This window comes from Taudactylus pleione, unplaced genomic scaffold (genome assembly GCF_031769625.1).
Source record: "Taudactylus pleione unplaced genomic scaffold, aTauple2 ptg000454l, whole genome shotgun sequence".
Taxonomy (NCBI): domain Eukaryota; kingdom Metazoa; phylum Chordata; class Amphibia; order Anura; family Myobatrachidae; genus Taudactylus; species Taudactylus pleione.
In genome coordinates this window covers 7854120-7976015 of record NW_028284856.1, presented here as the reverse complement: position 1 = coordinate 7976015, position 121896 = coordinate 7854120, and the positions used below count along the sequence as shown (strand labels likewise).

General features: G+C 43.2%; 1 protein-coding gene across 1 annotated transcript; it reads right to left on the bottom strand.

Moving 5' to 3' along the window:
* Nucleotides 1-11388: 11388 nt before the first annotated feature.
* On the bottom strand, nucleotides 11389-44840 carry LOC148505405 (albumin-like). Its single transcript, XM_088448245.1, has 16 exons — nucleotides 44780-44840; nucleotides 40348-40462; nucleotides 39063-39126; nucleotides 37331-37463; nucleotides 32555-32760; nucleotides 31200-31332; nucleotides 26363-26460; nucleotides 25238-25367; nucleotides 22627-22841; nucleotides 21219-21351; nucleotides 21015-21112; nucleotides 18793-18931; nucleotides 18342-18565; nucleotides 15092-15224; nucleotides 13988-14042; nucleotides 11389-11415 (listed from the first exon to the last, which is right to left on the bottom strand). The coding sequence occupies exons 2-15, from the start codon at nucleotides 40424-40426 to the stop codon at nucleotides 13998-14000; spliced, it is 1830 nt and encodes a 609-aa protein (XP_088304371.1). The 5' UTR covers nucleotides 40427-40462; nucleotides 44780-44840; the 3' UTR covers nucleotides 11389-11415; nucleotides 13988-13997.
* Nucleotides 44841-121896: the final 77056 nt, after the last annotated feature.

Genomic DNA, 121896 nt, shown 5'->3' with positions numbered 1-121896 from the left:
TACAATATACATGGACACGATTGCCTCAGGGCTTCATAGTATTTCCTCACAGGCCTTACACGACTGTTTACAATCTTTTCAACCAGCCAATGCATCTGTTCTAATCCAATATGTAGACAATTTGTTGTTGTGCTCTGATTCGTTTATGTCATGTTTAAATTATACTAAACTATTGTTACTTCATCTCTCACAAACAGGACACAAGGTTGCAAAGGACAAATTACAGCCATGTCAGACTAAGGTTAAATACTTGGGACACTGAATAACCCAGGGGCTATGACACTTGACGACTGACAGAATTCAGGCCATACAGACCATGACACTGCCGCAAAACCAGCAGCAAGTCTGTACCTTCTTGGGAATGTGTGGTTACTGCAGAACGTGGATCCCAGGTTTTTCTATTTTGGCACTACCATTGCAGGAATTGGTGTCATCCTCAAAACCTGACCGTGTCACTCACACTGAGGAAACAAAGCAGGCTTTCCTTAATTTTAAGGATAGTCTGACAAAAGCACCAGCCTTGGGAATACCAGATTATGAAAAACCCTTTGAGTTATATTGTACGGAAGCTGATGGCTGCGCAGCAGGTGTCCTCACACAAAAACATGGTGACGCTAGCAGAGCTGTAGCATACTATAGTGCCCAATTGGACACTGTGGCAAGATCACTCCCAACGTGTTTAAGAAGTGTAGCAGTAACTGCTCTGCTGGTAAATAAGACTGAGGATGTAGTATTAGGTCATGATATGATTGTCTATACACCACATGCTGTATCTGCTTTGGTGAATTCTGCCCAAACCAGACATGTTTCCTCAGCTAGGTTCACAAAATGGGAATTAGCCCTAATGGCACCTGCAAATATCACAGTGCAATACGTTAAATCCAGCAACGTACTTCCCATATGTGCCTCAGGATGCACAAAGGGTGGAGAGAGGTGAGGTTCTGGTCGAAGGTGAGTTTTGCAGGTATACTCACACACATGATTGTATGGAATATTTGAATCAGACCTTTACCGCAAGACCTGACGTTCGTGATACACCATTAGAAAATGTAGATTTGACGTTTTACAAGGATGGGAGTTGTCATAGACAGACAGAGGTGAATTATGTACAGGTTATGGTGTTGTAATTGTAAGTGATGAGGATGTCGTAGAGGCTGAACCCCTTGGTCCACCTCATTCAGAACAGGTGGCTGAGCTGGTGGCATTGAGGAGAGCATGTGAGCTGACAGTAGGTAAGTCACCTAATATCTACACTGACTCCAGGTATGCCTTTGGGGTAGTGCATGATTTTGGGCCCCTATGTCGTCCTAGAAATTTCATGACAGCAGCAGGTACACCAGTAGCACACTCATACCACATTAAAGGACTGTTGACAGCAATTCAAAAACCAAAGGCAGTAGCCATCTTTAAGTGTAAGGACCACACGTGCAAGGAAGACCCGGTGTCACTGGGCAATAACAGGGCAGACGAAGCTGCCAAATTGGCAGCAGGCTTAAGAGTGAACATGCCAGTTATTCAAATGATGTTTTTTCAAGCAATTGATGCGCAGAAATTAATTGAGATGCAAAAGTTGTGTTCCATTCAGGAAAAGGCAGTCTGGAGTTCAAAGGGATGTGCCCAGGAGTCCTCCGGACTCTAGAGAGATGGTCAAGGTAGACCTGTTGCTCCCAAGGCATATAAGCCAAGCTTGGCTGAGGCAGCGCACGGTCTGACTCACCTGGTAATAGGTTTTTCTTCTTAAGCTGGAAAGATAGCAATGTCCTGTCTGACGTGCTTGAGGAAGAATGTTGGAAAGACAATACCCACTGAGCCATCACACATCCCTCCGACAGACGGACCTTTTCAGGTAATACAAATTTATTTAGTCCAATTACCACCTTCCAGGAATCTTAAGTATGTATTAGTTTGTACTGATGTATTTTCTAATTGGGTAGAGGCATATCCAGCTGTCACTAATACTGCTGTGTTTACTGCTAAAAAGATTGTTCAGGAGTTTATATGCAGATACGGTATCCCTAGGATCATCGAAAGTGATAGGGGTACTTATTTCACTGGTGATGTTTTCCAGAACATGTATAAGCTTATGGGTATTAATAGTAGGCTTCACACCCCTTATTGACCGCAAGCCAGTGCCAAGGTGGAGAGGGTAAACGGCACTATTAAAAATAAATTGAGTAAAATCATGGCTGAGACTGGACTAGGATGGCCAGAAGCCTTACCGCTAGTCCTTGATAGCATCAGAACTACTCCTAGACCTCCTCTTAGTCTGTCCCCCTTTGAGATATTGTTTGGCAAACAACCGCATTTGATAATAAGTCCACAGGATGATTTAAAAAGTAATAATGAAGTTACGGTGAAATACCTTATAAACATGAGTAAACAGCTGAAACAGCAGCAAGAGAAATTGAAATTGTTGTCACCTGAAATACCAGAAACAAACTGTCATGATGTTGAACCTGGTGAATTTGTTATGATTCGAAATTTCTGATGTTCAAGTTGTTTGACTGATCGGTGGGAAGGTCCATATCAAGTGTCACTGACGAGTACGACATCCTTGAAGGTAGCAGAGAGAGATACCTGGGTCCATTCCACTCACTGCAGAAAGATCATGCACCCGGAGGAGATACAAGGCGGAGTTGATACAGATAATGTGGACCTGTCGATTGCGAGCATGTTCCAGGAGAGTTAGAGACCTCAGTGGGACACCTGAGCTATAGAAAAATGCAGACCACTATTCCAGCAATGGAATGGCGGACAGGAGCATTGTTTATGCTTTCTTCCAGAATTCTCATTATCCTTATTTGTTTCGGGATTTCCTGTTCCTGTGGCGGAGGACAGATTGCGGAGTGGGAGGTCGAGGGTGATGTCAATAGAGTGGAGTCAAAGGAGAAAGTAACAAAACAATCAGGGGAGTTTATGGTCGACCTCAGTATTAGAGTTATTAAGAGATATGTTAACCATGAAACTCGGAGACAGTGTGAGGGGTTATTGTCTGAGGAATATTGTATTAGTGAGCATTGTGGATCCCTAATTGATGAAAATTGCATTCAACACTGCCAGTCAAAGAGTAATCAGTATTTGGGTGGGCATCCTTTAGAGGATTATTATTCCTTAGTGGGTAAGGTCTTAAACCAGACCAAATGTTGGGTGTGTTCTCACATGCCTCAAGGACAGTTTAATCTAGGATTAGTGCCATTCCCATTAAATTTCTCTGAGGCCCTTGAGTTGCATGAGGGAAAAACGGTAGTCAAGAAATATGATATTTATAAACTCCCTAGTTTTAAGCTCCACCAGTACCAGGTAGCTAGATCACTGGTATGCTTAAATATCACAAATTTTGGGGAACCAGGAAATTGGGAGATGATAGGGAACAATCAGACATTGACCTACTCACATAGACCTGATGGTGAGCCTGTTGACTCCGAACTTGTATGCAGAATTCTTGCAAATGGGAGACATTTCCGGTATAGGTACACATGTAGAAATTATAAGATAATGGTTGGCAGAGTACCTTTGGGGTTTTGTGCAGATTTTATGCAAACTAAAATGTGTACCAGTCAAATGGGTGGAAGAGAGGCAGGAGCCTTTGTAAGAATAATATGTTCCATGATAATGATGCATTCTATTCCTTATGTTCTCCCAGATGATGTATATTTTATATGTGGAAGAAAAGGTACAAGTGGCTCTCTCCGAGTTCTGAAGGTTTATGTTATATTGGGAGAGTGATCCCAGAGGTTATGACTCTTACACATGATGAAATGATTAGTATCCATAAAACTGCTCTACCTCCATACATACACACTCTGTATGAAAATCGTGATAAAAGAAATGTAATACCTTCTGAAGAACACAAAGCCACACAATTGATTAGTGAAACAACTGGGTTTCAAATCTTAGTAGCATTAGACCCCACAAGGACCGCTCAGGGAACTTTAAATTTTAGAGACATTAAAGATCTGGCCAAATTGATAGATAATATCACTGAGATGTATGATGATACTTTCAGATATACTGGTAAGGAGCTGCAAGCTTATAAAAAGGAATTGATACAGCATAGGCTAGTGATAAATTATTTAACATTTATTACTGGTGGATATTGTGTGACTCTGGCCACCCAATTCGGTGTCAAGTGTTGTACATACATCACTAGTAATGCTAGTAACCCCAACGAGGTGATTGACCGGAAAATAGATGAAATCCTACAGTTAAAATGGGAATTTTGGAAGCACCATAATATGTCTGTGTATGAGACAGAGGTAAAGGTAAAAGAATGGTTCTCATGGTTAAACCCTGTCAGATGGTTTGCTGGTCTGGGAGAGTGGGTACAGGAGATGGTTGCTAGTATAGGTAAGCTCCTTATTCTCATACTGATTGCCATTTTAGTAATAGGCCTTAGTGGTAAATGTGTTATTGCTGTGCTGAAGTGTGGAAAAGGTAACACCAGGGTAACCAGTAAAAAATAAATCATAATGGTGGTGAATAGTGGTAATATGGGTACTAAGGTTAATAAAGAAACTGCAATACAATCCACCAGAAATTGAATGTACCATAAAATAATCAGACATAATAAAGATGTATTGTAAATGTTCTATAGGACATCCTAGATAAGGTAACCTCAAGTCCCCCAACTCCATCCTTATAGGTTTGATGAGATCCCACATCCTACCAATGATCCCCATAGATCCGCAGATGGCGTATAAGGGTTGTTTTACCCTCCTTGAAGCATCTTATTAATGGTTCAGTGACCAATTAGTGTCACACAGTTTACAACATTTGAATAATAATTTGTTATGTCTCGTTAAATAAGTTAAGAACAAAAGGAGATAGTTTATGTTTGCTATCAAAGGGTGGACTGTCAAAGTCAAATAATTGGTTATGATCGCTTGCAAATAATTAACTGACGATCTCATCGGTGATGGTCTGATGATGAGTTAATTGGATGCTGCTCTGTGTCAGCGCAATCCAATGTGCACAATTGTGTTCCCACTGCACCTACATACACGGACGCACACTTGCATACATATGCATAGATTCATATACATAGATGATTGCATGTGCACCCACATGCGTAAACATAGACACTTTTATACATACACACATATACACAGTTGCTATTGCAAATATACAAATGCACAACGCACATTAGCGAATAAAATATAAACACATACACAGTGCATGTTTGCGCTGTACACAACCCCTGCACACAGCGCACCTTTTGTGCTGCATTCAGATGCACAACGCATAGTTACATATAATCATAAATATACACACATTGATGATCGTATATGCACTCATATAAGTACACGTGGACGCACGTAGGCTTACTTGTATTTGATACACATTGATGAACACTTTCTCAATTTAATATACAGACGCACATTAGCGACCACAAACATATATATATATGCACGCACTCATAAAGATTATGATATAAAATGTATGTATTTGATATTAAAGATATAGAACATCATAGACATGTCATGTTTAGTATTATACTGACACCCTGTTTATTTGCAGACTTCCGGTTCTATCAGCAAGGAAGTCACCTCTTGTGTCCTCAAGTTATGGATCATAGAGAGATATTGGTTAGATATTGTGACTCTGTATGTAGTGTCTTAGCTAGATTCAACCAGTTCTTCGGCGGGAAAACTACACAAAGAGACATCTGGAGAAAGGAGCCATACCCCTATGAACTGACCAATGACAAGATCACCCAGGAGCAAGAACCAATAAAATCATGCATGCGTGTCTCTATTGTTGTTGTAAAACTTTGGAAGGTATATAGACGTGCTTTTGGGGCTAGATCTCAGTCATACCCATTTGATGACCGCAGACGTCAGGATTGAGGACTGGGACCTGGATCCGGGGCGCTTGCGTATGTATTGGCTGTACCTTGTATTATAATTGTTATTTGCGCTCATTGTCTAGATCAAAGTGCGTATTTTTCTTTTATTGAATAATATAACTTTTTGTGCTTTGGAACCACAATTGGGCTGGACAGCAATTATTTCTTTAGCGATTTGCAGCGCTAAAAAGCGACTAGCGATTAAGGGGTATCGATATGCCCTATTACCTTCTGTACCAGCCCCAATCACCTTCCTCTGTCCCCAGTCTATATCACCTTCCTCTGCCCCCAGCCACTATCACCTTCTACCTCAGCCCCCATCACTTTCCTCTGCCCCCAGCCCCCATTACCTTCCTCTGCCCCCAGCCCCTATCACCTTCTGCCCCAGCCCCATCACCTTCCTCTGACCCCTTCACCATCCTCCATCACCTTTCTTTCCCCCAGCCCCTGTCCCCTTCTGCCCCCAGACCCCATCACCTTTCTCTGTCCCCTTCATCTACCTCCAACCCTCATCACCTTCCTCTGTCCCAAGCCCCTATTGCCTTCTTCTGTCCCCAGCCCCCATCACCTTTCTCTGCCCACAGCCTCTATCCCCTATCACCTCAACTCCCAGTCCTTACTACCACAGTGGCGCAGACTGCCTGACGGGCAGAGAAGATGTGCGGTGACATGAGCTATGACACCGCCCCGGTTAAATCCAGATATTGTGTTGTTGCAGGAGACACACTGGGTACAGGGAGATGAATGTGCCCTCTGGGCCAGATGGATTGGAGAATGCATTACAGATCTAAATCAAGAGGGGTAGCGATGCTATTTTACCGGAATCTATGATATTCCATTTTAGACAAGCTAATAGACCCAGAGGGTCATTACCTGCTAGTGGATTTGACTGTTGAAGGACGTAATTGCACAATATTTAACCTATATGTTCCGAATTTATCTCCAAACCAAGTTTTGGCTAAACTATCTCAGGTGTTAGCACATAGGTGCATGAGCTAATTTTAGCAGGGAATTACAATTCAGTGGATGACCCCACTATATAGATAGGTCTCCAACAGTAAATAGGCCTAATACACCTTCTTGGTATTATATACAGTCCCTCAAAACTTTACATCAACTTTCTGATCCATTGAGGTATTTACATGGTTCAGAGCGTACATTTACTCACCTTTCCCGAGCTCACCAATCATTGTCCAGGATTGACTTTTTCCTTATTTCAAATTCTTTAATGTCACAGGTACATGAGTCGGAGATTCATGAGATATTAATTTTGGATAAGGCCGAGTGTCTTTGGATTTGTGGCACGCTTCTTTAACCTCTGCGGATCGTCTATGGCGATTTCCAGATTATTTAGCTAAATCAGAGGACTTTAAACGGTACTTAACAATGTCATGGTCCAATTATTTTGATGACAATTTGGAACACTGGCAAGACATTGTTTTGTTCTGGAGTGCTTCTAAGTCGGTTATGCCAGGCCATATCTTACAATATCAAAAGGATTTTTTACCAGGGTAAAAGATTAGGCACAATTGAGGATGTTGTTCTAATAGCTGCTGCTAAAAAATAAGGGAGTAGTCTATTCCCTACTAAATGACAATACAAATACAATTACAGAGCTAATCAACATAGAAACCACAATGGTAATGATGAATTGATAATTAATACATTTATTTAAGATAACATAAAATCTGTGAACGTAATTAAGTACAATTGTACATATTCCTATCTAAAAGCAATTAATCAAATCAACTGCAGTAAAAAAAAACAATGTCTATCGAGCGTAACATTAATGTCACTGTGTGTTTTTTATAGCTTGTTCCTGTTGGAATGGAATGAACTATGTAGGCTTAACAATCAATACTTGTGACTCTCTATTCAGTATAGACTACTGTTACAGAGAGAAGCGTGGTGGATTGATTACCTTAATACTGTGAAGCCGAATTGGCTGAATTACTCTCTCACTTTGTCCTGTTTTCTGTGAAAATTGTTAAATTTATTTGATGTATTACTTAAGTATACATAGTTAGTGCTGTGTTACAATATTTCATTTGTCTATGGTCTCCATGGTGATTGAGCTTTCACTTTGTTCCTAAAGGAAAGCATTCCCCCTGTAACGGACGTCACTTCTGCACACATGTGCTATGAGGGACTCCGAAAGGGAAGAGATTGTTTGATGTGGCTACTCACTTTCATGGTGTTCATATATAAGGTAAGGTATGTTTTTGTTGTTTTTTATGTTCCTGACGAAGGTTGTAATATACCGAAACCGTTGAACTACATTTTAAGGTCATTGTGACCGAGTATAATTTGACTGAGAGTGCCACCGTCAGTTTTCTTTATAATATATTAGAAATATTTATACAAATCAGATGAGATACTTATGTACGAACAGCTTTCTGTTGTCATCTGGGCATTTAGCACAATGCTTGAAGCAACAGAAAGGTGCACTTTGGTCCTTAATGTGTACAGATACGTTATTGAAAGTTCCAGATGTCAGGCAGTCAGTTCAACTATTAGATATGTGTGACCAGCTAAAGTGGAAGATAGTGAGTTGAAGAAATATCAAGTAATATGGATAGTGGTTTTCAAAGGTACAAAAGAAAGAAAATATAAAAAAATATGAAAAATATATTCACATGAGGACACATTACTATTTTAAAAAGTAATATTGCTTATTTATGAAGTACCCAGCTATAATTCTCCCTGTGGATAATTGCCACATTTCGTATGTTATTACTTATATGGTTGGAGTACTGGGATGTATTCAGGAAGCCAATGGTCTAAATGCCGACCGCCGGCTTCCCGACTGTCTAATCCCGGCAAGCGGTCTAATGACAGGCGTCGAAATCCTGACGCCTGTCATTTTACCTATGCTGGGAGCCCGATGCCCGGCATACCGAACGAAGGTAAGCTGGGCGCCGGGCGCGGACAGCAGCGGGTGGGGAGGGTTAGGTTAGGGTCTCCTGGGGGGGACTTAGGGTTAGGCACCCCCGGGAAAGTTAGGATTAGGCTAGGGGAAGGGGGGTTTAGGGTTCGGCACCCCCAGGGGGGGAGGTTAGGGACAGGCTCCCCTCCCCCGGGAGATTTAGGTTTAGGCTGTGGGGAAGAGGGTTTAGGTTTAGGCTCTTACAGGGGAGGTTAGGGTTAGGCACTTGGGGAGGGGGGTTAGACACCCCTAAGGGAGGGTTACGGTTAAGGGGGTTAGTCTTCACTGCCGGTCTTCCGTCATCGGGATTAGAACTGCTAGAGCACTGTATATATAATAATCTTTTTGTGTATTATTGTAAAAACGCCCTTTAAGAAAAATTTTAACAAATAGGGCAGAAATTTGTCTATTTTATGAAGTAGGAACTCTCTGACAGTTCTGGTTTCTTTTTTTTTTATTTTTACCTGAGTGTGTATAGAAATAGCACTTTACACTGTAAAAACTTCAAATAGGAACGTTAGTCTCAATATCTTTCATCCAATACACAAATATTTTATGGTAAAAAAACACAATCATTTATTGACAAAATTACAAGGATAGGACAGAAAACAAGTGGTAGGTAGCAAGCGTACAAAATAGTACAATAGTACAAACTAGTCCAGGTAATAGGTCCATCCCAACGGGTTTCATTTCAGGTCAGACATCATCATGATCCTAAATGGCCTATAGCATATAGTTATAGGGTTAGCAGTCAAACAATAAATGAAATTGACTTAATGTCACTTCTGGTGATATCACCTACAATATGTCACTATTTTATCAAAATTTATATAGTCCACAAGAATCACTCAATTCAACAAACCAGAGAGAGTGCCGCTGTCAGATTTCTATATTTTTCCTGGTGGAATTGGATGGCACCCAGCACTTTTGTGATTTAAACAGCATATGGGAGTGCCAAGTGTTTGGTCTTCATAATATATTATAAATATATGTGAAGCATTGACAAGTATTTGGAGTACACTGAACCTTAAAATGTCCCCTAAAAGTAGGTTTTATAGTGAAGATAGCACTGGTGACCAAGTTTTCTATAACAAGTATTCCATACTGAGGTACTGTATACATTATGTAAGTAGAAAGGAAGTTTTTTTAATGGTGAAAAGCAGCTTATGAACAAAATGAGAAGCTCTGAGTGCCCTCTTTAGTATTATATGGCCAGAGCATCCTGATGTTTCCTTTGTGCCAGCCAAGCAGTGAGGACTCAAGCTGCTGTTCATAGGAGATCCACCAGAGAAAAGCAACTAGAGCAGAACACTTTCGTAAAAGAGAGAATAACTTGGGGGGAGTGGGTCTCTTTTACTAGCTGCTGGGCACTAAAACCAGGAGCAACAGACGCAAGAGAGACGACCTACGCCACTGCATATGCGCATCTCCCCACAGTGATTTTCTAGTGATGGCCATCGCAGGCTGTACCATCGATGGTGAATGGTTTTCAACCATCTGTAGATGCTCATTCATTGCCAGACATTGAGTACACAATTGGTGCCGTGCCATCAATGGCAAAACTCCCACATGCCTTCAGCCATAGACATCAAAGGTTTGAAAACATTGATGGTTGATGTCTATCCCTATGTCATTCTAATACCTCTATCCCAGGTAACGGGTGCCCCTGAGTGTCCTCCCGCAGTGGAGACTGTGCTGAGACCTCAAATTAACACTCTATTACCTTCACTATATATATTACCTATATCCTGTTGCCACCACTGCATGACTGCAGTATAAATGTGTGTATGCACTAGGCACACTACAATGCCCAGCATACCCTATACAGCTCCTGGCTTCAACTGGATATCATTACATCCTGTGCTGCTGCTGCATACTATTGACCCTGTGTTACCCTGCACCTGCTTCTCCCAGGGTAATAAACCATTATCTGGTTAAGATTTTCAGCCATGTGGATTGACCTCCATTGACACCACAAAACTGGGTGGAATAAATGGTGATCCTACAGGAACTTCAATGCTCTTCAAAGAGATGTACCCACAGACACTCATTTACACAATAATCTTTGTGCATGTACCTAACTCCTGACCAGGCAAATCATAGAGATGTAATAACCACAACTGATAGTGATGATAATAGGACATTATTCACTGGTTTAAATTGTTTTAAAAGGGAGATGTTTTAAACCTTCAAAAAAGGACAAGTTGAGAATTTGCCTATAATAACCAATCAGCTGCTACAATAGCTATCATTTGTCAAGTGGATTCTCTAAAGTAGTTGGTAGAATCTGATTGTTTACAAATGGGCAACTTCTCTACTTGTCTACTTTAGATTTGATACATCTCCGCCTAAAATATGGATTGGATTATTTTGAACTTAAGTATATACTAGTTGACTTTGAATGAATTACTGAATACTATAATATAGCGTGTTATATTAAATCATACATTTTAGTAGTTGTAAAATGATGGCTCTCCATAAACATTTGCTAATAAATTTCTATCACCCCAATAAAGCATGCTAGACACTGATGATTAATCCACAAGAGCTTTATTTAATGCTGTAAAATGCTTTCAGCTTGGAAACTTCAGCTGTTGGATGTTATTGGATTAAAGTTCTTGATCGTTCTCAACAGAGTTGCAGTCTGCATAAAGAAGGTAAAGAATGATTATAGTACTGTAGACCAATAGGAATAAGTAAACACTGCAATGGCATCTATGATATTATCCCACACATGTAGAAATGAAGGCGGTACCCATAATAACCAATCAGATTATGTATTTTTTCTACTGCCATTTCAGAAATATAAGTATATATATGTGTTTGGTTAGTAATTAAAATGGGCAACACCTAATGTTCTGCATGGTTATGTTTAGAACATACAGTTTTACAGTATTAAGTGTTGCCTAGTATATCTACTAAAGCATATGCCATAATTATTTTATACATTTAAAAATATTACTTGTTTTCAAGAATTCAGTGTTCATTTGTATTTCTATATATAGCATATATTACATAAAGATAGTGGTAGTATTTTATATTAGCTCAAGTACTAAGTAGTGTAAGACCCTGTCTAAGTACAGAGGTTCTTCATCACCTTTATGACATTCCAAAGTGTTATGTCATTGGAAAATAATGAGCGTTTTTATTTACCAAGTTTAAAATTACCTATGTCAAACAAAACACACAACCTAATAAACAATCACTTTTAATTGCTATAGTGCAAGGTAAACAAGTAAAAGGACATCTAATTACTTTCTGTGGGTTACTTCTTCTTATACCCCTTTTCCACCAAAATTCCGGGTCTGATCGCTCACACCAGAGTCGGGTCAGCATAGACCCGGCTTTTCCGGAGAGAAAGTGGTCGCTTGGAGATGACGTCATCTCCAAGCGCCACTGAAGCCGGACCAATCAGCTGGCTAGCCGTGCACTCCAGGTCATCGTGACCCGGAGTGCGCTGTTCTCACAGCAGGATTTCACCTGCTAGTTACCTAGGTTGGATTGACGGGTCACTCGACCTGGCAATCCAACCCTCTACCCTTTTACACCAGGGAGCTGCCCGGGTTAACCCTTCAATAACCCAGGTTTTAGCTCCGGTGTAAAAGGGGTATTAGTTTGAAATGAAGTTTTGTAATTATTTAGCTCTTAAGCTGCATACACACACAACAACTTTTTAAACGATATCGTTTAACAATAATTGTTTGTAAAAATCGTTCACTTTCTGAGTCAAACGATGAACGATTTTCGTTCATGCGCGTTCACGTTTGTAGTTTGTATTTTGTAGTTCAGTCAGACTTGTCAACTCAACGATTTTCAGTAACGGAATATGCAAAAATCGTTTGTAGTTCTAAAAAATCGTTCATTACATTTAAATGAACATTGTAAATGAACAACTTTAGTAAACGATTTTAGTTCATTTTTTCAAGGTAGAAAATCGTTTACTAAAATCGTTCATTAACTAAATCGTTGTGTGCGTATGCACCTTAAATCTAATATTGTTTGCTATACAATAATACATTTTAAGGCAGTTTTCACAATAACTATTTCCATTTGTTATTTTGTCTGTAAAGATTTATTTTTCTGTCATTGCTAGCAATGTAATATAAACTCACTTATCAATTGATTTTATACTAATGTTGATTGCACAATTAGATACATGCAAAACAATATGAGCTTTGAGAGATATTTGAGACAGCACAAAAACAAAATGGGAACAATATTATAGAGGCAATACAAGTTTCTTTTTCTTTTTATAGGATTGAATGAATTATACACTGGAGGAGACCACAGGAATTCAATTCTGACAGAGTGCAAAAAAAATAATTACACTTGAAAATCTGGAAGCCATATTTATGTGAATTTTAGGGCATACTCTGTTTGGTGAAACATATTTGCAATGCTGTGGTCCGGTTTTGTCCGATTTCATTTGCGTAGGATTTTTTTCTAAGTTTTAATAAGTACAACATTTTATATTTGTTGAGAAAAGTGAACCGTATTTTCTTGGTAATCCTAGGTAAACTGCATGTAACTTTAAAGTTTGGTCTACACATCAAGGCACTAGCGGGGAAACATAAATAACCTAACCTGTTACCAATCAGAGGGAAAACATTACATTATCACAGAGTATCCTTACCTCTCATTAGATTAAACACAATGGGGGGGATTCAGAGGTAGACGCATTTGCAGTAACTACTGCGTCTTTATGTTGATGCCGCAGCCGGTGGGCATCCTATTGAGATGCCCACCAGCCAAGGTGCGGATCTGACAATATGTGCACAAAGATACACCATCCATCAGCCACAATATAGGACATTAGAGCTACCTTGCGGCTGCTCAGAATGTCCATGGGAGCCAGTGCCAGTGGAACTGTCTTTCGATGCAGTCCGTGACACCGGCTCATCCCTGACACGTGACATGCCCACCACCGTTAGTCACCCACCAGTCACCACCCAGGAACGCCTAGCAAAACTACATGAATCTCCATTCAATTCCAATATGCGTCCTCCCAGTGCATATCGGATGTATGTGCAGAATTATAACATTGGGCATTTGTGTACAATGTTTTAATTCTGTCCTCCAGTAAATCACCCCCAATATCACCTAGTTTGAGAAATATCATCAAGGTATGTAACAGTCAACAAATGTAAGATTGCAGAACGTATATATATGTCAGTATAAAATCATTTTATATTAATGATTTAAGTCAGGTGTCGTACCTTTTCTGTATTAATGTTCAACTGCTGCTTTCACATGTGCGAAGAGTAGTGGTTTCTGTAAAATAATAATATAAAACAGTCATAAAAAAGTCAGTAGTGCATCTTTATTCTGTACCATATGTGTATGTATGTATGTATATATATATATATATATATATATATATATATATGTATATATATATATATAAATAATTTGGCGGCACTCAAAGACCTATGCAATGGTTTCTTGTATTATGTTTCCATATGCCAACATTTAAGGGCTCACATGTCCTTTTATCAAGACAAGACCTGCGAGTCCTGAAATGTTGGCTTATGGAAACATAATAGAAGAAACTTTTCCATAAGTCTTTTAATGCCGCTAAATTCTCATGTTTCTCCTGCGTTACATGTGAGGAGGACACCGGAGCAGCAATAACTATAGCAGTGTGAGTGCTGAACTGCACCAGTAATTATATATCGTATATAAACTTGTGTAATTCACATCTGTCCCAAATTAAAGGGATGATATGGAATATATATATATATATATATATAATGGAGTAATCTGTGAAGTCCACCATAACTTTTATTCAATATTTCAGTTTTATTATTTTAAATGAAACGCTGAATGCAAGCTAGGTAGACTTCACCAATTGATTTATGAAATATATAAAGCCCTGTGGGTACCACAACAGATTACCCATATTACACTACCTGCAGCTGTGAGGGCACCCAGACAAGTTGTGGATATGTAAGGGACAGCGTGCCTGATTCAAAGTTGAACGCTATTCTGAGGTTAATGCAGTTGAGCAAGTTATCGGTGGTTTGTGCAAACGTCACAGCCGCCTTGTGCATACAGAGAACACAGCTCCAGCGTCTTAATTACCAGGTCCCATCTGAGTGACCATAGTTTCAGTCGAGGAGTCCATGTTTGGAAAATCTGGATACAATGCTGCGTTTGTGTGTACACAGTCTACGAGGGCTCTGGTGGGCGTTTCAGTACAAATTACGCCAGCTGATGCATTAGCATATTTTAGCAATTGCTAAGCGGCAAAATTCACAAATGTGTTTGCATTAGCGTACAACTCTGACTCAGGCCAAGAGTGTATTCACAGCATTACATACCTCTAATTCAAAGCATGTCTTGTGATCAGCTTCTTCACAGCATTTCTTTGATACTTTGGAGAACTCATTGATGAGTTCATTCAGTTTGTCTTGTTCTAAGGTTGGCTTCAGTTTCACCAGGTGGATAAGCAATCTGTGAATAAACAATTCACAGATTATGATGCAGTAAAGACATGTTCTGTAGCTATGCAGTATCATTTAATATTTCCAGTGTTACAATAAAGAGGAATGGACAGGGATGAAGATCTTCTAAGAAATAAAAATGTTTGCATGGATAAGACTGGATTTGAAAACTACAGTAAAAGGGAGTTACAGTACAATAAATGTAGTTCTGCAAATAATGCTAGATTCCCAGAATTATATGTACGACACTGTGAGGCTTCTGCAATAGGACATTCTTAATAGAGATGTGCGGTTTGGTTCTCCAGAAATCCGAATCCACCCGAATTTTGTGAATCTGGGTAAATCCAAGTCGCGGTTCTAATCTTCTGAGGAGATCCGGGTAAATCTGGGTCGCGGTTCTGATCTCCTGAGTTTATCTGGTTTTTTTAAAACTTTTTATCTATTTTTTATTTAAAAAATCCAGATCCAAAACCAAAACACTTAAGGGTGGTTTGCATAACCAAATCCAGATCCAAAACCTTGAAGGAGATACAGATACAAAACCAAAACACAGGGGTCGGTGCACATCACTAATTCTTTCTATCATGCAAAAAACATGCAAAAAACAATGCAGGTTGCAAAAATAGTAAAACTATAAAGTTCAGTTTAATGAGCATCCCTTTCCAAAGCAGCTGTGCTGTGTTTTCGGACATTCCTGGTTTTGTATTTCATTTTATTGAAGCTTTAAATTCAATGGCTGAAATGGAGCAGTTTGAAAAGCGCAGTTTTGTACATTTACCCCTATGAGTCTAAGGACCTGATATAGAAGTGGACGCAATGCCAATGATCACGGAGTTCAGCTCATTTTGCAGCTGGCGAGTCAGTGAAAGCAGCCAAAGCCGCAGGCATAGGAGGATGGTCAGATGGAGAAACAGCACCTGCAACAGGGTTGGTGCACTTTCGATGGTGCAACCGATGTTGACATTTAAAGACGCACCTACAATATGACAGCATGTATAGATGCTCAAAGTGGGCGTCTCAGTCCTTGCACATTCATACTATGAACACGTGTGAGCATTTGCATAACGTCTCAGATGCAGCTACAGCAACAGATGCAAAATCGGTCGCAGCAGAAGACACATATGAATCAGGCACTATGTGTGGATACATCTAGCACTTTGAAAAATTTTATGAACATTGGGCCTGATTCAGAGCCACTCGTAAGCGGCAGCTCATTCGCTCCGAGCGATGTTTGGCCAACTGCGCATGCGTACGGATCGTTATACGCATGCGTGAACCAGTCAGTGCGGTCGAAAATCATGTGCTCGCAAAATAGCGAATGCCTGATAATTTGAGTGACAGAATGAGGCATATGTGGGTGGTAACAGGTGCTTGAAAACGGGGAGTGGAGATCAGAATGCAGGCGTGCTTAAAGGTCAAAACGGGCGTTTTATGGGTGTGCATAATTAAAACAGCAGCGTCATTGACCACGTCACTGGGTTATTTTATAGCCAGAACTGCTCACAAAATTGTGGTAGCAAAAACCGACCACAAGAATAGCGAGCAGTTCAGTCGCTGGTCGATGTACTCGATTAATCTAATAAATAGCGGACATGACGTAGGATGCGAGTGGCCAGGGGGCGTAGTTTCCCAAAAAACGACCGCAAGTTTTGTTCGCTCGTTCAGACCTAGAGGCGTGAACAGACCGCAAACAGCGAACGGTTCATTTGAATAGCCACCCCTATTTTCAGGACGAGCGAGCGCTAATTGCGTCGGCTCTGAATCAGGCCCATTGTTTTTTGCTTGGATTATAGAATCATTTGGAACAGCACTCTCTTCTAAAGTCGTCTTGTGTGATCTATTTGTCGGAATTAGCTGTTCCTCTTATAGTGTAATGCGCCCATATAATTGTCAGATCCGTAACTAGACTTTTTGGTGCCCTGTGCCAGAAAGAGCATTGGCGCTCCCCTCATTTTTCAAAGGGACAAAATGCCCCCAAAAAAGGGCCATGGCCTCATGGGGAAGGGCCAGGGAAGAGATAGGGGAGGCCAGGAGATGCTGGGGATGAAATAAGAGGAAGCTACAAACAAGAATGATAATAAACAGAAATTTGACAGGCCCAAACAGCGCCCTCTGACCTGTGGTGCCCTGTGCGATGGCACTGGTCGCACTACCCTAGCTAGGGCCCTGATAATAGTCATATAGTTAATGGATCCTATTTAATTTTTTTAGGTGCCTCAATTTTTATTCTGCATTAATCAGATTACATTTTTTTTTTGAACACCTAATTTTACAGTATAACTGTTAGAAAGCATATTACATTTCACTGGTAGCCAGCAATAAAGGTGTGTAAATGAGTTTTAATAGCTAGAAATTGTGTCATAAAACTGAGACCCAGATTTCTGTTGGAACATGTGTGGTGGTATGGCAGAGTTATATACACACCAGCAGAATGCCTTATTACTACAGGCAGCCCAGTTGCTTAACCAGAAGGATGGTTTATTGACAGATGATGTACAGTCGTACTCACTGTTACACACTTGTTATAATGAAGCGGAGTGGGGTTTGATACAGCTCACCAGCTGGTGACTGTATATAGCTTGCCGGTAGCGGCGCAGAATGCTGAACAGCGGATAATGTTGGTAATTATGCCGGGTCTCTTAGAGCTAAGTGGGAGACGTCCATCTCCCACTGTGTAACTCTCTCACATTAAAGCCTAGATGCACATGTTCAGTAGTAATCTCGGCAGCCATCTTGGAACAGGGAATGAAACCTCCCTGGAGGAACAAAATGCAGTCTGCACAGTAGCGCACTCCCTTACCAACAATTTTATCTTGACTTCAACTGTAAAACAGAAAAGTTAAGAACTGCTATGCAGATAACAAAGCCTACCTTATTTCTGCAGTTTATGAAGAAAAAAAAATAGAGCATATTGGTAGAACGATTTGCTATTTAGGTGGAGATGTATCAAACCTTCTAAACAGGACAAGTGAAGAAGTTGCCCATAGCTTCTAGTTATAATTCTATAAAATAAGAGTTAAAAGCTGATTGGTTGCTATAGGCAACATCAACACCAGTCCTCTTTCGAAGGTTTGAAACTGACATTGACACATATTGTAGGTCTTCACTGAACATTCCCAGAACTTACATCTTTTTCTTGGTTTGCTGATCTTCTTCTGAAGCATCACATAAGTCTGCACCAACGTGGAAAGTATTTTCATCCAGGCTTGGAGGTTTGAAGGTAGTGTCTGGACCAAGTTTAGTAAAGCATGGTCTTCTGTCAGAATATGAGTCCACGCAACAGTGACGAACTCCATCATTTATAAATGTGTGTGACTGTCTTTCACACATATCACCCAGCAATAAATCCAGCTGCATAACAAAAAATAGAAGAGAAAGAGAGTTGTATTTTTTAAAAAGTACGGTCAATACTCGCCGCACTAAAACTAAATGTCGCACAGACCTTGGAAGCTGCTTCACATATTTTTTACCTGTTCAACATTTGAAGTCAGTACTGTGATCAGTAGATGTCAAAACACTGGCAAAAAATGCACTATTTAACTTTGATTATAGGAAAGCAGGCAAGGAAACTAACTCACCAATTCCTCAGCACAAGGTATTCTCTGGTTCTCGGGTAGTGGACAACACTTGGCTCCAAATTTTGTCATTTGGCCTGTGATCTCAATCAGTGTTGGGTCTGTCACCTCTGGCATTTTTGCTGTGTAGCGGTAAAGAAGTCTGAAATAAAGGAAAACCTATTCAGCTCTTACTAAATAGGGATGTGTGAAAATGTCCATATTACTCTTTGGAACAACAAATTATTACAGCATGGAAAATGTCTACACATGGTGGATTTCCCAAGAAAATAAAAACATCTGTACAATAAAATAAAATACTAACTTTTCTCATTTATCCTTATCAGTGCAAATCTATCCAGTCATGTATACAGTAGGTCCAGTATTTTTATAAAACTAAATTACATCTTGACCTACAGTACTAATTACTAGATGGCTTGACGTGATGAACACTAAAGAGCAGTAGTTAACATGGCTTATGCTCAATATGCCTCCCACCTGTACTGTACTGAAAATTATCAGAAAAATATACTGTATGGCATTTGACAGCAAAAAATACTGTACCTTGGAAGATTTTGTTGTGTAAAATGAATGAAAAGTATAAAATCAGGAAACTGGATCCAATAAAATAGAGAATAAGGGGTCTAGAATATACTTGCTTACTTTTGAAAAAAACATTTCAGGGAGATTGTGAAGGCGCCACCTATGAGCGCGGAAGTAAAGTGGACGTGTACATCTGCATCTGAGAGACGTGTCATAAAATGGACTTAGATCCAAATGTAAACGAGCCACAAAGCAATTAATAAGATCTATTTATTGATGTAGACACACTGATACTTTTCAGGGCTTGCTCATGTATTGTGTTTTACAAGGGGTTCTATATAAGTTTCCAAGAGAAACCTTATATAAAAATGCATGTAGTCATAGGGATCATTGTGCCTTATAATCAATGCAGGGAAATTATACTAATGATTCCATTTGAATGTATATATCTTGTCTTTTAATAGCCACAGGTCTGGTCAACGTTCGGTTCAGATTTGAACCTTTATCAAGACCCAAGTTACTGGCTCACATTAGTCAACCAAAATTAAAATCACATAATCTACTGCTGCGCCCGCGGCCTGAGCAGTCCGCCCTGAGAGCAATGTCCAGGTGTCCGCACGCAGGGCGGACCGCTCAAGCCGTTGATTATGTGATTTTCATTTTGGTTGACTTATGTGAGCCAGTAACACTGCATAGGAGGGGCTACTACTGGGGGCACTATATAAGAGGCACTACTGGGGGCACTGTATAGGGAGGACTGGGGTCACTATATAAAAGGCACCACTGGGGCACTGCATAGGGTGGATCACCACAGGGGACACTGCATGGGGGGACTACTACTGGGGTACTGCATAAGGGGCACTGCATAGGGGGACCACAACTGGGGGCACTGTATAAGGGGCACTACTGGGAGCACTGCATAAGGGGGGCCACTACTGGGGGCACTGTAAAAGGGGCACTACTGGGAGCACTGAATAGGGGGGACCTCTACTGGGGACACTGCATAGGGGGGACTACTACTGGGGGAACTGTATAAGTGGTACTATTGGGGGCACTGTATAAGAGGCACTACTGGGGGCACTGTATAAGTGGCACTACTGGAAACACTGCATAAGGGGTACTATATAAGGGTGCATTACTGTGGGCACTGTATAAGGGGCACTACTACAGGGGGCACTGCTACTGGGAACATTGCATAAGGGGCACTACTAAAGTCGGCATTGCAAGAGGGGCACTACTACTTGGGGCATTAAGGTGCATTTAGAATGGAAAGGAAGGTTCCCAGAGTGACGAGAAATGGTGGTGTGTCATGTTGCCATGCCCCCTTTTTCCAGTGGCCACGCCCATTGTGGCATGTGACCAACTGCAGTACTTGCAGGGGGGGTGCTCCATTTTTTAACTTGCCCTAGGCTCCAAATACCCTAGTTACGCCACTGCATTTGCTATATCTTACTCTAATCCCAAATCTGAATCAGGCCCTTAGAATCATTTAAAATGGCGGGGCTACCCATTATTGGAATTTGAAAAGTTTCAGGGGTCCAGTTTGACATTCCTGTAAAGATTACATTAATTAACATACTGCTTACACAAAATATACAGTACTCAAGTAACAATATCTAATGGTACAGTTAAATAAAATCTTCTTATTCAAAACATTATACACATATTCCCAAATAATGACCATGATTTCTGGAAGAACTTACTGAAGTTGATAGAAATAAGGACCCAATTTCTCAAGGGCTGCACAGTTCTCTTGCTCTAAAGCATGGCTCGCCTTTATTGCAGCTTCCAGCAATTGCGGCTGCAGAAAAACAGAAATGTAATTGCTATGAAAATGGACAGCCTCATTACATATATTATTCATTTATTACATTAACTTGTCTTAGATATCTTGTCAGTAGACATACCGCAGTCTTGTAACAGGGAACAGGGTCCGCAGTTGCACAGCACTTTTGAATCAGAGCTTCGTATCCTCTAGAAACCCGTAGAAGTGATTGTATAGCTAAATCTTTGTGCCTTCTAGCAAATTCATAGGTAAATCTGTGAAATCACAAATATTACAATATGATGAAAATGGCAGAGGCAGAAAATGTAGTAATCCATTAATATCAGAATAGTTATTTAATAGATAGATAGAAAGGGTGTTGTAATGACTTTAGCAGGTGTAGGCACCTGTACACACTATAGTCACATAAGTTAGCGCCATATAATTTGGGTTTTTCATCCCGTTAGCAGATCCTCACAGGTGGATAGTTAGAAATAGTTGTACAAAATGCAGAATACAGATCACAATACTAATAAAGAAATGTTACATTAATGTTTAATCATGTAATCTATGTTTTAGATAATATCATATGAGGGATCCTGCAAGATACTAAACAAGTTGCATATTGCTAAAACTGTTGTGGGGCTTCCTGCATTTTGTTTAGGCACAGATTTGGGAATAGAGTAAGATAGAGCAAGTAACTGTGGACCTGATTCAAAGCCGCTCGCTGTTTGCGAGCGCTCGCTCTGAATCAGGGCGGGGATTTTTTTATTTTTTTTTGTCCTGCCCGCTCGCTAAGCTGTGGGTGCCCACCCACAGCTTGTGCGAGCGGGCTGGAGATGGTCGCGATTATCGCGACCATCGGCATTGCAAGGAGACCCTAAGGTAAGGTCTCAACACTCGCAATGCCGAGTGTACTTTGTGCTCTAATAGAGCAGGAAGTCCACTACTGACATCAAGAGTAATGTCAGTAGGGCCGCCCACAAATGGCAGCCACCCCCCCTACCCACCTACAAAACGAGGCGAGCTGTCGATCAGCATCAACAGCCACCCTGTTTTGTTGCGAGCCCGGAGCGAGTTAAGTTCTCACTCGCTAAGGGGCTCGCACACACGCGTGACGTGCGCTGTGCGTGTGCACTGGGCCACCATCCACCCGCTTGTAAGCGCTATGTGCTTGCGAGCAGGTCTGAATCAGGCCCTGTGTTCCTGGAAAAACCATGTTACACTGCAAGCGGTGCAAATACATACTGTTTTTGCATGCAGGGTAAATACTGGCTGCTTTTGCATGTAGCCCACAAATCCTGGACAGCTTTATTTTTACACTGCAATTTAGATGTCAGTTTGGACAGATCCTTCCCAAATATAAATCTCTCTGCACATTTTATATCTGTCTCACCTGTAGTGTAGCATGGTTTTACCTAGATGAAAACTTACTTGCTCTATCTTACTCTATTCCCAAAGCTGAGTCAGGCCCACTGTCACTTGTATCATAATATCATTAAATTCAATGTAATACTTTTAAAACTTCTGTATCGAAAACGTTTATTTACTTGGCCAAGAATAAGTCTTTATGCTCCTCATAATTTTTGCACACGTGCTCATCCTCTACAAATTCTGTCATCTCCGTGGGCAGGTCAGCTGGAGCGTCATCATTTGGTAAGGAGATAATACAAGATGTCCGCTCAATGAGAGGCTTTTCACAGCAACCTTTCAGATTGCTAGATAGCTTTTCATGATTATCACAAGTATGTTGGGTGAGTTCCAGCTGTTAACAAAGAGAAATTATTTACATGTATAAAGGGCCTTATACAGAGATGGATGCAGTGTTTGATGTTCCTGTAGTAGAGCAATGTTTTTGCTACTGTGCATCTCTGAAAAGTTCTGGAAACCCTTACAACGCATGCGCAAAGCCAAGTGTCCGATGCTTTTGGCAATTGTTTATGGAATCGCTAACACTTGAGAAGGAGGTTGCGATCCCTGGATGTATCAGGGTGGAGACTGAAGAGTGACCTAAAGTGAAGCAAAAAGGGTCAGTTTCATGGGCGTGTAACAGGCGTGTCAGGTAATGCTGCTGTGCTCCCAAATGCAAATCCAGTGCCTCAGAGACCATGTTTGGTTGGATTTAAGGAGAGTAACTAGAGTAGACCCTAGGCTACCACAAATGTTGATGGCGTGACCAATGTTGCATCGATGTTAATGTTAACAATCTACAATTTCACAGACCAGAGAGGCTGAAAGTAGGTACCTCGGTGATCATACACTCCATCACATGGTGGATCACAAAGGGAAGACTGAAATTAGCATTTGTATAGTTCCACAACCGCTATTGCAGAAATAGGCCAATCTTTGAATAAGGCCTAATGTTATATTTTTATATAAATATGTTACCCACTTACACTGACACTGGCCTTAAAACCATACAAACAATTATTTTAAAGCTTCTATAAAGATACACTTATTCATCAATAAGAAAGTATTTAATGGGTATGTATAATCACATGAGTTCTTCAGTCTTAGGGTGTAATTCAGTGGCCGCATACAATGCTGATATTCACATAGTTGAGTAATTTTTTGAAACTGCACATGCATGAAATCCCTAAAACCTCTCCTTATAGCACATACAGAGTTTACACAAAGGCGCTGTCGTGATCAAGATGCACCATATCAGAATTGTTGTGGAAGATATTACAGCGTTCCTGAGCAGTGACTGGGAGGTGCTTAGTAACACACACACATATGGTCCAGTGATTGGGGTATTACGGGAGTGTCGCATGTGTGTCAGTGAAAATGGCTTCATACACTCACGCACAGCCACAGACATAGTCAGACGAAGAAACTGCACCTGCCATAAAGCGGATGCAAATTTCAATGGTGCGACCGATGGTGGTGTCTAAGGACATATCAATCGGTATTACTAAGACTACAGACGCTGACAGTGGGCATCTCAGTTCTTGCACATCTGTACTCATAGATGTACACAAGGGAAAGACTTTGAAGCAGCATTTGGTTAAAGATGCTACTGTGGGCACTTTTGCAGCCCTTAATGTTATAATGCTGATGTCTCGCACAGTGGGTCATACCAGGGCCGTAACTAGTGTAGGGCAACCTGTGCCATGGCACAGGGCACCGCAGGGCAAGGGGCGCTGTTTGGGCCTGTCAATTTTCCTATTTATTATCTTTCTCACTTGTAGCTTCCTCTTTTATCTCTTTTATGTTTTGTATTATGGGCCTGATACAGACCCGCTCGCAAACGGGTCGATGGTGGCCCAGTGCGCACGCGCGCGAGCCCTGTAGCGAGTGAGAACTCGCTCCGGGGCTCACAGCAAAATGGGGCGGCTGTCGATGTTGATCGACAGCTCGCCCCGTTTTGTAGGCGGGTAGGTTGGGTTCCCGAAGGAACGTCTGCCATTTGTGGGCGGCCCTACTGACATCACTCGTGATGTCAGTAGTGGGCTTTCTTCTCTATTAGAGCAGGAAGTCCACTCGGCATTGCTAGAGCTGAGACCCTACCTTAGGGTCTCCTCGCAATGCCGATGATCGCGATAATCGCGACCATCTCCTGCCTGCTCGCACTAGCTGTGGGTGGGCACCCACAGCTTAGCGAGTGGACAGGAAAAAAAAAATACTCCCGGCCCTGATTCAGAGCGTGCGCTCGCAAATAGCAAGCTGCTCTGAATCAGGCCCGATGTCTTCTTGAAATGCTGTACTGATGTGACAATATTATTTAAATTATATGGATACATTATGTAAATTTGATGCATTTAGTACATTTGGCAATCTTGGTATATTTTTTACTCACAACTTCAGCACGAAATTTGAAGACATTTTTTCAAACGTTTTATATGTAACTGTGCAGACAAGGGGTGTTACCCATAGCAACCCATCTGATGTTATTAATTTTCTAAGCTATAATAGAAAAAGTATAGCTATAACTTGATTGGTTGCCATGAGCTACTTGTCTATGCTTTAACATGTGGTATTGTAATTTGTTACATGCAAAGACTAGGTTACATTTTTAAAATATGCTCCACACAATAATCCAAAATGTCATCAATATTCTGAGACTTTTTGAAAAGATTTCCACCAGTAACTGATTTATTCTACAACCTACAGCATAATATATTTATATTTAGTCACGAAACACAGTGAGAGCTCTCTTACCCTCTCAATCATACATTCCACCATGTCACCATGACAACAGTCCTTATGCAAATGAACAATTTCAAGGGTAAGTTTCTGTACATCTTCAAATGTAGCAGCAGGATACTTTTTGCTAACTTTAGCTAGTGTCCTGGAGATAAAGGAAGAGAGTAATAGTTTGATTGATATAGCTCAAAACACAAGGTTGTTTTACATTTCTGCATATATTGCATATGATATACTGTACCTTTATCCAATAGAGAAAGACATAACTGAACATCTTTTAAGATAAACTGCAATGCTTAATGCAGACAGGCTGGATTTTATAGCAGTTGGGACACTTAGAAAAATTATTTATTTTCTATTTCAATATTGCATAGTAGGATCAATATAATGTATGTTCATGAATTTATTTTTTTTAGATTGGTCCACTAATTAGAAATATATCAGATGATGCACTTATAATAACAATAGGACATATTACATAGTAACATAACACTGCATTATTAAAGGAGATTATCACCTTCATATTTATATGCCCTTATGCAATTTTAATATACACCTTGTCTGTCTTTTTTCTGTGCTTTCAATGGTGTACTTTTCTAAATGGAGTTGTTTGTTTCCGTTGCCCAGTGATACAACAACATTGTTTTGTCATGTACAAAGCAAAGGAAATCAGCCCTTTATGTCTACTCATATAAAGAAAGGACTGAAGGTACAAATGGTTTTCATTTAGGGATAAAGTGTTATCATAATTCACATGGAATAAAGGCACCCATACACGGTGAGATATCGCAGCCGATCCAACGGATTGTTACGGTATCGCTGCTATATCGTACCATGTGCGGGGGATGATATCGGCCAGTGCACGCTCCTATGGGATGGTACATCGCTTCTCCAGATCTTACATGCTGCACATAAGATCTGGTGATGCGATGTTTGATTACATGCAGTGCTATGAGGGGGGGGTGCCGGCATATCGGGTGGTCAGGCAGCGGTTCGCTCCGTGTGTGGGGACCGTCCGATATGTTGGCCATCAGATCAGCCATTGTGTTGCAAAGTGCATATCGCACTGTGTATGAGGGCCTTAAGGCACTGGATCATTTTAGTAAATTATCATTATGCGTCTGTATTTTAGATGCTTACTTGGCCTGTGTGACTCGTTCTGGAAAGGTGTCAAGAATCCGACATTTATGTTCTTGCACATGTTCAATGTAATATGTTTTCTTTAAAATGTCTGTCATCTACAAAATAAACAAACAGAATTGAATAGAGAATAACAAAATAAATATTCTTTTAAAAATAACTTTACAATGTCTCAGTAAGCATTCAAAGGATGAGCATCATATATTTACAGTAACCTGCATGTCAGATAATACAAGTAAAAAAAAATATTACTAAAAAATATGTCTTAAAGATTGACCTATAGCACTGTGTTTTCAAATACTGCCCTGTGCTCCTGGCGTGTCTGAATTTAAGGTTTAATCACTGGAATGCTAGTTATTTAATGCATATGCAAATCTTAACCAACTTTTTAACCAAACTCATTTAAACATCCATATGTGGTTGGTTTAGCACCAGAGGCAATGAAGATAAAATATGTTATCGGTTACGCTCAGCAGTGGGTAGACTTGTTTTAAGTAGTTCACCAAAACATTAATTGGATCCATTTATTTTCTTGTCCTGTATATAATATGGAGTCAATTCAATGAGGTGTGTTGCTGTGATCTGTCTACATGTACACATTTTTCCTTGCACCCTATTGACATGCGCAGGACAATCAGCGATGTAGACTGTACTGTAATTGAATTGAGGGCAAAGTCCACGATGGAACACCATCATCGGCACTTCAAAACGTCCCCAATATGCCCTGATATCACATATTTTTCTTCGCAGACAGTGGCTACTGTATGTGTGGTATATGTGCTCACGAGATCACAGGCATCACAGCCATCATCTGCAATTGACTCCCTATATGTACTGTATAAAGAACCTGCCACTGAAGAAGCGTTTATCAGCCTGACATATTAAGAAACGCTTTAGGAATTTGAGTTGATTTCAAGGCTGGTGGAAACTCTGTGGTAACCCTAGGTGGTGACCCTCCACCCAACCCCCTTCAGGGCACTATTGTAGTAGTAAAACCAATGGGGGCAGGATGCATCAAACATTGCATTTTGGATGTGACGCATCCTGCCAGTAATAGCTTACATAGCTGTGTTTAGTAATGCCATATGCATGAAGATTTCAGCAAAGGACAGCTCTCCCAGTAAGAGCTGCCCTTTGCGGTGTGGGGTCTTCAGTACAGGTCGGATTGGAGAATTGGGGAAACAGCCTCCTGATGTATGGGGCCCTTTAGATATAGTACAAATCAGCTACTGTCATTTTTCAGACTTAGGTCCGGATTCCATTAGCGGCGAAAAGCCGAGAACGGCCATAAGTGTGATGTTTTCGCCTCATTCGCCTGTTTTGAAGCAAAGTTTTTGCCTACTTACACAATGCACGCTCCTGCTTTTTGCCCTATTCAGTTGTTAAACAGGTGATAAAGCATATGTGCGAATTCAGCGAATAGCAAAACTAGCGAAAAGGACAGCTTCTTTTGGGGAAATCAGTCTGTACCCCTCTAAAAAGCCTAACTGACCAGGGAATCAATATAGAAGTGTATTAAGAGCCCTAATAAAAGTAATTAGGTATATTTAAAGGGCTGTTATATGTATATTTGCATAAGTGTGGAAAAATTATATAAAGCAATGTCTTTTGTGAAAAATAATTGCTGTAGTTGAATTGGGGGTACATGCAAATGGGTACTAGTACATTTATGGGTCTCTAAAATGTATTAGAAAAATCTTTTCAAAATCTACCTGCTGCAGCCACCTGCAACCCTAAAAACACCTGTCCCATCCATACAGCACCCCAAAATACCAGACCCAATACTTACAGTCCATTTTCAAACACTCCAAAAATTACATGCCTTTTTTATGAGGTATTAAGAAATTTTTTTTATATTTTGGCCTAAGTTGTCATTAGGGGGGGTGCCCAAAGGGTTCTGAACCAAGTCCCCACTTTTTAATCAAAAATAGGGATTATGCCTATGGAGTTTTCGCACATGCAAAAACGCCCTGGAATTGAATAGGGCGATACTTTGGAAAGTGGCAAAAACATTGCGATCGGCAAATGTTTTTTGCCGATCGCGGCTTTTCGTCTCTAATTGAATACGGGCAAAATGACAGACGCTGATTGATTGCTACTTCATCTTTCGCTAAACTTGCTAAATCTCTCTCTAGTTTATCTGCATTATGCAATGTCCATATCATGTGACCTGCCACCTCACTATCCACTTGTCAGTTATAACCGTTGTACTTTAAGTAGGGGTGTGCACCGGACACTTTTCGTGTTTTGTGTTTTGGTTTTGGATCTGGATCTTTCTTCGTGTTTTGGATCTGGATTGGTTTTGCCAAAACCACCCTTCCGTGTTTTGGGTTCTGGGTTTTGTGTTTTGGATCTGGATTTTTTCTTAAAAAATAAAAAAAACCCGCTAAAATCACATAAATGGGCCTTTTTTTGTTCCTACGCTATTAATAACCCCAATAACATTAATTTCCACTCATTTCCACTCTATTCTGAACACCTCACACCTCACAATATTGTTTTTAGGCCAAAAGGTTGTACCGAGGAAGCTGGATGACTATGCTAAGCGACACAAGGGGGCGGCACAAACACGTGGCCCATCTAGGAGTGGCACTGCAGTGGCAGACAGGAAGCCAATCAGCGTTATGGTGCCCATTTGCATGTAGCACGAACCCGGGAGATCCGTGCTACATGCATCTGTGTGATTGGCACAGAGCAATGACAGGTCCGTGAGACCCGTCTGTGCTGCTGTGGTAAAAAAAAAAAAAAAAACCTGTGTAAAAAAAGAAAAAAATGGCGTGCACCCCCCCCTCCATTGTAGTCAATGGTGGGAACCGCAGGGTAAACTTTAATAACCTTGCGGCTCCCAGCATTGACTACAATGGAGGGAGCCATTCATTGGCTGAGAGAGACGGGAGATGGCCTCTCTCAGCCAATGAACGCTTAGCAGCGGGGTTTCCATGGTGATACCCCGCCGCTAAGCTCTCATTCGGGAAGTACCGTTCTATAGAACGGTACTAAGTTCGTGGATCGCGTTTTCGTTTTTTTTTTTGCCAAGTCCGGGGATGCCTACTTTGGAACGAAGAGGACAGAACCTCGCATAGGAGATGGTGAGTATGTTTTTTTTCACAGGTCCCCTATGGATACTTTACCGGACAAGTGGACCGATGCTACAGGGTTACATAGGTGAGTATGTGTACATGTGTGTGTGTGTGTGTGTGTGTGTATGTATGTTTAATAAACTTATACTGTCACGGTGTGTGTGTCCTGTGTTTTTTTTAAACATTTTTTTACAGGTGAACTACAGGTACTAGTGGGCCCTTAATGCCCTGCATGCTGGTACTTGTGGTTCTCCAAGTACCAGCATGCGGGGCAGGCTTGCTGGGACTTGCAGTTCTACTTGTAAAGACAATGTTTGATATTCTTTATTTACACCACACCACACAATCAACCCGCCACCCACCGCCACCAGGGGTGGCGGGGATAGCCCCGGGCTATCAGCCTGGGCCTGGGGTGCCCTGGAGAGGGTGACCCCTTTATTGGGGGGGTCCCCAGCTCTCCAGGGATCCCCGGCCTGGGCTGACTAGCGGTCAGGGCTGATGCTGCGGCTGGGGGGCCCGGTGAAAGGGCTCCCCTGGCTGTGGCATCAGCTCCCCGCTAGAAAAAGTCCAGTGCTGGTTCTGGAACATACAGGGGAACCCTACTCATTTTTTTCCCCTGTATTTCCAGAACCAGGACCGGATCAGAGCCCAGAGCTGGTTGCGCAGAATACGGGGGACCCCTACGTCGTTTGTCCCCCGTATTTTGGCAACCAGCTCTGGTTCTGACTAGCCCGGTGCTGGTTGTGTTTAAGTACAGGGGACCCCTATGTCGTTTGTCCCCTGTATTTAAGCACACCCAGCACTGGGTCACTAATGCCCGGGGCTGGTTGCTCTTTTTTTGGGGGGGAGGACGCCATTTTTTTCTCTTTTTACACAGGTTTTTTTTTTTTTATTTACCACAGCAGCACAGACGGGTCTCACGGACCCGTTAGTGCTCTGTGTCAATGACACAGATGCAAGTAGCACGGATCTCCTGGTCCGTGCGTGCATCTGTGTCATTGAAATACACAGCAGCACAGACGGGTCTCACTGACCCATCTGTGCTCTGTGTCACTGTCAATCACACAGATGCATGTAGCACGGATCTCACGAGTCCGTGCTACATGCAAATGAGCACCATAATGCTGATTGGCTGAGAGCCGTGACAGACGGCTCTGTCAGCCAATCAGCACTTTGCCCATTAAAGGCAAAGGCATTTTTTTTTAAATGGCCGCTCGAGGCAAAACCTCGAGATCCGACAGCAGATCTCGAGGTTTTGCCTCGGGAGAGGGATCCGGGGCAGACAGGGAGATCCGAGCTTGGGCTCGGATCGCCCCGGATCCCCGAAGTTCGGGTGGGTTCGGTTCTCAGGGAACCGAACCCGCTCATCCCTAACTTTAAGTGGTACTTTTTTCAGTATACATGAGCCATATAGTATACCTGGGTCACAGTAACACAGATATACTGTATAAATGCTGCCCACAATGTTTATATAGCATATCTGTAGTGGTGTGGGAAGCATTTGTTGTTGATATGACCAGCAACGTGCAGGAGAAAGAACCATATAAATACTAAGCAAAGGGAGCACTGGTGTTCCCCTACCATAGATTGCTATTTAACTAGATATATTAGTGACATGTCCACTTTATGAACTTTATGTGGCATTAGATTATAGCGATAAAAGACATTGTATTTATTTCATTTACGGCTATTAATATAATTAATTATATGTACTGTATATATTGAAAATATACTGAAATCTAATTTCTAAACCATACCTGATCTTTAAAACATTTTAGCTTGTCTTCGGCTTCACAGCATTCAGTGACAATTCTATCATATTGCTTAGCAAGTTCCAGAACTGAAGGTGGGTACAGGCCTGAGTGTCTCTTTGCAATTTCATTTAAATAGCTGAAAAAATATAAATCAAAGAGTTGTGTCAAATTCGCTAAATCTAAAGCAATTTAACCTGGCATAGATCTCCAAGCAAGTACCATAGAGAAATTCAGTTTTCTATACAGTGTTTGCACATTTCTATTGATACTGCCATTCGGTTATATGGTGAAAGTATTGTGGCAGATCTTATAAAAAAAACAATAATCTCACCAATAAAAATATATTGCAGAAAAAAATAAATCTCTCTTTTATGGCTTATCTTTCTCTCACACATATGTACTAACTAGCGTCCGTCTGCACAAAGGACCTCATTCAGAGTCTCTCGCTAGATGCGGTCGCTCGCTGGAAAAAAGGGGCCGGATATGCAAATCATGCGGTCACTCTTTGCAGTGCAAGGCCGCCTCTATGTCTTAGCGAGCTACGGCATTTTGCGCTTGCAAGTGATTAAAGACGCCTCCTTGCTACTCGCAGCAAACGTAATCTCCGGGCAAAGAAGGATTAATCGGGAACATCGGGAGCCATTGGAGCTGCTCGCAGCGCTTGAGGTAGACCTCACCCCTTCCGCAAGCACTGCGAGCAGGCAGAGTAAAGAACAACACAAGTCACATTGTTCAATAACGCTACTTTGCTAATTATGCACTCCCATTAAACTCTGTGCTGACGGTCGGACACGCCTGCGTTCGTACATCCACTCCCCCGTTGATAAGCACCTTCCCCTGTTACCACCCACAAATGGCACAATCTGTCACTCAAAGTAGCGACATGTCTGTGTACTACGAGCACTTGCTTCTACATTGCAGCCGCTAGTTTGCGCATGTGCACTGCGAATAATATGCATGCGCAGTTGTGCGACCATCGCTCAGAGCGAGCGAGCGGCCACTTGTGAGAGACTCTGAATGAGGTCCAAAGTGCACAAGGGATCTAATTATTTTTGTGAGATCTAGTTTATGTGCATTGTGACAGACCAGGAGACAAGACACAGAGCATGAGCACCAGGACTTGCTGAGATTGCAAGAGGGGGAAGTTTCATCTCCCCCTTTGCGGTGGCTGAAATGTTAATACAACTTGATGATGCCATTTTGCTATACAAATCTATACACACAGGCTTTTAAAGATTTTTCCTGTCATCACCCAATTTTTTAACAGAAATGAGCCCCATAAATGAATGGCATATATACAGTAAAATAATAACTTTTTTTTTTTTTTGCTTTTCATTTTTTAAGACAATCAAACTTACTGGTCATAAGCATGTTTTGGATGTTCTTTGTGCTCTTTACAGGCTGATTCAATATCTTTTACTTGATACGGTACTGTTTTAACATCTCTATGCTCTTTAAAGCACGTATATCTCTCTGGATCTTGCTTGGCACAACACTCTTTGGTGAATGGATACTTTTGATCTAATTCCTGAATTTTGCAAATTTGGTCATAAAACAGAGTTATCTGCAAAAAAGGAAATGACAAAATAAAAATCTGGCAACAGACAGGCCATGTATATTACAAAAGGGATGGGTCCAACATCCAGGGACTAGTCTTTTTCTAGCCCTGTGTTGTTGTGTTACAATATAATTTTTAAGCTCCATGGCAAAAAAAAGTGTATCTGGCCAAAAAGGATGTTCCAGGATTGTTTGTAATGTGTAAGCATCCCTTGTACAGCTCCAGTTCTAACCTGGGAAATCCTTCCTGGCCAGGTACAATTCATCATATTTTGCATCGCAGTCAGGGGGTTAACTTTCACTTAACAAAATGTATTTGCCCATACATATAGCACAGTATCCCTGGATGTCTAAGGTTCCGGTTGTCTCCCATCCCACTATTGGTCCAACTCTGGCTCGCTGGAATAGATTGCGTAAACTTTCATGCGTGTCCTCAAAATTTTCCCCCTTGACCACCTTGTTTAACAACCCTGACTTTCCCCAGGGGTCGCTAACCCTGTTTTTTCTATTTGTATGTGGCGTGGAGTGCAATGGGTCGGCCAGCTGGTGGAGGGGGTGGGGGGGGGTCTTCCTTTTCTGTGTTGCAGACTAAGTGGGACCTTCCCCCATCTGAGATTTGGAGATTACTACAATTAAAGCATTTCGTACAGTCCGGGGAATTACGTGTTGCTTCTGTCAGATCCCAGACTCTTTTTGAGGACATGTGCTTGGCACCTTTACCACCGGCACATTCCCTCTCGAGAGGATATGGACTTCTGATTGAGCACATGTACTCTGCTCTCCCTAAATATGTCAAAGATTGGGAATGTGACTTACAGCTGGACTTAACAAACTCTGACTGGAACAGAATTTTCCAGAATACATTTGTTAGTTCTCTTAGCTACTCTGTGATTGAAACACAATTTAAGGTTCTATCACGCTGGTATAGGTGCCCCATTGCCCTAGCTACGATGTTCCCTGGGGTGTCCGACAGATGCTGGAGGTGCAATGAGGAAATTGGCTCTCCACTACACATTTGGTGGGAATGCAGGCTTCTACGCCCTTTCTGGGACCAAGTAATATCTATCACCAAGTCGATTGTGGACTCGGAGACACACTCTGATCCTTCTTTCTGGCTTCTTAATCTATACCATGGTTCTCCAGCAACATATAAAAGATCCCTCTTAAAGTTCCTCAATAGTGCCGCGAAATCTGTTATCCCAGTTCGCTGGCGGTCTACTCCCCCCCCCACTCTTAAGGAGTGGTTTGCTCAAATAGACATGTACATGTCTATGGAGGACCCCTGGGCCTGATTCATCCCCGCTCACGAGCGCTGAGCACTCGCAAGCGGGTCGATGTTGGGCCAGTACGCATGCGCAAGACCCGGATAGCGACGTGCAAGCCGTCGCTATGGGTATCGCTACAAATGGGGCGTGCTGTCGATGGTGAGTGACAGCACGCCCCCTTTGGTGGGCGTGCCGGGGGTGTGGCTGGCCAGACGGAGGCGTTCCCATGGGAATGCCTACCGTCTTGGGGCGGCCCCCTCTGACATCACAAGTGATGTCAGTGGGAGTGCTTTTGGCTCTGATAGAGCCAAAAGCACTCCAGGGCTTGCGGCAGACGAGACCCTACCACAAGGGTCTCATTGCAAGCCCGATGGTCGCGATGGTCTTGACCATCGCGACCATCTTTTAGGTTGCCCGCAGGAGGCCGCTCTAAAAATCAAGAAGGCCGGCCCTGATTCAGAGCGAGCGCTCTGTCAGAGCGTCCAGCTCTGAATCAGGGCCTCTGTGTGACCCCAGAAAAGAGTCAAGAGTTCATCTCTACTTGGCATCCATGGCTGAACTATAAATCTTCTAGAACATATCTGACGTCTGTGGCATAATCATGGTCATCTCTCCACTGATGGAGTTGGTGGTTTTGAGGATAGGATTTTATTAACCACTCTATTTGTTTTTTGAGGCATCTAACTCCCCCCACCCTACTTTTCCTTCCCCTTTCAGTCCCAACCCCTACCTTTTCTGTTTTCTCAGTTTTTGTCCGATTTTTTGTTTGTCTCTAATTAAGTTATTTATTTATTTTTATCTTATTTTTAATTACCTGTATTTTTTTTTCTTTATGTATATATTATTTATTATTTATTTTTTATTTTTCATATTGGACCAGATACCAACATTTGGATAAGGTTGTTATGTTCTGAACGTATTTGAATGATCAGTCTGTGTTGTGCGTGATTTTTATTCCGCATTCTGATGTACTGCTTGATTATTTTGAAATTTGTTTTGATAAAAATAATAAACATATATCGAAAAAAAAAACGTATTTGCAGAAATAACCTCACATGTGTGCTTATTTGTTACAATGTTATGTTTCTTTCTAAAGGTGCGTACACACTAGACGATATTTTGCACGATTTGCTCGATTTCGACGCATCAGAACGACAAATCGTGTAATTTATGTCCAAATCATGAATGTCCACTCACGATGCCGATGCGCGTCCACGCGGGTCGTACATCACATCTTCAGATCTTGCCTACAGCAGGCAAGATATGCCAATCTCGTTAACAAGATTCAGATAGTTGGTCAGATCGTTTGTCAGATTGGACAGTTTATGCAAGATATTGTCTGGAAGGGCAGAGGAGTTGCCGGGGGAGCTCAAGGGAAATCGTTAGCAACATTGCATCTTTTGTGAGTCGTCTAGTGTGTACGCACCTTACGAGGCAGCTCATGCATGGTGGAAAAGCAGGAGTAGATGCATGGGAGAGGAGCTGGAATGAGTGCATGCATGCCGATTGCACACTGTAGTTAACTTTGTAATTTTTTATTTTACTACCCCTATCAATAATGAAAATACATTTTACAGGGGTTTCTTTTTATACAAATATTCATAGCACTTATGTCTATTGATCCTATTAACTACAATGATGTTACATTGGTTCCCTTACTTTACTGTACTACAATAAGTGTATTATTATTATTATTATTATTATTAATAATAATATTATTATTTTTTTTAGAATAGAAGCATTTATGCATATTATACGGAAATTAGAAGTCACATGTCAGCATGGTCAGCTTAGAAATACTCATAATATAGTGGAGTACATCATTTCGTATAACATGAAATATGTTAAATCTTCAAATCTAGTTTAAATTGATAGTATAATATAATTCACTGAGGATTCAGATCTACTGCTTTTATAAAAGGCATGGTAGCCCAAGGTGACTTCAAATACAGTATCTTTATAATTTATTATACTGAGGGTGAAAGTGTTAATTATTCCATATAATATGTAAGCTTTCTTAAAGAAAAATGTAATACAATAACGCTAATAATAACACCAACACAACACATTGCTCATGAGACCAAATGATATAAAAAAATATACAATAGGAAATAAATTAGCACTGTTTATACAACTTATTACTGCAGACTGTACAGTGATTTAGCTCAATACTGATGTTACTCATTCATTTGAATATTTGAATTAAAGACATACATCTATGTTAGAAATGAATGATCATACTAATGCTTATATGCAATTTGTTGCTTTTAATGACCCTGATTTCCAGAGGAACATAACATTATGGCTTTTGCATATTCAAGAAAATGTGTCTGTATACTTATGTTTCTACAACTGCATTTTATGTTCCATATATATTAAGGTATATAAAACTTTAATTCCAGAGCCAAAATGTGTCTATATCATCAACTTGCAAATTTTCACCAGGTCCTTGACAGGTAACAACAAGATCTACCTCCTTAAAGGCGTATCTTAAAGGTATGTCAATTGGTTGACTTGTATCTCCATCCCCACAAATGCGAGATATGTGCAAATGAAAATATGCAAGTTGTGCACATGTGCATTACAAGAAGTTTCAGGCCCTCTATGTTTAAAAGGGACAAAAATAACGCCAATACAAACACATGGGGCCAAATGTAAAAGGGTGAGAGTATAGAAAATGTGAGAGTTTAGCAGTAACTCTCACACTTTTTAAACTCGGCCAATGTAAAAGAGTCGGAGAACATGCAAACTCTCATGTTTTTAGACTAAAAGACTCTCACGATTAAACTCTCATCCAGATGTTTTCTCATTTTGAAGATAAAACTCGACCAATGTGAGAGATTACTGCTAAACTCTCACATTTTCTAAACTCTCACCCTCTTACATTTGGCTCATGGTATGCATGTTTGGAAGAAAGTATTGTCATAGAAAATGGTTTTATTACATTATACCATGTTATTGAAAGACAACTATGAGATTATACACACTTAGATTTTCAGGACAGCTCTTAATTCTTGATAGATAATGCAGAACTGATACACTGATGTACTGTAAGTATAGCTTTGTCACATCTAACCCAGGTAGGATTCATATATGTTATATTACATTTTTATACATTTTTTATTTCATAAAGCAAAAATATTGCATATTAGTTCCTAATTCTTCTCAGGAATTACATATGTACTACTGAGTTATGCTGTTGTACTCATACAGGGGCAATATGACGTTGCTTTTTAATAAGCATTGATTCCATTTTTAAAACGTTTTATCTATAAATTAAGTATACTAAAAGAAATGGCAAGAAAATCATACCACTGGCTTTTTGCATTCTTCTTCATCTCCATGGTCTACACAGTGCTTAGCAATCTTGTGGATATCTGCCTGCACTTTATATTGTTGTTCAAGTGTGCATTGTTGTAAACTTTGTGAAAGAATGACCAGCACTCTGCAAGATAACAGTACAGTATTTAATGGAAAAGGTTAGATATGCAATATACATCTTATTCAAAGGATTCCTACTGTACTTACTGTAAACATTGTAATATATGCTACTGTAAACATTTTAATAAATTGGTTTGAGTATATGTTAGCATACCTAGGACAGATTGGTTCTTACAGTTTATTCATCTCCACCACCATCAGTATTGTATGCATTCTGTGCTTTGCTATAAGCTTTTATGGTTTGGGGTTTTCTGGTGGTACAACCAGTAGAGCATTAAATCATTCAGCCGAATGACCTGATATGGGTCAAATTTTACCTCACAGATTCACATGAGGTGAAATTTATCAGACCCATTAGTGTAGTGATCTGGACAAACTATAGGATTGGTACAGTATGGTCAGCCAGTGACATAGGTCTGATTAAGAGCAAAAAAGGTGCATTGCAACAAGGTTGGTTCCATGAGTAAATTGCTCCTTTCCCCCACTCCTCTTACTCCTAATCAGGGCCAGAGTGATGTCAGTCATCAGCCATTGGCATTTTCTAGAATTCACAATGAAACTTGAATCCATCTTGAGCAGCTTTTTGTCAGCAGTTTTCTGGTTTCTTTTGACACAAATGTGAATCAATGTGATTGAAATTTTGTCGAAGCAGTCACATATACACTGGCATGTACCTGGGAACTGCTCATATAAAGCAGTATGCAAAGAAGACACAATCTAAATTACATTATTTATAGTTTTATAAACTGTATACATGGGTGTACTCATGTCTAAGGAATGTATGGCCCAGAAACTTTAACGCTAAATGGTAACTACATGTTCAAAATAGGTCAAAACAAACCAGTTCTATTTTTTATGTTTGTTTTTTTATATTTTTATTTATATAATCATAACAGTGACAATACTAATTGTACAATACAATTATTGAGGAGTATTACTCTACAAATACATAGCCATAGAATTCAGTCAACTGATTATGCGCCCTTGCAGAACTGAGGTAGCCAATCTGGATGCCTTGTGGAGACTCTGACAACCAGAGGACATAAAAATGCAGTAATTGGTTGAATGCAACCTATGCAGGCAATAAGAGGTTATTTCATTTGCTCAATCAGGCCTCTATAGTAGTCTGACTTGTACTAGACAGATAATAGCTAATGTCTGATTGGTTTCTAAAGGCCCCTACACACTACACACTATTTTTAACGATTTGGCCGATTCCGGCACTTCGGAACGACAAATCATTAAAAATGTGTATAGTGTATGTGTATGCACTACAATCGTGTTGTGCGCGCTCCCGTGGGGTCGTCAGCCTTATCATCTGATCTTAAGTACATGCAGGAAAATCAGGCGATGCGGCTGACGATCCCATGCAGCGCTATTGGGGGGCGGCATATCAGGTGGTCGGGCATCGGATCGGCGCTGGGATTGTGGGTCACATCGCTGGGATCACAAACCTTAAGTGTGTACCCAGCTTAAGATGTTAATGCAGATTTGCACCATTGAATAGCTTTTTTTAAATTGAAGCCTGAATTTTTAAATTGTTGATGTGTGCAAAGTGCAAACTAATAAAAACAACAATATAATGCTATGATGAAATACTTACATATGATCAAATGTATCTTCTCCTACTGTATTGTAAATGTCACGAACGTGCCGGGATTGATGCTCTAAGAAAAATAGGATAAAAGAGAGGCAATAAATATAAGAGTTGTACATATATATCAGTATAATAGGAAAATAAAATTTTCCCAGAAACATTTTTAGAAATCTAGTGCTGAGCATGCAAGATGACTTCTTCTTTGTCCATAGCAGTGTTTTAATATTTTCTGGTAATTATTCCTAAAACGTTACATGTGTTTCTACATCACTCTTTTTGATTGAGAAATTTTAATCAGTTATATTTTATATACTAGTGAAGCCTTACCATGGTATCTCTATTACGATAGGTGCCAATCACTACCTGGTGGTTGAGAATGCATTGAAGTTGGCACCAGTATTAGCAAATAACCCTTGCTCTCTAGATTTTTCCTCCTGTAAACACTCAGGAAGACACAGACCATTTCCTATGGGATGCCCAGAAACTTAGTGTAATACAGGTTGAGTCTCCCATATCCAAATATTCCGAAATACGGAATATTTTCAGCATGACTGAGATAATGAAACCTTTGATTTTTGATGGTTTAATGTACATAAACTTTGTCTAAGGCACACATTATTAAAAAGATTGTATAAAATTACCTTCAGGCTGTGTGTATAAGGTGTATATGAAACATAAATGAATTTCATGTATGTACACAAACTTTTTTTGATGCACAAAATTATAAAAAATATTGTCTAAAATGACCTGCAGGCTGTGTGTATAAGGTGTATATAACACATAAATGCATTCTGTGTGTATATTTGGGTCCCATTTCCAAGACATTTCATTATAATATGCAATTATTCCAAAATACGGAATATTCCGATATCCAAAATACCCCTGGTCCCAAGCATTTTGGATATGGGAGACTCAACCTGTATAGTACATTTTAAAAAAAGATGCTCGAACCTGGATGGTTTAATAAAATATTAAATTGCCTTCAATTGTTCGAACATTTCTACTTTTCTCAGGTGTATCAGACAAACTTGTTTCCAGGCTTTCATATAAATCTTCCAAGGTTAATAAAATGACTAAAGCAAGCTACACATAGTAAAAACCAAAGTAGTTTCTTATTTGTCATGTGACGTGAAACGTTAAATAGAAAGCAGGATACTTTTATGCCTCCCTGTTTTATTTTTTCCCTGCATCCTCTATTCAAACGGGTATGGGGAAACATTACATGAAAAGAATTGTACCTACTCCTTATCACATGTATTCATTTTTCTCTACTTTGTTTTAGTTCTCTTACCTGCATCCCGCTTTTGCCAATGTCTTGATTCGGTTACAGTGGAGCAGAGGAACAGAGAAATCAGAATGACCCACTTCATGGCTGCTGGTGTTTTGGGAGAGGACCTCTTGGAACCCTAAAGAAGGTAAGAAAACCCAATGAATTTATATGGCTTTTCTGCATGAGTGTTAGAAATAATTAACTAGTCTTGCTTTATAATTTATTAATATTTACCTTGCCAATGAAGCTAGGGATGACAAAACAAATGTGAATGCTGCTGGCACTTATCACTTTGAAAGTCCTTGTTTATCAGTTGGATTTTACAGATGAGTCTTTGGTAATTACACTATGAAACTATGAACAAAAGGTTAAGCAAATTGATCCTTGTTATGACAGCATCACAGTCTGTGTTCACAGTCTGCAAACCATCCAAATGCATTCAAAGGTCAAATAGTGAAAAACTAAAGTGTTATGCTGGTTTCCCAGTGCATATTATTATCACACTTTGGGGCCTATTTATTATTGTATATTTGAGGTATATTCCCCAAAAACACCAGTTTACGGGGATTAACCACAAATATAAAGTTTCCCCCGGATGTATGATGGAGGGACCGCACCAGGTATCTCCAATACCTGCTGTGAATGATCCCTCCATTCACGCAAGCAGCTGGATCCCCCATAGGTTTTTATGGGGGATGCAATGCTGTCAAATTTACCAACATCCGGAATGCATCGGCTAACGCCATCTGAAGATGGCATTAGCCACTGTAGCCTATGGGCTACATTGCACATAATTAGCCGGCAGAGGGTTCCTCTGGAACCCTTCCCAGCAATGTTTGCCGTGCATGTGAAGGCAGCGTGACTATGCAGCCGCGCAGCAGCCATGGCAGCTCTCTGGACACATCGCAGGGACGGGCTCCTTTCGAAGCCCATGTTCCTGCATGTGCCAGATGATACATCCGGGCGATATGATTGCATATTGCTATGTGATCATGGGTGATAATGTCATGCCCAGATCGCATTGCAAAAGCGATCGCTAATCAGTGGGGACCTTTGGAGCCTACTCATCATTATATAATTAGCACTAGTGATAATTATGTTTTGAACTCGCGGCAAGTTAAAAAAAACTATCAGAGGCATTCATCATGCGGAGTCAGCTTTTCAGAGACTTTTCTCCAGCTGCTCCGGTTTTTTTGCACTTTTAGAAATGGTTCCGAGTTACTAACTTCAGGTCAGTGTTCAGCACCTTCACAGTCCATACTCTGAAAACGTATAACTAAGTTTCCCACTCTGTTTGCTCATAATACATGTAAATGTATGAAAATACTTTCATAAGTTTTTATGTAGGAAACAATGATAGGCCACTTTTCTGTGGGACCTAATTTCCCCTCTCCTATGGCAGTTTATGGTCTAAGCAGCCAAAGTATAGTATGTAAGGAACTTAATGGAAGGATTATGAGGCTTAACTGCTGACAGTACTTTTACGGGTAGGATGAACAATTTGTGGAACTTATGAGTAGAGATGAGCAGTTCGGTTTTGCTGAAATCGAATAGAGTCAAAACATTCCTTCAACCAAATCAGTTCTCAAAAATAGGCAAATTGTTATTTTCCTGGAAATCACAGATCTCCCATGTTTTGAATTGCATATAGAGTCCGTCCCTCGTGATCAGGCACTATTTCTCACAGGAGAGTGTATAGTAAGGGTGTGGGCTGCAGTTATTATTATTCGTCAGTGTTATGTGTATGTGTGTTTGTTTGTCAAACACAATAGCTAGCAACTGCAAACAAACCAGTGCACTAAAGCAGACCTCCTTTCTTGTTATAAAAGATATTGCAAAAAATACTTTTTCATGTCTAGTCTTTTATAATTCAATTTAAATAATATTTTTTCAAGAATGTGTGTCTTGGAGAGGCAGCATATATTACTGTACTTAGTTACTGTGTGTTGTTATGTCCCTGTTAGCTGCACCCCAAAATAATTACACTGAAAAAAAACACAATTTTTTCTGGTGTCAAAAAAAATCTGCAGTCTTTTATAATTCAATTGAAATCATATTTCAAGAGTGTGTGTCTTGGTGAGGCAGTGTGTGTTACTGTTTTACTGAGGGTTTTGGCCTTGAATCAAAATGATGTTAATACAAAGCAAAATTCTGACCACATGAAGTCAAGGTTACAAGTCTCCCCGCGATTATAACCACTATGCTCCCAGATAATGAATGTGAACAGTGATGACGACAGTATGAAATTGTGAAAATTATTATGGATAATAAAAAAATCAGCGGATTATCTTATACAAACTAAATTTATGGCAATACTAACAGGCGCCCTCTGGTAATGAGACTCTCTTATATATTCCCAACACTAGGCCACACCGGCGCTGCCTTCAGCTGCTATTCAAAGAAGTGTGCTAAACTCCCTGTATACAAGTATGGATATAAAATGGAAGTGAACAGCGCTATGGGTATATGCAGCACAATAAAAATAAATGTAAACAGTGCGGTTGGGTCAATAAAAGTAGTATCACATTTAATATATTTCCATAAAAACATTCAAGTATATTTGATAAATATGACAAATAAAAACCATCTAATTGAGGCTCAATAATTAAAATATTCCATAGACCGGTCTATTCAGTGGGAGTAGAAAAAGTCCATTCTACTTGTGCACTTTTTTAGAATTGAGGTATACACCTTTAAATAATAAACACACATTCACTGGATATAGTAAACAGGTAATATTCCGGTATAAGTCCAGCAAAGTAGGAGAGTTATTACCCAGTTTATGAGGTGCCATATGGATCCTGCTGGCAAGAAACTCCCTCATAGTGGTGCAGGAAAATGTCAGGTCTAGGATGGCAAATATTCTCCAATAAAGTGTGCTGGTCCGGAGATGGTAAGAGTCCACAGTGGGTGTCTTGTTCATAGTGTCAGTGCAAGGGCTCAACGCGTTTCAATGTAGAAGTACCCGCATTTTCCTTGAGGAGCATCTTGGTCCATCTTAAGTATACAGAAACTATGACTACAGAGGAGGTTACGCTAGTGACACCTGAGATTTGAAAGGTCAATATCAGCAGCTTGGAATTCCTTCAAAAGAGGACGGAATTTTGGTAAGTATGTCCCCCTCCCACACCACATTAAAACACTATTTACCTGCATGGAAACAGATTACCACAAACAATTACTAAAAATAATCCAATCAAGTCTTAATCTTCCACTATTTTATTTCACACATCAAAAATGTCCTTTGCCAATGAATTATAGTACCCTGCTAGACAACAACCTTATGTAGGCTTTTGTATAAGGGAAAATAGTACTAGCAGATCCACAGATAAAGGTTTCTTTTTTATAAAGAAACAATATGGCTTTTTGAGACCAGTAATTAATGTGAAGTCACTGACTTGGTTATTAAAAGTCAAAAGGATTTAGAATGAATCGCCAATCAGATATCCCTTTTTACTTACAGAAGATTGCTACAGGTTGAGTCTCCTATATCCAAAATGCTTAGATACCATAATGAGATATATAGGGAATGGGACCAAAATCTAAACACAGATGCATTTATGTTTCATATATACCTTATACACAATGCCTGTATGTAATTTTATATAATTCTTTTTATAATTTTGTGCATCAAAAGATGTTTGTGTACATACAGTACATGAAATTCATTTATGTTTCATATACACCTTATACACACAGCCTGTAGGTTACTTTATACTATATTTTTAATAATTGTGTGCCAAAAATAAAGTTTCACTTTGTCAGTCATGCTAAAAATATTCCATATTTCGCAATATTTGGATATATATTGACTCAACCTGTATTGTATAAAGATAGATTTGAGAGAAGGTTACCATTCATTCGTAATACATGCCAATCAGAGGCATCTATAAAGATTTTTTTTGGAAGGATCACCTAATCTAATCGACAGGGATGGTATTTGGTTTCTTCATTGCCCCATATTATTCCATCAGAATTATGAAAGCAGTAATATCACACCTGCATCAGAAGTGTTTAGTGGATTATATATCTAGAAGATATACTGTACTTCTAGCTCAATCAGAAAAACAATGAGAGATAACTCATAACTCACACCCCATGCCAGTCTTGGTTTTTACAATGAACAAACCAAAATCAGTTTTGGTTCCATTTCATAAGATCATATTCTTCTAGTTTCTTCTGAATACCAATTATTTTTCATGCACTGTTCCAGCAGAAAAATGGATAGAGTATAAGAGTTTGGTGTTTCAAATTATTCAAAACAGCACAATTACACTAAGAGACCTGGAAATAAGGATGGGTAATAAGATCATCCCCAGGCTTCATGTTCCACTTCTATGCAGAGGATTGCATGGTCTTCCAACAGCCTTAGTTGAAGCACTATATATATGAACAGGCAACATTGACCTAATGGTAATAGTCAATCAAGATATTTCAAATTGGTGCAGCATACCTCAGCCTCCTTCAAGGCAACAGTTATACCCCCTTTTATAGTCACATCAGATGCATTGCTTGGGTTGGGGAGGTTTCATCCAAAACTGGGCAGTGAGAGTTCTATCAAATAATCACTTCTTCATATAGATTTGCTCAAACTAAAATCAGCAAAATTAGAGCTGAAGGCTTTGATCCCCAACAACATTCAAGGGATTCCTGTTCAACAATGTTTGGAGCAGTCTCTTATATTAACAGGAAGGGAGGAACTCGGTCCATACTCTTGTAGAGTAACTCAGAGGGAAGATTTTCCTGATGGCAATTTACCTGCATGGAGAAATTAACAAATTAGCAGATGTGTCATTCAGACATTGCATTAAAATAGATCAAGTGACTTTAATAAGCAGTATATTTCAAAAGATAGTTTTCCATTTAGAACTCCAGCCATAGACCTTTTCACCAATCCATTAAGTGACCAAAATCCTTGCTTTGTGTCAAGTATGGCTGAAGGGAGCCTTGACAATGGATACAATGCCCTTTTCCTGGACAGAATTGGCTTTTCTTTAAGCCTATTTATTATAGGTCTGTTGATTCCTCTTTAAAATGCTTATTACCCTCTCCCATTTTGAATAGGTGTCTTGGACTTCTTCTCCTATGGAGACTAATTGGACCTTTGGATTTAACTTTACTTATTTGCACTAGAAAGGGCCAGTTAAATCCTTTGATGTTTTATTAGCTAGCATCCATTGCACTATGTTTCCACAAGTTGATCCTATTTTAGGAAGGTTATGAGAAAACTGTTTACTATGTCTCTTTTGCCATTGTTTGTACATGAGATTTTACTGCTTTTACTACAGTAAATAGTTATGGTTCAAATTAATTTGGTGTAATTGTATTCTTACTTATAGCATGTAAATAAAAATAAAAAAATATTGTAGGCTTCATTAAGCTTATGAAAATCTGGCTGAGTAGTGTAACTTTGCTTATGTGACCACGCATGTGCAGGGACCTGCGAGGCAGGTGCTCGCTCCATTCCTTCTCTATTAGTGGTTGGGAAGAGAAAATTGTTTTATTGTCCCTGCCTCCATAATATTGGGAGGCTTGCTTTGCCTACTAGATGTAGCTGAGTGGCAATTATATTCTCTGAAACAGTGGTTCCCATACTGGGTACCTTGGCACCCCTGGGTGCTAAACCACATTTGCAGTGGTGCCATGAGTTGGTGGTCCAGTTTCAAATCAAATTATTTGAGCTGGCACCTATGTATGCTGGGCCATGTGCCGGTTGCCTTAGAGAGGCAGCCCATAGCAACTTACACAGGCTGCACTACTTAGTGTGTGTCTGGCATCCATAACCCCTCCTGCACTTTCCCTCCATTCAACTTCTACCCCTCCACAAGCTTTTAACTTGAAGGTTAGCACACATCTCCAATTGTTGGAGGACTGCGCATGCGCAAGATGTGTACTGTGCAAGTGCAGCCCTCCATCTGCGAGTGCACTCGCAGTGTCTCTCAGCCGTAGCCTGGTTGACAGGCTAATGCATTTGGGGGGGCAAAGCAGGGGCTTTCCTGGTCACCATTCCCGGAAACGAGTTGTCCTTGTTTTCCCGGAGGGACGAGGCCAGGACCTGCATCGGTGGATGCAGATTTCCTGGCCTTGTAAGTACAGGCACTGGCCAGGTAGAGGTAAGCTTCAACTTACACAGCCTGGCCAAAGGGGCAACCGATGGTCGTGACGGTGATCCGAGGCAGCATGAATGGTCACTGCACTCGGATCTCTCAGATGCAGCAAGGAGGTGTCTATTTCCTCCAGACACCTCCTGCTGCATTTACATTTTGTTGGACGATATTACCGTCCATCTCTGAATCAGACCCATAGTCAGTACAGTCACGTTGCAGCTGATGCACCAACAAGTTTAATACAATATAGGGAAAAGGTTTGTAAAGAATATAGAAGACTTCTAAAATAAATGCTTACGAATGGAATATCATCTAATGCCAATATTTACTTCCATACTTTCCATTGGTCTCTTAATTGAATGGCACCATCTCTGTTTTCTTTCTGAATGCTGTATAAATATTAAAAAGCTAATATAAAAAGCTGCTATTGCTTAGTTTGTTCTTTTCGTTTTATAATTTGTTTCCACAAGAAAATTGGTCTGTTGTTTAAACGGAGTTTGGAATTTTACCTAAAATAATCTGTACAGAGTTGGCAATACTAAAATACAACTTCAGTTCTTGCAGAGTAAATATGAAGGTTTTGAAATACAGGGTCCATGTTTATTCTCAGATTACACTGCCTGTTCTTTGCCCTAAATAACCAAACAATTTAAAGGTAATCTAATTGCAAACTATATATTATGTTTAGTTAATAGCTACTAGTTAATGTAGGTCTAGACCAGGAGTTCTCAAACTATTTTGCTCTGGGACCCCGTCTAACAATAAAAATTACTACAGGGCGCCAGCACATTATTTCAGAAGGGTCAGCACACTTGCAGGGTCAGCAGTGCTGCGGAGGCACAAACAGAAGTGTAGTGACCGCAAATGCGATCACTTCATTTCTTAGACATCATGGGGACAAGCTCCTTCAGAGCTCATGTCCCTCTATGTGTTTTTTTTTAAATAAAATAAGGCATATGTTTTGTTTAAACCCCTGTGAAGGCTTTGTTGGTGGCAGGTAGAGACAGATGTTGACTGGAAAGACAGTGTCACGGATGGTTGCGGACTTGGACCCGGAGTGGAATCAGGAGCGGATTTATGAACAGACTTCTGAAATTCTGAAATTGGAAGGATGCTGGATTGCGAGGAGTACTGCTCATGAATGGCCCGTTAGATAGTGAGTGACTCAGATGGCCCTGTACCCAGGAAGGCACCTGGGTACTGACTATACAATCTGGATAGCCAGAGGGGACGCTTATGTCGTGGACCTTAGCAGGGATCCCAACTGGGAGCGTAAGCCAGAAGAAGCACTGCTGCACACAGAGGTTTAATGATGATAACTGGAACATGAAGCAAGCAGAGTCGTAATGGCACACTGTACTGGAAACACAGCAAAGAGCACAGAGAACTAGCACCCAGCAAGAGTTCGGAATAACATTGCACTGGCAAAGAAAGGACTGCATATCAGCCCTTAAATACCTGGAGGAAGTCAAGGACTGGTTGCTAAGACTCCCAAAATGCTCTGCTTGGATTGGCTGGAATGTGTCACATGATGAAATCCAAGATGGCAGCCTCCATGTCACCCTGCAGCACTGCCAGACCTGACCCAGACTCATCACAAGCATTCAGGACAGTATGTCTCTGGAACCCCTGGCAAGCAGTGCAGATCTTCAAGTGCCCGCACCTCCACCAGTGGGATCCTGCCGTAGAGTCTGATCATGACAGATGGTGGATATCTGGGGAGGCAGAGGGTGACAGGAGGAGGCAGTGGGTGACAGGAGGAGGAAAAAGGTGACAGGGGAGGCAGTGGGTGACCAGGGGAGGTAGTGGTTGACAGGGAGATACAGTGAGTGTCAGGGGAAGGCAATGGGCGGAAGATGGTGACATGGGGAGACAGAGGGTGTCAGCGTAATGAGGAGGGAAACTGGGAAGGCAGTGGGTAACAGGGATAGGCAGAGGGTGGCAGGGAGAGGCAGAGGGTCATTAGTGGAAGGCAGTGGGTGATGAGGTGGCATTTAGATATAGGGGGGGGCAGAGGGGGGCAGGGTGTCAGTGAGAAGCAAAGGGTGATGGGGAGGTAGAGGGTGTAGGAAGAGGCAGTGGTAGACTAGGGAGGCAGTCAGTTAAAGGGGGAGGAAGAGTGTGGCAAGGAGATGCAGAAGGTGACAGGAGAAGGCAGGGGTAGCAGTGGGGGACAGGGCAAGGCATAATACGACTAGAGAGAGGCAGTGGGTGTGTAATTAATATGTGTTCCCCTTCCACATCCCACACTGTTTGCTCCTCTTTTCCCACTCCACACCACATCCAATGCTGTGTGCTCCTCTGTTCTCCCATCTACAGACACATCCCATACTGTTTGTGATCAGTGTTCCCCTCCTTCACTCACATGCTCCCCTGCTGCTTCTTCCCCTTTCTCCACATCAATCATCCCACATTTTGTGCTACATGACCCCCAGACCAAACCCCCCATCCACCTCGGGTGCATTTAACTTACAACACCTTCTTCACAGACTCTACTGATGGCTGCTGCACCAGGCAGGACTCGGGAGGCTGAGCACTGGGGTGAGTTCAGGGCTGTCAGATGACTCCTCAGATCTCTCAGCCAGTGATCCGAGGAGTAATCAGCACCTGGCCCCATGCAAATCGCGGACCGATGCTGAGCCACAGTTTGAGAACAATTGGTCTATACAAATCCAAGTATCTTGTAAAGCTATGTAAATGTAAAGCTAGATTGCTAATGATTCTTTTATGGCTCATCTTCTAATGATCTTTTCACAGTATTTGCATTAAAAAAAAAAAGTATGTGGATTATCGTCAGCATTGTAAACTAATTTTACATTGGAATTGTACTTACCAACTTCATATTTTTCCCAGAGGGGAAATGCATGTAGTCATTGCCCCCCCCCTTCCCCCTTCTTTCTGGGCATAATGCTGCGAATCATTAGAATATGGAATGGGGAGGAGCCAAGATGATGTCATATTCCATTCATTTTTCACAGAGTGAATGGGCGGGTAACTTACTCTCCCTGTGTTTCACTAGAGTAGGCAAGTATGCCTGGAATGCAGCATAGGAAATTAGATAGCAGTTTTGAATAAATTAAGCTCTAGAACTAATAGCATTAGTTGCTAACACAAGAAAGTGATCCAGGCTCTTTCAACAGTATGCTGTACCACAACAGAAAAATGGATGCAACAAAATCTGTGCAAACAGTTTTTATAGTGGAGTTGTATCTTATAATGCCAAATAAATAAGTGGAAAATTGTTATGTCAAGAAGTTATAAATAAATACAGCACCTACCAGAGTCAAATTAAGGAACAATCTAGTGAACAGTATAAAATACTTTGAGCATTCTAGTGACCTATATGCAATACAGGCAGCATTATGAATTACAGATTACAGTACAATATACAGAACACTACAGTGACCGCTGCACAATACAAAAATCATTCTAGTAATAGCTGCACAACTATTAACCAATTTACAACGCAAAGAATATTCTAGTGACCTATATGCAATACAGGCAGCATTATGGAGTACAGATTACAGTACAATATACAGAACACTACAGTGACCGCTGTACAATACAAAAATCATTCTAGTAATAGTTGCACAACTAGTGACCAATTAACAACACAAAGAGCATTCTAGTGACCTTGACAAAATACGATTAACTATTCTAGTAACCAATATATAATGCACAGCACAATCTAGTAAGTATTAAATTTTCAATTCCAAAATAGTGACTTCTATACAATACACAGAGCACTACAGTGACCTTAACACAATACAGTTAGCATTCCATTATCATCTATACAAAACAGAAAGCATGCTAGTGACCTTTACATAATTCACAGATAATTATCTGTTGTTAATTAGAATACATTGTAATCCTCATACAATCCATTCAGGATACATTTTTATTCAAAAACACCAATAAGTTAAGTATATGTTGCAAAGAACCAAATGCCTGTATTTTACCATAATCACTAATAAATGTTGGTGTTGACATGCTTTCTTGCGCAGCTGACACTGATTCTCATATGGAGTTGTTGTTTGGCTAAATACATAGTACTGCCTCAATACAGTCTGCGTAAACAGAAATACAGCTGATAACATACAATAATGAACAGAATTGTAACTAGAATTGATAGCATTCTAGGCAATAAAAAAAATGGTGTCCCTTGAACTATTGTTCAGAATTCTGTCAGAATTTTTAGATTGGTACTCAAATAAACACACTGAAAACACAAATTCGGAAAATGCATAATGTAACATGACAATCAACACTTTCTGTATGTTTTTAAAACATATTTTTTTTTATATGTGTAATTTGCATTTCTGTTAATTTGCCTAACTCTATATATTGATGTTTGGACAGCAATTTACAAGGATTCCAGGAGACCTATACAACTGTACAAAGGATCACCTTGCTAATTGAGAGTCCCCTTGTTAAGCCTGGTAATACACCTTCATATTATATGCTGGAGTTTGCTTTATGTCATGTACTATCAACCAAGGGTGTATCTAGGGGTCTGAGCACCCCTGGCAAAGTAGTGGACTGGTACCCTCCTCCCCCCGTAATTTCTAAATAATTACAATTACTAAATAACGTCTCCCCAGCCAGTACCCCTTCTGTCTTCCGAGCCACCCCGCTTCTGGCTCCCCAGCTACCTCCCTTCTGTCTCCCCAGTCAGCTCCCTTCTGTCTCCCCAGCCAGCCCCCTTTTGTCTCCCCAGCCAGCTCTCCTTCTGTCTTTCCAGCCATCCCCCATGTTTCATCAGCCAGAACCTCCTTTTGTTTCATCAGGCAGCACCACTTCTGTCTCCTCAGCCACCACCCTTCTGTCTCCCCAGCCAGATCCCCTTCTGTCACCCCATCCAGTCCCCTTCTATCTCCCCAGCCAGCTCCCCTATTGTCTCCCCAGCCAGCCCCCTTCTGTCTCCCCAGCCATCCCCCTTCTGTCTTCCCAATCATCCCCCTTCTGTCTCCCCAGTTACCCCCTTTCTAGCTCCCCAGCCATCCCCATTTTGTCTCCACAGCCATCCTCCTTCTGTCTCCCCAGCTACCCCCCTTCTGTCTCCCAAGCAAGCCCCTTGCAACTCACATCCAGCCCCCGCAGCCCACACAGATACTTACAATATCTTCTGGCTGCGGCCAGCTCCTCACTGCAGCAATGCGGCGCATGTGATGTCATGACATCACGGGCACCTTGGGTAAAAAAACAACAACTTTATTAATTAATTGAATCTACAAGACAGCTGCCAGCCGGCTACACAGCCCTGGACAATCTGCCCAGGGTAGGAGCCAAGGGTGTACCCAGGACTCCAGTCCTGGCAATCCTGTCCTAATTCTACCCCCTGGCCGCAGATGGCAATGCCGGATGGCTCCCCCCCTTGGCTGGCGGTCCCAGGAAGTGCCATTCTGGCCAATGGGTAGAAACGCCCCTCCTATCAACCCCTATCCATTAACATTCAGAAGATTCACTGGGCTACCTTATTGACTGGTGGACTAATTCATGAGTATTTAAATGGATACATACACTTACAAAAGTCATGGGATAGATGCCTAGTATGGTGTAGGATCCCATCAGCAAAGTAAAACTCTGGAGAGACACTAACCCATGCCATCAGGACAGCTTCTCACAGCTCTCTGATATTTGTAGGTGTTGGATCTTGAGTGCAAATGGACCTCTCCACCATGTCCCATAAATGCTTTATTGGTACATGGTACGTTTTTCCTCAAACTTGCATTTTTTTTATAAAGTTGTGCTATTTAATCATTCTTTAACAGAATAAATTGTGTATATACAATTTTTATATCCTAACCCACAAGTCCTTTATTAGCAATTATTAATTATTAAGTTATTTATATGTAAAAACTAGCTGAAGTACCTGGGTTTAAGTCTTCAAGTTATTAAGTTTTATTATGTGATGTCATCCAAGTGCATCCAGAGGAAGGCCTAGAACAAGTGCCCGGCGCACTCTGCAAGGACCCCAAGCACTCCATTAGGCATCCCAGACCAAGTTTTCATCCAAATCCATCCAGTGGAAGGCCAAGAATAGTCTCCCTGGGTCAAAGTTCTGGCCAGCGTCCCAGGGTCAAAGTTCTGCCCACCGTACACCAACTGGAAGTCCGACCAGGACCTCAACCCCCTAGTTTGTCTTCTGGGATCCAATGTTACCACTCTGTGAAGTTTTCATCCAAATTATGTCATGTCATCCAAATCCATCCAGTGGAAAGCCCAGAACAGGCTCCTGGGTCAAACTTCTGCTCAGCGCACTCTGCTGTGAGGTCTGACCAGGACCCCAACCACTCCATTAGGAATCCCAGACCAATTGCCACCCCTCTGTGAAGTTTTCATCCAAATCCATCCAGTGTAGTCCAGCGTAGGCTGTCTAGGTCAAATTGCTGGGTAGCGTCTCCGGGTCAAAGTCTGCCCAGCATATATCAACGGGAGGTCGGACCGGGACCTAAACCCCCTAGTATGTCCTTCTGAGATCCAATGTTACCAGTCTGTGAAGTTATCATCCAAATCCATCCAGTGGAAGGCCCAGAGCAGGCTCCTTGGTCAAAGTTCTGTTCAGCGCACTCGGTCGTGAGGTCTGACTGGGACCCCAACCACTCCATTAGGCATCCCAGACCAATTGCCGCTCCTGTGAAGTTTTCATCCAAATCCATCCAGTGGAAGGCTTGGAGTAGGCTCCCTGGGTCAAAGTTCTGGGTAGCGTCTCCGGGTCAAAGTTCTCCCCAGAGTATACCAACGGGAGGTCCGACTGGGACCTAAACCCCCTAGTATGTCAGCTGTGATCCAGTGTTACCAGTCTGTGAAGTTTTCATCCAATTCCATACAGTGGAAGGCTCATAACAGGCTCCCCGGGTCAAAGTTCTACCAGCATACAGCAACCTCCTAAAACCTGGCCAGTATCCTTGCATTGGTTTCATCCCAATCAGTGCAGGGGAGTCCGAATACATAACCAGGAAAATAAACAAACAAACCAATGAATTTTATATATAGGATTACACTTTATCATCCCAATCAGTGCAGGGGTGTCCGAATACATAACCAGACAAACAAACTAAATAATCAAACAGACCAATGAATTCTATATATAGCATTACTCTTTGGGCCTGATTCAGAGATGGACGGAATTGCACAGCTGCACACAAGCGGCTGTGCAATTCCGTCCATTTAAAATGCAAATGCAGAAGGAGGTGTCACACACCTCGCTGCATTTGCATGATCTCAGTGCTGTGACCCAGGTCGCAGCCTGGGGTCACCATCAAAACAATTGAAACAATCGCGGACTCGCAGACGGAGGGCTGCATATGCGCACTACACCTATTCCGCATGTGCAGTCCTCCAAACATCGGGTTAGCGTACATTTCTGAATCAGGCCCTTCATCCATTAGCGCTGTGTTTCCCTTAATTCTTCACAAGTATATAGTTCTCTTTGAGATCAATAGAAGATATTGACACCCCTTTTCACAGCTGCTGGCTAATAGTTTAGTAGCGCCATCTTGAGGATTATTTTTGTATAATTTTTTGTATTGTGTAAATATCTTGTATCAGGCGCTTATATAAATATAATATTGTATGTAATATCTGTAAACCCAGTTTCTACAAATTTAGTCATGCAATGTTTGAATGTCCCTGCCACTGTAACTGGTATCGGCCCTTCTCCCGTTACAACTGTATACAATAATGAAAGACAAAGGAAATCCAGCATAGGATACTTTTCAACAGGACCATCAGGTTCTATCAAGATCCAGCCACTCAAACAAAGGAGAAGATCCTGACCTATCCTACGTTGAGTATACATAGATCCTCACTTGCCAACTGTCCCTGAATGTCTGATAGACTCCCTCTGAGTTAGTGACTTACTAAAGAGTCTTTTGATCTCCCTTAGGTCAGGCTGGTCGTCCACGACATAGTAATGATGGAAGAAAGAGAGAGGTCAATTTAAGATGCTAGAAAATAGTAAAGTTAAGTATATATTTAATGCACAGCCACACCAATGCTAAAGCCTCTCACATTACTGGTACATGGTCTAAAGAGCAGATATATTGGCCATCTGTGCTGGCACTCTCTGTGACCATTGCAGAATTTTATATGTGCATGGCAATGGAGTTTCTATAATGGGTGCAGGGCCTCTGGCTTCAGGGGGGCCCACACCGCTCACCCTGCACCCATATTATTATTATTATTATTATTAACAGTTTCTTATATAGCGCAGCGTATTCCGTTGTGCTTTACAATTTGAATCAACTTTAGACTGGGTGTAATAGACAGACATAAAGGTAAGAGGTGCTACAAATTGCAAATTGGTCCAGCCCGATTGCAGAGGTTCTTGGTGAGCTGTATGATCCAGTCACACTGGAAAGTTGGCCTAGGGTCAGGAGGATGTGAAATTGAAGAGAGAGAAAATGTGATATGTGTAAATTATAAGAAGGGAGTTAGATAGGGAAGCTATAAAGGTTATGTGGGCGGTTCTGGAATTTGATAAGCTTATCTGAAGAGGTGAGTTTTCAGAGAACTCTTGAATGTTTGGAGACTAGCGGAAAGTCTTATAGTGCATGTGAGAGCATTCCGCAGGGTGGGTGCATTCCGAAAAAACAGCTGTAACCTTGCATGGGAACAAGTAATGCGTAAGGAGGAGAGACGCAGATCTTGTGCAGAGCGGAGATGTCGGGTTGGAAGATATTTTGAGATAAGTGAAGAGATGTATGTTGGTGTGGTTTGGTTAATAGCTTTATGAGTGAGTGTAAGTATTTTATATTGAATACGGTAGAAAACCGGCAGCCAATGTAGGGACTGACAGAGTGGATCAGCAGACACTGAATGTTTGGTGAGAAGGATCAGCCTCGCAGCTGCATTCATTATGGATTGTAGTGGTAAGAGCCTGTTTTTGGGAAGACCACTTAGGAGACTATTGCAATAGTCAATGTGGGAAATAATGAGTGCATGTATTAGAATTTTTGCAGTGTCTTGTGTAAGATATGGTCGAATTTTGGTTATGTTTTTTAGATGTATGTAACAGGATTTAGAGACAGATTGAATGTGGGGAACAAAAGACAGTTCAGAGTCAAGGAAGGAAGAGTGTACCATTTAATTTTGGATGTTATCAATCTTGTCCTTGAAATAGGAAGCAAGATCTTGTGCACTGATAGTAGCAGGTGGGTTGGGTGATGGAGGGGTATGAAGTGATTTAAATGTATTTAAAAGTCACTTGGGGTTAGAGGCTTGGGCAGAGATGACAGATTGGAAATATGTTTGTTTGGCAGTATCCAGTGCAATACGATAAGAGTGGTAGTTAGTCTTATATGTGAGGAAGTCACTTGGAGTACGAGATTTACACCACTGACGTTCTACATTTCGTGAGAGTTTTTGTAGGTGTCTTGTCAATTTGGAATGCCACGGTTGACGTCTAAGTCTACTTGGAGTGTGATAGGTAGCTGGAGCTACTTCATCAAGGGCTAATTCTAGGGTCTGGTTCATGTGTGATGCAGCAGTCTCACGAGAAGTGAACTTAGAAATTGGTAAGAGTAATTGTTACAAAGAGGTGGCTAGTTGTTGAAAATTAATAGCATTAATATTTCTGTGGGCTTGAAGAGGTTTGGTTGATTTGATTGGCATTGAGGTTGATGTAATGGAGGAGTGTGTGCAGGTGATAAGGTTATGATCTGAGAGAGAGAAAGGAGAAATAGTAAAATCAGAAATTGAAAATAGTCTGGTGAATACAAGATCAAGGCAGTGGCCCTCCTGATGAGGAGAGGAGTCAGTCCATTGGGAAAGGCCAAGAGAGGATGTTAAAGAGAGAAATTTGGAGGCATGAGGAGATTGTGGACTGTCAATCGGGATGCTGAAATCACTCATGATGATGGTGGAGATGTCTCAGGATAGGAAGTGAGGGAGGCAGGCAAAATTTTTTTCCAGAAATGGATTGGGTGGTCCAGGTGGGCATTAGATAGCAGCAATGCGCAGAGAGAAAGTGGTGAAAGTCCTAATAGTATGTACTTCAGATGAAGTAAATGTGAGTGATGGTACATGTGGGATAACTGTAAATATAAAAGATTGGGACAGTAATATTCCTACACCACCTCCTTTGCAGTTACCAGGCCTGGAAGTGTGTGTGAACGAAGTGTAGGCCGCAGTGTGAGAGTGCTGCAGGTGACGAAGTGTCTGATTGTGTGAGCCATGTTTCTATTATTGCCAGAAGGTTGAGGTTATTTGAATTAAAGAGGTAATGGATGGATGTTAGTTTGTTGAAGACAGAGGATCTGATTCAGACCCGCTCGTTAAGTTGCGATTGCTCGCTGCCGGGCGATTTTTGCTCAGTGCGCATGCGTATAATTCGCAATGCGTGTGCACAAGCCAAAATTTGCGATCTGATTTTGGCTGCTCGTAAGCCACTATCAGGTCGCTACTTTGAGTGACAGATAGTGCCGTTTGTGGGTGGTAACAGAGAAAAGTGCTTGCGAACGGGGGAGTGGCAGGCGAGTGAGGCCGCCAAAACGCTGTTTAAAGGGTGTGCATAATTATAAAAGTAGCGTCATCGTACATGTCACCTGCATGTTTTTCAGGCCGCACTGATCGCTGTGCTTGCGGCGGGTTAAGGCTACCCCAAGGGCTGCGAGCATCTCCGATGGCTCACGATGGTCCTGATTAATCCAACATTTCCTGGAGATGACGTGTTGCGAGTGACAAGGGGGCGTCTTTAGACACTTGCGAGCGCACTTTGCCGTAGCTCACTAAGACATAGAGGGCGTCCTTACGCGATGCAGTGCGAGCGCTTCATTAAAATATCCGGCCCCTTTTTGCCAGCGAGCGATCGCATCTTCCGAGCGGGTCTGAATCAGGTCCAGAGCGTGCATTCCATAAGGCACATTTTAGTGTTTGGAGGGTGATGGGAGGCATGTGATGTGTCTGAAGTTTGATGGATTTATATTGCGTTGTGAGTAGGGCATGTGGGTAGGGCCTGGATTTGGTGATATGTCACCAGCTAATAGAAGTAGAAGGAGAAAGATATAAATATAGTTGTGAGTTTTGTATGAAAGGTTTTTATGGCGATAGGTTGTGGATGTTATTGTCAATCTAAAAAGAGAGGAGTAGATTATTTATGCTGCAATGTGCACAGAGGGGTGAGCTGCAGGGGGATGTACTAGCCTTAGAGAAGATGCCATGGAGTGAAATAAGAAAGAATAATTTTTGGTACATGGTGATTTAAAATAAAAAGTGTAAATCTTAGATTATTACATAAATATATTTTTCTTTTTGAAATTACCTGCTTACCATATAATTTTTATCCTTACCTCTCCGCCAGGGGCGTCTTAAGAGAGGAGGGGGCCCATGTGCACTCCCTGTGCGAGGCCCCCTCCTCTCTCCCTGTTGGCCGGCAGCCGACTGACGCAGCTAGCCAGCCTCCGGAGCATTAGTAGACGGCCATTTTTCCAGCGTTCTGTGCATGCGCAGTAGAGTCGGGACACACTCTAGTGCCCGGAGTCTACTGCGCATGCACAGAACACCGGAAAAATGACTGCGGCGACCATTTTCCGGTGTTCTGAGCAGCACAGACACGCGACGTGGGACCACGGACAGGTAAGTCTAAAATAATATGGGTGCAGTGTGTGCGGTGCAGGGCCCCCCTGGACCCGGGGGGCCCATGTGCCCCACACACACTGCACCCATTATAGATACGCCACTGCTCTCCACAGTCCAACATCGGCTGGGGCTGCAGATTGAAAGCACAAAGCCAGAGTCTACTGCGCTGCCGGAGAGGAGGGGCTCAGCTCACGTGGAGGCTGCACACTGGCCCACTCTTATCTTAAACTGCCCCTGGTGCATCCATTTGGTTTATATGTGCAGAACTATGTAACTGCTGATGGGCTCAATTACAGTTGGCCATAAGTCAATTTTATGATATGCTTCATGCGGAGCAGCACGCGCCCTCTTCAGCACCAGGGGCCTGATTCACCATGGATCGCTATTGCGATTACAGCTGCGATTACGCACGCAGGTCTGCTGCAAAAATATGCTAATGACTGCTATCGCAAAGCCGTTGCACAGCCAGCACAGAGACGCCCGCTACCGTTATCCCACATCAATAATACCTTGCAGTCCTGCAAATACATCGGGAACATCAAGTAACATCGGCCCCTCACGCAGAATTACATAATTTGGTAAACTCGTCGCAAGAAGTGAGTACTCCAGCTGCATATGCCATCGCAGTGGCTAATTTATGCACGCCCAAGTAACGGCGTTCAAGCGGACAGGCACACCTGCGTTTCTCCGACCTCTCCCATGTCACCACCGCCAAATGCCGACCTCCCGTCACTCACTCTGCGATGACTTTGTATCTGTGTAAGTTATAGCAGTGTTATTGCAATGCTAGCTCACACACGAGCACTGCAATGCATACACATACACATGTGCACTATGCACCATTGGCCGATCTGAGTGCACCATTGCAATTGCGATCCGTGATGAATCAGGCCCATGTACATAGGTATTGCTTTTCACAATCTCCCTGAAATACACAGATCCCTATCTATATCCAATCATTTTAATCTATGTGGACTATTTGAATACTAGCCTTTTAATTGTACCACACTGACCTTTGGAAGTCTGTGCATTCAGGATTGAATCCTTGTGTTGATATGAACCGAGCATGTGCTTTGTGTGCATTGGAGGTACTCTTTACTTTGAATCTGCAAATAAACCTCATTGGACTTTGGAACTTCACTTATACTGTTCGGACTTCACAATTAATTTACTTTAATAATGGCAAAATGTTAACAAGACAGCGGTGAATATCACACTGTTGAGGAATTTAACTTTTCAGTCAATGGCCTGATACCCCTGAAGCTTTAGGGATGTTAATTATATGAAATAATGTTTAGATGCTCAGCTGAGACTCAAATTTTAGTCCACTTAACAAGAAATATAGCTATCTGCTTTTATTAGTCTGTCACCCTCTTCAAAGACAATTTAGCCTAATTGGGTCTCTGGACTTATCCATTGGCCAGATTGCCTGCTTCAGCCTCCCTCACCTCAGGATTGATTTTAGTCAGCCTCCTATGACTTTCAGGTCATTTGAGGATTCAGAATTAGCCTGTGTGTGTTTCTTATGACTCTTGTATTTATCGGAGGGTCAGCAGGCAGACTGGTGTCAGTCTCTGTGCTGGCTGTACCAGGATCCAGCACCTCCTCGTAGAAACATAGGGCCAGATTCAGACCCGGTCGCAAGCGCTGAGCGCTCGCAACCAGGTCGATGGTGGCCCAGAGCGCATGCGCACGACGGAGCCAACTCCGTTGTGCGCATGCTCGAGACCCGGATAGCGACGGGCAAGCCGTCGCTCCGGGTCTCGTACCAAAGGGGGCATGCTGTCGATGTTGAGTGACAGCACGCCCCCTTTGGTGGGCGGGCTGGGGGAGTGGCTGCCCAAACGGAGGCGTTCCAATGTGAATGCCTCCGTTTGGGGCCGGCCCCACTGACATCACGAGTGATGTCAGTGGGAAAGATTTCAGCTCTGTTTGAGCCGAAATCTCTCTGGGGCTTGCGGCAACGAGACAAGGGTCTCGTTGCAAGCCTGATGGTCGCGATGGTCGAGACCATCATCCTGACCATCATCCAGGCCGCTCGCTATAGCTGTGGGTGGTCACCCACGGCTATGCAAGCGGCCAGGAGGCCGCTCTAAAAAAAAAATAGCCCGGCCCTGATTCAGAGCGAGCGCTCTGTCAGAGCGTCCAGCTCTGAATCAGGGCCATAGTAACCAAGCCAAAATGACAATAGTTGGGGCACATAGAGTTCATGAATATGCACATACTGACACATCTCACATGTCTACTTTTACAAAATTCTGTATAGTCAGGACCAATCTCTTTCTTAATATCAAAAGTAAGATTGGTAAATCAGAACTATCCCTGTTTTCATTCATGCTCTCACCACTAATGACACATAGGACCTGATTCAGACCCACTCGCTAGGATAAGTTCGCTCTTAGCTGGCCGATTTTTGCATTCTGCGCATGCGTATACATCGAACCAGTGCATGCATCGAACCAGTGCGAGAGATCGGGAAATGTTCGCTTGCTGCGCATAGACAGCCCAGCAGAGTGAGTGACAGGAGAAGCCGTTTATGGGTGGTGACGGGCTGGCTGCAAGGAACGGGGGAGTGGAGATCTGAACGCAGGCATGCCTGAGCGTCCCAATGCCGTTTCAGAGGTGTGCATAATTAAGAGGCAGCGTCATAGCACACGTCACCAGGCTGGTTTTTACACTGAAGTGCTCGCAGTGCTTGTGGCAGTGTATAGTCAACCTCAAGCGCTGCGATCGCATCCGATGGTAACCGATGAACCGATGCTTGCATACACTTTCTGGAGATGACATGCACTAGTGGGCGTCTTAAGACAAGTTGGTGGGTGCCTGTATACACAAAGTGATCGCACACCAAGATATAGTGGGCGTGTTTATGCCTTGCCATACGATCGCCTGCCATACCGTCACTTACCCGAATTTGCATACGCTGGGTGCGAGCGAACGCATCTAGCAAGCGGGTCTGAATGAGCTCCTTAGTCCTATCAAGTCCCTATTAAATAAAATAATTTATCTACCTGGGGACAACGACTTGCTACCAGGCTTGTCAGCCCTTGAACATATTTCTATTGACCAATTTATTAATAGTGGATGACGGCCAGCATTTTTAGTGACATCATGATGTTATATACAAATGTGACTAAACTATTAGAGGTAGTAACTACAGTACAACACAAGGGGTGCTTTTATTGTAAGTAAGGGGTCCACAACCCTACACTGTCTCAAAATCATCAATTGTGTTTCACTTCTTTAGGAATACTGCAGTGTCAGGACTGAGTGATGTCTGATTTAACGGATTTCTATATTTTTTCTTATTGATTGTCTAAATCTATTTAAGATGACAACTTATTTGCTACTTTTATGAGTATGATAGTTTTAGCAATTAGGGAGCTGAATGAGTATTCTGAATATGATGGATGTATGGAGTGAGAAGGATGTTGGAGCCAAGCTGTCGCTCCGGGTCTCGCACCAAAGGGGGCGTGCTATTGATGGTGACTGACAGCACGCCCCCTTTGTGGGCGTGCTGGGGGCGTGGCTGCCAGACAGAGGCGTTCCCATGGGAACGCCTACCGTCTGGGGCCCGCCCCACTGACATCACTAGTGATGTCAGTGGGAGTGATTTTGGCTCTGATAGAGCCAAAATCACTCCTGGGCTTGCGGCCACGAGACCCTACCGCAGGGTCTCGTTGCAAGCCCGATGGTCATGATGGTCTTCACTATCGCGACCATCATCATGGACGTTCACTATAGCTGTGGGTGGTAACCCACAGCTGTGCGAGCGTCCAAGAGTCCGCTCCATTTTCAGGTAGGAGGGCCCTGATTCAGAGCGAGCGCTCTGGTCAGAGCGTCCGGCTCTGAATCAGGCCCTCAGTTGCATAGACTGCATGTGTGTATTCCAATGAGCACACAATTCTGTGAATTAGCAGCTCCACCATTTTGTGAGTGACAGTAATCTCATTCTGTGAGAGTGCTGAATCTGCAGTTAACCACAGGGTGTGATGGCATACCATATCTGTATTGTGCAAGGAACACGTCCATTAAGGCATCACCTTAATGATCAGAATTTCACTGCTTTTTTAAGTTTGAGTAACACAAATTCAGTAGGTTTTGTGAAATTTTAGATTATGTCTAAGAAGCCTTAATGGGACATGTGATACTGAAAGTTTTTTTGTCTATGGAATTTCATTGCTTTTTTATAATTTATTAACCATCAGGGTTTTGAGGAGCAAACCGGGCCACCTGCAGGGCAGAAGGACAACAAATAGGTTCACTAGCATGGGTGGAGGAGTGGACAGCACACAGGAGGTGTTTTGGGGATGCATAGAGAGACGGTTGCGGGTGCAGGCTGCAGGTGTGTGGGGCAGTGGCAGCAGTGGGGTTGTGGAGCAGTGGCAGCAACAGGGCTGTGCACAGGAGCATCAGCGGGCGACAGAGGGACTCACTGGCGCTGGGCATGTACCTGAGAAAATCATATCAATAAGTGGGATTCATCCATGCATCTGTTCAGAAATTAATGTGTACTGTAATATACTGTAAAAAAAATGACATACCCCCACATCACAACTAGCACTGGACTTTGGAGTCCCAGTGCTGTTTGTTCTAAATACAGGGGACAAACGACGTAGGGGTCCCCTAAAAAAATGGAATTCTCCCATATAGAACTCCCGGGGGGAGGGGGGTCATGGCGTTTAAGGGGCTACACTTCAAAAGCTATAGGACCCTTTCAACCACCTACTTTACCTGCTAAAAAGATACCGAAAGAGTGTGAGTCTGGTGTATGACATGTGTTCATACTCGTAGTGACACGGTGCTGTATCTAGAAAAGTAAAGCTAATCAAAATGTACCCATAATTAGTAAAAAAAACACATTTGCTTCAGAAGCATTTTGGCTGTAGACCAGTGGTATCAAAGTGTTTTACTACACTGATCAATAGTTATTTTAGAATTATATATATTTGATATTTTGATGCTTTTCTTTCTGACTAAAACAAGAGATAGTAATTTTAAAGAGATACTTTGGTCAAAATATACAACATTTCAAGCCAAACAAGTATTGGACACTATTTAAATGTGTTATTTCGGCTTCAGGACGTAAATTTCTGGTATAATGCATGGCAGTTGTTTCATTTTCCTTTACTAAGGAGTAAGCAGAATGGCAGCTCCCAAACATGGTATTGCAGATATCTTCAGACACTGGGGTTGATGTATGAAGCAGTGAAAAGAGTGCACCAGTGGAGATGTTGCTCATAAAAACCAATCAGCTTTCTCCTATCATTTTATAGCACGTACTATAATAAATGCTACCTCAAAGCTAATTGGTTGTTATAGGTGACTTCTTTTCTGGTCCACTTCTTCACTCTTTTTACTGTTTAATACATCAACCCCAATATACAGGGTGGGATGCACTATGCTCTATTGTGCGGTCAAACTGCGAAAGTGCTGTTTTCGGGGTTTGATCGTATTTCTCACATGTGCCAAACTTTATACAGCATAGCTTTCCACAGCTTGAAGCCAGTGGGCAACGTCATCTGTAGATGGCATTAGCTAATAGAAGCCTATGGGCTTCTTTTCACATTCAGCACTGAGAGGGATCCAATCGGACCTCTCCCAATACCCTCTGTGGTATGCACAGCATTCTGTGTATGCGCAGAAGGACTTCTGGGTCAAAGCCCGGAAATTCCTCTAGCGCAAAGAACAGCTCTTATCGGGAGATCTTTCCTTTGCGATTTTTGGCATGCATAGCAGCATTATTAATGCCTGCATGCATGCGATGAGTGGCGGAATGCACAGGGTTGTAGAGAGCTGGCCTGGGCCCCATTACTATCGAGGCGTGGCCTAATTGTGGGAGGTGTGGCCACGCACCATAGGAAAAAAAGAAAGAACAAACCTTATATGCTGGGCAGCTGACAGGTAAGAGAGAGGGAGGGCGGCATCTGACCCGGGCCCCTGCCAGGCCCCTCCAACAAGCCCGGGTAATTAGTAGCCACTCCCCTTCTTTCAGAGCCCATGGGGGTTCATTGCATGCAAAATTATGCATCCAACCCCCACAGTATGAAATGTGCAATAACAGGTTAGCTTTACATTTTTAAATCCATTTTATAAAATGGGCGTATTTAATGTCTGCATTACAAAAGCCAACAAGCGTTATCAATTGACTTTTTCTCATCCAGGAGTCTTACATATATCCAGTATCAGTTCAAATTGTATCATTTGCAGTATATGTAGGCTACAATTAACTGTGGCAATGCACTTGGAAGAGGTGGGGCTGCCATTTATTAAACCTTTTATATAGTTATTGTGTTTGTTAAACAGATAAAGTGAATATAATTAAATAAAAATATTTAAATTTGTGAATAATGATTTCTATAACAGGGCATATGTTCAGCAGACTTTACATTTATTTAGAGCTGGAATACTTTTAAGAACATTCACCAGAGTATATTTACAGTGGGATGGGTACGGGATGTTGGCGCTCGGGATCCCGGTGGTCAGAATCCTGACGCTGGCATCCCGACAGGGTTAGGATACCAACATCTGTTAGTCAGTATCCTAACCCTCCCCTCTCCCTACCCCTAACCCTAACCCTCCCTCTCCGCTGATGAAACCTAACCCTCCCCCCTAGTGCTTAAACCTAACCTCCCCCTAGTGCCTAACCCTAACCCTCCCCCTAGTGCCTAACCCTAACTCCTAACCCTCCTCCTAACCCCAGTACTTACTGTCTAAATGTCAGAGGTCGGGATGCCAGCGCCGGGATTCTGACAAGTGTCAGGATTCTGGCGCTGGCACTCTGGGCCTGATTCAGAGCCGCTCGCAAGCGGTCGCTCGTTCACTCCGAGCGATGTTCGCACATCTGCGCATGCGTATGGGTTGTAGTACGCATGCGCAAACCAGTCAGTGCGGTCGGAAATCGTGTGCTCGCCAAATAGCGAATGCCTGCTAATTTGAGTGACAGGATGAGGCGTTTGTGGGTGGTAACAGGGGAAGGTGCTTGAAAACGGGGAGTGGAGATCCGAACGCAGGCGTGCCAAAAGGTCAAAACGTGCGTTTTAAGGGTGTGCATAATTAACAAAGCAGCGTCATTGACCACGTCACTTGGTTGACTTTTAGCCTGAACTGCTCGCATGATTACGGTAGGAAAATGCTACCACAAGCACTGCGAGCAGTTCATACGCCGTTCGATGTACTCGATTAATCTAATAAATAGCGGTGATGATGTATGATGCGAGCGGCCAGGGGGTGTTTTTTTCAAAATAGCGAGAGCATGTTTCATTCGCTCGTTCTGACATAGAGGCGTCAACAGACCGCAAAGAGCGAGCGCTCAATTTAAATAGCCAGCCCCTTTTTCTGAACGAGCGTCCGCAAATAGCGTCCAGCTCTGAATCAGGCCCTGAGTCAGGATTATAAGTACATCCCATTTACGGCCATGACATATAGCCTGCCATGGTTAGAAATACAGAGGAACAATGGGCCTGATTCAGAGCCGGACGCTCTGACCAGAGCGCTCGCTCTGAATCAGTGCCCTCCTCCCTAAAAATGGAGCGGCCTCTTGGATGCTCGCATAGCTGTGGGTTACCACCCACAGTTTATGCGAGCGTCCATGATGACGGTCGCGATGGTCAAGACCATCACGACCATCGGGCTTGCGACAAGACCCTGCGGTAGGGTCTCGGTGACCGCAAGCCCTGGAGTGATTTTGGCTCTATCAGAGCCAAAATCACTCCCACTGACATCACTAGTGATGTCAGTGGGGCCGGATCCAGACGGTAGGCGTTCCCATGGGAACGCCTCTGTCTGGCAGCCCCGCCCCCGTCATGCCCACCAAAGGGGGCGTGCTGTCACTCACCATCGACAGCATGCCCCCTTTGGTGCGAGACCCCGAGCGACGAGTATTCCTCGTCGCTTGCCGGGCCTCGTGCATGTGCACGACGGAGCTCCCTCCGTCGTGCGCATGCGCATTCGCCCAACATCGACCCGCTTGCGAGCGACCTTCGCTCGTGAGCGGGTCTGAATGACCCCCAGTGAACTTTGTGTTGCTATCCTTAAAAAACATATTGCAGACATCTGTGTACTCAGGAAGACCGGCAGGACTGAAAATCCTGATTGGTAAGTATAGTAACTATGCCTAACACTATCCCCCCTTAACCCTGACCCTCCTTTAGGGGTGCCTATCTCTAACCTCCCCCCTAGTGCCGAACCCTAATTCCCCCTGTAAGTGCCTAAACCTAACCCCCCTTCCATGCAGCCTAAACCTAACCCTCCCCTGGGGGTGCCTAACCCTAACCCCCCCTTCCCCTACCCTAACCCTAACCCTCCTAGGGGGTGCCAAACCCCAAGTCCCCCCGGGAGCCCTGAAACCTAACCCTTCCCCTGCGGCTGTCCGCGGCTGGCGCACGGCTTACCTTCATTCGGTATGTCGGCGTCGGGCTCCAGGCATAGGGATAATGATAGTCATTGGTATTTTGACACCTGTCATTAGTCCCCTGTCGGGATTAGGCAATCGGGAAGCCGGAGGTCGATATTTTGACCGTCGGCTTCCAGACTGCATCCCGTTCGCTTACAAGTAAAAATAAACTTGTTGAACAAATGCATGAAAAGTGTGTCCATGTGTCCATGCCCTTGTGTGTTCCTACCAACAGTCTCTTTAGAGGTTTGTCTCTTCTAGGCTGGGAAGCACTATCCTTAGCATACATGCAAAGTGTTTTAATAATGCAGCATCTTTACATTTCATTGTTTATAGAATAATTTATGTCAATCCAGAAAGAAATGGTTAGATGGTAAGGGATGCATTCACAATATGCAGAATATTTCCTAGCAGTTCTATTTTTAACACTGTAATTTCCAGTTTATTCCATGAGGACTGTGTTGCATTTATGGGAGCAGAGGGCCTGATTCAGACCCACTCGCGAGCGCTATGCGCTCGCAAGCGGGTCAATGGTGGCCCAGTGCGCACGAGTGATGTCAGTGGGAGAGATTTCGGCTCTGTGAGAGCTGAAATCTCTCTGGGGCTTGCGGCAACGAGACCCTACCACAAGGGTCTCATTGCAAGCCCGATGGTCGCAATGGTCTTGACCATCGCAACCATCTTCCTGGCCGCTCGCTATAGCTGTGGGTGGTCACAGCTTCTTTTTAGATCGGCCAGGAGGCTGCTCTAAAAAAAAAGAAGGCCGGCCCTGATTCAGAGCGAGCGCTCTGTCAGAGCGTCCGGCTCTGAATCAGGGTCAGAGCCTTCTGTTGCACAATTAATAGTTAGTACACATGCCTGCAGTCAGAAACCAGTTATGCTTCAATATTATTTTGTTTCCATTACAATATGGCAATATCTATTTGTGTCTGTGTAGTGACTATAGGGTTAAAAGAATATTTGTTTCTTAGAACACAGGGCCTGATTCAGACCCGGTCGCAAGCGCTGAGCGCTCGCAACTGGGTCGATGTTTGCCCACTGGGCATGCGCACGACGGAGCCAGCTTCGTTGTGCGCATGCGCAAGACCCGGCTAGCAACGGGTGCTCCGTCGCTCCAGATCTCGCACCAAAGGGGGCGAGCTGTCGATGGTGATTGACAGCTCGCCCCATTAGGTAGGCGTGGCCGGGGGGTGGCTTCACAAACGGAGGCATTCCTAAGCGAACACCTGCTGTTTGTGGGCGGCCCCACTGACATCACCAGTGATGTCAGTGGGAGAGCTTCCAGCTCTATTAGAGCCAGAAGCTTTCTGGGGCTTGCGGCCATGAGACCCTACCACAAGGGTCTCGTCGCAAGCCTGATGACCATCAACCTGGCCGTTCGCTATAGCTGTGGGTGGAGACCTACAGCTATGCGAGCGGCCAGGAGGCCGCTCCAAAAAAAAACAAAACGCCCTGATTCAAAAAAAAAAAGAGAGTCCATCTCTGAATCAGGCCCACTGTTTAATGGTAAATAATTAAGTAGGCAGAGTATATTTCATTAGCTATTCATTTTGAAATTGTACAATCTGTACCCTTGCTGACATTTATTGTGTGAAGCTTGGAATAGTTTGTTATGTGAGTGATCAGATAGTTGATTGTAGGTTGTTCATTGTTTGATATTCTATTGTATTTTACTTTCTATCAGATATCTAGTAGATAGTCTGACTAACAGAATATATTGAACTCAGGTTAAATAATCTGATATATACAGTAGGTAAATTGTCTTTTGTTCTATTATGTAACATTTGTTGTCTAGTCTTAGATTGTACTGTATATTGTTTAATAACATTGTATTTATGTGTGATTTATTATTACAAGATATGACTGTTTGCACTTAGAAGATCTTGACACCAAGCTCCAAATCCGAAATCCCGCTCAAAACCCTCCTATAACTACACAGTCAACCCTAGCAGACAGTCATACTGTGCCACCTGCAACTGAATTTTCAAGACCAAGTTCGGCTTTGGTAGTCACTTAACAGCGCACGCTAGAAGATGATGTCAGAGAGTCGCCATCGACGGACACGTCGTGGAGGACATAATCATCATAATCCTAATATGAGCTCCAAAGCTTACATTTGGAGCTTCAATTTTAGGTTGCAATGGCAGTGGCAAGACTTTACGAAAGATTCTTGCACATGCCCTTTTCATACCATGAAACCTCCCTACATGCTCCTTTTATGCCACAAGATCACTACACATGCCCCTTGTATGCCTTCACACTAACTTATGCCCCTTTTACACCACCAGACTTCTCCACATGTACTCTGCATGCAGGACTGGCCACTGTGGCTCTAGTGTGGTGCGCCGGCTCCCTATGCTCCTCGCACGGTGCCATCTTGTTAGTGAAAGACGTTGTCGCACAGTAGCTAGTAAAGGCTCTGACACTGTGCCAGAATGTTTGCTCTCTTCTGCACATGTGCCATCTTTCCGAATTTTACACCAGTAAGATGGTGCCGCAGGAGAACGCATAGGGAGCTGGTGCACCACAATTGAGGCAAGAAGCACATTTCATCAGGTACGGGAGGGTGACCCTATTCATGGTGGCTGCACATGGGACCCCCAGTTCTTAATATGCTCCTGCCTCCACCTGCCCAGAATATGCAATCAGACCCCTCACATATTCTTAATATGACATCAGACACCTTCACATGCTCCTAATATGCCATCAGATTCCTCCACATGCCTCCTATATATCAGAACCTTACAGATTCTGACCCCTGCCCACAACTTTTACTTCCTGCCACACTCTCATTTATGAGCAGCTCAAAGTAAGCTCTGACCAAAACAATCACAACCAGCTGGTAGCACCAGACAGTTCACAGTCACCTTCTTCATTCATCCTCTCACTAGTTGGTGCATTGAACACTGGGAGCATCACAGTCTCTCCCAGCAGGAAGTGATCCTGGAAAGTGATCTGACAATGTGAAAATGGCCTTATGTGGTAGGTGTGACCAAATTGTCATTAGGCAGTCTAGTCAGTAGCTAGCTCAACATACAAAAACAAGGGGGTGTAAAGAGCAACACATGAGGAGACTGATGTGCATATAATAAGAGACATACATGTTAGAATGCAGATTGCTCCTGTCTACTCACTGTGCATACATGCTGGGCACTAGGACCCAGAATCTGCAGGAAGATCTGACCATCAACCAGATGTGCTCCTGCATATGCGACTGCAGCCATTTTAGTACTGTGTAAGAGAGACATGGCAGGAGACATTTGTCTCCTACTTAGCTCCATGTGAAAGACTTGACTAAATACCTCCTTGAAGCTGTTCCAGCATCCTGCACTACTACCCATTTGCAGCATAAACTCACCAGCTGGTGAGCTGTATAGGACCAGGCTCTGCTCAAGCTTTGCAACATTAACAGTGTACATGTAACAGTGAGTACAGCTGTACCTACTATCTCTCAGTAAACCAACATCATTGGTTAAGTAATTGGGCTGTTCATAGTTTGAGTCATCCGCTGGTGTGTGCCTATATAACTCTGCAGTCTTAACACCTCCACACGTTATTTTCAAAAGTACACAATAACGGGGAGCGTAGAGATATACATACTATGGAGGGGCAGAATGCACTCACCTGTCACGGCCAGGGTATTTCAGCATGGAGCTAGGCGGGTGTTACCTGTGAGGTCGTTGTGGCGCGGGCTGTCTGGTGGCGGAGCTGGTGTCTGGCGGGGGGCTTTGGCTGCGCGCGTTGTTGTGCGGCCCTGTTGTCACTCTGCGCTGGTGAGGCCTGGAGGCGTCTCCGTTCCGTTTGGCATGGGCGCCGCCATCTTGCCTTCTGGCCATGTGATGCGGCTGGCCAATCTTGGTGAGTCACATGTTCCCTCCGGCCAGTAACAGCACGGTATGGGGTATTTAGGAAGGGTCAGTGCCTTCCTTCTTTGCCAGTGCAACGTGTATCTCAGCCTAGCTGAGAGGGAGTTCTCTGTGCTTTCCTGTTCCTGTGAATTCGCTGTCTGCCAGTCTGCCTGTCAGCTCCTAGTTCCCACTGGACTACCCCGCTACCTCCACCACCCTTGCCCATACCTGAGTGCCTGAGCCTGCTGACATCCTGCGCTTCAGTTCACTACCTGCAAACCTGGCTTGATTATTTTCAGTTCACTACCTGCTAACCTGGCTTGATTATTTTCAGTTTCACTACCTGCACACCTGGACAGCTCTAATTGTTTCTACCTGGACATTAACACTTTTGCTCCCACCATAGAACTCTTGTGCACATTTATATTTTCCTGGACTTTTATTTACTGCCACATTATATGACTACTCAAGCACTTATTAAAAATCCTAGTTTTATTTTCAAATCTGCTTCTGTGATCGCTCCTGCTACCACCCCGGGTCCACAAGCAACCCAGAACATAACAGTTTGCACTGGCCAAATGGAGCCGGCCACGGATCAGGAGTCTGGAGTGGATTTGTTCAGGTGCATTTCTGGTCATTTAGAAAATCTGGAAAACATGCAGCATCAGATGGCTAAATTTCTGCAAGAGATGTCCAAGCGACAGGATAGTTTGCAAACTTCCTTTTCAACCCCTGAAGTACCAGCATTTACATCCGCATCAGCGTCTGGGAATACAGGAGGCAGATCATCTCCCCGCTTACGTCTTCCTTTACCAAATAAATTTGACGGCAATCCTAAACTCTGCCGAGGATTCCTAAATCAGTGTGACATACATTTTACCCTGCAGCCTGACAACTTTCTAACTGCAAGAACTAAAGTGGCTTATATAGTCTCTCTGTTATCCGGCCAGGCCTTGGAATGGGCTTCCCCACTCTGGGAACGCTCAGATCCGCTGCTGGATAATTACGCAGGCTTTGTGTCATCCTTCAGGAGGATTTTCGATGAACCTGGGCGTACTGTATCAGCATCATCAAACATCATGACACTGAGACAAGGGGTCCGTCCTGTCAGTCAATATGCCGTGCAATTTCAAATTTTAGCATCAGAGCTCAAATGGAATGAGGAAGCCCTCACCTCGACCTTCTGGCATGGGTTGTCAGACCGACTAAAGGATGATCTAGTCACTCGAGAAATTCCTACTAATCTGAACGACATGATTTCGTTGTGTATCAAAGTTGACCTACGCTTCAGGGAACGTCAGGCTGAAAAAAACAAAACTGACCGGCAAAGGTCATTTACCCCCTCCATTTCTACCCATCCCATTCCTTCCCCTACTGAAGAGGAGCCTATGCAGGTGAATCATACACACCTCTCTAAAGAAGAACGTCAGAGAAGAATGCCAAAGAACCTCTGTCTGTACTGCGGAGAGTCCGGTCACCTGCTGATCTCCTGCCCCCGTAAACCGGGAAATGCCAAATCCTAACTGACCCTGGAGACATCAAGTTAGGAGTTATGAACCCGTCTCCAAAAATTAAAGATTTCACGATTACCCTAACCTTGGATCTTAAACCCAAACCTGTCTTTGCTACTGCTCTACTCGACTCGGGAGCAGCCGGAAATTTCATAACGTCTAGTTTCATAGATAAATTTCAGATTCCTTGTTTGTCTCTCAACCATGCCATCTCTCTGACCTCTATAGACGGACGCCCTCTAACTAACGGGATAGTCACCAAAGAGACTCAACCAGTATTGGTCCGAATTGGGGCACTTCATTCTGAGTCCTTAAAATTCCTGGTGATATCAGAGGCCTCTCAAGAAATTGTTCTTGGTCTACCCTGGTTACGTCAACATAATCCCAGGATTGATTGGAGTTCTATGCAGATTCTGTCATGGGGTATGGACTGTCAGAAATCCTGTCTTCCAAAAATACGACCTGTGAGAAAGACAGTTCCATTAGTTTCTTCTGCCATTCCCAAGGAATATCAGATGTTCGCCGACGTTTTCTCTGAACAACAAGCAAATATCTTACCCCCTCATAGGGAATGGGACTGTCCAATTGAATTGATACCTGATAAGATACCACCTCGTGGTCGTATCTATCCGCTGTCTTTGCCTGAGACTCAAGCCATGACCGAATACATCCGGGACAACCTGGCAAAGGGGTTCATTCGCCCCTCTACTTCACCTGCCGGAGCTGGGTTTTTCTTCGTTGGCAAGAAGGACGGTGGTCTAAGACCATGTATCGATTATCGAGGCCTTAATGACATTACTGTAAAGAATCGATACCCTCTTCCCCTGATTACTGAGTTGTTTGATAGGGTCAAGGGCTCTGTCATTTTTTCGAAATTAGATCTAAGAGGGGCTTACAACCTCATTCGTATCCGAGCTGGCGATGAATGGAAGACCGCTTTTAATACCAGAGATGGACATTTCGAGTATTTAGTAATGCCTTTTGGATTGTGTAACGCCCCTGCTGTCTTTCAAAGTTTTGTTAATGAGATTTTCCGGGATCTGTTATAGGTTTCGGTTGTTGTCTATCTGGATGACATACTGATTTTTTCACCCTCTGTGGCTAAACATCAAGAACATGTTAAAGAAGTTTTGACCCGTTTGAGAGAAAATCACCTTTACTGCAAACTGGAGAAGTGCGTCTTTGAAGTGCCCAGTGTACCTTTTCTCGGCTATGTAATATCTGGCTCCAGTTTAGAAATGGACCCCAAGAAGGTACAGGCAATTCTGGATTGGACCCGACCTCAGACTCTGAAGGCCATCCAGAGATTGTTGGGCTTCGCAAATTATTATAGATGCTTCATTAAGGGATTTTCTACACTGCTGGCTCCCATTACAGCCTTGACCTGCAAAGGTGCTAATCCTGCCCAATGGTCACCTGAGGCAGAGTCTGCCTTTCATCTTCTAAAACAGGCCTTTATCTCAGCACCAGGTCTTCGACAACCCGATCTGGACAGGCCTTTTTTGTTGGAAGTAGACGCATCATCTGAAGCTGTGGGAGCAGTCTTGTCTCAACGTTATGAGGACAACCGAGTCCATCCGTGTGGGTTCTTTTCTAAAAAATTCTCTCCTGCCGAAAGGAACTACGCCATAGGTGAGCAAGAACTACTAGCTGTTAAGTTGGCGTTGAAGGAATGGAGATATTTGCTAGAAGGCGGCAAGTTTCCATTTACTGTATTTACGGACCATAGAAATCTCCTATTTCTCAAAAACCTCCAATGTGTGAGTCCTCGTTTGGCCCGCTGGGCAATATTCTTTGCCAGGTTTCAGTTCACCCTGACCTTCCGGTCTGGAGCACTTAATCAGAAGGCTGATGCCCTATCGAGATCTCTCCTCTGTGACGATCAATCTGAAAATCAAAGCAATACCCCTGTCTTGGAATCAAGAGTTTTCGCCGCATTACAACTTCAGCCTCCTACGGGAAAATCATTTGTGGCCCCGGAATTAAGGAAGCAGCTTCTCACTTGGGCACATTCCTCTCGCTTTGCAGGGCACTCAGGCACTCGGAAGACCTTGGAGTTCCTGAAAAGACACTATTGGTGGCCTTCTATGAAGGCAGATATAATGGAGTTTATCTCTTCCTGCTCCTTCTGTGCCCAGCATAAATCATCACGACAAGCTCCAGCTGGGGAATTTCTTCCATTACCTACTCCATCACTTCCATGGACGCATCTCTCCATGGATTTCATCACAGACCTGCCAGTCTCTCAAGGTTTCAACACTATCTGGGTTGTAATAGACCGATTTTCTAAGATGGTCCACTATATACCGTTGAAGAAGTTACCTTCTGCCTCTGACCTGGCACAGTTGTTTGTCCAACACATATTTCGTCTACATGACCTTCCTGCTGAAATTGTCTCTGACCGTGGTGTGCAGTTTACTGCAAAATTCTGGAGGGCTTTGTGTTCTGTTCTTCAAGTGAAGTTAAACTTTTCCACGGCCTACCATCCGCAAAGCAACGGCTCCACCGAGAGAGTTAATCAAGATCTAGAGACTTTCTTAAGAATTTTTATGTCATCTTCCCAGGACAATTGGGCTGCCTTGCTGCCGTGGGCTGAGTTTGCACATAATGCTTCCTACCACTCGTCAACTAACCAAACGCCATTTCAGGTTGTATATGGCCTTCATCCTCGTGTTCCCGAATTCCGAAGCCTGCCTGTTTTCGATGTTCCGGCCGTGGAGGACACGGTGCGGAATTTTGCTGCCATCTGGACTCAAGTACGGTCTGATTTGTTGAAGGCATCCTCTCGCTATAAGACCCAGGCCGATAAGAAGCGTAGAATAGTTCCACGCATGCAAGTAGGAAACCAGGTCTGGTTGTCTACTCGGAACCTTCTTCTAAGAGTTCCGTCTATGAAATTCGCACCCCGCTTCATCGGTCCCTTCACCATAACAGAAGTCATTAATCCAGTGGCCTACCGTTTACAGTTACCCCCATACCTAAAAATTCCCAATTCCTTCCATGTTTCCTTATTAAAGCCCCTAGTCCTGAATAAGTTCCATAATGCTCTACCTGCTTCTCCTCGAGTCCAGATGGAGAGAGGAGTTGAGTTTGAAGTCGCCCAGATCTTGGACTCTCGTCTGCGCAGAGGTCATCTTCAGTATTTGTTGGACTGGAAAGGTTACGGTCCAGAGGAACGTGGCTGGACCGATGCTCGTGATGTCCACGCTCCCACGTTCATCAGGAGATTCCATTCTGCCCATCCGGAGAAGCCTGGTGAGTGTCCTGAGGCCACCCCAAAAGGGGGGGTACTGTCACGGCCAGGGTATTTCAGCATGGCGCTAGGCGGGTGTTACCTGTGAGGTTGTTGTGGCGCGGGCTGTCTGGTGGCGGAGCTGGTGTCTGGCGGGGGGCTTTGGCTGCGCGCGTTGTTGTGCAGCCCTGTTGTCACTCTGCGCTGGTGAGGCCTGGCGGCGTCTCCGTTCCGTTTGGCATGGGCGCCGCCATCTTGCCTTCTGGCCATGTGATGCGGCTGGCCAATCCTGGTGAGTCACATGTTCCCTCTGGCCAGTAACAGCACGGCATGGGGTATTTAGGAAGGGTCAGTGCCTTCCTTCTTTGCCAGTGCAACGTGTATCTCAGCCTAGCTGAGAGGGAGTTCTCTGTGCTTTCCTGTTCCTGTGAATTCGCTGTCTGCCAGTCTGCCTGTCAGCTCCTAGTTCCCACTGGACTACCCCGCTACCTCCACCACCCTTGCCCATACCTGAGTGCCTGAGCCTGCTGACATCCTGCGCTTCAGTTCACTACCTGCAAACCTGGCTTGATTATTTTCAGTTCACTACCTGCTAACCTGGCTTGATTATTTTCAGCTTCACTACCTGCACACCTGGACAGCTCTAATTGTTTCTACCTGGACATTAACCCTTTTGCTCCCACCACAGAACTCTTGTGCACATTTATATTTTCCTGGACTTTTATTTACTGCACATTATATGACTACTCAAGCACTTATTAAAAATCCTAGTTTTATTTTCAAATCTGCTTCTGTGATCGCTCCTGCTACCACCCCGGGTCCACAAGCAACCCAGAACATAACTACACCTACATCATGATCAAGAGCAGACAATCCTGTAGAGTAGGAACCAAGGTGAGATCAGTGGGTGTAGCATGTGCAGGATAAGCTGTGCCGTCTGTGTTGATGGAGTTGCTGCTTGTTGCTTTTGTGAGAATAGGCAGCATGCAGCAGTTGTGTCCCATGTAATGAGGTGACCAGCACCACCTCTTGTGGCCCTGGGTGGGTGATGTTTATTAAAGTAGAGCAGACAAACATCTTTAAAAAAGCAGATATTTCAGGGCCAAAAAGTCCCCATCTTAAAGAAGGGACGTTTTGGTCTGCTTCTTTTAAGATGATACATTATTTATTTGCTCTGCTTTAATAAAAATATCTCTGAGTATATTTTGATACAATTCATTGGTGTGCAGCCATTCACTGTTGCACAACTAACAGCAATTAGTGCGGCGGTGGTCAATGTGGGACTCAGATCATGGGAGTGTCAAGGCTAGAAAGGCAGGGAGCAAAAAGAGGTGAGACATCTCAGCCAGGGCTGATCCAGGCAGCACTTGTTACAAACTGCTCCCTGAAGAGGGGGGGAGTTGAGAGTGGGGCAGCCAACAGGAAGGAAACCAATGATGGGGCAGGTGGCCACATGAGGTGTGCTGGGTGCAGTGGGGAGGTAGGCCTAGAGGTTGTCCAAGACCCATAGCAATGACAACCCCTGTGCCCATTGTACTTAAGGTCATGAACTCATGATTGAAAGGGAAATGCTAAGATTGATAATAGCAAATTCATGTCAAAGAACTTTTCCCTAAGTCTCAATTGCCAAGCATCTGTAAAAGGTTAGCAAAACTATTTATGATTGCCACATGAATTACATTAACCTGATTATTTATTAAACAACTAAGTGGATTAAATAAAAGTAATTTACTGTCTGAGTAAGGATGGCACAGTGAGCTGGAGGGTATTTTCCCTAAAATACTGTTCTTCTAACTGCTCAGGGCTTACCTAATACTTGCTTACTCTCCTGTAATGGAGACTCCAAACAAAACAGACTAGTCTCTCAATTCCTGCCCACTACCTCAGTGTAAAATGTTGTCTGGTGACTTGTTTGAGCAATTTCCTGTGAATTCATCATCTTGCCTTGTGAATGACAATACAAAAAAACTGCATATGCATTACGATTATATCTATGCATTTTAAGTACTGTGGTGCATTTTCATTTTAATCTAGGATGATTTGGACACCTTCTACACTTTGTAATGTACATCCTTAAATTGGTACTACATCAATTAAACTGTTTTCTTTTTTTCTGGTTTACGCCAGTGTATCCCAAACTCTGGGCCTGAGGGCCTGATTCAGACCCGTTCGCTATCTGCGTACACTTGCTAGATTCGTATGCAAATTTTTCAAAGTGACGCCACGGGGAGCGATCGCTCGCCAAGGCATAAGCACGCCCACCATGTCTTAGCAAGCGGCCACTTTGTGTATGCGTGCGCCCAATCACACAGGCAGAGCCGCCCACCAGCAACACGTCGTCTCCAGTAAGTGTATTAAAACATTGGTACATCGAGCACCATCGGATGTGAACGCAGTGCTTAAGGTAACTTTATCCTACCGCAAGCATTGCGAGGAAATCAGTGTAACAAAATGGCAAGTGACGTGTACAATGACGCTGCCTGTTAATTATGCATGCCTCTAAAACGGCGTTGAAACACCCAGGCACACCTGCGTTGGCATCTCCAACCCCCCGTTATTAGTGTCCTGCCCCTGTTACCATCCACAAATGGCCTCTCCTGTCACTCATTACCCTGGGCTGCCTTTGCTGGGTGAGTGAGAGGGTTGCAATCGCAGTGTGTAGTTCACGCATGCGCAGAATGAAACGTGCGCATGTGCGTATGCAGAACATTGAGCTGCTTGCGAACGCAAAACGTGAGCGAGCGGCTCTGAATCAGGGCCTGATTCAGCAAGGATCGCAAATGCAAAGCTGCATGCAGGCAGCTTAGCAATTGCGGTCCTTGCAATAATGCAAATACAGCAGGTGTATGATACCCCCTGCTGCATTTGCGATCCCAGCACTGCGACGGAGGTTGCAGGCTGGGATCACCATCACGACCATTGTGACCATTGCTGGCTGGCTTGCGAGCTCAACAGACTGCGTATGTCCAAGCAGTCCCTGGGCTGGCTACTCCCGGAAAATGGGGCAGATATGCCCCATTTCCAGGAACGCCGGACGCCCCCTTAAATGCCTCTGTCTGTCAATCAGGCAGGAGCATTCAAGGGCTTGCATGCGTCTTAGCAGGACCCATTCTGCACCCGGCAGAATGGGTCCTGTGTATGTGCAGTTTCCCGATGATCGGACTGCTGAATCAGGCCCTCAGTCCTCAAATCACCCCAAAATTCAGGTTTTAAGAATATCCGTACTTGAACACATGTGACTTAATTGGTACCTCAGTCATTTGATTTAACCATATGTGATCAAGGATGTATATCCTTAAAACATAGTGCCTGATTCAGATTTGTGAATAGAGTAACTATGCACCTGGACAAACGATGTTGCAATGAATGGGGAGCAAATACATTTACTATGTTTGCATGCAGGGTAAATACTGGTTGCTTTTGTATGTGCAGTAGCCCATTAATACTTGGCAGCTTTATTTTTGCAAAACAATTTAGATTTGGACACTATCCTCCCATATCTAATGTCTCTGCATATTTTAAATCTGCCCCACCTGCAGCGCAGCATGGTTTTACCAAGATGTAAAGTTACTTGCTGTTTCTTAAGGCCCCTATACATTACCATCACGCTATTCTGCATTTTGCTGATGATTGTGTAAAACAATCTGCAATGTATGGGGTTCACAGAAGGGGCAGATCTAGACTCTTGCTTTAGGGGGGGTGGTGGTTGTGTGTATGTGCAGTGGTGGCAAGGATGTGCTTGCCACCGCATCAGCGATCCGTCCATCATCATGGATCCCAATGGGACCCCTGGGAGCAGGGCGTAGCTAGGGTAGTGCGGCCGGTGCCATCGCACAGGGTACCACAGGTCAGGGGGCGCTGTTTGGGTCTGTCAAATTTCTGTTTATTATCATTCTTGCTTGTAGCTTCCTCTTATTTCATCCACAACATCTCCTGGCCTCCCCTATCTCTTCCCTGGCCCTTTCCCATGAAGCCATGGCCCTTTTTTGGGTGCATTATGTCACTTTGAAAAATGAGGGAGGCGCCAATGCTCTTTCTGGCACAGGGCACCAAAAAGTCTAGTTACAGCTCTGCCTGGGAGTGCGGTACGTGTCGCCTGTGTCCTCAGACTTCTCATTAATCCGGTTTTAGTCACCTGTAGGAGGGGGACCTTGTGTGTCATATTAGGGCCGGTTCTAGACCAAGTAGAGCCCAAGATGAAAATTCCTTTGGTGCCCCACTTAAAAGGACAAAATAAAATCAGTACTGTTTTTGTGTGTACTAAATAGAAACTCACCTTACCTATATGGTGGTTTCTCGGCAATGGGGAACGTCTGAAGAAATTGATCCTATGTGGGCAGACAGTGTCCTCAATCAGTAGTCACTATTCATGTTGAAGATCACATGGCCCGGAAGATGCCTGTTTGTGTAGGAATATAATCAATGTCATCATCATACAACAGAAGTTCAACTAGAAATGTCCCTTCCAGCCTTCTGCCCCCTGTGTTCCTTCCAGCCCCGTCATTCCAGCCTCCAGCCCTCTGTGTCCCCTCCAGCCATGTCATTCCAGCCTCCAGCCCTCTGTGTAACCTCCAGCCCCCTCTTTCCCCTTCAGCCCCACATTATTCTAGTCTCCAGACCCCTGTGATTCCAACCTTCAGCCCAGTGTCCCCTCCAGCCCCCTCTCATTCCAGCCTTCAGCCCCCTGTGTCCCTTCCAGCCCTCTGTCATTCCAGCATCCACCGCTCTGTGTCCCCTCCAGTCGCCTGTCATTCCAGTCTCCAGCCCTCTGTGTACCCTCCAGCCCCCATCATTCCAGCCTCCAACCCCTTGTCATTCCAGCCTTCAGCCCCATGTCCCCTCCAGCCCTGATCATTCCAGCCTTCAGTCCTATGTGTCCCCTCCAGCCACCTGTCATTCCAGCCTCCTGTCCCCTCCAGCCCCTCATCATTCCAGCCTTCAGCCCTGTGTCCCCTCCAGCCACCTGTCATTCCAGCCTCGTGTCTCCTCCAGCCCCCAACATTCTGGCCACCTGTCTCCCCTACAGGCCCCTGTCATCCTGTCTCCCCTCCAAGCACCTGTCATTCCAGCCTCCAGACCCCTGTGATTCCACCATTCAGCCCAGTGTCCCCTCCAGCCCCCTCTCATTCCAGCCTTCAGCCCCGTGTCCCCTCTATCCCCGTCATTCCATTATCCACCGCTCTGTGTCCCCTCCAGTCCCCTGTCATCCCAGTCTCCAGTCCTCTGTGTACCCTCCAGCCCCCATCATTCCAGCCTCCAACCCCTTGTCATTCCAGCCTTCAGCCCCATGTCCATCCAGCCCTGATCATTCCACCCACTAGCCCTATGTATCCCCTCCAGCCACCTGTCATTCCAGCCTCCTGTCCCCTCCAGCCCCTCAACATACCCGCCTTCAGCCCTGTGTCCCCTCCAGCCACCTGTCATTCCAGCCTCATGTCCCCTCCAGCCCCTCAACATTCCTGCCACCTGTCTCCCCTCCAGGCCCCTGTCATCCTGTCTCCCCTCCAGGCCCCTGTCATTCCAGCCTCCAGCCCCAAGTAACCTCAACAACCAACCAACTTACCTTCATTTCTGCAGCCGGACTGCTCCTTTTTCTTTCAGTTCGGTGTCCTACTGCTCCTGCTGCTCCTCAGGCTCTTCAGCTCTTCCTCTTTCTGAGCAGTGAGCACTTGACACATAGCACGTGTCCCTGAAGAGAGTCGGCTGGGTCAAGGGGGCATGGCCTAATCGCGGGTTCGTGGCCACGCCCCCTTATGGAGGAAGAAAAACATTTAAATTTTTTTGCAGTTGTGTTACGGGGGGGTGATCGCCCTATTCGCCCCCCCCCCTGGATCCGCTACTGGTTCACAGATTGTTGATTCTTACCAAAAAGTGATTGGAATGAGCCTCTCAAGATTGGCAGATCTGTCTTTCCTGAAAATAATCTGCAAATCACTTAAAAATATCTGTAACATATGGCGCAGATTGGTAGATTAGGGAATCTTTAAATCGAGAAAACAAATTACAGAATATGTGAATCGTTTTTTTGAGATTGCTGATTTATGGGCCCTTTACTCTATTCCCAAATCTGAATCAGGCCCATAGACTGTTAGGTTGCCTTGGTGACTCAGTTTGGGAAACTCTGGTGTAAGTTACTTATGTTTTAGTTTATTCTCTTTGGCAAAATAAATTTATGTTTCAATATTATTCAAATCATATCCTAATTGGATGATAGAGACTGATGTAGAATATAGTTATACAGACATCAATTGAAGTTCCTGATTACCAGATAAGCATGTTATAATCGTTCTCTGGTACAAGTCCATTGTATATGGTTTTTCACTTGTACCATTTTGCACAAAAATGTAACCTAAATAATACACCTTGTAGGATCATTAGGGTTAGGGAAAGTGATTACTAACTGGAATGCTGGAGGACCGGAGGTCTGAACAGGAAGGTATGATCACATGACTTCCGGGATCCAGAAGACAGCACTGGAGCTTCTGCAGCCGCCAGGAGCAGATAAGTCACCTCTGGGCCACCCGGACGGAATGTCAGCATTCTAACATGTCAACATTTCATCAATGTCTACATGATGATTGACCATATCGACATTTCGTACCCAACCCAGCTTTGCCTAACCAAAGTTAGTATAGCTTATATGAAAGTGCCACAAGCTGGTAGCAGATTTTGTTGTTCTCATCTAAGGCTTTTTTTATTATACAATTGTGGTTAAATTCCAAAAAGACAAAGTTGACAGCGAGTCTTTGTTTACACATATCCTAGGTAAATCATTTATCAAAGTCACTTGTCAATGAACTTCTGAGCTGAAAACGGTCAATATTTGATTTAGTTTTCATTTGCAGCTCAATGAACGTAATGAACATGTGATTTATAAAGTGTGTTGAAACGGATGAACATGAATTTTTGCACAAATAGCCGGATTGCAAGTTTCCTTAGTGGCCAAAGGAGAATAGTTGAAGTAGGCTCACAGTACGACTATCTTAGCAGCATTATCATGACCTATCTGAAATGTAAAACTGTTTCCAGTTATCGATATCCATGTTTCATCTGAGAAAGCAAGCAAAGGAAATTCTCAGCAACAATTGATAATTAAAATACCTGGATATTATAATTTTTTTTCCGTTGCCATTTGAAGGGGAAAGATTGGCTCAGGCAATCTCTCTGCATGTTTCTAATATAAAGGTATAGAATCTGAGTTTTCTGGGAATACATTTTGTACCCTAAATAAAGGCCATGTTGAGTTATCTAATTTAGAAGTTTTGGGAGGGATATGAAAGGATTCACTGTTATTGAAAGAATGTCACCCACATAAGGGGTTATTTTATGTTCTGACTTTGCCACTCTGAAAGCACTGATTTTGGGAGTTTGTCTGATTTTCTCTGCAAGAGGCTCAATAAAAAGAGCAAAGATCAGAGGGGTGAGTTGTCATCCTTGACATGTGCCATAAGTAATTTGAAAGATTGACAAAGTTAACATTGCTGTAGGGGAGTAATATAGAGCCAAGAATTCTTTTTAATGCCTTTTCTGAATCAAGGGCCAACACTAAAGAAGGACCAGGGCCGGCTCTACCATTAGGCAGCTGCCTAGGGCCCCGGAATCTGAGGGGGTGCCACAGAGTCTGCCTATCATAATACTAAGGATGTCTCAGAAAGATACAGTACATCCTTAATATTATGTACTAATAGTTAATTATTACTATTCATACTAAATTCAGGTTGCAGCTGTGGAACTTTTAAGACAGCCCATCCTCACTTTCACCTGCGGTCTGTAAAGTGAGTATTGTGGCGGTTTGGGAATGGGGGGTCAGTAGGCTGAAGTTGTCCCTAGGGTGCAGAGAAACTTTGCACCGGCCCTGAGAAGAACATTTCTGAGAGTGAATTGAGTGAATCAGGTTGCTGGTTCATCAGGTGTTTTTTGGATTCTGTTGACCAGAAGATAAAACAAAAATGATTGAGGTGGATTAACAATGGTAGAATTTGATTCAGTCTGCTTGATAAAATCTTGGCATATATCTTCAGTTTTGACATTATGTAAAGAGATTGGCCTATAATTGACACAAGAACAGGAATCTTTGACTGGCTTGGGAATGACAACAATATTGGGCAAGGCTGTGGCATAGTCCAAAGACGATTTTTAAGGATTTTATAGTAAAATGGACGTCCTCTGTGGCAATATTGGTTTTAAAATAGTTGCAGTGCACATCAGAAAATTTTGATAACAAATTAGGGGTAAGACAGTCATCCAACACATTATCTGTAAGAAGAGAGGATTTTGGTAAGTTGTGGAAGAATCTGTAAAGACCTGAAATTTCTTATCAAATTCAGTAGGGTTTTAAGTGATAGATGAGTTGGTTTGTTTTTGAATCTTATCAATCACACCCAATGCCTTTTTCTGTTTAAATATATTCGACAGCACTGAATCAGCCTTACCGGCCTTGTCACAGAATCTTTGATGTAGCGTTTTCAGTGTATTAGTAGTTTCTTTTTGTGAGAGAAGAGTGTTCAGCTGGCCTTTAAGGGCATTGATCTGTTTGATAACCAAAGTGGATGGGGAAAGTTTTTGTTGATGAAGAAGCATAGAAATCTGGTCCTCCAAGGTCTCTTTCGGTATGATCCCATGCTCACTGGGTACGAGGCTCACTCTGATTTATGTATTTTATCCTTCTTTTAATTTTTATGAGATGTCCAATTGTGAAAAGGTTTTTTAATATGTACACTACATTATAAGGATTTTTTGCACTTTTCCCTTTATGCTGGTGGATCCTGGTTCGAGAGGCAATTTAGAGACAGCACTACAGCTGACCCCATGAAAGAGATACAGAGCAGTTGAAAAAGAAACCTTTATGGGAACTGCTCCCAGAATACAATTGTAAGTGTGTTTATGATTTCTGGCGAAAGACAAAGATACATTTCTGCTGAAAGTAGAAAGTACAAAGTACAGAATATTAAGAAGAAAAAGTAAAAAAAACCTTTTTTTATGTGCATATAGGAAGAGTTTCTAATGCAAATTTCCTTTATAAGCTATTCCGATGATAGAGATTGGATGGAGATCCCTGGTCATCAGATACAGATAAATAAACCTTTACATGCATTTAGGGGTTTTCACATGTAAGTTGTTGTTTCTATTTATATGTACTCCTGCAAACAAAAAGAAATACAGTTAACAAAGAAATTGTTTCCCAGCCCCCACTCTGCCTTCCCCGGGGCCCCCTACCTCCCTCCTGGATTATAGCAGGTTGGTTCAGAACTGCAGCACAGCCACAGATCCAGCACAGCTTACCTCTCCTTGTAAACAGTAGCCGCTGCCTCGCTGCCTCCTCCACTGATCTCTTTGCTCTGACTGTCTAGGTGATGGGACTCCTGGAGTGGGTCCCTACACACAGCACCAGCAGCATTATTCCAGTGGCCGGTGGGTGCAGGGCCCCCAGTGAGCCGCATGGAGCTAGCTGGAGCCAGGAAGCCACACCCACCCCTCTATTCAGTGCACTGCAGACACTGTGGGAGTGCAGGTCGGGTCCGAGTGACGTCATGACATCACGTGGTGAGCGCTGGTTTACAAAGACACAGAAACAGTGATTTCTGACTACATACCGTCTAGTTTTGTGGGGCCCATCTATGGGCCCCTTGAGACACGCTGGGCCCTAGACAGCCACTTATGTTGCCTTGTTGCAAATCCGCCCCTGATCCTAGAACGTTGAGGTGGTTGGTGAGATGGGTCATGGAGGAGGTTAGAGTAAGATACTCAGGTTGTCAAGGAGGCACTGTCTTTAAAAGAAAGCTCTAAGGGAAAGCCCTTTTAGTATTTAAGGTTATGCAGTTGAAGGATTTTCGTTATGGGCTGTAGATCTCTGAGTTTTTGTATGGTATTGATATTGATAAATATCCGGATATGCATTTTGTGAAAGTCAATAACAGGAATATTCCAGATTGCAGCAAAGATCCTTTCAGAATTTTATTTTTATGATTATACATTAGAACCTGAGCACACTTTTTTTTCTTCCCTTTTCTAGGATGTCTCTATTGACGACAGAGTCAGGTACAAAATAAGTAGGGGTTCCCTGTATTTTCCACAACCAGCACTGGACTCTTTCTAGCGGTGATGTAATGCCACAGCCGTGGGACCCATCCACTTTTAAGGTCATCATGTAATGTGTCAATAAAACTTTCCCAAATGGAAAAGAATTGTTCTGTTTTATCAGTCTTATGAAAGGATGACTTAACCCAATCCATTCTGAAAACAAAAAATTGTTTCTCTTTAAACATTGAAAGAAAGAGAGGGTGGGGTGGGCTGAATCCACTGTTGCAATATGCATTTTCAAGCTACCGCAGAAATGATCAACAACAACTTTCTACAACCCACACACACCCGAGAATTAACCATGAGGTGTCCCAGCACTGCCCATTCCGGCATCATTGGGAAGTAATTGACTAGATCAGCCAAAGCAAATTGTTTAACTGCTATCCAAATTTTTTTTATAGCATTGCAGTCCCATAAGCAATGATATAATGTTGCTCCCGGAAGATTACATTTTGGGCATACTAAGAAGAAGTGGAAGGACTTGCAATGGATACAAAAAATTTTATTAGACTGGCTCTACCTAAATACAAAAGTTGGAGATGTTGCCAACTTTCCATTTCTGCAAAAATCTTATTCAATAAAGAGGTAATATTTAGTGAATATATATTATGGAGGTTCTTGTATACCTAAGTAAGGGATACTGGATATCAACCATTTTAGCCTCCCTAGATTACTGGATTGTCGAAAAGGTCTATTCCCCAATGCCATTGCTGTAGATTTGCCAATATTTATAGTGAAACCAGATACAATCCTGAAACTAGTCAATTTATCAAAGAGAGGGGTCAAGCTAATTTCTGGATTGGAAATAAACAATAGGAGATCGTTAGCAAAGGCCTGTAGTTTTATTTCTTGATTGCCTAAAAGGGCTTCTCATAGTAATGGCCAATCCTGCAACGTACGTACAGTATTAGAGGGTCCAATGCTAAATTAAATAACAAAGGGGAAAGTGGGCACCCCTGTCTGGTACCCCCTAAACATTTGTATAGAATTCCCAAGACGACTGCTAACAAGCAATTTAGTACAAGGGTTCGAGTAAAGATATTTAACTATATTGATAAAAGCGGGCCCAAATTCCCTTGAGTTCAAAACTGAAAATAAATAATCCCAGAGAATTTTGACGAAGGCCTTTTCAGCGTCTAAAAACTTAACAGTACAGTAGAAGACCTTATATTGGCAGGACATGACGCCAAAACCGCAATTGCTGATCTCACTTCCAACACAGATTGGCATCCATATGTAAACCCAAGCTGGTGGGGAGTAAGAAGTGTTGGCATAATTTCCTGCAATCTTGTGGAAAGGATTTTTGCCAAAATTTTAAAATCCTGGTTTAGCAACGTAATAGGTCGATATGATGACAACAGCAAAGTATCTCTATTTGGTTTTGGTAGAATTGTCATTGCCTCATTAAAGGAAGGATTTAATATATTCTGAGAATATATTTTCTGTAATAAATTAGTCAGAGTCAGGTGCTTTGATTTTTAATTCTGTTCTATTCTATTCTATTCTATTCTAAAGTGTGCATTCTCGGTGGTTTTGGCCTTAGTAAATGGTGGATTGCAAAACCGCCGGGAAGTACAATAAGTAATTAGTAACTTTAACCCATAATATGTTTTACATTTGTAGATGTGTTTTATTTACAATTGTGTGACACTCCAATGGGGACTATCTTTGCCCCCAGTTTCACCAATATTTTGTATCTGGGTAGGTGAAATCATTTCTGAAACCTAAAATATATAAGAACTTTATTTTTAAGTGGTATATACAGTAGATGTCATTTTAATAATTGCCAATTATAACAGCATTTCTGCTCAGATTAAATTTAAAATTGGATGATTTTAAAGTAACTACAGAAACTTTTCTAAAAATAAGAGAATAGCAACAGCTATCTACACTATAAAAGCGAACATTTCTCTCAGTTATTTAGAGGGGTTGGGTAAGGGATACTGGCGCTCGGAATCCCGGTGGTCAGAATCTAGGCGCCAGTAAGTATCTTAACCCTAACCCTACCTCTAACCAGAATAGTAGCGTGGTACCATGACGCCCGGAGAAAGTGCATGTCATAGCTGCCAGCCTTTAGGGGAATACTGAAATGAAGAGAAAACATTGGCAGTATCGTAGAGGTCCAATTGTGGGAATAGAATACTTCTGTGATCTGACATTACGGAGTAGCTCCTTTGGCATTGCTTTATTTATGTATAGCTCTCAGGATCTGACTTTTGTCTCCTTTGAATCATTGTTATTAGTCAATAGAAGAGATTGTATTATATATTCTTATCATTTAACTTAAATTGACAGACTACATGTGCTAGAGTGAGATTCCACAGGGTGCACAGTTTATTACTAGAGATGTGCGCTGACCCTTGTGTTTTTGTTTTGGATCTGGATCTCCCCTTGTTTTGGATCTGAATCTGGTTTTGGATTTTTTTCCTTGGTGGTTTTTTTTGGGGTTTTGGTTTTGGATCTGGATTTTTTCTTAAAATATCATAAAAACAGCTAAAATCACATAAAATGGGCCTGTTTTTGTTCCTACAGTATTATCAACCTCAATAACATTTATTTCCAGTCATTTCCAATCAATTTTGACCACCTCACAATATTATTTTTTTCATCTAGTTAAGGCCAAAAGGTTGCATCCAGCAAGCTGGCTGACTAAGCTAAGTGACACAGTGGGCGGCACTAACATGTGGCAGTTCAGCTTCCAATTTCCAATGGATACAGTGTGTTATACAGTGTGGGCTGGATACACCAATAGTGCACTTACTATGACAGCAGTGTCAGCAGAGCGGGGTTGCTGACGGTGTCCTCAGTACATGGAATGGCAGTGCTGCGGTGCTGGCAGCGTCCTCAGTGAAGGGTACCACCGATGTTGGCAGTGCCAGTGGTGTCTTTAGTGCAAGTTTGCTGGCTGTGTCGGCAGTGCGGGGGTTGCTGATGGTGTCCTCAGTACATGGAATGGCAGTGCTGCGGTGCTGGCAGTGTCCTCAGTGAAGGGTACCGGCAATGTCAGCAGTGCGGGGGTGCCAGCGGTGTCTTCAGTGCAGGTTTGCTGGCTGTGTCAGCAGTGCGGGGGTTGCTGGCAGTGTCCTCAGTACATGGAATGGGAGTGCTGCAGTGCTGGCAGTGTCCTCAGTGAAGGGTACTGGTGATGTCGGCAGTGCGGGGGTGCCAGTGGTGTCTTTAGTGCAGGTTTGCTGGCTCTGTCGGTGGTGCAGGGGTTGTTGACGGTGTCCTCAGTACGTGGAATGGCAGTGCTGCAGTGCTGGCAGTGTCCTCAGTGAAGGGTACTGGTGATGTCGGCAGTGCGGAGGTGCCAGTGGTGTCTTTAGTGCAGGTTTGCTGGCTCTGTCGGCGGTGCAGGGGTTGTTGACGGTGTCCTCAGTACGTGGAATGGCAGTGCTGCGGTGCTGGCAGTGTTCTCAGTGAAGGGTACCATCAATGTCGGCAGTGCGGGGGTGCCAGCAGTGTCCTCAGTGCAGGCTTGCTGAATGTGTCGGCAGTGCAGGGGTGTTCTCAATGCAGGGTGCCGGTGGTGTCGGCAGAGTGGGGATGCCAGCGGTGTCCTCAGTGCATGTGTGCTGACGGCAGTGTAGGGGTGCTGGTGGTGTTCCCAGTGTGGGAGTGCCGGCATTGTCAGCAGTGTGGGGTTCACTGACAGTGTCCTCAGTATGTGGGGCAGCAGTGTAGGGGTGCCGGCAGTGTCGGCAGCGGGGGATGCTGCCAATGGGGGTGCTGGTGGTGTCGGCAGCGGGGGGTGTCGGCAGTGTCAGGCAGCGGGGGATGGCGGGCACCATCTTCTTTTTCTTCCTGTGTGCATATTAACTGGGCTTAACGCTGATTGGCTGAGAGCTGTGACAGACGGCTCTCTTAGCCAATCAGCGTTAAGCCCGCTCAATACAAAACCTCGCGACCCAACAGCGGGATCGCAAAGGTTTTACCTCCAGTGAGTGATCCAGGACAGGCTGGGAGATCTGAGCTAGGCTCGGAATGCCCCAGATCCCCAAAATTTGGGTGGGTTCGGTTCTCTGAGAACCGAACCCACTCATCCCTACTTATTACTGCAATTACTGCTCCAAACCGCTTTCACTGGAGTGGGAACACCTATAGGAAGCTTTTTTCTTAGCTTTGCTCCTACTTTGCAAATTTACATTGCACCTATATTAATGTGAGTACTACTAACCATGTTCTGTCTACCATCATTATTATTATTTCAGGTCTTCTAATATTTTTTAAAAGACCTTTCAAATAACACTGTGTGGTCATGTCTGGGAACACCACCTTTACTTTCAATAGCAAAGCAGTGCCTTTTTTTAAACTCAAACCTTATAATTGAAGTTTAGGATTTTACCTCAGATGTGTAACTATTAAGTCCATTGAAGCACAGTGAATGAATGAGGAGAGAAGGAGTACCTATCCCTAAGCCTCCCCCTAGTGTCTAATCCTAACCCTCCCCCTTAACCCCACTACTTACTGTCGGGATGCTGGTGCCAGGATTCTGACTGGGATTCCGGCACCGGCATTGTGAGTGCCTGAATTCCAGCTGTCGAGATTTCAACTACATGTTCGGTGAAAATAAATTGTCCTAATTCTTAGACTTTTGATCTACAACTATCTGAATAGGCTTTTAGATTTAGAAATAGAAGCTATCCAGATATATTGGTTAATGAATCTTTGGTGAAAAATAAATATTGAAAGATCCAGTGCTAAATTTACTAAGCAGTGAATTTGGTGTCATTTCTAAACCACTGCAGATTGACTGTGTTTTTCAGGTCTAATTGGGAATATTTACGAAGTAGTGGTTTCGGTGTCTAAACTGAAATCACTGTCGATCCCTGGTGGTTTCTAAATGATAATCTGCCGTGGTGTGTTCTATTTGGCGACAGCTTCAATTGAAACCCCTGTGGAATAGAAGCTATTCTATTCATATTCATTTACTTGTGCTACTCTATTTGTTATAGAAAGCATTCAATTGACATCATATAAATATATATATTGAAACCAGATTGGATTAGAAGATATTGTATTCTTTTAATGGTGCATTTACAGAAACAACATTCACCTGACATCATAGAAACAGGTAGCTGGCTACTTTGCTTTGTGGGTTTGTGAGAAGTCCTGTGTGTGTTTTGTTCTTGTGTGTGAGTGTGGTGTGATTGTGTGTCTGTGTTTTTTTTTTAATTATGTTTTATATTTTTATTTGCTTGTGTATTTCTCTGAGAGGGAATTCAATTAGGTGTGGGGACTACCACTCGGGGAATAGCTCCGGGTTTCAGGCCCGTAGCTATTCAAGTAATCTGCATTTTCCCCACATCAGCCTGAATGCTACTGAAACCCTCATCCACTCACTGGTCATATCCAGATTGGACAACTGTGACCTCCTCATATCTGGCCTCCCAGAGGCCCACCTCTCTCCACTCCAATCTGTCCTCAATGCTGCTACTCAGCTCATCTTCCTCTCCAAATGTTCTACATCTGCCTCCCCTCTCCTTCAAGCCCTACGCTGGCTCCCTTTCCCCTTCAGAGCCCAATTCAAGGTTCTTACACTCACATAGAAAGCTCTCACCCAATCCTCTCCCATTTACATCTCTGATCTCATCTCCCTTCACACTCCCGCCCATCCATTTCGCTCATGCCATCTCACCTGCCAACTGATTACTTCCTACCACTCCCACCTCCAAGATTTTGCCCATGCTGCTCTGTACTTATGGAACTCTCGCCCTTTCCCTATCAGACTCTCCACCTCTCTACAAATCTTCAAATGGGCTCTCAAAACCCACTACTTCATCAAAGCCTTCCAGCTCTTATCTAACCCACTTTCCTCCCTGTCTATCCCTTCTGTGTCATGCCTGTTTGTCTACCCCTCTCCTTTAGAATGTAAGCTCTCATGAGCAGGGCCTTCTTCCCTCATGTGTTCCTCTTTATACTTTCTCCCACTCCTTTCTCCCCAGAAGGGCACCTAACACTTGATTGCTGCTTATTTTGAGTGTTTTAATCGCTAATGCAGCAATGTGTATAAGCATGTCTTTGTCCTGTACTGTATTGTACAATAAGTCACTGGTTTCTTGTTCACTTATTTGTCTGTCTATGTTCTTTGTAAATAAATTGGTGGAACCGGCGCTCACTATCCTATAGTTGGGATAAATGGTTTGGGTATGGCTGCAAGTCCAGATGCCAGATTCCCAAGAATCTGGATATTGATACTGAACAAGAATTTACATATATGTGTGTGTCCACATATATGTATATGGCGGACTGTGCCGAACTTAATGTGATCCAAAAATGGATTAATGTTTAAGGTCTTACTATACAAACAGCAGTCGACAGGTTGTGTATTAAAATATGAAAATTTATTAATAATACAGTGGGATTAGTTGTTGTTTGGATGAGGTATAGGGTAGATCTCACTATACCGGGAGGGAAAATGGGTTGGTTAGAGGGGGAGGAAAGGAGGAGGATTGGTGCGGAGGGGGAGAAAGTGTATAGATGTTTAGGTAATATAAGTGCACAATATGTTCGTGCACTGTGTGCACCTGCCTCTATGGTAGCCAGCCAAGGAGACTTGTGGTAGGCGGAGGGACAGTATCTGGCGATGATAGTGTAGATGCAGGGTAAATTGGTGTCCGATCTCCTACGCATGTTGGCTCGTATAGCCTACCTCAGGGAGTGATGGACGACGCCATCTTGTGGGTGGATATCGTCAGATACTGTCCCACCGCCTACCACAAGTCTCCTCAACTTAGGTGAGTCGAGCGCGATGTTCGTGAGCTCTCTCATTCCTGTCCAGACTAGCGAGATCTCTCGAGATCGCTAGTCCAGACGGGAAAAGCTCTTGGACACTGTGGGGGACCAGGCCAGTGAGAACAGCAGCAGCTACCACCGGAATAAGGCCCCGACCATTGGTACGGTGAGGTGTGGACGAAGACGGAAGATGAAGACGGACCTAGACTGAAGAAAAAGAAGAAAACGGAAGACAACAATTAGGTAAGGCCTCACCAGAGACTTATTTCTGACTTATTTCTGACTTTACTAGTGGTTAAAGACTTCAAGTTTACCATCTACCCATTGACATTACCGGTCCTCAGGTGTTTATCCACATAAGGGGTGAGGGACGCCCACCCCTTGGCTAGCTACCATAGAGGCAGGTGCACACCCTGAGTAAATTTGATGGCAGTTCAAGACTCTGAACCAATGTGAGATACATTTTGAGCAGCTACCCCACAATTTCGCAACAGCTAGATCCAGAGTCACTTACAGTTGTCAGGGTCAGCACTGGATTGGGTCTCTCTGCTGTGGGAGCGAGTGGATTCCCTCTTGTCTTCTTATGCAGAGTTTATTTCAACCTTTTGAAAAATTTTGGACGAGCCTGGGAGATTTTTCTCTTCTTCCACTGACATTCTCTGACTTCATTAGGGATCATGAACTATCGGCTAATACATGGTATAATTCCAGGCCCTGGCATTGGAGCTGCATTGGATTGATGAGGCCTTGGTAGTGGCCTTCTGTAATGGACTGTCAGGGAAAATAAAGGATGAGTTGGTTACCCGAAACCTTCCACCCAAATTGGACAACCTAATCTCGATATGCACAAAAATCAATCTTTGCATCAGAGAACATGCCTTTGAGAGTTTCAGGGAAGATCATTCCAGTTGTGACCCTCAATCCCCTTCTGGGGAAGAACCAATAAAAAGTAATCAATCTCGTTTGTCTCCTGAAGAAGGCAGCATGAGAAGCTTTGCCTCTATTGTGCTGCTCCTGGTCATTTCCTAAACTCTTGTCCTACACGTCCAGGAAATACTTGGCCCTAAGCTGTTCTGTGGAACTCAGGTTGGGGGTGCTCACTAAATCTGCTCTGAATTCCGGTTGTATTCTGACTGTAATCCTGGAGAATGCTCACAATTCTAAAGTCTTATATGCTTTGGTGGATTCTGGAGCTGCTGGCAATTTTCTCATGACGGCTATCATTCAAGAGATAAGCCTGCCTGTTGAACTTCTACCTCAGTTGATTCCTTTAACTGCAGTGGATGGGAGCCGCATCTCTGCTGGGATAATCACACATCACACTGTTCCAGTGACCTTACGTGTAGGAGCTCTGCACTCCGTGCAAATAGAATTCCTTGTGATCTCTAAAGCCTCTCACAATATTGTCCTCTGTCTTCCTTGGTTACAACAATCCACAAATTGATTGGCTACGAGTACGGTACCAAACCCAGTGCAGCAAGTGGTATAAAATGCCTTCCTGGCACACTCACAAGTTGCCAGTGCAATATTGGATATATCCCTGCATCCAGTGGCTCCACGTTTCAAGATCCTATCTTCGGGTTCTGTTCTAACATATTTAATTCCACTGCTGCTTCATGTTCCAGTGAGTCTATCATCTCCCACTCTGTTCTTGTGACACTCGCTATTGCACATGCACTGTCTGCACTTCCAATGGGTCTTTATCAGTACACAGTGGCACCAGAATTACCAGTTCCAAACCGATCACCATTGATACCGCTTCCAGTCCAGTCACCATTGATATCAGTTCCAGCCTGATCACCATCAATACCAGTTCCAGCTCAGTCACTATCAATATTGTTTCCAGCCCGGTCACTATCGATACCAGTTTTAGCCTGTTCACCATCGATACTGGTTCCAGCCTGTTCACCATCGATACTGGTTCCAGCCTGGTCACCAGCAATACTGGTCCCAGTCTGGTCACCAGCAACACCGGTCCCAGTCCAGTCACCAGTGCCTAGCCGGTTCCAGCCCCAGTGTTCCAGTTCAGTACTCTTATCCTTACTCCAGCCTTCAAGCCTATCCAACCATACCTGTATCATTGACCCTCTTGACTCCCATGCGCTAAATCGCCCCAATGATATATTGAACGTCTAATCCCAAAATAAAATATGAGCTTGACCCTGAGACTGCCATTCCTGGAATCAGGAGATGTCTGTACTGTTCTCTTGGCCATTCATCATTAGATATTTTTAACAAATTTGCACTAAAATTGGTGGCCACTGGAAATTATCAGGAAAAGGCTAAGGTGTATATCAAGTTTATTTTATCATTGTCTGCAGTTATTCTTGCTTATGTCAGGTTCCTTTGTCCTCCCCTCCTTGATATACCTGCCACCGTCTACACCATCTGTCCAGATGCCACTCAATCCCTTGTAGAAGCGGCCATTGGTGACATTGAGCTGGATTCTCTAGTGCACAGGTTCTCAAACTCGGTCTTCAGGATCCCAAACAGTGCATGTTTTCCAGGTCTCCCCACAGAATCAAAAGTGAAATTATTAGCTCCACCTGTGGATTTTTTAAAAATGTGGCATTGAGTAATGAATACACCTGTGCACCGGCTAGGTGACCTGGAAAACATGAACTGCTTGGGGTCCTGAGGACCAAGTTCGAGAACCACTGCTCTAGTGACACAAACATGAGGATGATGCAATAGGGGATCCTGAAATATTTTGGGTGGGAGATTCTGGCATAAAACAGATGGGGGGGGGGTAGTTTTGGCATCCTCACTACATTACTGAGGAACAGTCCTGGGTGGAGTTTATTTTATACAAAAAAATGATTTGATTTTCAGGTCACCCTTAAACTGAAGAAGGCGCAGATGCCACTCTATCATGTATGGTTTGTTCTAGTTCTACAGTCATGAGAAAGAGGCTTTATAGATAGACCCCCACAGTCATACCCGTACAGAGGAACCAGAATATATAGTCTCATCCATACTATAAATTATAGACTGGATGAGATTTTTTATCACTATATTTTATTTCTTTTTTTACATTTTTGCAACATAAACATTCCTAAAAACACTTAGCACTAGGTCACAGTAGAAATCAAATGATATCATTAATGTACAGCTTGACATGAAGTTATTGATGCATAGTTGTGTTTCAGATTAAATATCCTGTCACCAAGCTAGACCAAAGACAACTTAAATTACATATTTTTAATAACCATATTTAGGTTACATTAAGGATAATTCACTCTTAGAGCCCAATTCAGTATGGATTGCAACTGCTTCGCTGACCACCCCACATATCACCACCGCCAAACGGTACTTCCTGTCAATCATTCTGCGATGGGTCTGCATAGCCACTGCAATAGCAGTCCCGACCACAGTGAGGCATTTGCGCACGCACTCTGTGATGCATACGTATGCGCAGTATGCAACAATCGTCCATCTGTGTACGCTGTTGCAGTTGTGATCCATGCAGAATCAGGCAGCAAAAACTAATATAATAGAAGTGATTTTACCCCAATAGGGGGGTAGATATATAAAATAACAGCGCTAACATTCGCTATATGGCATTTTTGCAACTTCCTAAATTGAAAGGGTCCCAGGGGAGAGAGGAGAGGATATAGATAGCAGGGCAGAGAGAAGTGGTCTCAGGGGAGAGATAAGAGAAGTGTCAAGGTGGCAGGGCAGAGAGTGTTATGCTGCCCATCCACTAGGTGATTAAACCTAGTGATGGAGCGATAACGACGGTTGTCATCACTCCATCGCTTGGTAATCATCCACAAATCGGGCAGTAAAAGGTTAAAACCGACCAGCGACGCGCGCGCCCGCTGGTCGTTTTTAACATCAATCATCGCTCGAACTTGACGGTCAACCTGACGACCGCCGTCAGGTTGCCATGTTCAGGGATGATTGATCTGCATACACTGAACGTTCAGTGTATGCACTTCACCCCGCGGGAGACGACGGCGTCGTAATCATGCCGTCGTCCCCGCATCGTGTAATGGATGGGCAGCATTATGGTGCATACACATGGTCAGATTTTTCTTCACATCTGAAAGATAACGATTTTAAAAATCGTTCAATCATTCATATCTCAAAGAAAAATCTGACATGTGTGCAACGATGAACGATGCACGTTCCCGTTTGTCATATAACGTTATCTGACATCTGATGTGTTTGCAGTCAGTTTTGGACTATTTCCATTCATTTCAGTGGCGTAAGTTCATCCCAGACGCCCGGAGGCAAGTTACAATTTGGTGCCCCCCCCGTCGCAGCCGCTGACACTGTAATGCAGACAGGCTATAGATAAACGAAGGCAGCAGCTGATGGTCTGACATGGAACTCTCCACTAATGTTTGGTGGCTTCTCAGGTGCCTGGGAAGAGGTGCCATGAATTGGGCAGCCATGACGGTACACTCTGGGTACATAATTACAGCCCTAAGGGAGTGAATATGTTGTGGACAATGGAGGAGGTGCCCCTTCAGAGCTGGAGCCCGGCGGCAGGCGCCTCCATTGTCTCCCATAGTTCTGCCCCTGATTCATTTTAATGCAGTCAAAAATCGTTCAATCGTTTGCAAATCGCTCAAACGTTCATCTGATATATCTGACCGTGTGTATGCACCTTTAAAAAGCAGTGCTTTTCTGGACTTTCTCCTCACTATGCATACATGATGAGCACTAGGACCCAGAGTCTGTTGGAAGGTCTAACCTTCAACCTGATGTGCTCCTGCACATGTAATTGCAGTCATCTTAGTACTGTGTATAAAGACAATGTGGGAGACAGAAGTCTTCTGCTTAGCTCCATGTGAAAGGCCCCAGAGTAAACCGACATGAAGCTGTTTCAGCATTCCTGCACCACTACCTGCCAACAGTGTATGGCAGTACCCGTTATCTTTCAACAGACCAACTCCACTGGATAATTAAAGAACCGGGCTGTTCATAGTTTGAGTCATCTGCTGATGTGTACCTATTTAACTCTGCAGCTTTAGATAGAGAGAGAGAGAGAGAGAAGGGCACAAGGTGCCAGGGCATGCTGTAGAGGAGGAGTCCCAAGAGAGAGAGTAGAGGGGAAAAGGCGGCACGGCAGAGGGGGAGGGAGAGAGAGAGAGAGAAAGAAATACGGCATGGGGGGCGCAGATGCCCTTTCTCAGACAGGGTGCCAAAATGTCTAGTTACAGCTCTGTTCTGGTTGGACATTGCAGGGGGTCCATCCATGTGGGAAGCTTTCATCGCTATATAAAGTAAATATGCTATCTAGTAACATATATTTTAAAGTCTGTCACACAAATAACATATTAAAAATATTATTTATTATTTCTGTTTCTATTACAACATATTTTGATAGCCACTATCTAAACGAGTGTTATCAAATTGGCCAGGAAGTGGTCAGATGTGCAAATATACTGAAGGACTGGGTGCGCTAACAAGAAAGAGAGAATATCCCCTTGATAGGTAAGCAGCTCACACAGCAGGATCTGCACCTGCTAAAAATGGGAACAATACAACAGAACAGGTGGAGCGCTAGTAACAATCAAGTGACCTCAACGAGTGTATTGATATTTATTAAAACATATAATTAATGATAAAAGTTGAATGGTAACCACATATTATCAAAGCACACAGATATTAGACTGATGAATCAGACCATTGTAAGATGTTCTTACTCTAAAGTCCACAATGTATAGTACAGCAATCCACTGTGATTAGATTTCCTCAAAATGGGTAAAAGCAGCAGCAGTAACAATGAATGGATACTGGATATATGGAGTGCAAAGTCACCTGTATGGCAGTAACCAGCAATCCCGCTGGCTGGGGTCAGACTGATGCATAGCAGTACGCCGGGGTCCGTTCCAGACAGGGACCGGGCGTATCACACTGATGCGGCTGATATCACCAAGGTGCCAGATGCCGTGTAGATGATCCACGTGGCTCTGGGGAATCTCGCTGGTTGTGCAATCTGCATACTCCATGTGGCTTTATCCTTTCTAGCAGGGCTGCATACAGCGCGCTCCGTCTGCTGGTGCTTTACAATGTAGCAAGTTTTCACAGCAGTAGAAACAAAGGGTCCATGTGCATGAAATAGTCTCATTGACACGTTTCTCTGGGGTTGTGGTATTCCCAGAAGGCAAATGGTCTCCATTGTGGTTATGTGATACCCCTGGTTCTGGGGAGTATCACTGTTGCATGCTGTATAGGGTAAACAACCTGTTTATACTTATATACAGTCAGGTCCATAAATATTGGGACATTGACAGAATTTTCAGATTTTGGCCTCTATTCACCACCATAATGGTTTTGAAATGAAAAAAACAAGATGTGATTTAACTGCAGACTTTCAGATTTAATTTGAGGGTAATTACATCCAAATCGGGTGAACGGTGTAGGAATTACAACAGTTTCAATATGTGCCTCCCACTTTTTAAGGGACCAAAAGTAATGGGACTATCAACTCAAAAGCTATTTCATGGACAGGTGTGAGCTATTCCCTCGTTATTTCATTATCAATTAAGCAGGTAAAAGGTCTGGAGTTGATTCTAGGTGTGACATTTGCATTTGGAATCAGTCGCTATCAACTCTCAATATGAGATCCAAAGAGCTGTCACTATCAGTGAAGCAAGCCATCATTAGGCTGAAAAATCAAAACAAACCCATCAGAGAGATAGCAAAAACATTAGGTGTAGCCAAATCAACTGTTTGGAACATTCTTAAAAAGAAAGAACGCACCGGAGAGCTCAGCAACACCAAAAGACCCGTAAGACCACGGAAAACAACTGTGGTGGATGACAAAAGAATTATTTCCCTGGTGAAGAAAAACCCCTTCACAACAGTTGGCCAAATCAAGAACACTCTCCAGGAGGTAGATGTATATGTGTCAAAGTCAACAATCAAGAGAAGACTTCACAAGAGTGAATATAGAGGGTTCACCACAAGATGCAAACCATTGGTGAGCCACAAAAACAGGAAGACCAGATTAGAGTTTGCCAAACAACATCTAAAAAAGCCATTACAGTTCTGGAACAACATCCTATGGACAAATGAGACAAAGATCAACTTGTACCAGAGTGATGGGAAGAGAAGAGAAGGAAAGGAACTGCTCATGATCCAAAACATACCACCTCATCAGTGAAGCATGGTGGTGGTAGTGTCATGGCGTGGGCATGTATGGCTGCCAATGGAACTGGTTCCCTTGTATTTATTGATGATGTGACTGCTGACAAAAGCAGCACAATGAATTCTGAAGTGTTTCAGGCAATATTATATGCTCATATTCAGTCAAATACTTCAGAACTCATTGGACGGCGCTTCACAGTGCAGATGGACAATGACCCGAAGCATACTGCATAAGCAACCAAGGAGTTTTTTAAGGCTAAAAAGTGGAATGCTATGCAATGGCCAAGTCAATCCCCTGACCTGAATCCGATTGAGCATGCATTTCACTTGATGAAGACAAAACTGAAGGGAAAATGCCCCAAGAACAAGCAGGAACTGAAGACATTTGCAGTAGAGGCCTGGCAGAGCATCACCAGGGATGAAACCCAGCATCTGGTGATGTCTATGCGTTCCAGACTTCAGGCTGTAATTGCCTGCAAAGGATTTGCAACAAAGTATTAAAAAGTGAAAGTTAGATTTAGGATTGTTTAGTTTGTCCCATTACTTTTGACCCCTTAAAAAGTGGGAGGCACATATAGAAACCGTTGTAATTTCTACACCGTTCACCTGATTTGGATGTAATTACCCTCAAATTAAATCTGAAAGTCTGCAGTTAAAGCACATCTTGTCTGTTTCATTTCAAAGTCATTGTGGTGGTGAATAAAGGACAAAATATGAAAATTCTGTCAATGTCCCAATATTTATGGACCTGACTGTGTATATATATATATATATATATATATATATATATATATATATATGCCTCATGTTGCTAAAGCATGGTCCCTATCTCCCCCTGCATTGTAGAATGTTTTCCCCTGTTCTGGACTGGTACATGGCAGGGCATAAGACAAGAATGTCCCCAGTGTACTTCAATAGGGAATCCTGCTTATCCGTGAGCTGGAGCAGTGTGGCTCACCACGGATGGGAGAGACTGCTCCTAGAAGAGCCCAGATGAGTGGAGCATAAGTGCAGCGCGTGCGGTGAGCGGGAAGAGGACCCACAAGCGACGGCGGGACATAAAAAGAGAGACCCGCGGGGGGTGCTGGGAAGTGGCTGAGGGAAGCGAGCAGCGGAGGGAAGCACTGCGCTTACCAGAGAGAGTGTCTGAGGGGAGCTGAAACCGGACTTACCGGGCGTGCAGTAAGGAGTCAGGGGCATTGTGAGGAGTGGCAGCAGCAGCTATGTGGAGACTGCCGAGTCCAGAGCATACAGGAAGCTGCCGGGGACTCTGCTGAGAGGAAGCAGCATCAGCGGAAGCCTGCCCCTCTGCAGTGACTGACAGCCGGGAGACAGGGGAGTGAAGATCGCGCTGATTGAGGTGCTGAAAGCAGGAGAGCAGGTCTGTCAGCTGTGTACACCTACCATACCAACACAAGTCATTGCAGCCAATGCACACTGACAGCTAGAAATCTCGGGCAGCTATTACTATTATCCTGACACAGTAGGATAGAATAAAACTTGCATCCTCCCCTCCACTCTGGGTAGTTCAAGGGACTCTACTCACTAATCTTAGCCAGAAGAAAGGGACACCTCATTCTGCATATTAAAACTTCTTGCAGTTACAGAAATAGGGACATTTAGTTTGCATAGCCTGAGAGACTGACCAGGAAAGGGAAACGCAGGCTCTATATTTATAACTGCAAGGTACTGTAATAGATTAAAGACATTGGAATAAGTGAGGACCTGACCAGATTCAGTATTGGTTGTCAAACTCATCAGATTTAGCTAATGCAATGGACAAATTTTCTTGCTAAAATTACTTCACAAGAAAGAACAGGGATTGATAAGGTAAAATGAGCAATTTCTGAGGTAAAACACCTCAGGTAGTGCAGACAAATCTCTCGCAGCATAGCTGGAAAGACTTTATAAGTAAAAGGAATCTTAGGTCGGATTGACAGGCCAGTAAGAATAAACGTTCAGTGACAGTACTTTATTATAAAATCCAATGAGGCTCAGTTTACTAGGCAGGAACCCAGGTATCCAGTCAGGAAATCTCGCAGATATTAGGCAGCATCAACAATCTTCAGTGTCAGCACAGGCCTGGGCTTGCAGCATACAAGTATCAACGACAGTGTCAGTGTAGCATTTGCAGCTATCTTCAGATATCAGAGAGACAGCCATAAAGCCTCCATTTATTAAAACGAGCACTAGCAAAAAGGGGTACTGGCCAGACTTTATGGGATTTGGGAACTCATTAAGACTTAAAACCTATTGATGTATATTCTGCTGATAGAGTTATTCAGTTATTTCCATGTATAGCAATTCATAAGTGTACTAATCCAATTCTCCACAATACAAGAAAGAAGAGTTCCAGTTTAATAACCCTTTCTTCAGGGACAGAGTGTATTTAATGTATTCCTTGAAATGTTGATGTGAAAATTGCCTTTTACCACATAAAAACTGTTAAATAAATACTTCTTTAAGTGTTTCCTATTGCCTGTATTGAATACTTACCATCCAGACGGGTTCAGGATGATCCAGAGCTGGGGAACTGGTAAGAAGATATCTGCTACACCACACACTTAGAACAGTATTCTCTCGTCAGGGTGTTACATTTTGGCGTCACACGAACAGGACGAACAACGTATGCCATCCGACGACGAACAAGCTACGGGAGACTCGGCCAACGTTCGTCCGACCATAACTGGCATTAACCCGATCACGATACCGTACTACTTCGGGGCCCCATGGCTCCCAACCTACAGGGGTGATGGTCAGGGTGAAGAGGGAAATACGCTCACCGAATTTAAGAAGAAGATCAAATCACTGTTCCGCCTGTATCCTCTTAGTGAGCAGCAACAGGTTGAGGTGCTAATTGGCCAACTTAAGGGAGCTGCCTTTAGAGAAGTATCATCATGGCCGCCGGAGGAAAGACTAAAGGTAGACCAGATTCTGCAACGATTGTCTACGACATTCGAAACCCACACCATTTCAGAGTTAAAAATGAAATATGACAGCCGACGACAACGGGCTGGAGAGACACTAAGAGACTATGCCTTAAGCCTGCAGGCACTAAAAGCTATACAGGCTGTGGACAAACAGGAAATTTGAAGAATTGACGAAACTCTCATCTCCCAGTTCATCGAGGGAGCAAACAAATAAGGTGTCCGAAGTCAGTTGAGAATGCTGAGATTGCAACTAGAAGGTCACATATTCCTCGACTTCAAGGAGGCATACATTAAAGTGTTCGGCCGTAATACAAACCAAGAAGTCATATTCCCAGAAATGCCGGGTATCGGGAAACATCCCACCCATTAGGAAACGGAAGCAAAAAGGGGAACAAGACAGTGGGACAGAGTGTCCAAGTACCAATGAGAGACCCGATTCAAACATTAAAGGAACAATTAGCTGACTTAACAGCACAGATGATGGAAATGCGTAAAGAAATGCGCCAACTAACACGGACCAAGCCTGCCCCTTCATCACGAATGCAGTGGGGTCCGGATCAGAGAAGAGCCACGGATAGCTACGATGCCCAAGGACGACCCATCTGTCGAAGATGCAACCAGAGTGGCCACATCGAACGATATTGCGATCAGAGGGAGTCGTTAAACATGGAAGTCCTGAGGTCGAGGGCCAGCCCTCAGGAGGGACAGATGGAATAGGCCCAATGTTGGAAGATAGGCAAGCCGGAGATGTGAATCAAGGCCCAAATTCGCAGAACCAAATACAATTTGTGAGCACTCCACCTGCAGGGAGAATTTCAGGAAAAGTCGTCTGGTTTCATGTGAAGCACGGGTATGGATTCATCAACCGGGATGATACCCAGGAAGACGTGTTCGTCCACTACACCTCCATCAAAAAGAATAATCCCAGGAAGTACCTCCGCAGTTTGGGAGATGGAGAGAATGTAGAGTTTGATGTGGTCCAAGGAGCGAAAGGTCTGCAAGCAGCCAATGTGACTGGCCCTGGTGGTGTCCCAGTTCAAGGCAGTAGATATGCAGCAGATCACAAGCATTATTGGCATCGTTCAAATCGAAGATGTTCTCCCCGTAATTACCAGCAACATGAGCAATATCATGAATATGGTGAGGAGCCTGAAGAAGTGGAGAGTGGAACACCATGGCAGAGTCGGCAGAACATAATCGGGCCAAAACATTCTCCAGAACCAGAGCCAGAACCTGAAAGCGAAGCTAGAGTGGAGGACATCCCTTCTCAAGTAAATTGCTTCAATCAGGAAAATTCTATGGCTAATAACAGCAACAGAATCGGAACTTCCTGAAACCAATTGTTCAGATGTAGCTACAATGAAATCCGAACCTGATAACCCTACCGACACTCCAAGTGTAGCTAAAGAAGAAGTGACATATCTCTTCCCAGTGGGGCATCGCGCAGACTGCGAGTAGATCACAATCAGCTCCCAAGAGGTAGCCGCAATGCTGAAACAAGCATGTAAAAAGTCAGAGAAGAGATGCAAAGGAAACTCTACACATTTGATGCAGGCAATAGAACGCTCAGTAGCTGTTATAACGGTCTAAAAGTATCAGACTAAATTGTTACTTGTATATTTATTATTGATGGTGTTTTTGCTACAAATGTAAGTAAAAGTTTCTGATTGTGAAAACAGTTTACTCAAATTTTTTTTTTAAGAAAGGTAGATGCATGGGGACATGCATCATTTTAGCGGGGAGGAATGTGATACCCCTAGTTCTGGGGAGTATCACTGTTGTGTGCTGTATAGGGTAAGCAACCTGTTTATACATATATATATATATATATATATATGCCTCATGTTGCTAAAGCATGGTCCCTATCTCCCCCTGCGTTGTAGAATGTTTTCCCCTGTTCTGGACTGGTACATGGCAGGGCATGAGACAAGAATGTCCCCAGTGTACTTTAATGGGGAGTCCTGCTTATCCGTGAGCTGGAGCAGTGTGGCTCACGCGACCTCGGTGGGAATGACAGCCAGCGCGTGGCCAGGGAACTGACTGCAGCCACCGCGGAGGGGAGAGACTGCTCCTAGAAGAGCCCGGATGAGTGCGGCGCGTGCGGTGAGCGGGAAGAGGACCCGCACGTGACCGCTGGACATAAAAAGAGAGACCCGCGGGGGGTGCTGGAACCGGACTTACCGGGCGTGCAGTAAGGAGTCAGGGGCACTGTGAGGAGTGGCAGCAGCAGCTATGTGGAGACTGCCGAGTCCAGAGCATACAGGAAGCTGCCGAGGACTCTGCTGAGAGGAAGCAGCATCAGCGGGACAGCCCAGAAGCCTGCCCCTCTGCAGTGACTGACAGCCAGGAGACGGGGGAGTGAAGATCGCGCTGATTGAGGTGCTGAAAGCAGGAGAGCAGGTCTGTCAGCTGTGTACACCTACCATACCAACACAAGTCATTGCAGCCAATGCACACTGACAGCTAGAAATCTCGGGCAGCTATTACTATTATCCTGACACAGTAGGATAGAATAAAACTTGCATCCTCCCCTCCACTCTGGGTAGTTCAAGGGACTCTACTCACTAATCTTAGCCAGAAGAAAGGGACACCTCATTCTGCATATTAAAACTTCTTGCAGTTACAGAAAAAGGGACATTTAGTTTGCATAGCCTGAGAGACTGACCAGGAAAGGGAAACACAGGCTCTATATTTATAACTGCAAGGTACTGTAATAGTTTAAAGAAATTGGAATAAGTGAGGACCTAACCAGATTCAGTATTGGTTGTCAAACTCATCAGATTTAGCTAATGCAATGGACAAATTTTCTTGCTAAAATTACTTCACAAGAAAGAACAGGGATTGAAAAGGTTAAATTAGCAATTTCTCAGCACAGACGGTGTAATGGTTAGCGTTACTGCCTCACAGCACTGAGGTCATGGGTTCGATTCCCACCACGGCCCTAACTGTGTGGAGTTTGCATATTCTCCCTGTGCTTGCATGGGTTTACTCCGGGTACTCGGGTTTTCTCCCACAATCCAAAAATATACTGGTAGGTTAATTGGCTCCAAACATAAATTAACCCTAATGTGTATGTGTGTGAGCATGTGATAGGGAATGTAGAGTGTAAGCTCCACTGGGGCAGGGACTGATGTGAATGGACAAATATTCTCTGTAAAGCGCTGCGGAATATGTGTGCGCTATATAAATAACGGTAATAAATAAATAAATACATTTCTGAGGTAAAACACCTAGGTAGTGCAGACAAATCTCTCGCAGCATAGCTGGAAAGACTTTCTAAGAAACAAGTACAGTACAAGAAAGAAGCGTTCCGGTTTAATAAACCTTTCTTCAGGGACAGAGGAGCTTATTCAGAGGCGGCCGTACGGTCTACGACCGCCTCAATGTTTTGCCAGTGCGCACGTGAGACCTGCTACGACCGACAGCGCTGGTCGTAGCGGGTCTCTTTCCAAAGGGGGCGAGCTGTCGATGTTGATTGACAGCTCGCCCTGTTTGGAAGGCGGGCCGGGGGGGTGGCAGTCCAAACGGAGGCGTTCCTATGGGAACGCCTGCCGTTTGGGGGAGGCCCCACTGACATCACTAGTGATGTCAGTGGAGAGCTTCCGGCTCAGGCAGAGCCAGAAGCTCTCCGGGGCTTATGACAAGTGAGACCCTACCCTAGGGTCTCGTTGTAAGCCCCGATGGTCGCGATGGTCTCTGACCATCGCGACCATCACCCGAGCGATCGTTAGAGCTGTGGGTGTTAACCCACAGCCTAATGACCGCAACAGAGGCGGGCGGTCAGGATGCAAGTGGCCACCCAGTTTCTGAGCGACCGCTTGCATCCTCCGACCGCCTCTGAATGAGGCCCAGAGTGTATTTAATATATTCCTTGAAATGTTGATGTGAAAATTGCCTTTTACCACATAAAAACTGTTAAATAAATACTTCTTTAAGTGTTTCCTATTGTCTGTATCGAATACTTACCATCCAGACGGGTTCAGGATTATCCAGAGCTGAGGAACTGGTAAAAAGATATCTGCTACACCACACACTTAGAACAGTACTCCCTCGTCAGGGTGTTACCGTTACAGTGAGTTTATATAACCCTCATTAATTAACTAATTAGACTCATTTGTGATCGGATGGCTCTCTTAAATTGCTGAAGACAGGAGTATGACAAATTAAACCTTATTGTGTTCAATGAATGGCTTGCTGGTACATCTCATTAAAAACATACGGAATAACTATACATTGAGATATGTATAAGAAATGTGAATATAGATAAACCATATGAATTAACTTAAACAATATAAATTATATCATGATAGATATTACAATACAAAAATAAACAACACAAATAATGATACATAAGCTAAAAATTATAAATTTTATATCTTCTCATATGAAAAAATAATAATATTAAAATGAAAAAGCCTAAACGGGACACTAAACAATCTGAAGCTTAAAGCTTTATCAATTGTCTACTATATTGAACAAAGGGATATTTGAAAATAAAAATGATCAGAAATCAAGCTCTGTTATTTCATTTAACCCATCTGGGAAGAGTGTATGTAAAACATGAATCCAATAGGATTCTCTAATGCGCAATTTCTTCAACCTATCACCACCACGCAATGAGACAGGAATTTGTTCTATGATGGTAGCTCTCAAAGCTTCTGGATTGGTTCTATGAATTTGTGCAAAGTGGCATGATACACTATGATTAACTAGGCAATTAACAATATTACGTCGATGTTCTAAAAATCTAAGTTTGAATTTGCGGGTGGTACGTCCCACATATTGGATTTTACAGGGGCAAGATAACACATATATAACAAAATCGGATTCACAATTAAAAAAGGAACTAATTCTAAAAATGTCACCAGATTTATCTGAACAGAAATTATCCTTCCAATTTGTTATGTGTTTACATGTGATACATCTTCTATGATTGCATCTATAACAGCCTACAGGTTTTGTAATCCAAGGGAGAGGGTTAGATTTGTTTTTTTCATCATATCCAGTCTTAGAATGGCTGGACACCAGTTTCCGTTTTAGATTAACTGCCTTTTTAAAGACAATTACTGGTGTTTTAGATAACTCGTTCTTCAGAACGGGATCCAATTATAATATAGAAAAATTCTTTTTTATGACATTTTTGATTTTATGAGACCAACTATTTTGTTTTGAAATTAAAACCGTTGAACCATTGAAGTTATTTTTATTCTTATTTGTCTTATTTTTATTTTCTTGGAATAAAGAAGTTCTGTCTAGATCTATAATTTCTTTCATTGCATTCTCCAGCAATTCCACCGGGTAATCCTGTGCAAATATATCAGCTAACTTGATGGATTGTGATGTCATTTTTGATAAAGTGAAAATTAAAAAAATTAAAAAATAATTTAGAAAAATATGTAACCTTTATACAATAAATCATAATGTGTCGATAACAGGATAATATTGTGCTGGTACATTGCTGTAATAATTACATTTGTATGGGATCTTACCACTATCAGGTTTATTACTGGCAATAGGAGTGTTATTGCTGGCAGGAAACGTTTCACATACAGGGTAAAATGAAAAAAGATCTATTGCTCATTAATCTCCCACTTTCGCCAGTAATAGAGCTTTTTGGCATTAATATTTCTGCTTCCTAGTGCATGCATTTTCAATGAGGCATGACCTGTAGTTTAGTAAAACCCCATTAGTGTGTATTAATAGGGTCTTGAGTTTGATAAATAGGACCTGCAATTTACCAAATGTTTCGTATTGAGAAACTCGGCAAACATTATTAAATAAACCAATAGATTGTGTTTACCTATCATTCTTGTGTTCATTTATGATCAGCAGCTAGCAGGACTCTAGTGACTTTAGCAGTAAAAATGGAGTAAGTTAAGTGGTAAATAGAGGAGACGTGAAAAAAGAAAGGGGAAGTAGGAGAAGGTGCAGGGCGAGGGAAAAAGTGGGTAATTACTCAAGGAGCATGAGGTTAAGTTAGGAGAAGAGGGCATATGGTAGCAGAATGAAATAGTGTAACACCCCAAAAGTTTGTGTAAGTGATGCGGTATGGTGTCTCGATTCTTACCGGATCCTGAGTCTCTTAGTTTTCCCGCTTTGTTTAGAGAGTAAAAATGGAAAAAGAAAGGAAATGCAGGACTCTCTTTGTTGGTGCACTTAATCCATCAAAAATGAGATTGATACTTAGATCAATCTAATAAATAAAACTTAACTTTTATTAAATATTCCAAAAAGGATCAAATAAAAGGCAGATGTACTCACATATAACACTGAACTAACACAACATACACACAAATAATGACACCATCTGAACCAAGTTTAAAAATCAGATTCATAGGAGGGTATTATGGGATTTGTGGTGCTGAAATAATACACCCGAAATCCACCTCTCTGTTATTAGTATAAAATGTATCTTAACCTTGTTAATTTTGTGAGAGTAATCCCAAGATTATATACTATCCACACTTGAGAGAATGCTCCAGGTCTCACAGTATTTGTAATAATCACAAAATTCCATTTAAGAGCAATCATCAGATATAATATAAATTAGGGGTGAGCGGGTTCGGATTTCTGAAATCCGAACCCCCCTGAGCCCCCCCGATCCGAGGCCGATCCGAGTCAGGCTCGACTTTTCCCGCCTGACTCGGATTTGAAATCGAGGCAAAACGTCATCATCCCGCCTTCCGGGTCTCGCGGGTTTTGGATCCTATATAAGGTACCCGCGTCGGCGCCATTTTCTCACTCGGCTGTGGACAGTGAAGAGGGAGGGTGGGAGTTAGGGCTGGCTGGGCTGTGTAGTGTAGTGTAGTGCAGAGTAGTGTTGTGCTGTGCTGTGCTGCGCTGTGCTGCTGTTGTCCACTACTTCAAAGTCCATAGGGGCTGGCTGTGTTGTGCTGAGCTGCTGTTGTTAATAGGGGCTGTGTCCACTACTTCAAAGTCCATAGGGGCTGGCTGGACTGTGTTGTGCAGTCAGTTGTCCATAGGGGCTGTGTCCACTCCAAAGTCCTGTGCAGTGTCCCAGTCCTAAAGGGGTGCTGTAGTGTTGTCCAGGGGGTGCTCTGTCTGTGAGGGGTGCTCCCCCCAAGTGCTAAAAAAAAATAATATTTTTTCTGTGTTTGTGAATTGTGTGCACTGTGGCTGAACGTGCATCAACAAAGGAGCAGCGCCAAGCGTGCGCCTGTGTCCCATTAGTAAAGGGCCGGCTTGCTTGTCCGTTAAAGGGTGCTGTAACCCCCAAAGTACACTCCAAACAAAAAAATATATATTTTCTGTGTTTGTGAATTGTGTGCGCAGTAGCCGCACGTGCATCAACAACGTAGTGCCAAGCGTGCGCCTGTATCATAAGTAAAGGGCCTGGCTGGCTTGACCGTTAAATGGTGCTGTAACCCCCAAAGTACACTCCAAACCAAATAAAAAAATATTTTCTGTGTTTGTGAATTGTGTGCGCAGTAGCCGTACGTGCATCAACAAAGTAGTGCCAAGCGTGCGCCTGTGTCATAAGTAAAGGGCCAGCTGCTTGACCGTTAAAGGGTGCTGTAACCCCCAAAGGGCACTCCAAACAAAATAAAAAAATATATTTTTTTGTGTTTGTGAATTGTGTGCGCAGAAGCCGCACGTGCATCAACAAAGTAGTGCCAAGCGTGCGCCTGTGTCCCATAAGTAAAGGGCAGGCTGCTCATTTCTTAAAAGGTGGTGTAACCCACAAAGTGCACTACTCTCCAGCAAAAATAAAAAAAATATTTTCTGCCTTTGTGTGCACCTTAGCCGCACGTATATATCAATATAACATAAATGGAGGACCAAACTTTCTCCGATAAAAATAAAATAGGGAAAGATCAAGAACCACTTCCTCCTAGTGCTGTTGCTGCTGCTGGGAGTTGTTCATCATCCCAGAGAGGAAGTAGGAACACCACTACTTTTACTAAACAATTGACCCTCCAACAGTCCCTAGCTAGGAGGATGAAGTACGACAGCTGTCATCCTGAAGCAAAACGTATAACTGAGGCCTTGACTGCTATGTTGGTGTTAGACGTGCGTCCGGTATCCGCCATTAGTGCAGTGGGATGTAGACAATTGATGGAGGTAGTGTGTCCCCGATTCCAAATCCCGTCTAGATTCCACCTGCATCCTCAAAGCAGCAGCGACAAGCGTGCGTCTGTCTATTAAAGGGTGATGTAACCCCCAAAGTGCGCTCCACAAACAATAAAAAAATTCTTCTTTTTTTTTCTGTCTTTGTGAAATGTGTGGGCTGTAACCGCACCTGCATCCTTAAAGCAGCAGCGACAAGCGTGCGTCTGTCTGTTAAAGGGTGGTGTAACCCTCAAAGTGCGCTCCACAAACAATAAAAAAATTCTTTTTTTTTCTGTCTTTGTGAATTGTGTGGGCTGTAGCTGCACTTGCATCCTCAAAGCAGCAGCGACAAGCGTGCGTCTGTCTGTTAAAGGGTGATGTAACCCTCAAAGTGCTCCAAAAAATAAAAAACTATTTTTTTTATGTGTTTGTGACTTGTGTGCGATGTAGCCGCACGTGCATCAACACAGTAGCAGTGCCAAGTGTGCGCCTGTGTCATAAGTCAAGGGACATCTGGTCCGGACTGAAGGACGTGCCAACAATTTCTGACAAGTCTACTGTCACTGCATATGATACTGTCCTCAAAGCAGCAGCGACAAGCGTGCATCTGTCTATTAAAGGGTGGTGTAACCCTCAAAGTGCGCTCCACAAACAATAAAAAAATTCTTCTTTTTTTTCTGTCTTTGTGAAATGTGTGGGCTGTAGCCACACCTGCATCCTTAAAGCAGCAGCGACAAGCATGCGTCTGTCTGTTAAAGGGTGGTGACACCCTCAAAGTGTGCTCCACAAACAATAAAAAAATTCTTCTTTTTTTTCTGTCTTTGTGAAATGTGTGGGCTGTAGCCGCACCTGCATCCTCAAAGCAGCAGCGACAAGCGTGCGTCTGTCTGTTAAAGGATTACATCGGTGACAGCATCCAAGTAGGCATGTCAGACAGTCCGTACATGTACTGGCAGGAAAAAGAGGCAATTTGGAGGCCCCTGTACAAACTTGCTCTATTTTACCTGAGTTGCCCCCCCTCCAGTGTGCACTCCGAAAGAGTGTTTAGTGCAGCCGGGAACCTTGTCAGCAAAAGGCGTAGGAGGTTGCTTCCACAAAATGTGGAGAAGATGATGTTCATAAAAATGAATTATCAACTTTTCCAGGGAGACCAGCCTCCAGAACGTACAGAGGGACCTGTGGTGGTGGATTCCAGCGGGGACGAATGAATACTCTGTGAGGATGAGGATGTACACAACACTGAAGAGGATGAGGAATCGGTGAATGAGGAGGATGAGGACGACATCTTGCCTCCGTAGAGACAGTTTGTGCAGGGCCAGATTAATTGCCAGCTTGTTTTGTGGGGGCCCAAACGAACCAATCATTTCAGCCACAGTCGTGTGGCAGACCCTGGCGCTGAAATGATTGGTTTGTTAAAGTGTGCATGTCCTGTTTATACAACATAAGGGTGGGTGGGAGGGCCCAAGGACAATTCCATCTTGCACCTCTTTTTTTTCTTTGCATTATGTACTGTTTGGGGCCTAGTTTTTCAAACTGCCATCCTGTCTGCCACTGCAGTGTCACTCCTAGATGGGCCACGTGTTTGTGCCGCCCACTCGTGTCGCTTAGCATAGTCATCCATCTACCTCGGTGCAACCTTTTGGACATAAAAACACTATTGTGAGGTGTGAGGTGTTCAGAATAAACTGGAAATGAGTGGAAATTAAGGTTTTTGAGGTTAATAATAGCATAGGAGCAGAAAAATCAACACATTCTGTGAATTTAGCTGTTTTTATGCTTTTTAAAAAAAAAATACAGATCCAAAACACAAAACCCAGAACCCAAAACACCGAAGGGTGGTTTTGGCAAAACCAATCCAGATCCAAAACACGAAGAAAGATCCAGATCCAAAACCAAAACACAAAACACGAAAAGTGGCCGGTGCACACCCCTAATATAAATATATTTGTATGTTCAAATCATTAGACAGTGGTATAATGCTCCACCGCAATTCCCTGGCGATAATGAATGGTATAATCACTTTCAATATTATACGATTTAGGAGCTCATTCAGACCCTCTCGATAGATGCGTTCGCTTGTTCCCAGCTTATACAAATCCAGCGCATGCCCAGCAAGGCAGGCGATCGCACGGCAAGGCATTAGCGCTCCCACTATGTCTTGGCGTGTGATCACTTTGTGTATGCAGACGTCCACCAGCCATTCATAAGACGACCACTTGTGCACGTCATCTCCAGGAAGTACATGAAACCATTAGTACATCGAGCACCATCAGGTGCAATCGCAGCATTTGAGGTTGTAAGACGCCCACTTGTGCACGTCATCTCCAGGAAGTACATGAAACCATTAGTACATCGAGCACCATTAGGTGCAATCGCAGCATTTGAGGTTGACTATACCATGCTGCAAGCACTACGATCACGCCAGTGTGAAATCCCACCAAGTGACGTGTACCATGACGCTGCCTTTTAATTATGCACGCCTCTGAAACGGCGTTGCAACACACTGGCACGCCTGCGTCTGCACCTCAGCATTCTGATCTTTTGCAATGGTTTGCGCACGTGCATTGCGATGCATAGGCATCGCAGACTGCAACGCTCGACCAGCTACGAGCATTTGCATCATAGCGAGAGGGTCTGAATGAGCTCCTTAATTCTATATAATAAGTAATCAGAAGTCACTCCGGCAATACAGACAATAATAATCTAGAAATCTGGAATGTGAAAGCAGCTGTAGACACAGTAACCAATTTAGTGCTCGTAAGAACTGATAACAGACCTAGAGTATGTTAATGGCAATCCAAGTAAGTATTAATGTAACGGTAAATAGAATAATCTGCCTTAAATTGCGGTCGCCAAATATAGTGCAACAAATTTATACTTCTAGTTTAAATGCATAATCTATACGGCGTACCAATATCATGGGTAGTTCAGCCAAGGTATCTTTATACATACATGTCAGGGTCTCAGAATAAAAACTGAATGTCCAGTTGATGGCTGGTCTGTGTCTAAAGGTGGGTACACACCTGACAGATATGACAGATATATCTGCAGATCGAGTGATCTGCAGATATATCTGCAGATGATGATTGTTCATACACTCTGAACGGCCATCATCTGCTTGTGCCCTCGGGTCCCGGAGGCCAGGGGCGTGTCAGGGGCGTTTCCCACCCCTCCCTCCTTGCGGCTGCCGCTGTGTGTGTACGGGCGGACACACCTGCCAATGCGATATGTCTGTGAATGCCAACGTTCACCGACATATCGTGGGTACACACTGGCCGACGAGCAATGTATCTGTCAGTGTGTACCCAGCATTAGATAGAGATCAGTGTGATCAGGTATTTATATAGAAGAAAATGAGTTCGCTCCTCTTAACCACACTTAGGAAGGTGGCTACTGCACTCCATGTGTTAAATACAGTGGATGGTGTATGAGCGGACCTATCGTTAGTATGAGGAGGTAAGTAAGTAAGAAACCGGCATCTGCTATTGGGCCATCCTGCACACTTCTGTCTGTTACCAAGTATTGCAGACAGGGAGTGTTGAGTCCAAGGCTCAATGAGAGTGTCTGAAGAGTAGTAGCAGGACAGTGGGGTAAGGGAAAGAACTGGGCAAGGGTGCTACTACCTAAGGTGTATGCTATGCACAGTGAACCCAGGGTGAGCAAGCCTATAACCAGTCCCTAACCCCTGAAGAGAGACAGTGTACAGAGCAAAGTGTCAGGAGAATGAAGCCTAACAAGTGCCTGTAGGAAAAAAGAAAAAATACCTTCACGGCGGCTGGTGGCCAGGTGACAAACTGAGGAGAGTCGCGGCTATGCCTGTGTATCCTCCCGAGTCATCAGACGTACGTTTCTCCTCGTATAAAGAGGTAAGAAGGAGTATACAGGCATGTATAGTCACCCATTAGGTTTCAAACACAAGGTGCAATTTATTTGAACAAATGATAAACACAATAGATAATTACTGGTAAAAGACAATTTACAATATATTGTTAACACCCCTGCTAGAGTATAACACTTTAAAATAAACAAAAGTTTTATTCAACAGGAATACTTGTAGAGTCAACTACCCCCTTTCTCAGGAACACAGTCCAGGTAGGCACCTGTCGGACTTAAAGGTTAACTCAACAGAGAAAAGAAACACATAACAATAATTCACCAAACACTTTGGTAATTACTGTAAAGATATATATCAACCCCTTTTTGTCTTGGCTACTCAATTAACTTCCCTGCATGCATGCAAGCTAAGTCCCTTGAATAAGTTCAGCGCTTATTGTAGAGTTGGTGCACTTTAGCTGGGTGCCCGGGTTAACTAGTTGAGAGATTGTCTAGTCCACTGTATTGTTTTTATAGCTATGCTTGACTCCTGACTCTCTCTCTCACATCTGCCACAATGTGACACTGTGTACCTCTGAGCAGCCTGACAGTGCACTGGCGTGCAGTGTTATGTTATGCAGAACTGTGCTTGATGTGACTAACTGCAGTCTCTGTGCTGCATAGCAGTCCCTATGCTGAATAGATATATCTTTTATACTAATATTTGCAGCTAATGACGTAATAGCACTGTCCATAAGAGGTTACTAAGGTGCAGGGCAGTGGGGAATATGGTGCTACAGACCTCTCTCACATACGGGATCCGGAGGTCCTGAGATGAGAAGTTTGTTAATGGAATATTGCTATTCCCTCTCCATCCACTCCCCTTTTAGTGGAGCAAAGCTCTCTGTATTGCTATCATCTGGAGGGGAAATTCCCAGACACTTTCCACGGACCGCCTGCTACTGCTGGTGAGTATGGAGGGAGGTTGAGTCGGCCTGGTCGGTCACAGCCCTGGCCGGTGACATCCGCGGATGTTGAGAAGGATGTTTCCACTCCCAAAGCCCATAGATCTCCTCTGCATCCTCTTTGACTGAAGTCCCAGCTGCTTTCTGCTGGGACCGTGAGCTAGAGCAGCCAACTGTCATTTCCAGTCAACTGTCAGTTCTGCCCGCAAGCCCACTTCTGCAGTTGTCCTCAATGTCCACTGTCACCAATGTCAAACAGTGCAGAGGCGGATGCATATACATTCCATATTTAGACTCTAGGGCATACTAACATAAGTGGTATTCCCAGTTTCTGGGGTATCACAATATTATAAAAGGAAAGAGAAAATCTGCCCTGGATTCGGGCGCCCAGGAGGAGCAGAGACAGGAAGAGCCATGAATTGCCAACCAGGGAATTCAGTGGTAGGAACAAACTGAAGAGATGTGGCCAGCTAAACATTAAAGAGGACAAAGCCAGCCTGCAGAGAACAGGGCCCCTTTATAAAGGAGGGGACAGATGTGTGTCAGGACCACCCACATTGATTGGCAGTAGAGCCAATCTTGGTGTAGTTTCTACAGAAACAAACCAAGCACCCAAGTTCATCTATGTATGATTTGAGTGCATTGTGTGGAACCTGAACCCTAGAGGAGGTGGTGGGGCCCACCAGGGATTGGACCAGTCCAATCCTTGAGCCAAGGTATGCAAGAATGGGCGATAAGCAAGATACACCTAGTGGACTGCCCAGAGGACTTTCTGGATGTGGGCCAGCCCAGTTGGTAGTCAGTGGTTGAGCCATTCGGAGGCCTGGAAGGGTCTAACTCCATCACCTGGTGCTCTGCAGGATGCATTATGGAGGAGACTGGTAGCCGCTCGAGGAGCCAAGAGGAGAATGCCAGGAGCCAGACAACATCTCTGTAGTGAGCATGATTGCTTCAAATTCCAACTCCCAATGGGCCAACATATCAGGTGGCCATATACATTACAAAATCCAGCACCTTACTGCTCGATATGTCGGGCACCGGCTCCATTCATTTGCCTGGCATCGTTCATCACATGAGCGTGTACTGCAGATCTGTCGATGAGATGAACAACCCCGAGGGAGCACGCAAGGGTCAACATAGTAGGTACACACTTGCCGATGTAGACAATATGTCGGCCCGATCCGCCAGATTGGGCGACATATCATCTAATGTGTACCCAGCATTACAAGTAAAGAAGTTGTTACTCTGAAGGCACACATCCACGTAGCAATAATACTGAGTGATTGCACAATTACGACATCGTAATCGTGCAATCGCTCAGTAATCGTGCACAAATTGTGCACTTTTATGTCGGAAACGACCAGCGATGCGCGCTCCCGCTGGTCTTTTCCAACATCAATCATCACATGAAAATGCTATACAACCTGATGATAACGTCAGACTCAGCATGTTAGTTGATGATTGATGTGCCTACACTGAATGACTGAACGTTCAGGGTAGGCACAGCACAGACTAACGACTGCACGATTACAATGTCGTAATCGTGCAATCGTTTTGATGTCTGCAAGTGGATGTGTGCCTTGAGTCTGAGGACTGCAGCAGCTCCACTACCCTGGTGCCTGCAGGATAAGGTCTGTATAGTGCCGTGTAGCCCTGGCCCTGCTCAGACTCTTACCCCCTTTCTCTCAACTGCTTACAGCTTCACAGCTGTAACTTTATGGTCCAGGGTACCCCTGCATGTTGTCTAAAAGATTCATAGGACATTTAGGAATAATAAATAAATTCGAGGAATAAATTTTAATTTTCTTATTGTAGAAATTAAGACATAATGATTAAGTAATTGAACATTAATATGTTCCATGACATTATAGCATATCCGACTAACTTCAGTTATATCTTTTGTCAAGCCACTATTGATTGCAATGTCATTTACATATTATTGTTTTTTCAAGTTATGTGTAAAGGGATGTGCATACTTACTGTATGCAAAGGGTTAATGATGGATTAGGATCTCACTTCTATATAATAAACAATGTCCATTTGTTTTTCCTTTCCATTTTTTTGGTTGCAAGGTGACATTAACGGTTGAAAATATCTGACATAATTTACGTAAAATGTCATGTTATAGAGTCCAAAAATTAAAATTTCAGTATGGATGTGAAGACTACGCACTCTAATTGTGGCTTTTTTTTTTTTGCTTTAGTACAGAGGTTTCCAAACTCAGCCCTCAAGGCACCCTAACAGTTCAGGCTTTAAGGATATCCATGGTTGACCACAGGTGACTTGATTAGTACCTCAATCAATTTGATTTAACCACCTGTGCTCAACCATGGATAGCTCTAAAACCTGAACTGTTGGGGAGCCTTGAGGACCGAGTTTGGGAACTTCTACTTTAGTAGATGTAATTATTTTATAGATTTTTTATATTGGATATAGATATATTTTAGACATGTGCACGGACCCCCGTGTTTTGGTTTTGGATATGGATTCATCTTCGTATTTTGGTTTTGCAAAAACTCCCTCAAGTGTTTTGGTTTTTGTTTTAGATTCAGATAAAAATGTATAAAAATCAATACAAAATCGATAATATCATTAAAAATTTATAAAAACAGGTAAAATGTCCGAATCCAAAACCTGAGTTCGGTTTCTAAATCTGAGTTCAGAACCGGCAACAGATCAGAATCGGGCTCGAACCAGGCCACAAAACCTTGACCCGGTTCTACTCGGAACCCCTAGATTTGGGTGTGTTTGGATTTCAGAAATCCGGACCCTCACATATTTAATATAAAAATACAGTATATATATATATAGTTCCTCCAACTAGGGGTGTACTCACCAGACTTCAAGTTGCAGTAAAAAAGGCTTTATTCATAGTATCAAAACATGTTCATACAAACATTTCGATCCCTTCTGGATGTTTGTCAAGGTACTTTGCATGTGCCATTCCTTAAGGAGCATTGTTGTGGAGGGCACCAGAGCCATTATTTTATGCTATATATACAGTCAGGTCCATAAATATTGGGACATTGACAGAATTTTCAGATTTTGGCCTCTATTCACCACCACAATGGTTTTGAAATGAAACAAACAAGATGTGCTTTAACTGCAGACTTTCAGATTTAATTTGAGGGTAATTACATCCAAATCGGGTGAACGGTGTAGGAATTACAACGGTTTCAATATGTGCCTCCCACTTTTTAAGGGGCCAAAAGTAATGGGACTATCAACTCAAAAGCTATTTCATGGACAGGTGTGGGCTATTTCCTCATTATTTCATTATCAATTAAGCAGGTAAAAGGTCTGGAGTTGATTCTAGGTGTGACATTTGCATTTGGAATCAGTTGATGTCAACTCTCAATATGAGATCCAAAGAGCTGTCACTATCAGTGAAGCAAGCCATCATTAGGCTGAAAAATCAAAACAAACCCATCAGAGAGATAGCAAAAACATTAGGTGTGGCCAAATCAACTGTTTGGAACATTCTTAAAAAGAAAGAACGCACCAGAGAGCTCAGCAACACCAAATGACCCGGAAGACCACGGAAAACACCTGTGGTGGATGACAGAAGAATAATTTTCCTGGTGAAGAAAAACCCCTTCACAACAGTTGGCCAAATCAAGAACACTCTCCAGGAGGTAGATGTATATGTGTCAAAGTCAACAATCAAAACAAGACTTCACAAGAGTGAATATAGAGGGTTCACCACAAGATGCAAACCATTGGTGAGCCACAAAAACAAGAAGACCAGATTAGAGTTTGCCAAACAACATCTAAAAAAGCCATTACAGTTCTGGAACAACATCCTATGAGATGAGACAAAGATCAACTTGTACCAGAGTGATGGGAAGAGAAGAGTATGGAGAAGGAAAGGAACTGCTCATGATCCAAAACATACCACCTCATCAGTGAAGCATGGTGGTGGTAGTGTCATGGTGTGGGCATTTATGGCTGCCAATGGAACTGGTTCCCTTGTATTTATTGATGATGTGACTGCTGACAAAAGCAGCAGAATGAATTCTGAAGTGTTTTGGGCAATATTATATGCTTATATTCAGTCAAATGCTTCAGAACTCATTGGACGGCGCTTCACAGTGCAGATGGACAATGACCCGAAGCATACTGCAAAAGCAACCAAAGAGTTTGTTAAGGCTAAAAAGTGGAATGTTATGCAATGGCCAAATCAATCCCCTGACCTGAATCCATTTGAGCATGCATTTCACTTGATGAAGGCAAAACTGAAGGGAAAATTCCCCAAGAACAAGCAGTAGAGGCCTGGCAGAGCATCACCAGGGATGAAACCCAGCGTCTGGTGATGTCTATGCATTTCAGACTTCAGGCTGTAATTGCCTGCAAAGGATTTGCAACAAAGTATTAAAAAGTGAAAGTTAGATTTAGGATTGTTTAGTTTGTCCCATTAGTTTTGGCCCCTTAAAAAGTGGGAGGCACATATAGAAACCTTTGTAATTCCTACACCATTCACCTGATTTGGATGTAATTACCCTCAAATGAAATCTGAAAGTCTGCAGTTAAAGCACATCTTGCTTGTTTAATTTCAAAGCCATTGTGGTGGTGAATAGAGGCCAAAATATGAAAATTCTGTCAATGTCCCAATATTTATGGACCTGACTGTATATATATATATATATATATATATATATATATATATATATAAAAAAAATATCATACAAACTCGGCACTCACATGCTTTTCAAACTGCAACTCCTTTGAACATAGGGAATGTTGGTTCCAAAATATTGCAATAATTTGTTAAGCTGGCCACCGCTTCACAGTCATCCCCATCTAGCCAGTCCCTACACTGATTCTCAGATAAATTAACTTGATCTGCCATCTTGGCCTCAAGCTTGCATACATTTTAAACAGAAAACTGGGTCCTGCCTTAAAGAGACAGGACCACACCCAGGGCTATCAGTTAATAAGCACCTGGGAAAAGAAAAAAGTTTGTCTTACATTTGAAAAACAGGGTGCCCTAGCAAGTGTGACCACAAAATTTAAATAAACGACAGGCTCAATCCACGGCACTCGACCATCTGGGGTGCCCTTGGTATGTGACCACACCATCTACATAAAAAATATCATACAAACTCGGCACTCACATGCTTTTCAAACTGCAACTCCTTTGAACATAGGGAATGTTGGTTCCAAAATATTGCAATAATTTGTTAAGCTGGCCACCGCTTCACGGTCATTCCCATCTAGCCAGTCCCTACACTGATTCTCAGATAAATGAACTTGATCTGCCATCTTGGCCTCAAGCTTGCATACATTTTAAACAGAAAACTGGGTCCTGCCTGTTCATTTATCTGAGAATCAGTGTAGGGACTGGCTAGATGGGAATAACCGTGAAGCGGTAGTCAGCTTAACAAATTATTGCAATATTTTGGAACCAACATTCCCTATGTTCAAAGGAGTTGCAGTTTGAAAAGCATGTGAGTGCCGAGTTTGTATGATATTTTTTATGTAGATGGTGTGGTCACATACCAAGGGCAACCCAGATGGTCGAGTGCCGTGGATTGAGCCTGTCGTTTATTTAAATTTTGAGGTCACACTTGCTAGGGCACCCTGTTTTTCAAATGTAAGACAAACTTTTTTCTTTTTCCAGGTGCTTATTAACTGATAGCCCTGGGTGTGGTCCTGTCTCTTTAAGGCAGGACCCAGTTTTCTGTTTAAAATGTATGCAAGCTTGAGGCCAAGATGGCAGATCAAGTTAATTTATCTGAGAATCAGTGTAGGGACTGGCTAGATGGGAATGACCGTGAAGCGGTGGCCAGCTTAACAAATTATTGCAATATTTTGGAACCAACATTCCCTATGTTCAAAGGAGTTGCAGTTTGAAAAGCATGTGAGTGCCGAGTTTGTATGATATTTTTTATGTAGATGGTGTGGTCACATACCAAGGGCACCCCAGATGGTCAATATATATATATATATATATATTCACCAATGGTTGTAGTTTTGTTATTTGTAATACAATACACAACACTCCTTTTTAGGTTTTTATAAAGTCATCAATTTGTATTATATTTCAGTGACAGCTGAATCTCCAAAAGCATGCAATAACATTTCCAATGTTTGCAGCAGTCTAACAAAAGCAGTGTATCAAAGTCCAAAATAGATATTTGTTTCAGTTTTTGTAACAATTTGCACTCTATCAATTCAGATAAAAACAGTCACATAAACTGCAATATAATCCAGCAACATTTGTACCTTCGAAAGCATAGCTGAATAGTATATAAATAGCAGCAACTATATTCAATGCATGTGTTTAGCATAGGTTTGAGAAAAGGTTGCTTAGTTGTCCTGAAACATTGGCAAGCAGGGACTAGCAGGAGGTGAGATGAGAGTTTTCACTTGGGCACGGTTACCTGGGACTTTTACATTTTCTGAAAGATGCTATACTGAATGGGATGCAGCTCATTTACCAGATTTCCAGTCGGGATCCTGACGGTTCGGGCTTCCAGTATTTAGTCCGCCAGCAAGACATCCGGGGGCATTACATACCGATTCCATACTGAACACATGCATTGAATGACTTTACAAAAACCCAAAACAAGTGTTGTGTGTGTTATTAGAAATGGGATGTATTTAAGAGACAGGCGGCCTCAATACCGACATCTGAATCCCGACAAGAGACTTAAGATAGGCGTCGAAATACCAACGCCTATCTTAATCCTGATGCAAGAACACCGAAAGACGCCAGAGCAAACGAGGTAAGGCTGGGGCACCCTTAGCGTTAGCCGTGGGGGAGGGGGAGGGTTAGGTTTAGGGACCGTAGTAGGGTTAGGTTTTGGGGTAGGGGAAGTTAGCATTAGGCACCCCTAGGGTTAGCGTTAGGCACCTCCGTGGGGAAGTTAGGGTGAGGCACCCCCCCGGGAGGGTTAGGGTAGGAGCGTTAGGTTTAGGGTGCAGTAAGGGGAGGTTGGGTTAGGCACCTCCGGGAAGAGGTAAGGGAGAGTTAGGGGGGGGGGGGGAGAGGGGAAGGCATAGCCTACTTACCTGCCCTGTCAGGATCTTCTCCTTTTGGGCTGACGGCGTCGGGATATGAACATCATACCCATTCCTTTAGAAATAACAGCCATTGGAATGTGAAACAGTTCCAATGGCTAGAAGTAAATGACACCTGTTGGAAATTAATGCCGGACTTTTGGAAACATATATATAAGTATCCAGATGCCTTCACAG

Coding starts and splice junctions, on each gene's coding strand:
- LOC148505405 (XM_088448245.1), bottom strand. CDS start 40,426: ATGAAGTGGGTCATTCTGATTTCTCTGTTCCTCTGCTCCACTGTAACC. Junction 18,566..18,792: donor TACCTTGTGCTGAGGAATTG/GTGAGTTAGTTT, acceptor TTTGTTATGCAG/CTGGATTTATTGCTGGGTGA. Junction 15,225..18,341: donor CAGCAAACCAAGAAAAAGAT/GTAAGTTCTGGG, acceptor GTTTATTCACAG/ATTGCTTATCCACCTGGTGA.